Here is a 144179-nt window from a genome sequence, read left to right on the forward strand (position 1 = left end):
GTGTGAGAAGTTACTGACAAACCTCCTGGAGTTTGACAAATGGCCTTTATATGAGCCTCAGAGCAAGAGAGAAAACATTCGCTGTCATAATGAGAGAGGAATTGAGGTCTTCGAGGTTGAAAAAGACTCGGTAGGCTAAACTTTTTTCACTGCTCACAGGTCCAGGCCCTACCATAAATTCCAAGGTTGGAGATATTTGTGACACTATTCTGTGAAGTGTCCGTTCCTGTGAGTGAAATTTGGCTAGCAACAACTTGTTTTCTAGGCAATAAAATTTGGCCATGTTTAAAAAATGTGCTTTTAAGATTTTATTTGACACATTACATAATGTTCATTTTTTACATTGTAATGTTAATCCTGCACATTGCTCTGGCCTTATTCTTATTCTCCTTTGTTTTTTAGATGTGATAGGATTTCTAAAATTGTTTTACTTTAATGGACAATCTCCTCAGGAAAGTGTAAACGTGTTGAAATTTGACTGAAAAAATTATTTTCTTAGCTCGTCCTATATGATCTCAAAGGTTCAGGGTTATAATTTTACCAAACTTTAAAAAAAATAGGCCACCTGTGACTTCAAAAATTCAATAGTTGCTGCACATTAACTAGTAAAGTAATTTTCAGAAAGGCAAGACAGACCTTCATCTGGTACTTTCAGGATTCTGTAAACAAGTTGTACACCTTAGACACAAATTCAGACACACAACGCATCTATTACTATGTATTGAGATTGCTAAACCTAGATATACCACCAAGCAAAATAATAATAATAATAATAATAATAAGGGAAAAATAAAAAAAAATTAAAGTTTAAAAATATGTTTGATTAACAACTGGTTTGTATTGTTATGACCTGATATTATAAAAAAATCGTAATGGACAATAAAACCTGTGAGTGTCCTGTAGGCTGTCATTTATTTATGTACTAATACAACACTGATTCGTTAGAAACCACATTTATTTTCACAAGAAGATAAATATTTAGGGATACATGTATCCAAAGCAACTGTTATTATGGGAAAATCTCACAGGAAATGGTCATTGAAAGTGGTCTTTTAAGTATACAAATGCTGAAAATGGATAGATCGGCATTCCTGGAGCTCTCGTCTTCCAAAAATATTCCTTCTGTGTCTAATGACATCATGAGCTCCTGGTTTAGAGCTTTAAACAAATTTCATGATGAATTTCTTAAATTTTAAACAGTTTTTTCCTAACATGGCCATGCCATGAATTTCAGGTGAAATGTCATCACAGATTCCAAGCATGACACATATTTGTCTCCCAGAAATATTTCCATATTAAGTCAATTCTGTCATCATTTACATGCTTTCATGTTGTTACAAACCTGTATACAGTTCTGTTTGTTCTGATAAACACAAAGAAAGATATTTTGAGCAGTGTTTGTAACCAAACCGTTTGTGAGCCCCATTCACTTCCATAGTAGGAAAAAGGATACTATGGAAGTGAATGGGGGTCACAAACAGTTTGGTTACAATAATTCATAAAAAAATTTCAGAACAAAGATATTTATGCAGTTTTGTAACAACATGAGAGTAAGTAAATGATGACAACATTGTCGTTATTTCATTAAATACCACAACCAGTGTAATCTCAGAATTTCACAATCTCACATTATCACAACCACGGTAATCTCAGGATATCACAACCACTATAATCTCAAAATATCACAATCTCAGACTATCACAACCACTGTAATCTCAGAATATCACAATCTCAGAGTATCACAACCACTGTAATCTCAGAATATCACAATCTTACAGTATCACAACCACTGTAATCTCAGAATATCACAATCGCAGAGTATCACAACCACTGTAACCTCAGAATATCACAATCTTAGAGTATCACTACCAATGTAATATCAGAATATCACAATTTTAGAGTATCACAATCACTGTAATCTCAGAATATCACAATCTCAGAGTATCACGACCAATGTAATCACAGAATATCACAATCTCAGAGTATCACAACCACTGTAATCTTGGACTATCACAACCGCTGTAATCTCAGAGTATCAAAACCACTGTAATCTCAGAATATCACAATCTTATAGTATCACAACCACTGTAATGTCAGAATATCACAATCTTAGAGTATCACAACCGCTGTAATCTCAGAATATCACAATCTTATAGTATCACAACCACTGTAATCTCAGAATATCACAATCTTAGAGTATCACAACCACTGTAATCTCAGAATATCACAATCTTAGAGTATCACAACCAATGTAATTTCAGAATATCACAATCTTCGAGTATCACAATCACTGTAATCTCAGAATATCACAATCGCAGAGTATCACAACCACTGTAATCTCAGAATATCACAATCTTAGAGTATCCCAACCAATGTAATATCAGAATATCACAATCTCAGAGTATCACAACCACTGTAATCTTGGACTATCACAACCGCTGTAATCTCAGAGTATCCCAACCAATGTAATATCAGAATATCACAATCTTAGAGTATCACAACCACTGTAATCTCAGAATATCACAATTTTATAGTATCACAACCACTGTAATCTCAGAATATCACAATCGCAGAGTATCACAACCACTGTAATCTCAGAATATCACAATCTTATAGTATCACAACCACTGTAATCTCAGAATATCACAATCTTCTAGTATCACAACCACTGTAATCTCAGAATATCACAGTCGCAGAGTATCACAACCACTGTAATCTCAGAATATCACAATCTCAGAGTATCACAACCAATGTAATCACAGAATATCACAATCTTAGAGTATCACAATCACTGTAATCTCAGAATATCACAATCTCAGAGTATCACGACCAATGTAATCACAGAATATCACAATCTCAGAGTATCACAACCACTGTAATCTTGGACTATCACAACCGCTGTAATCTCAGAGTATCAAAACCACTGTAATCTCAGAATATCACAATCTTATAGTATCACAACCGTTGTAATCTCAGAACATCACAATCTTATAGTATCACAACCACTGTAATCTCAGAATATCACAATCGCAGAGTATCACAACCACTGTAATCTCAGAATATCACAATCTTAGAGTATCATAACCAATGTAATCTCAGAATATCACAATCTTATAGTATCACAACCACTGTAATCTCAGAATATCACAATCTTATAGTATCACAACCACTGTAATCTCAGAATATCACAATCTTAGAGTATCACAACCAATGTAATATCAGAATATCACAATCTTAGAGTATCACAACCACTGTAATCTTGGACTATCACAACCGCTGTAATCTCAGAGTATCAAAACCACTGTAATCACAGAATATCACAATCTCAGAGTATCCCAACCAATGTAATATCAGAATATCACAATCTTGGAGTATCACAACCACTGTAATCTCAGAATATCACAATCTTATAGTATCACAACCACTGTAATCTCAGAATATCACAATCGCAGAGTATCACAACCACTGTAATCTCAGAATATCACAATTTTAGAGTATCACAACCAATGTAATATCAGAATATCACAATCTTAGAGTATCACAACCACTGTAATCTCAGAATATCACAATCTCAGAGTATCACAACCAATGTAATCACAGAATATCACAATCTCAGAGTATCACAACCACTGTAATCTTGGACTATCACAACCGCTGTAATCTCAGAGTATCAAAACCACTGTAATCACAGAATATCACAATCTCAGAGTATCCCAACCAATGTAATATCAGAATATCACAATCTTAGAGTATCACAACCACTGTAATCTCAGAATATCACAATATCAGAGTATCACAACCAATGTATTCACAGAATATCACACTCTCAGATTATCACAACCACTGTAATCTCAGAATATCACAATTTTAGAGTATCACAACCACTGTAATCTCAAAATCTCACAATCTCAGAGTATCACAACCACTGTAGTCTCGGACTATCACAACCACTGTAGTCTCGGACTATCACAACCGCTGTAGTCTCGGACTATCACAACCGCTGTAATCTCAGACTATCACAACCGCTGTAATCTCGGACTATCACAACCGCTGTAATCTCGGACTATCACAACCGCTGTAATCTCGGACTATCACAACCGCTGTAATCTCGGACTATCACAACCGCTGTAATCTCGGACTATCACAACCGCTGTAATCTCGGACTATCACAACCGCTGTAATCGCGGATTATCACAACTGCTGTAATCTCTGAGTATCACAACCGTTGTAATCTCTGAGTATCACAACCGTTGTAATCTCTGAGTATCACAACCGTTGTAATCTCTGAGTATCACAACCACTGTAATCTCGGACTATCACAATCAGAATAATCTCATAGGGCCCCATTTTAACGATCTAAGAGCATTGTCTAAAGCGCACAGCCTAAATGGGTGTGTCCAATGCCACTTTTGCTAATTTAAAGATGGGAAAAATGGTTTGTGCGCCGAGCGCACGGTCGAAACGGGGTTGTACCCATTCTAGTAATGAGTAATGGGTGTGTTTTGGGCGTAACGTGTAATAAACCAATGAGAGTCTTATCTCTCATCCCCTTTAAAAGCCAGTTGTGTGGGCGCTATGTCTGATCGCTATTTAGATGACGGACTTTGTAAACTGAAAAACTATGCGTATTAAGAAAACCCCCAGTTTAAGAATAATGTTAAAAATTTTTTGTTGTTTTCATTTTTATTGAACATTTTTATTTTTTTGATTAAAACTTTTAAAAGCCATTTTCTTTCAGTCATAGAAGTAAAAATAACAGGCTTTTAATTGCTGTATATGTAGGCTATTGATATCCTACATAATCATTGTAATCTTTAAATAACAAAAAACATATTGCGCATTGACTTTAGACTTTACACCGGTTTTAGTTGGTCAAAATAGCAACGCCAACAATGCGCCTGAACACACCTCGTTTTTAGATCAGAACGCCCATGGGCGCAAATGCATTTGCTATTTAAACAACGTGGCGCTAAACGTGAAAATTATAATTGCGCCGGGATGAAACTAGCAAAAGACACTTTTTTTGTCTCAAAATTAATTGGAAACGTAATTTTCTCCTGCCTCGACATAAAGGTCACAAGACATTGCGTATTAACAAAAAAGAAAAAAAAATGCTACAGTAATCTGTCCCCAGTGTGGGGATTTGTGCTATCCAGAGGCTGTTAACCCTGCTGGGTTTTGGGAATAGGAACAGCATGCAGGCACATTCCAATAGTATGAGACAAGCTCAGAGGTGATACCGCTTTCTAATTGGTTAATCACATGCCATGTAGCTCACTTCTTACAAGTGGGTGCAAATAGAGCTGACGTCATTGAATGTTTACAACAAGCATTCATTTGTTTGCTAATCAAAACCAAACCTCTGTAAAACAATTTTGCATTCTAAAAAACTGAATTTAGGGTTGATGAATCGAATACAACCATATTTGGCTTGACGGAGTCTACTCTAAGAAAACAAGAGAGCATGTCAGGTTAAGAGCCTGCTCATATTCACCATCACATCCTTAAGTTTTGATGGAAAACATTCACTTTTTTGGATCTTAATTGAAAGCATGGGTCTGGCAGAGGTGCTACTACAAGATGAATTTATTAAGAAAATTCTAGTTTTATATATGACTTTATACTGTATAATACAGTAATCTGCCCAATGGTTTAAACTCAAAAACTTTTAACTTTGTCTGGTTGCACTCAAGTCAAGTCACATTTATTTATATAGAGTTTTTTTTTTACAATGTTTCATTGCTTAAAAGCAGCTTTATGAGAACGAACAAGGAATAAAACACACAAAATGGGAAAATTACTAAAATATATATTTTTACGTGGTCGATTAAAAATCGATTTTTTTTAAATGAACTGATCCTGTTTGATCAAGGAATGTGACTGTTTTGACTTTTTTCATCATACATTTTTTTATCTTGCATCAAAATTGGAGTGTATTTAACCTAATTTTATGCATTTGAAAATTAGAGATGGGTTCTGTTTTAATGTACCCAAGTGTACCTAAAATAAAAAAAGTGTAATGCTCTTAATTTCGTTTTATTAATTACCCACTTGTAAACTTATGTTCACTTTTTTTTTTATAAATAAAGTGTTTGTATTAAATCTATATTCATTGAGTTGAATCGAGAAACAAGTATAAAAATTGGTCAGAGAATCGGAATCAAACCAAGAATCGAAATCGAATCGATCCGGCAGTTTATGAATCGATATCGAATCGATCCGGAACATCTGATTCGATACCCAGCCCTAATAACTAACTTAATGTTTTGTTCTTGCTTTAAGTAATGTCAAATTGCTTTGATTTCTAAGCCGCCGACCAGTTTTTTTCACCCCTACCTGCTCTCTCCAACCTTGTTAATCCGATAAATGTATTAGTAAATCTCTCGTTATGCTCTCTTTTAAATGCTTTCTAGCAAAGCTGCTTGTTGTTTTGTACATTTTACACAGAAATGGCCATGGGGCAAGTACCCATATTTAGTCACTTCCACACACATTCAAAGTGCCCTCCCCCTCCCTCCATTCGGAGTAGTAGAGTCATGTAGTTTTCTCTCAGCCAATCAGGGGAGATCAAGCTATCTCACGGATATTAACATTAAGGCATCTGACCAATCAGCAGTGGCCTGGAGCACCTCATACACAGCCATCTTCCAGAAATCAAAAATATTACTTTTTTGAACTGGCTTCTCCCACAGCAATAGTTATAACATCATAACTAAACATGGTAAGTTGATGTAAATCACAAATTATTTGGTTGAATAGTTGTGTTAAAGATTGAGATTGTTGTTATTTGCATGGCATTTTTAAAAATGTGCTTAATGTTTGACTGAAAACTAAACGCACCATATTTGATCATATGCCCCGTTCACTTAAGTGGCACAAATGTCCATTTTTAGACATATGCCTTATAAATGTATGTTTTTAATTATAGTTAAATGGCATACACAGGTACTTATTGTTAGTGTGAGGCCTAGTACTGTGTGAATTGATTTAAATTACTAAATATTGGTTTGTGATAAAACACAATTATGAGCAAATATAAGTGGTACTAACAGTAGTTATGAATGTATTTTCTGTTTTTATTATGTTTTTATATTTTCTATGTCAATACTCTTTTTTTTCCAGTAGATCTACATTACACTGTTACTGTTTTCCTTAACAAATAAATGAGAGTTGGTTTAATAATAAGCATATTTCTTTTGCAGCTGTCTGCTCCGCAGCTGAGATGAGGGGTACCATTGTTGTTCCTGTAAACCCAGTCAAGCCAGAATCAGTACCGCAAGACCATGTCTCTAAATAAATGTTCCTTGCAGTTTGTGCCTATAATAAATAAATGTCCCTTGCAGTTTGTTTTTATCAAATTTTAAAGATTCACTCTCTGTAATTTATTTTACCCTAGACAGGCAAGTGCTCATATATGGTAACTTCGTTGACCTTGATTTGCAATGCAAAGGTGAAAAATATTGTTACATTTTTTTTAAAGAATGTCCTGTAACATCCCCCATTAGCTTTCTGAGGTTAAAAATTATAATTTCCAAAGATTTCAATGAGTGCCCTATAAAGGATTAAACAAAGGAAACAATTATATAAGAGCTAGGAGTTTGACATTGCGTGACTGTGCAGGTGGTTTATTGCATATTTTATTACAAACATCTTATTGCGGCTTTAACGCCTCTTATGCATTATAGCTCACTTAATTTAACATTACTGCTGCTTTATTCTAAACATTGTTATCCAAGACACCTTGTTGGTACTAACACAGAAGTAGTCCATTACTGAATGCAAATGACTTTGAAATATTTTTGCCTGTGCAGTTGCCAACTGCTTAAGGCAAGGAAATTATTTGGATTCTTCCCCCCAGACTTATTAAAAATCTGAAAAATTCCCATGACATCAATTTCATCATTTTTTCCAGTCTTATTAGAATGCCCAGTATTTGTCTTTTTTTTGATGGTCATCTAAAATAGGTATGTTTATAGTCTGAGATTTAATATAAGCAAATATAAAGTATTTGTTTTTATGTCCATATATAAAATCTGTTTTAATATAGCGATCTGCAGACATTCAATAAACAGACTAAATTCTTTATTTTTTTAAACATATTTAAAAAACATGACAGTCATAGATCATATACAGTCCATTTGCCGCTTTAGTAATGTGAAGTAATGTGTTTTATTTTACTAATGTTAAAATATTCTATTTATTCTCCCTCCTAAATGTGTTGAAGAAAATGACGTGACTCGATCTGCCCTCTAATGGCCAAACATACAAACACAAGGCAAAATCCAGGCACATTCCTGTGGTGCTGATGTAATCATAACTGTTTTCCATGAGAACAGAAGATCCTTTCTGTGTTCCCATCAAGCGCAATGTCAACATCTAGGATATAAGATGACATTCTCATGGCCTGGATGATTGCAAACATACCCATGCAAACAAATATGTAATCTCTACACTGTCAGAAAAAAAATGTGTACCTTTTAAAAAGGTCCAAATATGTGCTATTTAGGTGCAAATGTGTATTTTGTTAAAAGTGTCAGCTATGGAGTATTTTTTGTCATTTTTTTCCGTCAGTGTGTGGTAGACAAGACTGCATTATGGCAACATTTGGAAAATCTCCAGAATATATGTTAGCAGCAAAAACATTAGCAGCAGATCTGCATGACAAATGTATGTACCTGACAAATATTGTTGACAGAACCGAACTTTAAAAACACGCTGTATCGTACATTTCATGATCTGATGTCTATATAAATGGCCAGATGGGGGTAGAGTTGACCAGCTTAGTGATCTCCAGGGACTCAATATAACACCGGCTGCACTCCAGGAGGACCTGTCATTAAAGCCATGAGCCAAAACCAACATCACACCTCTTTTGAAACGCTATAACTTTAGAAATTAATAATAAACTGTAGTGGATACTGAAAACATAGTGCAAGTAAGGAATAAATGATAGAGAATAAATCCCAGTGATAGGGGCAAGGTATTCAAAAAGTTGATATAGATATGGAAATCTAATGTTTTGCTCTAGTATCAGGTAAACAGTCTCAGTAAATCTGGATTACTAGTGTTGTAAATGGGATCACATGTCAATGTTGACTATTAGCTATATAAAAAACAGCAGGTAGTTTGGCAGTATGGGGTCACAGATGGTACATTCACACGGGCGAAAGGGTTAACACTTTACGGAAGGCTTGTCTTAAGCGTGGCCAACAGCCAATCACAGTGGCCGAATACATGAACCGGTCTTGCATAAACTTAATTGGCTGGCTTGCACTAGGTTATTTGCATAAGGCGATCTGATTGGCTGACTGACGCGTTGGCGCTTGAAAAGTTGAACAATTCTCAACTGCTGCGAGCAATGGCAGTGATGTGACGTTGATGGATCCACAATTCAGTTCGGCAACACATGACATAACCCATTAAAAGTAAATGAGAAACGTTAACGCTTTCACCTTAACACATTCAGTCTGTTTTTCTAGCCCACAAAAAAATAACATATATATTATACACAAACACATGCATTTTAAGTCATTAAAACAGTTGAAATGTCCGGTAGTTTACATTTGTAGAGATGCTGGTTGTTTAAACTACTTTTGACTGTTTGGTCACTGATGATTGTGATTGTAATCAATACACTGTACAGATAAAGTTAAAGATTACCTTTGTTAAAATTAAATGTTAAATATTTTTGTTTTGCTATATGGACTTTTTTCTTTCTTAATTGACTGGAAGTTTGAAATGGTAGTTATACTTGATGGATCATGATGGATCAGTTTCCCGGACAGGGTTTAGATTAATCCAGGACTAGGCCATAGTTTTATTAGGACATTTAAGTAGTTTTTACAAACAAACCTTAAAAAAAACAATACTGGTGTGCATCTTGAGACAGAACAATGGCACTGATATATGTTCAGATATGTCAGTCCAAGATGTTTTTAAATTAAGGCATCTTAAACATGCATTTATTCTGGGACTAGGATAAGACCTGTCTGGAAACCACCCCTATATGGATTGAACTAGTCAAGAGCAAAATTTCAACAAAACAATTATACAATTATAAATATTACATGATAGAAATGTTGTATTGTAGACTTACTGTGGGTTTATAAGTTTTAGTAAAAATTATTAGATATTTTGTGTACCTGAAATTCACCCTTCTGCTGGGATCAGAATAATCTTACTTTCTGGGAACAAACAAATCCCAATCGTACTAAAAAGTGTGCGTGATGATTTGATCTAGATCAAAACCTAGATTGAACTTTGCGATCAAATTAAAAAAAATTTTTTTTTGAACAACCCGTTTTGAAAATTTAATCCGATGGCCGAATCCAAATTGATTACTTTTGAAAAACTTGCCCCAGGACCTCGACATGAAGCCAATATCCCACACCAACTTGCCACATAAATACATGTGCACAAAATATTTATTTGATACTTGCTATTAGCTTATTTGTAAGAAATATGCAAGGAAACTTTACACTGTCAGAAAATATGATAAAAAAATCAGTACACTTACAATATAAAAAATCCTACATTTTTAAGTTTAATCAACTTGAATTTACAATTAACTATTATGTGTATTTAGGTGCAAATGTGTACTTTTTGAAAGGGTTCTAAGAGTATTTTTAAGTTTAATCAGCATAATTTATACAATTAATGACTAGTTAGAAATTGCTAAAAATTATAAAAAAAAAATCTGTTGAATTTGTTATTTCAATGTAATTTTTTATAATTTAGATATACAGTATTAGTACCATAAATTTACACATTGGAACCTTTTTTTAAAGGATACTGCCCCTATGAAAGCTATAGGAACCATTTTTGACTATTTTATCCTGACAGTGTATAGCGGCTTTAGGTCAAGACGCGTTCAAGCTATTTTAAAGTTTAAACAAGATGAACATGTACTAGGTTTAATAGTTTGTATATAAAATCACATATGTGTTATTAATTATGCATTATGCATATTTATATAGATTTATTTGCTAAATACTTAGGCTGTACTTTCATGCCGTTGTTATTTTACTATAAAACAAGTTGCTAGAACTTATTAAAAAAGATATATTTTATGTGACAACTCATCTACAACATTAAGATAAATAAAGTTAAGATGACTTGAAAATCTGAGTTGATTCATCTAAAGAGAGAATTTTTGGGGATATCAAACTTTTTAATGTCACCACTGATCAATAAAAGTCAAGCTTTCTGGAGTGCTCTTTAAAAATGCTTGATATTAACTTAAAAAAAGTTTGTTGTAAAAAAATGCAATAAAACTGTATGAATCATGACATGGTTATAGTATATAAAAATGATACACTAAAATTTAAACAAACCAACAGCCGTATTGCTATGTTGTCTAATGTAGTTGCCAAATTGTTGTACATATTAGCTGTGTATCTGTATGTGCTGTGTTTGGTTCATGACAGCTGTTTCTCAGTGTTCAGTTCATGTGACTAAAAAAGCACAGACTGCAGATGGGTCGTGACATGAGTGACATAATGTGAAAATTCATGGCCGTGCCCGAAAACGAAACTCAGTCGCCACCACACATACCTACAGATATACACATATACCTGATTTGATTCTACTCATTAAAAAAAAACTAATTGTCATTCATCAAAATGGCATCTTGTTATAACACTTGTTTTAGGTTTCAGGGTGGAAATTATATGCTCTCCACATAGTTCGGCGTCGTCTTGCGTTCAGTGCAGCGGGGTCAGATATACTTAGCAAGTCGAGGGATTCCAGTTTAACATCTGAGCTCCTTAAGAAACCCAAGAAGGACCACACAGGCTATTAAATTCAAACCCTGACCTTACATGGGGGTGTTGATGAGTACCATGGAACCAGGAAAAGGCAACTGGGTGTGAAAGTGCGAGCCTGAAATGGTTTTGACCTCCTAGTGAGAGTGATCCGGGTCCCGGAAGAAACATTTTTGAGGTGTGTTTAAGAATATGCACTGTAAAAAAAAAAATGAAGCATGAAGCTAAAACAACTTGGTTTTGCATGTCAATTCAACCAACTATTTTAAATTTAGTGTGATAAGTTGACATAATAAGATTTTAAGTCAAAACACTATGGGGCGGTTTCCCGGACAGTGTTAAGATTAATCCTGGACTACGCATTAGTACAAACAAACCCTACAAAAAACTATACTGGTGTGCATCTTGAGACTGATATATTTTAAAACAGTGGCAGCCGGTGACTTCTTTTTTCGAGGGTGCTCGATGCGAAGTTCGTCACAACATGTATGTAGCCGGTCATGTGTGTGGTTCGTAATTTCAAAATATGTGTTCGGCGCGTCGAGTGAACCTATGTGAATCACGTGTCTTGTCAAAATAAGTGCCTGCTGCAGATGCGTCTAAAGGGTTTATGATAAAAGAGACGCTTGCGTTTGCCAGATACACGCATAATCTTATGTGTCTTGTGTGTATTTTGTGAACGTGAGCGTCTCTTTTATCATAAACGGTTTTGACGCGTGTGCAGCAGGCACTTATTTTGACAAAACACGTGATGCACATGGTTCACATGACGCAACAAACACATATTTTGAAAACACGAACAACCCACATGACACTCTGAGCACATATTTTGTATTTGTCAGTCACGAGCTGTCACTGTGTTAAAATATGTGCAAGGTATTTTGATATTAAAGCAGCTCAAACGTGCATTTTATTCTGGGACTAGGATAAGCCATGTCCGGGAAACCGATTTTGTACGAAAAATTTAAGTAAAAATGCTTTGGGTTCAGCGGAGTCAGATTGAATGTCTAAATCTCAGACCTTTAATCCTGTTACAGTTTAATCCTCCTGTGGCCTGTACTGTATGTTAATGAAGTTAAGATAAAATGCCCTTAGACAATGGGGTATCTTTACCCGAAAAGGTGAAGACACAACATAACTGTTGACTTTCTTCTTCTTTATGATGTCATTTGGGGAATGAGCTCATTCTAATATACTTTGGAGTGTAATCAGACTACAATTTCTTACTAAACAAGTATTTAAATCACAAGTAACACATTTCTTAAAGAGCTGCCCGGTCCTATATTAGATTTCCACCTCGGCTTGTGTGTCCATCTGATGCATACTGTGAAATCCCACTGGAAGCAGTAGACCATCTAGATATTTCTCGCCTACTGCTTTGCATACTAAGGTTTCTGACATACTATTCGTTATGCATGCTTTCTGTCTAGTATAGAAGTAGGCAATGTAAGGCATGTAAATATTTTACAGTAAAGCTTGCAAAAGTGTGCTATAAAACAACTATGTTCGAAGCAACAGTGGTAAACAGTACATCAAAACGAAAAGTCTTAATATGGGTTTAACCTCTCTCCCCGTTGAGTTACATTGTGTTCGTATTTTCAATAGTTTGCGTAAACTCTTATTTGGAAACACCAATGAGCGGTTTCCCGGATAAAACTACTTCAGAGTTCCCATGGGTCCTTATATACATACATAGATACAGGTTATGCTTAAATTTTATACAAGAAGTTTTTTGGAAAAAAATCCATATTATTCAATATGTTGTGTAGGATAATCATAAAATTTCTAGACTTTTTAAGCACACGTGCTAAACTGTTTGCTTTAAATGCTTATATCTTCTGTATGTGAATGTTGATTTATACCAAAATGCTTTTTTGCATCGTTGTGTTTGACACATGAAAACATCTCGGGTTATGTATGTAACAGTTGTTCCCTGAGAAGGGAACGAGACACTGCGTCTCCCTTGCCGTACACCCAGGGTCCCTTTAACGCCGTCTTTGGCAATATTTCAGATAGCGATATAGTGACGCAGCGTGAGTTCCCTCGAAAGGGAACTGTAACAATGTATCCGTATAGTCCTGGCTTAATCAAAACCTTTTTCTGTGTATATATAAAATGTTTAATTGATTCAATGTATTCTTTGAAGTACCTTGGACTATTGTCATTGTATATTAGTATGATAATCATTCAGTATAAAGGGCGATTTATAGTCGTGCGTAGGTCCTACGGCGTAGCAGCGACGGCGTAGGTTCCGCGTAGGTTTTCATTTATACTTGTGCGTCGCCGTCCGCGTCGACGTGCAAACACACGCGAAACCGCTGGTTGGCAGTAATCGCGCGTGTAACCACAGTAGCAGCAGAAGTCGTCACAGAAGAAGAAGCTAAGCAAGTAAACCCACAAACGAAGAATAAATAGCAACTTGTTGTGTATAATTTGAGAAGACCAGCAATGATGGAAGTAAATAAACAGCGACTTATGTTTCAGTTTGAGTTAAATCACTCCTCAACTTGGCTCACCTTTGTTTTCACCGTCTCAAACGGAAATACCTATGACGCAGTTTTTTTTACCTGACGGGAGGGGTTCTGGTGGACCAATCACAGCGCTTACGGCTCGCGTAGAGCCGACGCGCTGTTAGAAATTTTGTGAGGTGCGCGTCAGGCTACGCACAGGCTACGGATAGCCTACGCCGTAGCTACGGCGTAGCACCTACGCACGACTATAAATCGCCCTTAACAGTACACTATACTGTATGAAAGTATCATTAAATCTTACACAGTACTTTTTGTTTTACATACCATATGTTTTGTCAGACATCAGTGTTACTAAAGCACTGGTTATACATTTCTTAAAATTTAATTTCTTTAGTTAAGAAATCTGAGTTGACTTTTACTAAATAACTCTCTTACTGTTTATGTTTACAATAACACAAAAAAATAGGCCTACAGCAGTTATTGCCATGTTTTTGAAAATGGTCCTATAGTATTAACATGGTAGTTTTGAAGGATTTGGAAATAAATACCATGGTACGCGAATATGATACTTATACTCATTTAATACTCATTTAATTTATCAATGTACCATAGTATTACACTATCAGTGTACCATTATCAATGCATATTCTCTATGCCTTTCAGGCCCCCTACTCAAATTCAAACATGAAAAACTAAAAATCTAACGTTAGTTACATACATATATCTTTAGTAAACCTTAATCAGAAACACAAATGCACATATACAATATAGACGTATACACTAAACTTTAATGCCAAACACTGCGATCATGTAAAATGTGCAAAAATTCCAGGGAAACTTTTATTCAGGTTCACGGGACAGAAAGATTTTAAGACATTGGAGAATAAACATGACACATCTTAAGCCTCGGACTCAAACATCTTCTTCCTGCCGCCCATACCGGCCTTATCTTCAATGTTCTTACGCCAGTCACCAACTTGTTCCACGTTCTGCGCAACGCAAAAATATCAGACGTCAATGTGATGGCGAGACCAAAGATGCATTAGTATTGGATTAGACAATTATTTGTGAAGCTCACCTCTTCTTTGACCTCCTTCTTGACTTGTTTCAGGTTGGCTCTCAGATCCAGTGAGACCTTGTGCTTGGATCCCAGAAGAGCCTGGAGCATCTGGTCAGCGGACATGCGTACTTTCTTCAACACGGGTTTCTTGAACTTGCCCTTCAGGTCGACCACCTTGATCTTCAGATCTTCAATCTGATTGGGAGAGCGAATGGTAAATGATCGACTGATGTACAAAATGTCTTACAATGTAAAAAAATCCGTAGAAATTACAATGTTATTGCAGCTGAGTTGCCGGTAATTTACCGTAGATTTAAATTTATGTTATTTACTGGCAAGAGTTTGTTCAAAGTTAAATAAATTTTAAATATTAACAAGTCTTTATCTTTACAGAATAAAACTATACAATAACAGCCTCATGCAAAGCATTCTGGGAACCAGAAATCATCATCAACCTTTTTCTGTTTTTTGCTTCAGATTTTGTTTCCCAGAACGTTTTGCTTGATGCTGTTTTTTTAGTTTTACTCTGTAAAGACAATGACTTGTAAATGTTAAATGTTCATTCAACTTTGAACAAAATGTTGCCAGTAAATAACATAAATTAAAATCTACGGTAAATTACCGGCAACCCAGCTGCAATTTCTACGGATTTTTTTTACAGTGTAGGTTGATAGCAAGGCACGTGTTACATTTGGGGCTGTCAATCACTTTAAAAAGAAAAAAACTTTTTCTAGTTATGGACCCTGAGGCTCAAAAGTGAGTTTTAGTCATTTTTGAATATTTAGTTTCTATCAGAAACCAGATTAGGTTCAATAATGTCAACATGTGAAAAGCACAACTTTAAACATATATGTACAGTATGTCGTCACCTGCGTTAACACGTTAGGTTTGACATGCATGTTTGTTTTTGTTGCCCGCATTGCATTAACAGCGTAAAGGTCATGGGTTCGATTCCCAGGAAACACAAATACTGATAAAATGCATAGCTTGAATGTACTCTAAGTCACTTTTGACTTGCGTCTGCAAAATGTGTTCATGTAAATGTTGACAGATTGGTTATATTATGTAACTTAGTGTTGTAGATCGGTAATGACACTAATGGGTTCTGGTCTGTACCTCTTTGTTTGCCTTGGCAACCTTTGCCTCCATGTCATATCTCTCCTCATCAACCTTGTCGATTTGATGGTGCAACTTCTTGCACAGTTCCTAAAAGCAAAAATAAATACATAAAGAAACTACATTCCAGAAATGAAATTTGGAAAACATATAATTGTGCCAACATATGTATTTCTTCCATTACAAAATGTTTGATGTATGCACACTGTCGATTTATTTTATTAACAGTATAATTGTTAAGTATATATCAGGGCATATTGTTGCATGTATTCACAAAATATCTGTTAATCCAAACAATGGTTTGTATTGCATTTATACCTGCAGTTCTTGTGCGGATCCAGGCAGATCCAGAGAAGGGCAGTGCTCGCTCATGTAAGCTTCCTTATCTTCCTCAGCCTGCTTGGTTTCAGCTTCCAGCAGATTGAAGGCAATGGAAAGCACCAGGCTCTGAAAACACACAAAGATAGAGTTGATCAACTCCTGTTTTTTAACTGGAAAGTATAATGTTAGAAATCCAAAGGTTTTGGATTCGATTCCCAGGAGGCATGCAAACATATAAAACGAATAAGTTAAATGCAAGTTGCTTTGGATAAAAGCATCTGCCAAATGCATAAATAATAAAATAATAATGTAATTGTAAATGTAGTCATCAAAAGTTACTTTAATGTTTGGCTAATATTATTTTCTAGTTACCTTCAGATGATGCCTACGGCTGGAGGTCATTTTTTTTCTGTTTTTGAAAGGAAACATTTAACATTTTAAGGTCCTATGCATTACATCATAACACATAATTTTCATTTTATAATACATATGACTAAATACACTACTAAGATGAGATTTGGTCTACGTGGTTTAATGTTAAACTTTACTATACATAAAGATGTAGTAATGCAATACTTACTCTGACATTGTTGCGGTTTAGTGTGTTCTTCTCGCCCTGTACAGGATAGAAATTACTCATTAGACTTCAGCATTGTGAATAAATTAAACTCAATTAGCAACACCTTAGGAAAGGGTTTAAATTTAGCTTAACATTTCAATTTGTCCCCTTTGACACATGACATTACAACTAATTTTATTTCTAAAGGTCTTTATGGATCAAAACACCAGCTGTAGTAATAAGAGGTTTTTAAAAGATTATATTAGAATTAAACTTCATTAACAAGGCAACAGTACAGTTTTAACTCAAAAATACATGTTTACACATTTCTATACATCACGATTATATATACTATATTTGTCATTGTACATTTAAAGACAATTTAAAAGATTAAAATAATTTTCTAGTTCCCTTTTCGTAATTTTGCACTGTTCGAAGCAACTTTACAGTAAGCATAAATTAGTAAAGATATGAGAAACACAAGGAAACACTAAACTTATAAAATATGAAAATCCAGGATGAAGTATTATAATATAATTTTGATATAATAGGAGCATCAAAGGCTGATAAAAGATTGATTTCAATCTTTGACATGAGCTTACTTAGTCAATATTAAAGATATCAAAATTATATTTATATTAAACATAAAAAACATTTTAGCTGGGTTTTCACATAATAAATGCATTGTAGTATTGCAAATTTGTTTTCAAAATAATTAAATTACAAAACAATTCAGTATAGGATTGTAATGTACTGTATGTATCCAAATTTTCATAAGATATATATTAGCAATGCTAACTGTGAAAATATGCTAACTGTACATTTATATATGTAATTTTTTTTTTTTTAATCGTAAAATTTTCTTGAGAGCAAAAGTACATTCAAACAACTAAAACGAAACATCAAAAATATTCAATCAAACAATATGTTTAATTGAATTAAATTACAAATGTTTCCTTTAGTCATTAAAACTAAAAAGATGGAAAGCCTTAACAACATAAAACATGCAATTGAACAGTTAATACGAAAGGCTAAAATAGCATCAACACATAAATGTTTTTGTAAATTGGTAACTATGATTGAAAACAACAATTTTATCACCATTTCAATATCAATCAAACCTAGCAGCATGTAAATAGTATATGAATCACACCACCAGTGTTGTCTGTTAATATCCTCTCTCAACCATGAAACAAATTTTTCTTTTTGTCTTTCACATAAGCATTGCATTTGAATCTTTTAACCCATGCACTCATATTTACAGTACAGTTATATATATGTGCCTTTGTCTTTTACATACAGATTGTGGATTAAAGCTCACCTATGAAGAAGAAGAGGGTTTCACAAACTTAGAAGAAGAGGTGGAAGACCAGTAAGAGAAAATTTAAAGAGGATATATATGTTGTGCCCTGATGGCTCAGCACATTTTGGAAGTCCTGTTTATGGAAGTGGATTCCACCCCAGACCAATAGGCCGGCGAGATCCTGAAATATCTTCACCCCTCATAAATTTGCCTTCCTTGAAGACGTCTTCCCATTCTGTGTGCTGTAAACAGAAGCAGTGCTTAATGTTACAAATAAATAATCAGACCTGGACGAATCATTCAAGCATCTGTCTGAGAAACAACGGTGAGGGTTATATTGATACTCATGACATAACATGAGAGATATTTTAACAGGAAGATTTTGTGAATCTATAGGTACTCACCATTTCACAAAAGTAGGGTCGTTTATAAATTAAAGCTGTTTATACTTAATGTCGTGTGACAGTTCACAAGTTGTGTACTTTTTTTAGTGACATTAAAATAAAAATTTTAACTGAAAGGAACTAAAGGGGAGTTATAAAAGTAAAATAGAAGCAATTGCTGTTGTGTGGATACCCTAGCGCCTCCAGGTGGTCATACAGCATGACAGCATCTTCTCAATCAACCCATAAGAAACATAACAGTAGTTTATTCTAACTATAGTAGCTGTTTATTTAAACTAGAATAATCATAGACTTTAAAAATAAATCAAACATGAAGTTTTTCCTCAAAAGCATTCATTTAATGGTAGTGGCTCTGCAATGGTACATTCGATTACAGGACATAGACATAGTTACAATGTGAGAAACAAATGCTTGTTTGAGGCAGTAAAACAAAAAACTTTTGCAAAAGGATGAAAGTCTGCGCAGCTCCGACGAATTCCTAAGATAATCCAGCAAAGAAATGTCCGGAAATTTAGGCCTCGCCCTCAAACATCTTCTTTCTGCCGTCCATGCCGGCTTTGTCTTCAATGTTCTTACGCCAGTCACCAACATCTGCAGGCTGGATTAGAAAAGAAAATGATTGAGCATGAAAAACGACAAGATTTTTATCTGGTCTCAAAATCTGGTTTTGGGAACTTTGAGCAGGCCAAGTTGGAAGACCGTTTGGAAAACCATATATGAATTCATAGTGAATCCTACTGAACCATATGATTGTTAGGAAAAAGCAGGAATGAAGCCTAACCCCAACCTGGGGCGAACGCAATTTGTATTAAAACCAAAGATATGGTGTAACAAGATGTGGCACTGCTATTACTATAAATAGGGGACAATGCATTGCTCAATATAGCCGTAAGTCCTGCCTTCCAGTTAAAAGAACCAACCATCAATCAATGACGACTGATTTTCCTCTGGGGGAGGGGCCCTGTACAGTCACATCAGGGTGCATGGGCAGTAGCTAAAACCATAGACATTATATACATAGATGCCTTATAGACTGACGCTTCCTATTGGAGCTGACATATCAGCGCGGCCGCCATCTTGGATGGGTGCGCCCCTTGCTTTTGTTTCTATTGAGGAAGGTGTATCCCCAACTACAATAATCACAACTCCCTGAATTTTTACACGGTTTGGTTACGATTACATAATATTATAAATGGTAAAATAACCAAAGTTACTTGAGAAAGGTAATCCTGCGATCTGGTATCAATACGGTGCTGGTTATTGCAAATGTACGGCATAGTTGCTCGCGCTCTGTTGACTCCGACCAACCAATATGGCGGCGATGCTGGATTAGGTTGCAGCACGTCATGAGGCATCTAAGTATGTAATGTCTATGGCTAAAACGACTTTGAATAGAGGTGTTTTAGCTAAAACCATAGACATTATATATATAGACGCCTCATAGACTGACGCTGCCTATTGGAGCTGAAGTATCAGCGCAATTTGTATTAAAACCAAAGATTTTGGATATGATTTTTACACGGTTTGGTTACACGTTAGTAACGTTAGTTACGATGACATAACATTATAAATGGTAAAATAACCAAAGTTACTTGTGAAGGTAATCCCATGTGTTCTGGTATCAATACGGTGCTGGTTATTGCAAACGTACTCGCTCTCTGTTGACTCAGACTGACTCTGGTGCTAGCGTAAAGTGAGCAGACCCAACCAATATGGGGCGATGCTGAAATACGTTCCAGCACGTTATGGGGCATCTACGTATGGGGCGGCAGTGGCCTAGTGGTTCATGTAGGTTGTCTACAAACCGGAAGGTTGGTGGTTCAATCCCCGGCTCCACTGGAACAAGTGTCGAGGTATCCTTGAGCAAGACACCTAACCCCAGCTGCTCCCGACAAGCTGGCTGGCGCCTTGCATGGCTGACACCGCTGTCGGTGTATGAATGTGTGAGTGAATGGGTGAATGTGAGGCTAATTGTAAAGCGCTTTGGATGGCCATAGGTCTGTTTAAAAGCGCTATATAAATGCAGTCCATTTACCATTTACGTATGTAATGTCTATGGCTAAAACGACTTTGAATAGAGGTGTTTTAGCTAAAACCATAGAAATAATATATACAGACGCCTCATAGACTGACGCTGCCTATTGGACCTGAAGTATCAGCGCAATTTGTGTTAAAACCAAAGATTTTGGATATGATTTTTACACGGTTTGGTTACACGGTTTGGTTACACGGTTTGGTTACACGTTAGTAACGTTAGTTACGATGACATAATATTATAAATGGTAAAATAACAGAAGTTACTTGTGAAAGGTAATCCCATGCGATCTGGTATCAATACGGTGCTGGTTATTGCAAACGTACTCGCTCTTTGTTGACTCAGACTGACTCTGGTGCTAGTGTTCAGTGAGGAGACCCAACCAATATGGTGGCGATGCTGAAATACGTTCCAGCACGTCATAAGGCATCTATGTATATAATGTCTATGGCTTAAACGACTTCGAATAGAGGTGTTTTAGCTAAAACCATAGACATTATATACATAGACACCTCATAGACTGACGCTGCCTATTGGAGGTGACATATCAGCGCGGCCGCCATTTTGGATGGGTGCGCCCCCTGCTTTTATTTCTATTGAGGAAGGTGTATCCCCAACTACAATAATCACAACTCCTCAAATTTTTACCATATTTTCACACGGTTTGGTTACACGTAAGTAACGGTAGTTACGATGACATAATATTATAAATGGTAAAATAACAAATTTTAAGGTCCAATCTTACTTGTGAAAGTTAATCCAATGCGATCTAGTATCAATACAGCGCTGGTTATTGCAAACGTACGGGATAGTTGATCGCTCTCCGTTCACTCAGACTGACTCTGGTGCTAGCGTAAAGTGAGGAGACCCAACCAATATAGTGGCGATGCTGGATTACATTCCAGCACGTCATGAGGCATCTACGTATATAATGTCTATGGCTAAAACGACTTCGAATAGAGGTGTTTTAGCTAAAACCATAGACATTATATACACAGACGCCTCATAGACTGACGCTGCCAATTGGAGCTGACGTATCAGTGCGACCGCTATCATGGATGGGTGCGCCCCTTGCTTTTATTTCTATTGAGGAAGGTGTATCCCCAACTACAATAATCATAACTCCCCAAATTTTTACCGGATTTCACACGATTTGGTTACACGTAGGTAACATTAGTTATGATGACATGATGTTATAAATGGTAAAATAACCAAAATAATTGTTTAATCTTACTTGTGAAAGTTAATCCCATGTGGCGCTGGTTATTGCAACCGTACAGCATAGTTGCTCACTGATTCTGGTGCTAGCGTAAAGTGAGGAGACCCAAACAATATGGCAGCGATGCTGAAATATGTTCCAGCACGTCATGGGGCATCTATGTATATAATGTCTATGGCTAAAACGACTTCTAGTAGAGGTGATTTCGCGCAATTAGAGCTAAAAAACAAACGTTATGGTCCAGTTGATGTGAGGTTTAATTGTTGATCAGAATGTTGTTGTTTTTTTGAAAATTCTGATTCAAGTAGATGGGGCTTTAGTCTTGACTGAAAACATGCATATTTAGACTCTTTTTTTATCATTTCAAGGGTTATCCATCATACTTTAGGGCCAGAAACATCAAGGTGTCCTGGCTATATTAAAAGTACAAAGTCCCAAAATGATATTGAACTCACCTCTTCTTTGACCTCCTTCTTGACTTGTTTCAGGTTGGCTCTCAGATCCAGCGAGACTTTGTGCTTGGAGCCGAGCAGAGCCTGGAGCATCTGGTCAGCGGACATACGCACTTTCCTCAGGGTGGGTTTCTTGAACTTGCCCTTCAGGTCGATCACCTTAATCTTCAGATCCTCAATCTACACCCACGTTAAACAGGACATACGATCAAAATCCTAACTTAACACATATATGCGTAAATGATCTTTTTTTGTGTGTATTTTCTACAGTTATAATACCTCTTTGTCAGCCTTATTCACTTTGACCTGCAAGTCATATCTCTCCTCATCAATCCTGTCGATGTCCTGGTGCAGTTTCTTGCACAGATCCTGAATGGAGATTTTTAAAGAGTCAGCATTTCCTGTTTGATGCAATGCAGTGTCCCACAAATGTTCAACTTTCTAAGCAGTCTAAACAACCCATGTACACCACCATGAAATATGGACAACATCAGGTAAGTGGCATATTTGTGGCAACCATCAAAACTGATGTGAAATACTGTTTTTTCAAAATCATAAGATAATGTAATAAATGCATTGCCTAAATATTTTTCAACAAGAAACTAGCAACCATGGTGCCATGCATTAAAGGGATAGTTCACCCAAAAATGAAAGTTCTGTCATTTTTTTACTCAACCTCGTGTTGTTTCAAACCTGTATACATTTCTTTGTTCTGCTGAACACAAAGGAAGGTAGTTGGAGTGAAGCAGGAAACAGAAGCACCATTGACTTCCATAGTAGGAAAAAACACTTCTATGGAAGAGTCAATGGTGCTCAAAAACAATTTGGTAACAAACTTGTTCAAAATATCTCCCTTTGAGTTCAAAGAAATGTATACAGGTTTGTAACAATGAGGGTAAGTAAATGCTAATTTACATTTTTGAAAAATGAAAATAAGCACATAATTTTCTCACATGTCGTGCTGGCTTTGTAATGGAAATGAATAGTAACCATTGTTTAAGCCCATGGTACAAAAAAAAAATGCGATTTGTTATACTGTAACTTGTAAAAATTACATGGGATATGATAATGAGGAAAAGAACGATCTTGCTCTCCACCAGTATTAAAATCATTAATTAAAATCATTAATTTATTGCAAATCATTGCGATATGCACATTTGCGAAATTACATGTGATAATGTAAAAACAAATTTTAAGTATTTTTACTTCACAAAAGAACACAAATACTGTCCCTTATGTAAGTTTTATTCACATGTAATTTATTTAAATAATGTGCATTTTGGCGTTCTTTAATGTGATGTGAGGCGTAACACATTGACTTCGGAGGTAGGACATAATATCCCATAACCGAGTTGTCTGGAATGCAGCATTAGCATAGCAAACAACACATCATGTTTGAATAGACGCAAGACGTTCATGGGTTCTTGCATGTCTCATGACTGCTGGTCACAAGACTTACGAGAACCAGTGATCATCTGAAAAAAACTGATACGGAGACTGAATGCCGCCATTTTTAATCTAGATGTGTTTACAATTAAACACCATGTGTCGATTGTTAAAGGAACACGCCGACTTTTTGGGACTTTAGCTTATTCACCCCCAGAGTTAGATAAGTCCATACATATCTTTTACATATCTTTTTCATCTTCGTGCATGCTGTAACTCTGTCTGACACACCCACCGCTAGCCTAGCTTAGCACAAAGACTGGAAGTAAATGGATCCAGCTAGCATACTGCTCCCAGTAAGTGACAAAATATCACCAACATTTTCCTATTTATATGTTGTGATTTGTATAGTCATAGCATGTACAAATAACAAGGTCATATGAGACATATCCATCGTTTAACCGTATACATACTGGGAACTATATTCTCAGAAGTATGTATACAGTTAAACTATGGCTGTGTCTCATATAACCTTGTTATTTGTACACACAGCGTGACTATACAAATCACAACATATAAATGGGAAAATGTTGTTGTTATTTTGTCCCCTTTTGGGAGCAGTATGCTAGCTGGAGCCATTTACTTCCAGTCTTTGTGCTAAGCTAGGCTAGCGGTGGGTGCGTCAGACAGAGTTACGGAGATGAAAAAGGTATGTATGGACTTATCTAACTTTGGGGGACACGGTGGTGAATAAGCTAAAGTCCCCAAAAGTCGGCATGCGCCTTTAAATACACATATTAACCTACCAGAATACTTTATATTTTTATTTGTTAAAGATGGATGGGCTTCAAAAAATCGGTTACTATTCAAAGCCATTGCAACACCTTGAAGAGCCAAAATATTATTTGCTACATCTCTTGTGTTCGGCTGAGGAAAGAAAGTCATATACATCTAGGATCAATTTAGGGACGAGTAAATTATGTGGTAGTTTTTCATTTAATGAAAGGCCTGGTAGTAGGCCTGCTATCATTGAGTGCCATGTAAATATCTTGGTACCGTGGTCATTTCTCGGTACGATGATTAATTTCAAAGGATCGTGTTATTCCTATTTGACACCATCGCTGCTGTTGTTCTACTTCTATGTGTTGTAAATACAATTTGCTTGGTGATGTACATGTGCTATTTTAATTTAGCACTATGAACAACATTATAGTTAGGTGTTTGACCTGCAGTTCCTGTGCAGATCCGGGCAAGGAAAGTGGATGGCAGTGCTCGGCCATGTAAGCCTCTTTATCTGTAATGACTTTAGCGGCTTCTTTCTCAAGGAGATCCTTTGCGATGCCCAGCAGCACACTCTGTATGAGAGACAAAATATTTTACTTAATAGGATTTAGATACATCGTTGTGCACACATATCTACACAAATATAAGACACTCATTCGAAAAATCCCGTGAAATGTAAAATCGATGCATTAAATTGATGTATATATTCTAATAAATAGGACGTTTAAGGCGAGACTCGTGCCTCGTATATTATTCGGGAAGAGACGTTTGTATTGTCAATCTGATTGGACAAAAATCTGTATAGGGTATAGTCAGAATTACTTTTGCTCAGTTTGTCCAGAAGTATAAAGTGAGTTTTAATTTATTCAGGATTACTTTAGCATAAAGATGGCCTTAAAACTAATACCCTAATATACACACTGGACTGTTTTTTTTTTAAAACCACACCCAGACAGCAGACGACTCCGGGTCGTATCCGGCACTGGAAGTCAGGAGCTCCGGTGCCGATCTGACCCGCGGTCGTCTGCTGCCTAGGCATAAAACTTTCACAAACTGGTATACTGTATATATTTTATTATGGTAACTAAAGATTACGTATTTAATCCAGAACATATTATTTCTTTATTTTACCTTGAGGTGGTGCCGGCGACTCGATGTTATCTTTTTTCTGTAATGAGTTAACATAGATATTAATTACAAATCAATGTAAATATAGTTTAATAAAGTTTGATATTAAATATAAGCAATGGAGAATATGATCATATACTGACTCGGACATGTTGGCCACCCGTTCTTGTTCTCACCACCTGTAAGAGAGTTAAAAAAGACAAAACTTTACTTTAAAAACTTTAAAAGCATAAATTAAAATAATGGCCAAGCTTCCTATAAATAAATGACAGTTGTCATATAATACCTAGGATAGATTCGCTATAATATTATATGGGCTATATTTTCTGCAATCTCAATTCAAGATGTTTACTTGGAATTAAATTGGATGCCTGTTCCACTGCAAGCCAACAGGTGGGGTTTGAATTACACCCTTTGATATCCAATGTCATATCCTCCAAACATTAAAGACCATCTTTACAGACAGCGGTATCAAACATTGCGTATATTATTTAGCTTTTTCAAATGCCTTTGGATTTCTATCCTGCAATATCTTTTTATCAAAAATGGCCCCTGGCTGTGATTGGGGCAGTATTAAGGTACACCTAAAAAATCATATCAGTACCTTAGAGGTACATAATTGGTACCAAGGTTATACATAGTATCTATTCCTAAATGGTAAATATTAGGACCCTTGAAAGGGATATTGACTGCATTTTTGAAAAACAAAATGCTGGCAGTGAACATATTGATGCTATACAATTTTAACATAATGAGAGATATCTAATTCTATCACAACCCCAGAGGATATTTTAGCAAACATGCCAGTCACCTAAAATATTTACTTTTGTGCCAAGTTCACATTTCATGCCTTACATGCATTGGAAGGTTCACTGTTCTGGTATCATATAATAAAATAGCAGGAATATCAAAACTGTGTAAGCTATGGCGAATGCATGCAATGCATTTTTTGTGAACAATATACAGTATACAATTTTTTTTTTGCATGTAAATATTCATGAAAAAAAAATATTTTGGTCAATTAAAATAATAAATTAAAATGCTTACTGAAATACATTTAGCAAAAACAGCTCTATAAAAAAATATAATAATAATCCAAAATAGGAGTTGTGAAAAGTGAATTCAAGCAACAAAATTGCATTAAAAAAAGAGACCTAATCCAGAAAAAAAATTATGTTCTTCTCACCTGTATGGGAATATACGGCAGTGATGTGCACCAGAAAGAAGAATGTCTGTGGAAAGCAGACCACTAGCAGTGGGACGGCGCTCATATGGGGTATATAAGCCTGGCATCATCCTACTTCTCCACTCTTTATGGTAAGGCACTAAACACAGGTGGCATGTCAGTCTCAATCTAGAAATATCCACTTTCAATGTCTGCCAATTACATTGCTTTAAATAGACTAATGAGAAAGACCAAATCTCCAGATGTCTGTAAAATAATACTAACTGGAAAAATTAGTGCGAGCGGATGACCAAGGCGTTCATATACAAACCGCCAGGAGTTGTTTATTTACCAGACAGATAGTTTAATATCATTGTTGGAGAATATCACATTGTTGTTGTGAGTTCACTTGTGTGGTGTTTTAACAAAAAAAATTGAAATATCTTAGGATAAAACTGAACTTATATCTTTTAACGATCAAGTGTTTATTTGTATTTATTTTGCTTTGTCTCCAGCAATATGTGCAAAGTCAGCAGTGGTGACTATAAAGATAAGATCATTTACAAATACACAGTTGTTAATTAAGTGGTGTACTATTTTCAGGTCGTTGGAGAGTCCATCTTGTGTTATTTATAGAGGGATAATCTGATTTCCACCTCTGGGAACAGAATATTCTGGCCATCAAAGAAACTATTTGGACACTTAAGACATGTAAGTCATGAATTTTTCTCATGCACATACTGATACAAAATGTATACATTGTCATGCACTGTAAGTCACTTTGGATAAAAGTACATTGGGAAATATTTAAATGAAGAAAAAATGCAAGGCAGGATTTGATGTTGGATCAAAAAGTGGGCTGTTCTTATGGTGTGGGAGCGCACCTAAATGTGAGTTTTTAGGCTGTGTCCAAATAATCACACTGGCGGTCTTGGCCACTTGAGGGCACGTGCCTGTGACAGGAAGTAAGTGCGCAAGACTCTCCCATGTCTTAAAACTGGCAAAGTGCAGTGCCCTTAACGCACACTAAACCCACACTTTCTCGAATACCGCTTCGAAGCGTTATTCAAGGCTAAGCGTATCATGTCATGCATCATGTTCAGTATGTAAATCATAGGACTTTTGGCCAAATCTCGTGAGATGTCGTGGAAACTTTAAATTGTAAGTTAATAAATGGATTTCACATATTTTGGTAGTTGCACATTTAATTGGTGCAAACATTGTTATGTATTTTGTAAAACATCTGCAACTGCTTTTATAACATTAAAACAACATTAATGGTGTCGTTTATTCAGGGACTTCTACATAAACAATAAACTTTAATAAAGCTACATGCACAAAATTAAGAGTTTTTTTACATGTGCAAAGAATTTTGCATCTGAAAGTTTCAGATAAGTGTAGATAATATTCTTTAAATGTTCATTTATTTATTCATCGTTTATGTGTTTATTTTATGTGCTTAAAATATATATTTTAAGTAGCCTAAATAAAAAATGAATAAGTTTTGGTGCAAATTGCTGCCACTACCTGGACATTTTAACAATCAGGTGAATAATTTTTACATGCATGCTTGGGATCTTCACGCCCTCTAGAACACTTGGGCAAAATACAGGAAATGTGTCATGTAAGTAGTCAAGTGGTCAAGTGCAAAGACTGCAAGTGTGGTTATTTGGATGCAGCCTAAGGCCCTGTCCCAAATGGCGCACTTCATGGAGACTTTCGGTCTCGTGGCCTTAAATTGCGCGTGCTCGCTTAGTCTACGAGTCTGTAGGGTGTCCCATCTGTAATTTTTATGCTTTGAAGTGTGCTTATCAGCATCCCCTTTGCACCCTTGATGCGGTCTTCAGCGAAGTAGGCGTTGCGCACTTTACCAACCCAGAAGTCCTTGCGAAAGAGCAATCAGACCAATCAGACGACGGAAAGGAGGAGTTCACACTGACAGGCAACTTCTCTACCTATGTCCGGTGTGATGCTCGAGTCTGTCCCCAAATATGACTCCGGTGCACCCACATGGACTCGCATCAAGGGTCCCTAAAGTCTGCACTACATGATGTCATCAAAGTGTGGACTCTGAGGAGGACCACAAGTCCAAAGGGTCACTGCACTGCAACGAAAAAAAACCCCACATGCAAATAGAAAAAACGCCAGCAAATTAAGAAAACATCTTCATCAGTTTGACAACACATGCGCTGCATATACTCGCACCACAAACAAATACAGAAACACACTGCAAATTCTCACAACACGAACGAATACAGAAATGCGCTGCAAGCAGAAAAATAAACGCAATGGAAATGTTTCAGGGGGGTCGCAAAAAGTGATGCACGAGTCTGGGAAATGTTTCTCAAACGAAATAGCGCCCTCCTGAGGTCTCATTTGTAGGTTGCATATGTATTAAAGGGATAGTTCACCTTAAAATGAAAATTCTGTCAACATTTACTCATCCTCATGTTGTTTTAAACCAGTATGAATTTCTTTTTTCTGATGAACACAAAATAAGATATTTTGAATAAATGATGGTAAACACACATCAGTAAATGACCATAGACTTCCATAGTAGGAAAAAATATTTTGGAAGTATTGTGATAAATGATGCGGAAAATATTTTGATAAATGATGGTAAGCACACAGTTAACGGTACCCATTAAATTTCATCCAATTTTTTATTCCTACTATGGAAGTCAATGGTCACTATCTGCTATGATTTTTGGGTTCATCGGAAAAAAGAAATTCATACAGGTTCAGAATAACATGAGGATGAGTAAATGATGACAGAATTTTCATTTTAATGTGAACTATCTCTTTCAACACTGTCAAATTTAAGAATATTAACAAAGTTGGCTGTTATTCTTGCATAAATTATTGTAATACGCTTATGACTTGCGAATGTTATGCTCAGTTTTTATTAATTGAAACGATTGACAGTAATATAGGTTATACAGCAGTGTAACTGTCCAAAAAATAACACAAAATTAGATAACTCAAAAAAGAAAAAAACATTGTAGCTGGGGGAAGTAATGTTATACAAAATATTAAAATAGTTACATGCCTGTAGAATCTGACCAGCTTTCTGGAATGTAATGATCAGTTAACGGCGGGGTGCATGATCTCTGAAAGCCAATGTGGAGAATCATCTAAACAAACACGCCCCTACCCCAACACATACGCAACCCAGGCAACAATGTCAGTTAGTACAGTGCTTCCCAATCCTGGTCCCCCCTCCCAGAAAGTTTTAGATGTCTCCGTATTTAACACACCTGATTTAACTCATCAGCTTGTTAGGGAGACATGTTTATCATTTTTGAAGTAGGCTGATAAGTTGAATCAGGTGTTTTAAATAAGGAGACATCTAAAACTTTCTATCAAGGGGGTCTCGAGGACCAGGATTGGGAAGCACTGGGTTAGTAGACACGCTCCTCACTGCTGATTGGCTACAAGTGTGTTTTGGTACACTTCCGTTGTTGTTTCTTCTGCTTGCAACATGTCTCTTTTGTTGTTTGTGAGTATATGCAGCGCACTGATGAAGATGTTTTCTTAATTTGCTGTTTTTTTCTATTTGCATTTGTTTTCTTTCATTGCAGTGCAGTGACCCCTGTCGGCCACCGTAGAGATTAGACATCAGATGCATCTACAACACCCAACTATCACCAGATTAAGCCGTGCTGGCAAATGTACATTTACATTTGACAAAAACTTTTATTCAAAGTGCATTACAAGTATTTTTGTGTTCCCTGGATTTGAAACCATGACCTTTTGCTTTGCTAAAGCAATCTCAACCATTGATACAGGAACAACTTTGTCCACTGTCAACATCACTGTAAACAACACACAGAATTTTCATTTTTGCGTTAACTATCCTTTTAATATTGATCGCTGAAATTATTGACTCTTCCATGTCACGTGACAAACACACATAAGACAACTATGGCGAGTAATGTATGAAAGAATTATCATATTTCTAAAAATAGTGCCTACTAAGATGACATTTAGTTTTTTAAATACTTTTTTTCTAGTTTAAGTAATATGGTACATTATAACTTGGGTGACCAGCCATACATTTCTTTATATATAACAGCCGATGTTAAATGTTAGACAAAATGTTGTCTGCTGTGTTAACTTTCATGCACAACATGGCTGACAACAGGATGTATGATATACACAGCACAAAGAATGCACTCGACTTTTCAGTAATAGCTTATTTTGTTACATGATCATCATGCATTGACATTATATGCATAAAAGCTATTTTGGAAACTTGTTAAATTAAACATGCAAGTGCATAAATTAAAACATCGTGTTTGTGGCTAACTGCAGTGTGAGGTTAAATTATGATCTGATCCAAGTCCAAGCACTATTACCTGCAGTACAACACGTGACCAATAGATGTCGCTAAAAACTCCATCCATTCTGGTTACTTTCATGATAAATCCTTGAAAAGAAGCATCAAACGAGAACATTAGATAATTTCTCAAACCAAATAACCCCAGATTAACCTTACTTGACCCTAAATAAATTTATAATATATTTTCCCCTAGCATCCACATTTGAACAGGTTTGAGTAAAAAAGTATTTAGCTGACAAAACAGTTCACTTTATCACCATATCATAATGTGCATATACTCATAATGTCATTACAGCTACTATAAGCTGTTAAATAAAAAACAAATACAATTTTACAGTAGCTTTAGATGACATGCATATTTTCTTTCAACATTTATGACTCTGTGCAATGTGTTATTAAAACATTATGTCCTTAATGTTCCCAAATGTGGTAATAGAAAAGTGGCAGTACCATAGTGGTACACTGATAAGAGGTAAATAATATGGTGTTTTGATACATGCCTAGCATTAAGCATTGTATATTGACATCTAGAGGTTAAACTTGGTACTGCAATCTAAATATTGGAGACAATATTTCCCTACAACATGTTCTCAGACTAAACTCTCATATGGGTTGTCTGACCCCTATAGAAGTGCAAAGCATAAGGGATACACCGATAGGATTTTTTGGGGCTGATATTGATATGAAACACTTGTATACAATACTACCTCCCCTTGATATTTCTGCAGAACACTCGTTGCAAATGGCGATTTTTTTGGTCTTTACTTGAGATTTTGAAGAAAGCCCAGACCGCAGACATTTTCCCGAAATACTCTAGGCCACATGGATCACGTGAATGAGTAATCTCGCGTGATTAACTACGTGATTTATAATTTTTTCCCTCATCGCACGTCTCACAAACTGTAATTTATACAACTTATTTTGTTTTGGGAAGTATTTAATTCTTTTGATAATTATTTTAAAAAATGCTGGATTATGCAACAGACATGCAACTCATTGCCTTTATGCGGTTAATTAATAAACAATCGGTATCGGCCTTTCTCGTGCTGTTGCCGATATGCCGATGGTTTCAAATTCATCAAAAATAGCACGATAAATATTGGTGGCCGATACATCGGTGCATCTCTAAAAAGCATTATAAACATTTATCAAGCTAGCCATACATTTGTGTACCTTCTGTACCTAATACTGTATCTTTGTAGACCCTGTGATGTGTTTGTCTATGGGGAGTCATGTTAACCTTATCAAGTTTCAATCAAATCAGCAGCCTTCAATATTGACAAGTATAGCTTTGACATCATCTCTAAAGAGCTTTGAATAGACCTCGCAGAAAACTAACAAGCTATCCACATAGATGGTGCTTATACACCAATACACAAATAAACACTACTGATTCTTATTCAGTCATGCAAAATGTATGCAAGTTCCCATAAATTATAAGCAAATCTAAATCTTGTCCTGAATTAGCTGTTCACAAAGAGATTCGGTTTCAATATGTCAAATCATCAGTTCATAAATCACGGAGCTACGCGCAAACTACAACTTTACTTATTCAAAACTAATTGTGACAATGACATGCCCATGAGCTTCACATGCATGAAAAAAATCATTAAAGTTGCAATAATAAAGTGTCTTTATTATTGCAGAATTAGTATTTATATCAAGACATTTATCTGAGATGTTAATAGCAAAATGACAGGTTTAAATCCAAAGTGCAGATGAGGTCCAGAACAGAAAAAGCATTAAATCCTTCAGATCCAAGTTAAGGTTGAGGAAGAGAGATGCTCACCCAAAGCAAGCGGCGAGCAGGATAAACAAGCCGCTGAAAAGCAGTGATGGGTTTTAATTGCATTCTCTGATGGCTCAGCAAACCTCAGATTTCTCTGTAAGGAACTGCTGTGTTGCTAAGACCCATGGATCAGAGCACACATCTGAAATTCAAGCCACAAATACCCTGCATGAGCCCTTCTTATAAATAACTTAACCTTTAAGGCGTTACTCTTATTATTTGCTCATTTATCTTGTTCGATTTGATTTCTATGTAACAAATAAACAAATCGAGTTGTATATACTGTCGGACAAAAATGTTGAAAAGCTGTCACTAGCGCCGTACCCTTTCAAAAAGTACACCTGAGAGGTACATAATGGTACCAAAGATAGCATATTAGTATATCATAAGTACATATTGGTACCAGATGTATACATTCTGTACCTAATGATACATATTACACTGCAAAAAAAGAATTTTTTAAGAAAAAAAATTCTTTGTTTTTTTTTTTGTCTTGTTTTCAGTAAAAATATCTAAAAATTCTTGAACTTAGTTGCTTTTCTTGATGAGTAAAACGACCCAAGTCTAGTTTTTAGACCAAAAATATCAAATTTAAAGTGCGTGTTGCAGGTTAACCACCACTGTCGATTAATGGCTACATAAATCACTCAAGATATGTGTATAATTTTTAAAATGTCTCAAAAATGGTCTTAAAGACCACTTTTTTTACGTTTTTGGTATTAACGGTTATTTTAACGAAATTCTGGGATGACGTCACGTTGGGGAGAAGTGGAGAAAGACTCAGCCAGAGCCATAGAGATAGATGAGACATTTATTGCTGTTTAATACTTACGTATATAATTTGGAAATCATATATACATCGTAGGAAATATATAATGTGTTATACTGCAAAGTTACCATGCTAATTATTATTTATGATATATGTGGAGATAAATAAAACTTCGCAAATCTGCTGATTTGATCCATTCATGTCCTGACCACCAGGCTAGAGATTTTTAAACATCCTTAATCCACACTTACTAGTCTATCAAATAATATCTCAAATATATTGTTTTGTGAAATAAAAGGATGCTTTGTTATATTGTTTATGTGATTATAACGAATCACACGATCATTTTATACGCAGCAGCAGTCAGCAGCACACTCGGATCCGACCGCACACATACTGTAATAAACAGGCGTTCGGCGGCTTTTTACATCACGACAGACTATGCCATTTGAGGAGGAACCGCTCATTGATCACCGTATTTTTATAAATCCTGTACATGTTTGGACCTGCCGAACAGGTTGAGCACTTTCATATACTTTGTTGAGCAGAGAGGCTGCACTTTGACCAGCGGGCTGCGGGAACCGGCGCACATCACGCCGCCAGACGGTGTTGTTAACTCGAAACGTATAACTATTATCAGATCGACCCACCGGGAAAGTCCCGACTCTCTCGATTGCAATTCCGCTACTGGCTGTAAGAAAGTGAGTGCGTTTGGGTCGCTGGTCCCCGCGAACAGATGTGACGTGCCTCACTCACCTTCCAGGATTAGAGACATGCTGCCAAAACCGTTTGTGCTGAAGATCGCATAAAAGTTACACCCACTTCAGGCAGGATCATGGACCCCCTCAAGCCAGCATGCACGAGTATGTTAATTGTTTGTTTACTTTCTACACGAAGATAATATGCTAACGTTATGCTATCTGGCTGTCTGCCTATCTCTCTGTACTAGCCTATCCATCTGTCTGTCTGTCTGTCTATCTATCTATCTATCTATCTATCTATCTATCCATCCATCCATCCATCCATCCATCCATCCATCCATCCATCCATCCATCCATCCATCCATCCATCCATCCATCCATCCATCCATCCATCCATCCATCCATCCATCTATCCATCCATCTATCTATCTATCTATCTATCTATGTAAATAATCTGCGCTATCAGAACTGTACTTTACTCGTCTTTCTATAGTCATTCTCAATGCTCTCAAGGCTGCTTTGGTAAATTCTCTCCCCAGCGTGACGTCATACAGTGCGTTGTGGGGGAAAGGAGAATCATTGCAAACCGCTGTACTTTTTCATACTTTTTCGGGTTTTGTGATACTCAACAACATAAAATACAATGGATAACAGTTTAAATGTTTATTATTAACAAGCAAATTGCACAAATTCGTTGAAAAATTTTACCTGCAAAACGCCCTTTAAGTGATTTTGTGCATAATACAAGCAAATAAATCTGCCAATGGGGTAAGCTAATTTTTCTTGAATTTTTCTTGAATTAGTTGTTTAAGAAAAATATTTAAAAAATTTGGCTTACCCCATTGGCAGATTTTTTTGCTTGTTTTGTGCACAAAATCACTTAAATTTGATAGTTTTGGTCTAAAAACTAGACTTATTTTCTTGGGTTGTTTTGCTCATAAAGAAAAAGCATCTTAATTTAAGGATTTGTAGATATTTTTACTGAAAACAAGACAAAAATACTAAGATTTTTTTTCTTGAAAATAATTTTTTGCAGTGTGGGGTAGATATTTTAACCATTTCTTCTAACGGTGTAGTTAGGGGGACTATTAGACAATTAACTATCTTATCTTATTGCTGCTGCATAGTGTCGACTCTCAGAAAGTCATTTTAATGATGATTAATATGATTAAATAAATAATGAGATCTGAAATATAATATAAAAACAATCCTACCGATATCAGACGTTAGTGGACACGTCCTGGGGAGATGTATTGAATCTTGGCTTTATTCACACAATGATCCATGAAGACATACAGGACATCATTCTGGAAAAATGATAAAATATTGCATTAATATTTTGGATACTGTACTGTTTGTGTTAATTAAAAATTTACACTCTTAAAAATATAGGTACTTGAAGGTTGTTTTGCAGCGATATAAGAACCTTTTTAGTTCCATAAAGAATCATTTAGTCAAATTTCTTTTGTGAAACAGAAAGGATCTTTAACTGTTAAAGGTGCTTTAAAGAACCATTTAGACAGAAAAGGTTCTTTTATGGCATCATGAAACGCCTTTATTTTTTAAAGTGTAGGTCAACAGGAGAATCTTACCTTTATGATAAAGAAATTGGTTATATAGCTGGGGACTTTAAATTAATTTAAAGTTTTAAAGAAATGATGGGGTGGCACAGTGGTTTCCACACAGCAATAAGTTTTCTGGTTTGATCAGGTGGCCTTTCTGTGTGAGTTTGCATGTTCTCCCTGTGTCAGCATGGGTTTACTTCGGGTACTCCAGTCTCCTCCCACAGGCCAAAAACATGCAGGTTAGGGGAATTTGAGATGTCAAATTGACCCTCCCCTGTGTGTTTGGATTAACTTGTGTATGGATTAGTTCTTGCCATGAATCTAGATGCTCACTGCAAAAAATAACTTTCTTACTTAGTATTTTTGTCTTGTTTTAGTAGAAATATCTACAAATTCTTAAATTCAGATGCTTTGTCTTGATGAGCAAAATGACCTAAGAAAATAAGTCAAATTTTTAGAACAAAAATATACAATTTAAGAGAATTTGTGCTTAAAACAAGCAAAAATATCTGCCAATGGGATGAGAAAAAAAATCTTGAAATAAGACTTTTTTTAAACACTTAATTCAAGCTAAATTTTCAGTCGTTCATCCACTCGAAACTTTCACATTCGCTTTGCAGCCCTCTATCGGCCAAAACCGCACTAAAGAAGTTTCCAACCGTTGGGTCGCGGTCCTGTAGTTCGAGTGAAAACTAAAACTTGCTTTACGGCAGACCTACAATCCAATCAGAGCCAGCTTTGCTACAGTACGCTAAATTATTTACGATAGTGGTAATGGACATTTCCGCTTCCAACCTGTTGGGGGAGCAAAGAGCAAAAACTCTTTAGTGTTGCTTTAAGAATAAACAAATCAAAGAAATGGGCATTTCGGTAAATTTTATTTAATTTATATAATAATAATAATTGACGTAAACGTGCATCAATTTTCCTTTTTGTTTAATTTGAAAGGATTACTTTTACTTCACACTAATACTGTAAGTGACCAATAATTGAAAATATTCATAGATTACGTATGATTATAAAAAAACAACTAACGATACCACACCCCTAACATCACTCGAAAGCAAATCGCACAAAAACAGCATAATCTCACGGAAAGTCTTGTTATAGTCATGAAAAAATTTATTAATTTATTAGTATCCATGGCATGAAATTCAGCTTTTTTAATGCCTTTCGCAGAAATTTCTATAAACAGTTTTTCGTGTCCGTGGCACAACTTTCTTTTTTTATTTTATTTTATGTATTGTTTTCTCATTTTTCCCCCCTATTTTTAAATCATTGTCGCTTGGGGTTGGGGTTAGATTTGGGGTTTGGGTTAGGATGTACTTTTAAGTATTGGTTTCTACATGTTTTTCTTCCGTTTTTAAAACTATTCTCGCCTGAAATTTCGGTTAGAGTTTGGGTAAAGGGGATCGCACACCGGCCGCGCAGCTCAGCGTCGCGCCGCGTCGAGTTGCGTCTAGGACAACTCGTAGGTATTGTAAACCGGAAGTGCACATTAAATAGCGCGGGCTTCGTCTACTTCAAAATGCAAAAATGCCACCTGGCGGCGCCGGTGTGCGTATACTCATTAGAAAACAATGTGTTCGATTTTTTAGAACGCCGCGGCCGTTGTGCGATCCCCTTAAGGATGTCTAAATATGTAACAGAAAGTGATTCTAACCCCAACCCAAGCGACAATGGTAAGAAAATAAGAAAAAAGAGAAAACAATACATAAAATAACATTATAAAGAAAGTCGTGCCACTGACACGAAAACTTTACAGAAATTTGTGCAAGTGACACGAAAAAGACATTCGTGCTCAAGGCACAAAAAAAGCTGAATTTCATGCCATGGACACGAATAAATTAATCAAATTTTTTGTGACTATAACACAACTATCCGTGTGATCATTCTGGTACAAAAGCATTGTACGAATTAATACAAATTAGATTTACGAATTAATGCGAATTAACCCGCTCGTAAAAAAATTGTGCCGCTGTTAGACCTAAAATCAAACTTTAAAAATTGCAAGTAAAAAAATTAAATACAACAACAATCTGTGTTGAGGTATTTATTTAGAAAAAGCATAGTTTATTACTTAAAGAAGCTTGGAAAACAATGTTTGGTTTGGTTTCTTTTGACAACTGATGAGTTGCAATCTCTATGGACTAAAAGTAAAACTGTCCATAGATCAGTTCCAGCAAAGCCTGTGAGTAACAGAAGACTCATCGTCGGCTGCCAATCCTACAAACTGTCTTTAAGATTCAGTTTCAAACATCTTCTTCCTGCCACCCATGCCAGCCTTGTCTTCAATGTTCTTACGCCAGTCAACAACATCACGTAGTTCCTTATCCTGCAAAGAGCACAGAAAAAGTTCAGAAGAATAAATACAAATATAACCATCATGTCCATCAAAAACCTGAAGTTTGTGTGTGAACATCCTCGCAAGTACTCACCTCCTCTTTCACCTCCTTCTTGACTTGTTTCAGATTGGCTCTCAGGTCCATGGACACCTTGTGTTTGGAGCCAAGCAGAGCTTGAAGCATAGCGTCGGCAGACATGCGTACTTTCTTTAAAGGAGGTTTCTTAAACTTGCCCTTTAGATCGACGATTTTGATGTTTAAGTCTTTGACCTAAAACACACAAGCAAGAATCTAAAGATGACCATGTCACGACCAAATACAACTAATAGGCCAGGAACGATCTTACCTCATTGACAACCATAATTGCTTTTTGCTCCAGGACATACCTCTCTTCGTCAATAACTTCGATTTTTCCATGTAACTCTCTGCAAAGTGCCTGGGGTTCAAGTTTTTTGGATCAAGCTATGTTTTCAAGCAAAATAAACTACTAATAGTGGAAGTTACTGAATGGTACCTCGAGTTCGGCTTTGGAGCTTGGGTAAGAAAGTGGTGGACAGTGTTCTTCCATGTATGTCTGCCTCTCAATCTGCTTCTCTTTCTCCTCCGCTTCCAACAAGTCTTTTGCAACCTGGAGCATCATGCTCTATATAGGCAAATAGGATTTTTAGATTATATTTTAGCTCTATTTAACTTTATTATTTTATATGTTCAACATAAATAAACTTTATTTAAAGAAACACCCGAGCTTATACCTTCAGGCTGTGTTTTTTACTGCTAGACAACCGTTTCCTAAGGAATAGAAATAAGGACATGTTTTAATTTATTATATATGAAGAGATCAGATGCAAAAGTCGCTAAAGCCACCTCCATCAAAAATTAGATAATGATATTAACAAATACAACAAATAATATCAGCAAATACTTTCACTTCGAATCCTCTTAATCCCGACATCAGGCTATTTAGAAATACCAGTAGATTACATTAATTTTTTATTTATTTACACAAATATTTTTAGCAAAGTGCATGTAAGAAGAATTGGATGAACAATGGTGCACTTATGTCAATAAATAAAAAAATTAAATAAATTAAACTTATTTTATCTTTTTTTATAAAGGACAGTGATGATTTTTTTTAGAAGTTGAGATTTTTCATGCACTTTTTTGTAGCGAAAGACAAGGTCAATGACGTGACGTTATTTTGTGTCCGTATGGTTCAATTAAATGTAAAAGGGTAAAAATTTCAAAATAAATTTCCAGATTACTTGCATATTTTTTTTATTTAGAATTTCTGGTTTTATTTCATTTTGAAAGAATATTTGGGGGATAATTGCAAAAATGTCTGTGTCAATTGGTGTAACTTGTATTTTTTACATGAAAATATAAATATATTGATAAAAAATGTGGAATAAAATATAATCATCTAGTTAAGTGTAATATGATTTTTAACATACATTTTAAAATAATTTGTCAAAGATTATTTAGAAAACAGAGCTGTTTTCAGCATATGTCATGACAAATATTACAAAAACTCATTAAAATTTACATTTAGAAATAACTAATAAAATGATATTTTTAAATTATTATTATTATTGATGATTATGCTTACATGCCATCAAGGTGGATAAAATATTGAATATTTCTCATTCTTTGGCACAACTGGCTAAAAAAATGGTTCAAGGTAATTGCATAAAATTAACATAAATAAACTATGTGCATTAAAATAAACCTGATGTGTGCTTTTAAAACAAGTTTTTTAAAAAGATTTTTGAATTTCTCATATTGCCAAATAGTTTTTGTCACCGACCCAACAATGAAATGACTAAAGTGATATTTGTAAAAATAAGGCATTTCAATCACTGACGAACAACATTTTTATTGCCATTAAGGTGAAAAACCTACACATAAGAGCTTGATGAAAAATTTTCATAGCGGCTTTTCATTTAATACTGAAGCCAATAGAGGCCACACTGTAAAAAAAACTTTGCTTCCTTAAAGTGTTTTGTTAAATCAACTCAGATTTACAAGTCATGTCAACAGAGATGAATTGTCACAACTTATAAAATACAGTTGAGAAAAGTCAACTTAATTTTGTAAGTTATAACAACTCACCTGTAGTTATAACAACTCTTCTCTAGTCAAGATAAATAATAGTAAGTTGAAATGACTTGTAAATCCGAGTTGATTCAACAAAAAATTTTAACGCAGCAAAGTATTTTTACAGTGCATGTAAAACTGTTATTTTTGATTGCTTGTTTTCTCGTGATCATGACTACTTTCTTGTGATCTCAACATAAAAAAAATTCTTGTAAGCGCGACTAAATTTTCATATGATCTTGAGATAACAACAGTTGTTTTCTGATTTCCACTCCATATTATTTTGTGTATTTTATAGTGGACTGCTGACACATATTAACAAATACAACAAATAATATCAGCAAATACTTTCGCTTCAAATCCTCTTAATCCCAGCCTCAGGCCATTTAGAAATACCAGTTTCTTGGTAGATTAGGTAAAAAAAATGTAATCTACACAACAATTTTTTACCAAAGTGCACGTCAGAAGAATTGGATGAACAATGGTGCACGTATGTCAATAAATAATATAGCTGACAAAAACATGAACACTGTACAATTTGGTTTTGCAACTGTTTGTTTACTGTAAGTCATAAGGTGTAACTTTAGAGACGGTCCCTAAATTCAAATCTGACAAATCTATTTTAGCTTGAGTGAATTCCTGATCCAAGTAAAATCTAATTTGGTACATATTAGGATCATTTTAAAAGCTACCGCCCCAGTGACAAAAAGGTACAATTGTCGGATTTGTTTTTATTTTTATTTCTCCTAAATTCTAGAATATAAATGGCATACTTACTCAGTCATGATGGAAAGTTCTCTTGACACCTTTAAAATAAAATAAAAAATTATAATTAATCAGTCGATTTTTTTATAGACAAGAAGACCATAGCTTAGTTCCTAAACATACCTGAAAGCAAATTACTTATGCAAACTCATTATAATCCCAGAAGAATATGTCAATTTATGTAGAAATGCAATTCTCGCTGTCACCACAAGGGGCACTGTAGCACAAACTCTTTTTGCAGCTGTCTTTTTTGCAATTTGAAAAGATAATCTTGCACGGTTCGAACCTACCAGATCTTTAACCATTATATCACATCACCCTCTTTAATCTGAATCCAAAGAGTTTCTATTAATCCACAGGCATTCATGTGACCTTTAAGCATCGCTCTCAGTGTCTGGAGGCTTTTTAAGAAGGCTACGCACTCCCCAAACCCTCTTTGACTCATCCGAGAGGCTTTTCTCCAAGAGGTCACTGCAATATGATCTCAAGGCCAGAACATCAGCTGCAGATACGGCTTCATCCTCAAGAACATCTCTGAGATGTCAAAGACATGACTGCAGAGCTCGGATATAACTCCACTTTATTCCTCTCTAAACAACTGTCTCAAATGTCGTCTTAATATACCCGGCTCTGAGAGACAAAATGGAAAAGCTGGCTTACTGATGATAGACTAACTGATTTAGTACTATCAGATGGACTCAATGGCATACTTAGAAAGCTGTGAAGACAACAGTCAGGTCACGTAAGGCTATTTGGAGGAGGACTATACTCAGGGGCGATGGAAGGAGAAATCGAAGACATGTTTTGCCCGAAATGGATTAAGTGCTACACAGAAGTGTGTGTCCCACTTTGGTGGTCTGATTGGATTTCAGACTTTGAAAGAAAGCTAAATAATGAGTTATTGAAATAATCGCTAAGATTTTTGTCGCTAGATGACAATGGCGTAGCTTGATGACGCTGTGAAGGAAAGCGGAATGATGTGAGTTGTAGTCTTCATCTTAACAGCAAATTGAAATCAATCCGACAGGACTCAAATTATGTTTATGGATGACGTAATGAGTAAAGTTTTACTCACTGCGCAGAATGTTCAGCGTATGACATCATAGCTTTGCGATTTGACAGTAATTTTGTAATCGCTCTCGTGATAGTTTGATGTCATAAGCTGATTGTTCTGCGCAGTGCCACATAAAATCAAATACACCAATGATGTCAAAAGCAGCAAAAGCGGAAACCGCTAATAACGCGGAAATGACACTACTGAGAGGCAACGGAGCGAAGACGTTATTTACAAAATATACAACACCCTGCTATTAATTTTTTGATATTTTAATGCAAACTTAGCCTTTAGGACATTATGAACCATCACACAATATGTTTAAGACTAACTATAAAGTCCATGGACATTATTTGGTTTTAAAGGAAATAAAAGTCACTTCAATATTACACTTCAATAAGTTGTATTAAGAGTAAATTACGAGTAAATCAGTAGTTATTATGGGTTGGTGTTGACAAGTCGAGAAATACTTGAGGATCAGTATCACATTCATTACCCATGTTGGTGTTAACTTTCAAACGACCACATCAACAGTTAGTATATCAATCTTCACCTCCGTCTTCAGGTTGTCATTTAAAACAGTTTATCCGATTTTAAGCATGCTGTTCTTCTAACACTTTACTAGATTGAACTTCTATAAACACCAACTTTATCAAATTTATTAACTATTTCAATCACATAAGTCACAAAACTTATTCAAATCCAATGCCGTTGCAACCTACGGTAGATGAAACATTTTTGAATCGTAAACACATAGCAGATGCAAAACGATATGAGAGTCGGTCCCCATGACTACCGGCTCCATCACCTCCTGCATCTAGTTTTTAATACTTAACAAATGTGGCATTTCCGATATCTCAGAACAACAGAAAATGATCTCACCTACTTTCAGAAGAAAAGATGAACCTCTTCCAGGCTGTCTGCTGAAGACAGACGTGTTAAGTAGGTATATATTGCATTCTCTGGTCTCTCGGCAAATCCTTGGTTTCTCTTTATGGAAGTGGATTAACGGTCACACCAATGGGCTGACAAGGTCATGAAATACAGCACGATCCCTCCTTCGCTATTCCTTCAGTATAAATAACTCGGCCTTTAACATAGCCATTCTTCAATGTCTTTTATTCTGAGTCTATCTATCTATCTATCTATCTATCTATCTATCTATCTATCTATCTATCTATCTATCTATCTATCTATCTATCTTTCTGTATAATAAATTGTGGCATCTCCTTTACTGACAATAATCTCAAAAGAAAGCACAATAAAATGGAGTATAAAATCTTATTTCGACTGGAATTGGATAAAGATCTGTTTTTAATTGTTTCCAATTTTCACGCTCACTGTACTTTGTCCCTGCGCCAAGAGTTAAACAATGCTCAACATGGGGAAGAATGCTCAGCTTGAAAATGTCACTTGATATGAATTAGTAAAATACATATGAATTCCTGTTAGATCAGGTTGGATAAGCATATAAAAATGACACTTTGGTGTACCCACCTTCTTAGGCCCTGTGTCCACCGAAGCGTTTCGATTGAAAGGGTTGCGCTTTTATAAATGGCAGCAGCTGATGGTGTTTGTTGATGCTCAGTGCCAGCGCTCTGCATTTTTGATTGTGCACCAAAAGATGAACATTTTAACTTGGGGAGAAATGCTCAATGTCACTTTTCACTTAGCCATCCAATCACAGTGGAGGAGGTACGGGACAAATCACACCAACCAACCAGTGAATCACACAACTACAGGAAGTTTCTGTATCAACCAAAGCGCTCAGGCAGGCAGTGGCGGATTTAGAAAATTGGGGGCCCCAGGCGAAGGTATGTATGGGGCCCCCCTATCCGATCTTTAAAAGAGAACGAAAAAAATAGTTTACTCCAAAATAAAGATGGAAAGCAGAGAACACACAAAGTGTTGCACATTACAACAGTAAATGAGGGAGAATTTTTTTTAACTGATGCTGCACAAAAACTAACATGCATCAAAGCCAATATTGTTACTAATCTTTCACATGCCCAAGACTGTGATAAAAGGTAAAAACAAAATCCAGTCCACAATCACTTTCACAATCACTTTTTTACAAAAACATCCCCAACATACATAAGATTTAAATTAGTTTTTTCTGTAGTAACGTTATTTACTTCACCTCAAAATCCTTTTTACAGTGTAGGGCTATGGCTATTACTAGCAGAACTAGGCGGTTGCCTAATTTTTGGGTTTATATTTGTCTTGATTCATCTCTGTTTGTGTACTTTCCCAGTCCTCCTGTCACTCTGTGTTTGTCTGTCGCTGCGCGCACCGTTATGGACTAGTCCATTTCATTGTGAAAGAAGGTGGTGTATGTGTGTAGTGACAGATTAACATGAACTGGACATTTTAACGACTACTTCAAAGTTTCAACGTATGTCTTAATAATATTAATACAATTTACAATGCTTTTGAAGTGTTCATGATGACAAGGGTTTTATTTATTTATTTATTTATTATGGTGGTTGGGGCCCCCCTAATACAACCGCTGGTAGGGGGCCCCAAGCAGCCCCTACCTATGCCTCTATGTTAAGACCACCTCTGCAGTCGGAAAATACTGTTACTAAGCCATCCAATCACAGTAGAGGGGTGGCAGGACAGATACCACACCTACCAACAAATCCGTGCATTGTACAACGACTGACAAAACAGGGGTCCTGTGTCCACCGAAGCGTATAAACTTGGCTAAAAACGCCAGTCGCAAAACGTTTGTGGGCACTTGCCAGCGTTTCTTCAGCTGAACGCTTTGGTTGCTATGATACAAATACTTTCTGTAGTTTTGCAATGCACTGGTTGGTTGTTGTGATTTGTCCCATCCCTCCTCCACTGTGATTGGATGGCTGAGTGAAAAGTGACATGGATGAGCTGAGCGTTTGTCCCAAAGTTAAAAATGTTCATCTTTTGGCGCACAGACAAAAACGCAGAGCGCCAGCACTAAGGCCCAACAAACACCGCCAGCTGCTGCCGTTTATAAAAGCGCTACGCTTTCAGTTGAAATGCTCCATTGGGCACAAAGCCTAAGAATGTGTGTTTACCAAAAAGTCGGATTTATATATGTTTATCCGGCCTGATCTTACAGGACTTTTACCAATTTATATCAAATTATACAAAGTGAATCGTACAAAAATCTAAAACATTATGTTGGTTTATCAATTATTAAGCTTTTAAACTAGCTAATATGTTATCAGAACAAGTGGGAAGTGGTTACCTGAGGACTGTCTCATGAGATGGAGGACTCAGTGTTACCTGTTTTGAATAAACACATTTTATTTTATGTTATCTAATGTTTTATTCATATAATATAACCAAATGGCTAATGCAAACTGAAAATAAATACTCACTTGTTCTAGAAATATGGACAGAAATGCTGGTGTTGGTTTATATTGTATTTTCTTCATGTGTCAAGATTAATAAAAGACTTTCTCGGCTTAAATGTTTATTAATGTTTATTTGTGTAAGACAGCGGTACATTGGTAGAGATTGCTCATACTGACAGATCAGATTTACCTTTCATCACATTTATTCTTAGACTTTTTTCAGGAACAGACACATCTACGTTTTGTAACTACACTAAGCAGAAAAAATTACTTAAGAAATAAAAAGATTTAAGCCTCGGATTCAAACATCTTCTTCCTGCCGTCCATGCCAGACTTATCCTCGATGTTCTTACGCCAGTCACCAACATCACGCAGTTCCTTATCCTGTAAAGAATAAACAAAATGTTTAAACAAAAGGTTTAAGATCGCATTTATTTAGGTTATCAAAAAGCTTCTGAAATCCTGGGTACAAAAACAACTTGCAGGACAAAGATTTGCACAGACATTGTGTTAAAGATGTGATGCTCACCTCCTCTTTGACCTCCTTCTTGACTTGTTTCAGGTTGGCTCTCAGATCCAGAGAGACTTTGTGCTTAGAGCCGAGCAGAGCCTGGAGCATCTGGTCAGCGGACATTCGCACTTTCCTCAGTACGGGTTTCTTGAACTTGCCCTTCAGGTCGATCACCTTGATGTTCAAGTCCTCGATCTATAGCAGGTAAAGGAAGACCATGTCATTGGTACAGAAGCAGAATGATCACACGATCTGGAGCGTGATAAATGCAGACGGCATCATACCTCTTTCGCACATTTGTTCACTTTTGTTTCCAGATCGTATCGTTCCTCATCTATGACATCGATCTTGTGGTGAAGTTCCTTGCATAGTTCCTATCAACAATGATGGCAAACATGCTATAAATGATATGTTGCTCACTGTAAAAATTCCGTGTTGCACTTACATTTTTACGTTTAATCAACTTGAAATTTTTAAATAAGTGAGAAGTTGCTATAAATTATAAAAATAAAGTTAAATAACTTAAGCAAATTCAACTTAATTTTTGTAATTTATAGCAACTCCTTAGTCAGTGCAAGAAAGTGGTTTATTAAACTTAAAACATTTATGCTATTCTCGGTTGATTTTGTGTTGTGCATCTCAGTTTGTTATCTTACCTGTAATGCCTGCATAGATCCAGGTAAAGACAGAGGTGGGCAGGTCTCCACCATGTATCTCTTTCTCTCTTCTTCTCTATCTTTTACTTCCTGTTCTAATATATCTTTAGCGATAGAGAGCATCAAGCTCTAGAAGGCAGAGAAGCTGGGCTTTATTATTGTACTTAGTGTTATTATTCAAATACAATATAGTTTTAAATATTATACCTTTAGATGATGCTTCCGACTCGATGACATCTTCTTTCTGAGGTGTTTAGAAAAGTTGAGAATGATCATTAAAATTCATTGAGTTAAAGAATGTATGTAACTAACAAAAGAAAGAAGGGAGGAAGGAAGGAAGGAAGGAAAGAAAGAAAGAAGGGAAGGAGGAAGGAAGGAAGGAAGGAAAGAAAGAATGAAAGGAAGGAAAGAAAGAATCAAAGAAGAGAGGGGTGGAGGGAGGGAGGAAGAAAGGAAAAAAATAAGGGAAGGAGGAAGGAAGGAAGGAAGGAAAGAATGAAAGAAAGGAGGGAGGAAAGAAAGAATGAATGAAAGAAAGGAACAAGGAAGGCAGGAAAGAAAGAAAGAAAGAAAGAAGAGAGGGGTGGAGGGAGGGAGGAAGGAAGGAAGGAAAGAAGAAAAGATAGGAACAAGGAAGGAAGGAAGGAAAGAAAGAAGGGAAGGAGGAAGGAAAGAAAGAATGAAAGGAAGGAAAGAAAGAATCAAAGAAGAGAGGGGTGGAGGGAGGGAGGAAGAAAGGAAAAAAATAAGGGAAGGAGGAAGGAAGGAAGGAAGGAAAGAATTAAAGAAAGAAGGGAAGGAGGGAGGAAAGAAAGAAAGAATGAATGAAAGAAAGGAACAAGGAAGGAAGGAAAGAAAGAAAGAAAGAAAGAAAGAAAGAAAGAAAGAAGAGAGGGGTGGAGGGAGGGAGGAAGGAAGGAAGGAAAAAAGAAAGAAAGAAAGAAAGAAGAAAAGATAGGAACAAGGAAGGAAGGAAAGAAGGAAGGAAGGAAAGAAAGAAAGAATGAAAGAAAGGAACAAGGAAGGAAAGAAAGAAAGGAGGGAGGGAGGAAAGAAAGAAGGAGGAAGGAAAGAAAGAAAGAAGAAAAAAAGAATGAAAGAAAGGAGGGAGGGAGGGAGGGAGGAAAGAAAGAAAGAAAGGAGGGAGGGAGGGAGGGAGGAAAGAATGAAAGAAAAAGGAAGGAAGGAAGGAAAGAAAGAAGAGGAGGGGGAGGGAGGAAGGAAAGAAAGAAAGAAGGAAGGAAGAAAGAAAAGAAAGAAAGGAGGGAGGGAGGAAGGAAAGAAATAAAGAAGGAAGGAAGGAATGAAGAAAAGAAAGAAGGAAAGAGAGAAGAAAGAAAAAAGGAAGGAAAGAAAGAAAGAAGGAATGAAGGAAAGAAAGAAAAAAGGGAGGAAGGAAAGAAAGAAAAAAAAAGAAGGCAGTAATGAAGGAAAGAAAGAAAGAAGGACGGACAGAAAGAAAGAAAGAAGGGAGGGAGGGAGGGAGGAAGGAAAGAAAGAAAGAAAGAAAGAAAGAAAGAAAGAAAGAAAGAAAGAAAGAAAGAAAGAAAGAAAGAAAGAAAGAAAGAAAGAAAGAAAGAAAGAAAGAAAGAAGTAAGGAAGAAAGGAAAGAAAGAAGGAAAGAACAAGGAACGAAGGAAGGAAGGAAAGAAAAAAGAAAGAAGGAATGAAGGACAGAAAGAAGAGAGGGAGAGAGGAAAGAAAGAAAAAGGAAGGAAGGAAAAAAGAAAGAAAGGTTTACTCACTCCGACATCTTGGCAGAATTTTATTGAGACCCTTTTGAAAAAAATGCACACAATTCACAGTGAACGAAATACCAAATGAAATGCAGTATATATTCTATAAAGTCATTTGGTGATTGATTATTGGTCACTTACAGGCGTTTATATCTAATATTCCTTTATTGGTACACTGTCAGAAAAATATGGTCAAAAATGGCCCCAAACATCAGAGCAGGCCCTTTATAAAAGTTCATAATAGATACCATTTAAATACAGATGCCAATATGGACCTCCAAGGGAATAAAATGAACTACAAGCCCCGCCCAGTGACAGCTAGAGAACATTTCTTCTCAGTGTATACATTTCTATAATAAATCCTAAAGGTGTTTATTTTATAATCATAATCAGCTCCTTTGTATGTTATCACACGTATTACACAGCTACGTGCCAAATAAATAAACACATGTAACACTTATTGAGTTAAAATGATTTATTAACAGACAGAACACAAGCACAGCTAACGGATGTAAGAAACTGTGTTCAGTTATAAAGTTTTAATATTCTGATTTATTTGACACTGAATGTTCTGATTGACCAATCAGAATAAAGTATTTCAAAATATATAATTACTTATTAGTATTAACTAATATAAAAAGCACTTATTTAAAGTATGTCAAAATTTAAACTGATTAATTTTTGGTTCATCTGTTTACATCGTTCCAAATTCATTAATTCATTAACTTCACAAAATAGGCATTATTGCTGTGTTCTGGTCTAAAGTGAATCATCTGCTGTGAATCTGATCTGTGCTAAGCCTGTTTCTGGATGACAATCAAAACTTCACCCGTCTCCAGTCGTGCCCTCTCAGATATCCTGAGCATAGAAAAGTCATCGCTCAAGTTAAAATGACAACTTCATGATGTGTTTCCAATTATTTTGTTCAGCCCAAAATGAAAATAATGTCATCATTTCTCTCTGTCTCTCATGTTGTTACAAACCTGTATACATTTCTTTGATCTGATAAACATGAAGGAAGATATTTTAAGGAATGTTTGTAATCAAACCGATCAGAGACCCTATTCATTTCCATAGTAGGATAAAACGAACGGTTTGGGTGCAAACATTCCTCAAAATATCTTCTTGTGTTTATTAGAACAAAGAAAATTGGTTTGTAAAAACATGAGAGACAATATGATAATTTTTAGGTGAACTATCCCTTTAAAGTTTAGACTATGAAAATAATTCCACTTGTGATGAGTGTTTAATCTGAACAATGCTTTTGGCAGAAATCCCAAATTGAAACCATAGCAGCACTATGTCCAAAGCAGAGATCTCTGCGTCATTCTAGTCATGCCAGCCTAAGCCTAATATTTGTGTTGAATTTTGACTTGACACTAAAGTAAACATTGTCATATCACACTACGGATGTAAAAGCCCAAACAGATCAAGTTCCCATAACTTAGCTCAACACGTTACTTATAAGCTACCAAGTGGGTATCCCAAAATAAACTCCGGAATAGTGATTTTTCCAATAGCAGTTTTGTATTTTCCCAGTGAGGATGTGAAATAAAATTTGAGTTTGCAAAGTATATATAATTTTTTTTTTACAAAAGCTTTGAAATTTGATACACATTATGATACACAAATTATGCTTAAATGCATGAAAACATTAAGCTGCAAAACATCATTCACAAAAAGCGAAAGTATGCTAAAACTCCATACGGCATTCAGCTATCAAGATCAACCATTTCATGTATTTACAAACCACAGTGCAGCTGGTCAAATATCCAAGTGCTAATCCGAAAGGATAAAAATATGAAGAGCATGGATATGCAGAAGACAGGGGTCTCACCTAAGAGCTGAAGCAGACAGCAAGATGAATGGAGAAAGAATGAGATCTGTGCACTTTTCTGGCATCCGAAGTATATATATTGCATTCCCCTATGACCAAGGAAAACCGATCTCTCTGTTTATGGCAATAGATCCATTTGGAGAACCAATGGGCTCTCACACCTGAAACACAATATCAAATCCTTCATCCCTCCCACATCATATAAATAACCTCTTTAAAATTGTCTGAGGGGTTTCCTAACAAACATCCACCCACAAAGAAAACACAGAAGTCTTGAAGAAACATAACAACTGATTTCTGCTTCATAAAAAAATTCATTTTCAGATATAAACGTTTACATGCGTGAGCGGGACATCCGAGTTTACTTCGATATTTTTCTTGTAAATGTAAATCTATCATAACAAACTATATATTGTTTGAGAGGTCTAAGAACGTATTTTCATATTTCAAAATAATTAAGATTTACCATAAGATTGTGTTGGTTTGTCCAAACAAAGGAAGACAAATGGAGCGCTTGCGAAGCCATTTTGAGCTTTTTAGAAATCGCTGCTTTAAAGTCACAAAGAAACTTTTTTGAAATTAAACAGATCAAGTTCCCATAACTTAGATCAACACGTTACTTATCAACTAGCAAGTTGATAAGCAGTAATAATAATGCAGTGACTGTAATTTATTCATTTGTGACAAGAGTATGTAGCAAACCTTACAGCAAATACTGAAAAAATAAAGGCTGGATGTACTCAAAAATATGGTGCATCATTTTTGTATCCATTTTTTTTTTAAGTATTACATGTAATTTTAAGCAATTTATGCAACTGCTTAAATTTTTAAGTAAAACTGACTTAAAAAAGTGGATGCAAAAATGATACACTATATTATAAAAAAATACAGTGTATTATTATTATTACTTTTTTAATTATGTATAAAATAATATTAGATTGCATTATTTTTATTTATTACAATACATTTAAACTGCTATAACAAATTTTTCTTATTTAATATTTTCACCTCCAGACACTTCCACAAAAAACCTTAAAGTGTCTTGTTTAAAACTAAACCAAAATATGCCAGAGTTATATTAATTTAAAGATGTAAATCACCCCCCATTTAAAAAGGGTTGTGGCAGGTAAAGGGTTAATGAGGGACATAAGTACAACACTTATTTTCAATCCAGCATTTATAATATGTTTATATTTGACCCAACAATGGGTTTAAACAAACCAGCCTAGGTTAAATTACAACCAACGGGTTGGGTTTGTCCCTTTTTGACCCAACACTGGGTTGAAAATAACCCAGCATTTTTCTTTTATAAATATTTTATTAATAAAATGGCACGCATAAGTATAAAAGGTTTGGTTAAATTTTTTTTATAAACCTGTATTTAAAAATGTTTTTATACATTTTCCTTCACATTGATGTGACAACTCAATGTTGTCACATCAATGTGATGTGACAACTCTGGCTTTATAAACCTGTATTTAAAAATGTTTTTATACATTTTCCTTCACATTGATGTGACAACTCTGGCTTCCCAAGTTATTTTGGGAAGTTATTTACACAATTCTCAAAAAACGGTAATGACTTTTCAGTGTGCTCATAAATTAATAATAAACATGTAGCGTTTTAAAGTTATGTGACAAACATTTTACCTTGCAAAGCGCCGATTGTTACTTGTTGCGTCCCAATTCACCTACTTACACTATGCACTGAAAGTATGTACTTTATTGTTAAAAAAATATTATATAATAATAGGGGTGCACCGATAAATGCCGATATATATTAATACGTGGCCGATAACTATTCTGAATCGCACAGCCGATATTATTCACAGCTATTTCATGTACTACGTAGGGTTGCCACCCTTGTCTGATAAAAACTGGGACATATCGATGACCTGACCAATTGGTTTGCTCACAAGCCCCCTGTCCTGCTGACAGGCGCGGTGGGCGCGTGCAGCAGGTGACGCCAATTATGGGTCCACCCGAAGGTTAGACCGTCTCATTTCAGTTCTCTTCGCAAACTTCTGAGGCTTCCACCTTGAAAGACCGAGTGCTCACCTTTTAAGGTCTAATGCTTATAAGCTTGCAGCCCTTGAATTGGGACACAGCTCCGGTCATAGCTGAGTGTGTGTGGTTCTTCGTCTGCAGCGCATATTGAGTTTCTGCACGAGAGCGCCCTCTGGCGTTTGGATGTAGCGACATTTCACCGTAATTCATTGAGAAGCATTGCAAGCATATATATTTTTTATTTATAATAATATAAATTTAATATAAATATATACATTTGAGTTTGTAGCAAAAGTTTACACCAAGACATTACAGAAGTGACCGTTGTTTCATAGACACACATGTGACCAATACTCATCAAAATACAATCTTTTTGCATTTTAGCTTTTATTCATTCTTTATTTTTTATAGTTTCATTTATTCATTCAGAAAGCTTCACCCAATTCCTCCCTCTTACAAGTTGCAAGTATTTTTAGCCTTTGAAGTGTGCATCTTTGAATTTAGTAGACAAACTAGTAGACCATCTGCATACTTTAAGGACATTTTAACCTACCATTTTTTGAATGCCATTTGAGACAGATAGGCTGAATACAAGCATGTATTTTATAAAGTACACAGCATATATTTCTAAAAACTGCATCGAAGCAAGAAATGAGGCATCTAGTAATTTCTTACTCGGCCACTCTGTCCTAAAATAGAGCAATGAGAGGGGAAACACTTTCTCATTCAGTAGTATCGTGTAGGGAGACATCGGTAGCTTTCTAAATATTCTATTTTGGTTTCTAAACATCTGGTGTTGGTGATGATGGCTATCTGGGACACCCCAGGCACTTAAATGTAGAGGTGTAATTGGTTTGAGATGTCAAGCAGAGAGCAGGAAGAACCGGGGAGAGCCTGAAAACTTGGCATGCAAAGAACAAGAATAGAGCAACTGGAGGATTAAAGCAACAGGTGGAAATAATGGAAACGGTCCTGTGGGGATGAAATTGAGTCAGTTCAAAACCCGTAAACGATAGATCACCTGAACCCATTAAATCGATAGCTCACCTAAACAAAATAGTAGCTACAGTACTGTGCAAAAGTCTTAGGCCAACACCACCAGCTTTGTTGTTTTAGCGCAGTTTTAATGTCCATCCATATTCATTTTTCACTCTTTTAAACAGAAAATACAAGAAATGTGTACACAAACTTAAAAAACAAAAAATTTCAGTCAGTATTTAGTGCGAACTCTCTTGGCATTAAACACATCTTGAGCTTTAATAAGGAGACTAAAGTCATTCGATTAGGAATAGAAATTAGGATTTAATTTCATTTGAGATCCTGCAGTTGCCTGCTATTGCGCAAGTGGAAGGGGAGTTTACCCTAAACACTTCAGCTTATACTTTTATACTGTTTACTACATACACATTTCCTGTATTTTTGGTTGTATTCTAATAAAGAGACTGAGATATAATTATATATGATCACTATACAATTGTAAAAACAACAAATCTTATAGTGGCAGACTTTGCACTGCAAAAAACGATTTTCAAGAAAAAAAAATGTCTTAGTATTTTTGTCTTGTTTTCAGTAAAAATATCAAAAAATTCTTAAATTAAGATGCTTTTTCTTGATGAGCAAAACGACCCTAGAAAATAAGTCGATTTTTAGACCAAAAATATCAAATTTAAGTGATTTTGTGCTTAAAACAAACAAAAAATCTGCCAATAGGGTAAGCACATTTTTTTTAATTTAGTGTTTAAGAAAAATGTTCAAGATTTTTTTGCTTACTCCACTGGCAGATTTTTTTGCTTGTCTTATGCACAAAATCACTTAAATTTGATATTTATGGTCTAAAAACTAGACTTATTTTCTAGGGTCGTTTTGCTCATTAAGAAAATACATCTTAATTTAAGAATTTTTAGATGTTTTTACTGAAAACAAAACCAAAAATACTAAGTTACAAAGTCATTTTTTGCAGTGTGTATATGTAAGGGATAATGTAGAGGCAGCTGGTAGTTATCGGGAAATAAGCCCCGACAGTGTGATCATGACCCGACACGAAGCGGAGAGTCTTGTATCACACTGAAGGGGCTTATTTCGCGATAACTACAGGCTGCCTCTACATTATCCCGCTTGTTACACGGCTACTTGCCACATAAGAAAAAAAACTGGACATGAATATGAATTTGAAACATTTTATTGTCATATTTGTTTTAAATTAACATTTTTATCCTTCCGCGAAACTTTGCACAGATGCATAAAATGATCGTAATACCCTATTAAGTTCCTCTTCCTCTCGTCTTTGAGAAGTTTTAATGCCCATTCTGTATTTTTTTGTGTGTTGGCTTCATAGCTGTCATGCTCTATTTTGTCAAGTTCAGTCTCAGTAAGCTCTCTGTGTCTTGTCGTTGTTCGTTCTTCTATCCACTGTTTAAATGTTTTGTTTTTTCCATACATGTTAAAATTAATGTCAAAATGTTCCATTCTTATTTGTGGTTGTCCAGTGTTTGTCACAAGATGGCACCAAACAGCTAGTAATCATTATTGGCGCGGAGCGATTTTACTCGTACAAGTAGTACCGGCTATGTGTTATTACTTCGGAGCGGTTATTATTTGAAAAGAACGAACCTGCAAATGTCTCAACTGACCAATCAGAATCAAGCATTCCAGAGAGCCGTGTAATAAATAGCAATAATGAAGCCCGCCCTCAAACTCAAAGACATATTGCGAAAGCAAATTATTTTGAAACATTGAATAAGATTGTACAAAATCATACAAATTAGGCACCTGGCAAAATAATTAAAATTTACCATAAGATTGTGTTGGTTTTTCCAAACAAAGGAAGACAAATGGAGCGCTTGCGAAGCCATTTTGAGCTTTCTAGAAATAGCTGCTTTAAAGTCGCAATGAAATTAAACCTTTTTTGAATAACTGCGGTATTTTTTACAAATGACTTATCAGTGAGCTTCATAATTTTTTTAAAACATATGTGCCCTCATAATCTTGAATCGCAAATCTCCTCCCCTTACTCGAAACGATCTCTCTTTACTTCCGGTCACGAGTTATGGTGGATCCCAAGAAAAGATCACAGCGATTGCAAATAGCAACTTAGCTCAACTTCCAACGATCCAATAAATTCTCGATGGACGAATTCAAGTACCGCCCTACCTTTTATCCTCATTTCAGAAGCCGTTAAACTCGAATATACGTCACCATGGGGAAAATAAGACAATCGTTTGTAATTTTAAAGGGTTGTCAAATAAATCTTTGGTGTCCGCAGAGTACGTATAAGTTTTAGCTCAAAATACCCCATAGTTAGTTTATTATAGCATGTTAAAATTGCCACTTTGTAGATGTGCACAAAATTGTGCAGTTTTTGCGTGTGTCCTTTTAAATGCAAATGAGTTGATCTCTGCACTAAATGACAGTGCTGTGGTTGGATAGTGCAGATTAAGGGCCGGTATTATCCCCTTCTGACATCACAGGGGGAGCCAAATTTGAATGACCGATATTTTCACATGCTTGCAGAGAATGGTTTACCAAAACTTTTTCACATTTTCTAGGTTGGAGCCAATTATAGCACTTAGAAAAGGTCAGATTTCCATGTGTAAATTTCAGTGGCATCTAGTGGCGAGATTGCGAATTGCAACCAAAAGCTCACCCCTCAATTTCAAAACTCATATGGTAGCCGCCACAGGACAAACATGTTGTCGTCTGAAACAACATAGGGATGAAATGCACTTTGTAGGGCAGTTTTTGTCCATTTAGGGCTACTGTAGAAACATAGTGGCGACCTCCATGTAAGCGGACCCGCGGTGTATGGAGATAAGGTAATAAAAACAATACAGTTAATTTAGTAAGGTCTTTATACACCACTGATAATATAGTTATGTACATTATATTGCATTTCTGTCAAGAGATCCTTCTACAAGTTACACACTGCACCTTTAAAGGATATTTTAACATTATCACTTGTTTTCGAATATAAAATAAATTCAACAAGACATCAAAGTTAACAGTGCATCAACTTCTCTTTAATATCAACACATACAAATTCATTGTACTTCAAAAACGTGATACGCGAAAATACATCGCCTCACATTATTCTGGTTTCTAACGATTCGAGAATGTTTTCTATCTAGGCCAATAAAGTTAACCTGAGAGTTCATGTTGTTAGACCTTTATGGGGAGAGACCAACCATCCAAAAATATATGCAAATAGGCTAATGGATATAATAAAGCAACGGTAAATGTTTCATTTGAATCGAAATATAGCTTCGCTAATGTTTTAAGCTAATAGCAGGCCTGTAGAAGAGAGGTCACATCGACTGACATCACCATCACACTGCTTAAAATACAGCCACTGTGAGCACAACATTACACCGACATGGAGCATTTCCTGAACATGTCAAAGCATAAAGACAACATTTCGTTAATACCTGATGTGTGCATACAGTGTGCGTGTGTGAATGTCACAATAATCACACTGGACAATTTCAAACAAAAGGCACCAAAACTCAGGAGGATCTTTCGTCACCAAACCGCGTACGAAATACGAAAATATAATGATCACAGAAGCCGCGTCAAAAGAGCCAAATCCCAGTGAGCACACGCACATCACATAAATGCCAATGAAAATGATCGGTATTATTTGTAAAACGTGATTTTTTTTATTTGTGTAGCTTTATAATAGCAAATTCATCATTAACATTGTCCTGTGAATATTAATATAATGCGCAATTTAAAATAAAGCAACAAAAATACTTTATAGTTGCGTAGCAGTTGCATCGCAAAACGCCACTAACTTTAGTTTTTTATAGGGTACAACACTCAACAGATAATGTTGCAATGGCATATGTAAGACTAGCTAACACACCAAATTTTGTTTTTCATATGAAAATGCGCACATGTGCGTGACGTGCGTGTGCTATCTGGGTTGTTGCGTTTTTTTCCAAAATGGTTAAATGAAATTACAATAGAAACCATGAACAACAATCAATATAGCCAAGCATAAACATTATCGTCATCAAAAATATTTTTCATCTAGGTTCACTGCGCAACATTTAATCAAACTAAGCCACATGTGAGGAAACAAACTCTTTACTTGTGCATTTCCTTGTGGTTAGTGCAATATTAAGCCTGCAACTCCACAACTCATAATCCAAACACTCCAAAAAAAGTGGGGTGTTTCGATGCTTACACAATCACAAAATTCACATTTGAAATCCATATTTGAATATTATATTGGAAAAGACACTCGATAAATGAAATGACTCCTCATAGAGGACTACTCTTATTTTGTATCTTTTGAACCCTGGTTAAACACAGAAAAATATTTTATCACCAATATATGACTAATATTACCAGTTTCTAATCAAAGTTGTGCTTTGCCATCTGTACCTGCTGTTATGAAATATTTTTGTTTATTTGAGTTTAGTTTCGGTTACCATCTTGATGTTTCAACATCAGTAGTGGTGTTTCGCAGTCAAATGTGACATCATTTGGTCTCCTGAGAGCTCTCGCCAAATTCTTCCTCACCATAACCCTGCACTACATTATAAATAAAAAAAATTATATTTCCAGACACATCCCATTGTTTAGCAGCTGCACAAAGCTTCTGTACGTTTATTTGATTTATTTGTTTAACTAGAAGCAAATTACTTGAATTTCCAGCTTTGTTTTCAACTTATTGTCACAGTTAGTACTTGCGAACTTTAAAATCAAGATCCGTTTTAAAGAAACAGTTCCCAAAAAATGAAAACCAAGTCATTATTACTAGCTTGTATGACTTTTGACACATGTACTGGTCTTTTTTTGTTATTTGCAATTACGTATATTAAAACACAATGACAAGTATCATAAAACTTTTTATGACCAAGTGTTAGCTATAAGCACACTGCAAAAAAAAATGATTTTCAAGAAGAAAAAAATCTTAGTATTTTTGTCTTGTTTTCAGTAAAAATATCTAAAAATTCTTAAATTAAGATGCTTTTTCTTGATGAGCAAAACGACCCAAGAAAATAAGTCTAGTTTTTAGACCAAAAATATTAAAATTTAAAAATCTGCCAATGGGGTAAGCAAAAAAATCTTGAACATTTTTCTTAAACAATGAATTCAAGAAAAATTGGCAGATTTTTTTTGCTTGTTTTATGCACAAAATCACTTAAATTTGATTTTTTGGTCTAAAAACTAGACTTGCTTTCTTGGGTCGTTTTGCTCATCAAGAAAAAGCATCTTAATTTAAGAATTTTAGAAAGTTTTACTAAAAACAAGACAAAATACTAAGAAATGTTTTTCTTGAAAATAGACTCTCTTACTTTAGTTTTTTGTCTTATTTTCAGTACAAATATCTAAAAACTCTTAAATAAAAAAATCTTGAAATAAGTTTACTTTTTCTTAAACACTTAAACAGAAAAATTGGCCTTTTTGCTTGTTTAAAGAACAAATTTACTTAGATGTGATATTTTTTGTCTAAAAACTAGAATTACTTTCTTATCTTGATTTAAGAATTTTAAGATATTGGTAAGTACACTGCAAAAAATGATTTTCAAGAAAAAAAAATTAGTATTTTTATCTTGTTTTAACTAAAAATATCTAAAAATTAAGATGCATTTTCTTGATAAGCAAAATGACAGAAAAATAAATCTAGTTTTTAGACAAAAAATATCAAATTTAAGTGATTTTGTGCATAAAACAAGCAAAAAATATTTTACATTTTTCTTAAACACTTAATTCAAGAAAAATTAGCTTTTTGCTTGTTTTATGCACAAAATCACTTAAATTTGATATTTTTGGTCTAAAAACTAGACATATTTTCTTGGGTCGTTTTGCTCATCAAGAAAAAACATCTAAATTTAAGAATTTTTAGATATTTTTACTGAAAACAAGACAAAAATACTAATATATTTTTTTGCAGTGTGTACTATTAATTTAAAACCTTGATATCTGCGCTACAATGCAAAAAAAATTCAAGAAAAGAATTTGTAGTATTTTTGCCTTGTTTTCAGTAAAAATATCTAAAAATTTGTAAATTAAGATGCTTTTTTATTGATGAGACAAATAACCCAAGTAAACAAGTCTAATTTTTAGCCAAAAATATCAAATTTAAGTGATTTTGTGCATAAAACAAGCAAAAAATATCTGCCAATGGGGTAAGCTAATTTTTCTTGAATTTAGTGTTTAAGAAAAATGTCACTTAAATTTGATATTTTTGGTCTAAAACTAGACTTATTTTCTTAGGTAATTTTGCTCATCAAGAAAAAGCCTCTTAATTTAAGAATGTTTAGATATTTTTAATGAAAAAAAGACAAAAAAACGAAGAAAGTAAGTAATTTTTTGCAGTTTAGCTTAGTTTGGCGCATTTATGTAGCGAAGCAGCAAAGTAGCAAAAGGAGCAAGTATTACTTTTATGATGCTTTTGCATACTTTATAAAGTTCAAAAGTCCAACTTTTTATCCTTTGAAAACCGTACAAAAAAACCTTAATTTTCCAAAATTTCTCCTTTTTCCAAATTGATTAATCGAAAAACAAGTGAAATGGCCTTAACGTAAGTGAAAATAATGATATAACTTTCATTTTTCGCATACTATTCCTTTAAAACACAAACAAAAGCTGCCTTCACTGTTAAAAGAAGATAATACAAAAATAAATACACAAAGTACAAAACGTGCCTGCACATCAGGTCCAGGCAATTTTGCGAGAGATGGCCTGTTTAAAGCACTCTGGGTCCGTGTTGCCACCCGGTCTGAGGGCTCTTTCGAGACTCACCAGAACGTTCTGATGGGACTCGCGAATGTTGACAGGGTGTTTGGCTCTGAGCAGCTCATATGCGGCAATGAGCTTCATGTTTTGTTTCACCATGAGGTACTGAATAATGCAGGTGGGGGCGAGAGAGAACCCATCACGACAATGCACCAACACGCGCTTCCTCTTTTCCGTGGACGCGTCGATGCATTCGTTGATGTCCTCAAAGCAGCGATGTTTGAGGGCCAGCCCTTCCTGGAAAGCGTCCGGGAGATCGCTAAGGTCCACTTTAAGCCGAGACCAGCTGTGCTTGACACCTCTCGAACAAGTACAGGGAATAAGTCTCAGACAAGTCTCCCCAGGAAGACTGCTCATGTCGATGATGCTGTCGATGTTGTTACGGCACAACGTGCGTCCGCTGTAAGCGGCGTTCAGGTTGCCGACGTAAATGTAGTCCGTGACCTTGGAAATGACCGGCTCAGAGTACTGGAAGTGCTCAGAGATGCTCTGCTTGGGCTCCGGGGCCTCGGGGCCTGTTTTGGCACCGCCTGGAACCGCCCTGCGGCTGTAGTTGCGCATTTTCTTGGATCCGGAGCGGGACGGAGGGTTGGAGTCGGACTCGGAGCTGCTGTTCCATGGAGGGGAGAAGAGAGAGAAGCGACTCGAGGACTTGCTCTTGGTGAGATGCTCCACTGGACTGGAGAGGCCGGAGCCGGAGGTGGTCGTGGAGCCCGAAGCACAAAACAGCGACGCTCTCTCCAGGGAACCTGTGCTGCTGGCGGCCCCGGCACTATGTGCCTGTTCCATCTGTCAGAAAAAAAAAATTTCTTGTCTATATATTACCCACAATTCCACGTCTTTGACACACCACAGTATTATTTTAAATAACTACATATGACAGTGACCAGGCAGCAATAAATCACTAAAATAATGGTTCTGTACTGTACGTCTCCCCACCTGAGCTTTAAGGTTGTTCTTCCACTCCTGGGTCTCCAGAGCTTTGAAGCGTCCATTGCTATCAGAGGACACGGAGAGACACAGGGGCCGATGGGTTCTGGGGGGCAGCTGGGGTGTCAGGGCCACGGCCAGCGGCCGAGGATCTGGCTGCTCGTTCCTACTCATCAGATCCGGACAGGAGCCTTATGTACAAATCCAAAAGAGGACAAGTCACATATTTTGCACCAGATTATTCCACATGCTTCGTGGGTGCAAATAGCCATCAGCTGACATGAAATTATTTTATAATTTACCCTCACTTGTGTCATTTTTCTTTTAAACCTGTATGACTTTCTTTCTTATGCAGAACACAAAAGAAGATATTTTGAAGACACTGGTAACCAAACAGCATTGACACAAAACCACAGAAGAAAAAAATGTAAACCATTTAAAATGAAAATGCAGAATTTTTGGTTGAACAACCCTTTTGAAGAAAGCCAAACAAACTTTGTTGCTTTTTTCATAAATTCAGCCCATCTTTACAAAATATCTAAATAATCCAAATACAAGCTTTCATTTACTTTCAACTATGCACACTTGGGATGAAGGAGATCAAAGCAGAGATCAGCAACAAACTGCTGATTTCGTATGAGGTTACATACATGGATTTACATTGGGTTCAAGTTTGAAATACATTTTGTTAAACGTTATTTAATCATTTATTTTATAACTTAAAATTTCTTTTTCCTTTTAACAACTATGCTAAATATATGTGACCCTGGACCACAAAAACAGTCATAAGTAGCATGGGTATATTTGTAGCAATAGCCAAAAATCATTAGGATATTAAAGATCATGTTCTATGAAGATATTTTGTAAATTTCCTACCATTTTATATATATATATATATATATAAAATAATTTTTCACCGTAAGATTCAAATAATTATTGGCCAAATATTGTTATATATATATATATATATATATATATATATATATATTTGGCCAATAATTATTTGAATCTTACGGTGAAAAATTATTTTATATATATATATATATATATATATATATAACAATATTTGGCCAATAATTATTTGAATCTTACGGTGAAAAATTATTTTATATATATATATATATATATATATATATATATATATATATATATATATATATATATATATATAACAATATTTGGCCAATAATTATTTGAATCTTACGGTGAAAAATTATTTTTTATATATATATATATATATATATATATATATATATATATATATATATATATATATATATATATATATATATATATATATATATATATATATATATATATATATATATATATATATATATATATATATATATATATATATATATATATATATATAAAAATTAACTCTATTAATATGCGTTGCTAAGGACTTCATTTGGACAAGGTTAAAGACGATTTTAGAAATATTTAGATGTTTTGCACCATAAGATTCCAGATTTTAAAATAACTCTTGGCCAAATATTGTCCTATACTGCAAAAAATGGCTTTCTTACTTAGTATTTTGTCTTGTTTTCAATAGCAATATCTAAAAATTCTTAAAGCATCTTAATTTTTCTTGATGAGCAAAACATCCCAAGAAAATAAGTCTAGTTTTAAGACCAAAAATATCAAATATAAGTGATTTTGTGCATAAAACAAGCAACAAAAAAAATCTGCCAGTGGAGTAAGCAAAAAATCTTGAAAATTTTTCTTAAAACTAAATTCAAGAAAAATTCAAGAAAAATTTGCTTACCCTAATGGCAGTTTTTTTTTTTTTTTGCTTGATTTTTTTGCACAAAATCACTTAGATTTTATATTTTTGGTCTAAAAACTAAACTTATTTTCTTGGGTTGTTTCCTCATTAAGAAAAATCATCTTCATTTAAGAATTTTTAGATATTTTTACTGAAAACAAGACAAAAATACTTTTTTTTTTCAAAAAAGACATTTTCTGTACACTGTAAAAAATGACTTTCTTAGTATTTTTGTCTTGTTTTCAGTACAAATATCTTAAATTTTACTTGATGAGCAAAATGACAATTTAAATTATACTATTTAAGTGAATTTGTGCTTAAAACCAGAAAAATATCTGCCAAAGGGGTGAGAAAAAAATCTTGAAATAAGTTAACTTTTTTCTTAAACACTTACTTCAAGAAAAAGCTTTTTTATGTAGCTTTCACACTGCAAAAAATAATTTTCAAGAAAAAAAATGTCTTCGTATTTTTGTCTTGTTTTCAGTAAAAATATCTAAAAATTCCTTTTCCTTGGTGAGCAAAACAACCCAAGAAAATAAGTCTAGTTTTTAGACCAAAAATATCAAACTTAAGTGATTTTGTGAAAAAAAAACAAGCAAAAAAAATCTGCCAATGGGGTAAGCAAATTTTTCTTGAATTTAGTGTTTAAGAAAAATGTTCAAGATTTTTTGCTTACCCCATTGTCAGATTTTTTTGCTTGTTTTATGCACAAAATCACTTACACATGATATTTTTGGTCTAAAAACTAGACTTATTTTCTTGGGTCGTTTTGCTCATCAAGAAAAAGCATCTTCATTTAAGAATGTTTAGATATTTTTACTGAAAACAAGACAAAAAACTAAGAATTTTTTTTCTTGAAAATCATTTTTTTGCAGTGCAGATAATATATAAATCTCAGTTTAGAGAAATTGACCCTTATGACTGGTTTTGTGGCCCAGGGTGACATTATATTATTCCAATCTATAGCATGTATGCCTATAGACCCAAAGTGTTTTTAAGAGACAAATTTGACTAAATACAATGAGCAATGGGTCTTGCAACAGTAAAAATAAGCTATAGAGACCATAGAGAAACTTATAAAAAATTATGTATGAGATTCATTATTTTTTAAATCTTGATAACTTAATCTCTTTTAGAGACATTCTTACAAGTAATGAACCCAATCTATAAATAAACTCATTTATGTACCAAAAAATATGGACTTTTGTACATGCTGGTGAGAAGTTGTCCTTCAGTTTTTGTAAGGCACCTGTCTGTCTGTCAGTGAGGATGTGATTCAGTAAGGACCCTCATAAACAGAGCTGAGAGTTTGTTTGATCCACAGCAGCACGACTCGAGCATTAATACTCCCACATATCTCACTTCAGACAGTCATTCTGCTGGTACACTGATTGACTAGATGTAGGTTTGTTAACACGACAAAACCAAACAGCTGTCATGATAACGTCTGCCTGGATTTTCCCCCAGCTGAAGTGTTTGCACATCAGCTGGTGATGTACTGTCTTTTACAATATAACAAAGATCACAGGAAACGTTTAGCATAAAAAACGCGGAAAAATTCTTTACTAAGAGCTCAAAGACATTGATACTTGTGAAATATTGTTCATTAAATGGCATTTATCTTTATGTTCCTGCATCTCATGACAAAACACACGTATGACACACAAGAGAGCAATTTCAGCATTATGGATGTGAAAGAAGAATATATTTAGTACCAATAGAGGGTATTCAACAACATCAGTTTTCCAAATGGCTGGTTTTCATAGGGGCTGTTGCGAAAACGCCAGTAAAACTGACTATTACCAGCTTAAACTGAATGTAGTTGGCCTTAACAGTGACCCTAACAACTTGCCAAACAACCTGTAGTCTGTGGACATTGGCATATGGCCAGACATTGCTTTTCCTGCCATATATGTTTGTCTTACCTAACACTATTAAACCATCCCAGCTTTGTAGAACACAAGGCTCATCATAATGGATGTTTTATTCATAAAGTCTCACTGACACAACTTTACAATTACACAGAATAAGAGTATAATTTTTATCCAAAAATTTGACATATCTGACATATGCAGGATTCCCACACCTTAGTTAACTTCAAGGAACTTTCAAGGACTTTCCAGGTCCAATACGCTCAAATGTTAAATAATGGGACACATTTCAAGTGAGAGCAAGGTTACATTCTGTTACCTTTTAAGATACATTGTTACAGTTCCCTTTCGAGGGAACTCACGCCGCGTCACTGTGGTGACACTTTTGGGACACCTCCAGGGGTAAGTGCGTCTGAATGTGTATATCAAATTCAACCAATGGTGAGGCTTAACGACACAGACAGGGTGACGCGAGAGCCAGGAAGTATATCGCTATCTGAAATATTGCCAAATACTGCGTTACATGGACGCATGAAGTATGGCAAGGGAGACTCAGGGAACAACAGCTACATACGTAACCAGAGACATTTTCAACTATGCAAAAAGCATTTTGGTATGAATCAACATTCGCATACAGAAGATATAAGCATTTAAAGCGAACAATATAGCACATTTTATGATATTGTCTTACACTACACAGGGAATAATATGGATTTTTCCCAGAAAACTTCTTGCATAAAATAGATTCAAGCACTTTCAATGACCTGTATCTATGCATGTTTATTCTCAAGAAACTTCAAAGGGCCTTGAACTTTGACCCTTGGGAACTCTGATTTACTTCTCCTTGGAGTGTTTTTTGTTTTGTGGAATTTGTTAGCACAGTCGACCACACAACTACTTTCCCCATTTTAGACGCTTTTTTCACGCTATGCTAATGCTGTCGCTCAGACTTTTTGCCACTCAGTGGGCGTAACTGCAGTCACTTTCGCCGAAGGTGATGTCACGTGCAAACACTCTTTACATTGAACCATCTGTTAAAATTTTCCAGAGATCCGAAAAATATCAGTCTATGCTTTTGTTATAGAAAATATACCCGTGTTAAGCATGTGAAAAGTTTTTGGGTGACAACACATTTTGTAGGAATTCTGGGAATTAAATGCACAAACCAGAAGCAAAATTACCCAACAAATAGAGAATTTTTTTTTGTGCGCATTTATGTTTAGGAAGAAACAACATTATGCATGTGAAATTTCAATGTTTTAGACATGACAGGTCTGAAAGCTGCGCTTACCCAACTATGGAAAATAACGTGGAAAAAAACTTGTATTTAAGCCACCAAATATTAACATATCAGATATTAGTAAGATTTTTCATAGGAAAGTTGCTCAAGAGCTAATGAGATTGGATGTTATTGATGTACCTTCATATTTGGACTTAAAGGGTTAGTTCACCCAAAAATTTAAATAATGTCATTAATGACTCACCCTCATGTCGTTCCAAACTCATAAGACCTCCGTTCATCTTCAAACACAGTTTAAGATGTTTTATATTTAGTCTGAGAGCTTGTTAACCATTCATTGAAAATCTACGTTCGGTATCCTGTCCATGTCCAGAAAGGTAATAAAAACATCATTAAAGTAGTCCATGTGACATCAGTGGCTCGGTTAGAATGTGTTGAAGCATCGAAAATACATTTTGGGCCAAAAATAACAAAAATTACAACTTTATTCAGCATTGTCTTCTCTTCCGCGTCTGTTGTGAAGCGCATGCGCGAGACTAAAGTCACGTGACTGCAGTGACGCAGATGACATGTTAAGTTTTTTTCCAAACTTACAGTGCGCGTCTCCCTCAGACTGTAAACGAAGCCTGGGCGCACAAAAAAAACAGCTGGGGTGCACCAGATAACACGTCATCCGCGTCACTGCAGTCATGTGACTTTAGTCTTGTGCATGCGCTTCGCAACAGACGCAGAAGAGAAGACAATGCTGAATAAAGTTGGAATTTTTGGACCAAAATCTAATTCTAACTGACCCACTGATGTCACATGGACTACTTTGATGATGTTTTTATAACTTTTCTAGACATGGACAGTATACCGTACGTAAATTTTCAATGAAGGGTCAACAAGCTCTTGGACTAAATCTAAAACATCTTAAACTGTCTTACGAGTTTTGAACAACATGTGGTTGAGTCATTAATGACATTATTTTCATTTTTAGGTGAACTATCCCTTTAAGCTTCCTTTTCGAAATATGACGTTCAATGCACTATATGTTACCATGATCTGCATTTTACCATGAATGAGAGATTTATTGATCGCTAAATAAGCTCAAAATATGAATCATTGTCATTTACAAAAGTATCGCTATGCTTCAGAAGCCAATTAAAGATAACATGCCATTATTTTAATTTTAAATATTTGTGTTCAACTGATAAAAGTCAGTCATATACATTTGGGACATCATGAAGTAATATAAATTACCAGATAATTTGGTATAACTACTTCTTTATCTTTATTTTACTGCAATAATATTTTGTATAAATGTATTGCGAGAAGTAATTATATAAGAAGAGATATACGGTACATGAATGCAAGCACAGAACACATTATACGATTGAATAATCCAATGCACATGGGAGTGTAGTACTTACCAGTAGCACATGCTGAACGAGAAATGGGTTGCAGCTGCAAACGATTGCGAATCTTGAGGGAGTTGAGCAGATTTTTGGCAATCATGCCTGAATTAAGTGAATAAACACAAGTTTGAAGACAACTTATAGAATAATTAACCCAAAATTTTTATTTCTGTCATCATTTACCCACTCTCATGTTGTTATAAACCTGTGTAAATTATTTTTTTCGAATGAACCCGATGATTTTTTGAGCAATGTTTGTAAAAAAAAACATTTGTGAGCCCCATTCACTTCCATAGTACTCTTTTTTCCTACTAGGGAAGTGAATGGGGTTCACGAATGGTTGAAACATTCCTTAAAATATCTTCCTTCTTGTTTATCAGAACAAAGACATTTTTACAGGTTTGTAACAACATTAGAGTGACTAAATGATGAAAGAAATTACATTTTCAACCTTTAAAGGATAGCTCACCCAAAAATTACATTTCTGACATCATGTATTCCCACTTAACCAAATGGTTTTAGAGTATTTTTCTCATTAATATCCATCACTTCCAGGCCTAACAATCAGTTAATAAATTATTCTTTATCATTTTTTGGGGATAAAATTAAAATTGAGCTTGTTTTTAACTTCACACAGAATCAAAAGATAAAAACATATGTATGGGAAGACATAAAAGCAGATTCGAACCCAGTCTCACCATTTTGTTTGGAATAATCTTTCCTATCCGGCTGATGAGATGCCTTGAAGTCTTTGCCCCATTTTTCCAAGGTTTCCATCTTCCACCCCCTGTAAACAATTGAATATCATGACTGACCATATGTATATCTGATAACAGTCATACATCATATTTTGTTAAGACAGCAGTGAGAGGGGACAGACAGACAGACACCTCCGCACTGGTGCATTCCCACACTTCACTTCTGTAAAGAGACACCGTTATACAAACGCATGGTGTTATATCACGATTAAATGTTATTCATTACACACACACACACACGCTTATATAAACGCACAAACGATGCGAATGCAAAAACATCACTGCGTTAAATGAGCGTCTATGTCTCATCATAAGTGCTCATCCTCCACCGGTGGCTTTTCTGCATAGATTTACTCCACTCGCGCATGCGTGCTTTTAACATCGCCAAAGAGTATCGACCATACAATACATATGCAAGAAAACTGTGCCATCTGTAGCTAGAAAAGACATAAAATATAAGAATGTTTGAAACAAACCCCAGCCATTCATCTTTGCAGCGCTCAGCTGAATGAAGCTCACGTGGACGAATGTCGTCACGGAAGCGACGAGCAATGCATTGTGGGAAATGTAGTGAACGCGTGCAAACCACTGATTGCAGCCAAAAAATGTGAGGTGTGCAATAAATCTTTTTCGATTTTTGATCTAAACAATTACAAAAAACAGATACTTAAGGTAAAACAATTATTGTGCGATTAAAATATAAACAGCTTGGTGCTTCCCATTGCAACACTTACTTAAGAAAAAGGTTAAATAAATGCATGTTTTTAACGTCACTGAGTAATCTTGTTAAATAATCGTGATTATGATTTTCACCAAAATAACCTTAATAATAATTTTTGCCCATAAGCAAGTAGCCCTACTATATAGCTAGAAATTTGGGACAAAATGATGTCTTTATAATATCATTAGGCTACAGATAATTTCATTCTGTCTAACAGAACTGAAATGTTTTTGTTTTTTTAATAAAAAATGTTTTAGCATAGGGGTCCCTCGCATAAATTTCATTATATTTAGGGGACCCTGCCATCATAAGGTTAAAAATCCTTTGTTATATTAAATTAAACAGTAGTACTTTAGTAAACTGTATATTATAATATGGTATAGTGTAGTAAAATAATCTAGTATATGGTAGTGTACTGTAGTAAACTATAGTATTATTTGGGTGATTCTTGCTAAATTAGACTTATGAGGTGTCATGAAACAATTTGATAAAAAAGTAAATGCAAAGTAAGTGTATCAAAATAAGAAGAATACAGTTACAAACATCTCTTCATGTACTATTTTGCACATGATTTCAAATGACATCATACAAACCAAATTTGTTGTTTTTTCCGCATTTAAGGCGAACATTTTCATTACCGCAACGTGTCCATGACTGGATTTTGGTTCTTTGACATGGAAATATTTATAATTAAAAAATGTTTAAAAAATAAAAAGCTTCAGTGCATGTTATACTATAAACATTTACAGTAAAGAAACATGTGGTATTTGGTGATCATTGGTAAATGTAGAGACAATAATAAGGAATATAAATGTGTCTAAGACCAATTTTCTCATCCCCACAACAATTTTCAATCATTGTTTAAGCCCTCAAGGAACAAACATTTTCAGACACAAAATGTTGGAAGGGACATAATTGACTGTGACACTCAAGATAGCTACCAGGTAAGCAGTTCTTATTTTTTCTCTCCAGATAAAAGTTGAAATTTTGTTTGTCATAGTACCTAGACATCTTTTTAGTTCTCATTACTGAAACATGAGTTTGTAAATGCCTATTTAAAGGTGACATAGAATGATTGAACGGGGTATTTATCCTTGTTCTGTGATGTGACATGTAGACAAATTTTGTTTTGTTTGGGTCTGTAATGCCTTAGAAGCTTCCTAAAAACCTCTCTCAGATAGCTTTATTAGGCTGGGGGATTTTAAACAAGTGGTTTTGCACCTATTTGGCTCACCCTACTGGCTTAACTTGCAATCTCATTACTGATTGGCTGACTTTGCTGCCACTCAAAAAATTTAGCCAATTATTTTAAAGTGGAGGGGCAGGGAGATGCCTGTGATGTCATAAGCATCAGTTTTTCAGATTGGGCTGTTTTCTGGCTGACATTTCTAAAAGAGGAATTTCTATGAGACGATGTTTAGCATGTCTAGCACTTTTTGTATGCTCGTGAATGCGGGTAGCAGGCACGTGCAGAGGGGGGGCGGCGGGTGCCCAAGCACCTGCCCCTTTACCCCTGGATGACCAAAGTGCCCTTTTTGTCAAGGCATTTTTTTGTAATTAAATGCCCTTTTGTGAAGGCCTGCCCAATCTAACTATTAGTAAAATTAATAAAAAATAATTTAGCCGTAAATAAAATTAGTCACTTGATGACGTATTGACCTTTCATTGGACAATCTCTTTAGGGACGATCACTAGTTCACAGCGCTAGTAGCGGCGCGCCCACACATGCACGACACGGTGCGCAGAACAGGGAGGATCCCCCTCGAGCGTCGAGCCGGCATTGAACCGAAGCCGTATGCTTAATGTTAACCTTATTATTATTTTACAAGAACGATGTGAGGAGAGCATGCACAGCTTTTGTTTATTGCTGTCTGTGTGTATTAACATCTCTAGAACGTTAGATGCAAACAGGGCACTCAAGTCTCACGCATTCGGCGTGAGACACACGCATTTCAGCCAGTTCACATGCCACACCTTGTATTTCTCACGCTGAAAATAAAACATTCTTCCCATATAAAAACAATGGATGAGGCAAAGGCAGGGATGTTCTCTCAACTTCACGCAGCAAGAACCGAAACGCACATGACATCAAAGTACCGCGAGAAATATTCGGGAAATCATACGGAGGAGTTTGATTTCAAAACGCTCTCGCGCTGTTCTAATGTCATCCACCTATCACGCGGAGTTTGTTGGAAGAGCAAGATTCGATAAATACGGTAAAAAACACTTAATTTTTGTATCATATTGAATTTACGATTCCTGGACTCGCCTTTGATAATTTTTGTATCATATTGAATTTACGATTCCTGGACTCGCCTTTGATAATAGACAATGTGAGCTGATGTTGGGTAATATAGCCATTCTCGTGCTAAATTATTAACTCAGTCAAAAACTCTCTAGCTTTGCAACCAGTTAGTTTACCTGAAAATAAAGAAAGTACTAGAGGCTTCATGAAATGAATGAAAGGAGAGATGAATGTCATTATTTTATTTCCCTGTCATCAAGGCATCAAAGTGTGCAAAAACACAACACAAACACGATTCAAAAGCTAAAATATATAGGCTACTCTCTTTGTATACAAATTTCGAACAGGATTAGAATAGAATTATATTTTAAATATGACAAAAAAAAACACAAGCCTGTAAACGTAATAATATCTTAACTGCATATACTGTTGACACACACAAACACAAAATGTAATGCACTGTAAGTCGCTTTGGATAAAAGCGGTTGCCAAATGCATAAACATATAGATATAAAACTCTGTATATATAGATTTTTCTGTCTCACTCTATTTGCAAGGAAAATAAAGAAAAACATTAGACTTAAAATCGTCTTTCTGTATTACTTTATTATTTGTTTCAGTTGTGTGCTTGCGTGTCAGCGAGCAAAGGGCCCTTTTTATTCTTTGAGCACCTGCCCCTCCAATGGTCTCTGCACGGCCCTGGCGGGTAGACTACCATTATTCAACAAAGACAAGGTAAAAATGGTTTTTCGTTCTCTGTCCCCTTTAATGTAATATCATGTTGCGGTAATGATCATTTTTGATAATGATAAAAAAAAATGATAATAATTCTATAGGAAATATTTTTTTTTAAATAATGGTTATGTAAGTTCAGACCTTAATCTTATATGTGGCTTCAAGGGCTTTTTTTTTTTTTTTAGAAAAATCTGATGCTGGACACCTTCTAAGTCTGGATTTTGTGAGAATCACCCATTTACTATATAGTAAGCTTTAATAACACAATATTTTTTAGCAATTATACTATAGATTACGATAGTAGTTACTATTGTTTATACCATAGTATTTTTACATGTGAACAGCACAGCATTTTAAGAGTGCGTGTTTAAAGTAACATCTGCTCAATAGACATCGTAGAGCAAGCTTACACAATTTAATTGCTATTGGAATTTATTGCAAAACCATATTTTTTACCAATCTCTGAATCATTGTGTGTTTTATGTTTCTCTTGTATCATGAAACTGAATAATTTCCAAATTCCGTAGTAATTACATGCTACTCAAATGTACTTCAAAAATACCATGGTTTTTACCAGAAAAATATCATGACACTTTAGAGAACTATTGTTCTTTTAAAATGTTTTATTTTTTATTAAATCTATTCAAACATACATTTAAATTTCTATTTATTCAAATCTCTTACCTTTATATATCTTGTGCTGTTGTAGATGCTTAAAGAAGCGTATTGTGTTCGGCCAGGACAGTCAGAGAACACAATTAGCGATGTCTCTTTCCTCAATGTTCACAGCTTCAGGTGGCTGTCAGTATCCAGGAAACCCCTCCGGAGAATGATGTCACAGTACTCATCATTACCATCACCATAAACTCCACTTAACAGTTGTAATGCAGCAGACTTCCTCCTTTAAAGTCACTCTCTTTCAAATGCAGATTATTTTTTAAAACCAAAAATGATGGGTCCAAATATTATATATAGAAATTTTATTTCATTTTTTCTTATTATTTAATATTTAGGTCATAGAAACTGACATGTTACAATACATGTATATGTGCCAGCTGAATTATTGATTAATTTATGATTTGATCATCCGTTCTCTGTTTAGACTGAGCAATGAGACAGAGACACTTATTAATGCAGGATGGAGGATGTGTAACACTTTATTTGCATAACAAAGCTCTGCTCCATCATTCAATTGCAGATAAGATCTGAATTACTTATGACCTGATTTCCTCATCGGCTTAAGTCCTACACACACAGGCTGAACACAAAGAGCAAGATTTCAATTAGAGACGTGAGACATGTAAATGTGATGATTATGCATCGGACTGAATCACTAATGAGAGTCTTCACATCTATCCATTTATGGTTGTGTAGCTGATATCATATGCAGAAGTTAGTAAGTCTACTGATGAAAAATGTATAAACACAAATGCACAAATGTAAACAAGGGTCAAATTTATTTTATTTTATTTGCAATCAACAGATCGAGGTTAACCTGAGTATTTATTCCCATGGCAAGTGCATGCATCACATGCCTTGTATAGTGCACAGCATGGTGCAGGAGTAGGAATATTCCCTTGATGGAAGATCAAAGCCTCACCATGGGCCTCAGTAGTAAAGGAGATTACAAAGGTCATGTGTACCACCTCTGAACTGATCACAGATCTGTTCTGTGGTTTCCCTCGTGATAGATAATGGAGATAATGTTCGTAAATGGGCTGTAAGTGGTATAAATAGTTTTTTGGTCCTGGGGTCACTTTTCTTGGAGTAGCTAAGAGTGGCACTGCTGCGACAAACCTTTATAGCACCTTTATTTTTTAAAAGCCTGTCATTTTTTACAGTACTTGTTGAATAACAAAAACGCATTTAAAAGCAGGTACGGTAATGACTTTTCCATCATTTGAAGCATTCTGTATGTTTGCAAGAAGAGAGAACTCATTAGAGCGATGTAATTGGACCACATGTGTGCTGACATCGGCATACACATCATGCTTACTGTAAATCACAAGAGAAATCAGAATGTTTGTGTCGAGATAGCAAAGATGATACAACCGTCTCGCGTTTGCATTTTTTATACGTCTGAACATATAATCAATCGTTCACCTCTTGGTTGAAAACCACAACTCTGCAGCTGATTGGCTGAACTGTTTACAATGTGCTTTTTCTTACAAAGTACACAAGTAATAAAACTGTATTTTTAGAAATTCTCTTTATAGATGCGACCCAGTCTGCGAAAAACCCAGTTAAATAACACTTTACATGAAATAACATGAAGGGATGTTCATAAGAGTGACATGACACGTGTCATACATGAAGGAGATTTTATGCACATTTATGACAATTCTCATTAAGTGTCATTTGTTGAATTATGTCATTTTCAATGCAAAGGTGACATTGTCTGAATTGTCTTTGTTATGAAAACTTGACATAAACCAATACGACTTTCTGTTTTTACCATTTAATCCAGGCGAGAATAGTTTTAAAAGCGGACGAAAAACATACAGAAACCAATGCATAAAATTACATCATAACGCAAACCCTGAAACTAACCCCGAGCGACAATGATTTAAAAATAGGAAAAACAATGAAAAAATAAAATGACACGATACAGAAAATCGTTAGCCTGACGTTGCCATACTCAATTCTAGTCAGAATTTGAGTCTGATACCTCTCCATTGGGCTGTGATTATGGGGCGTGTTTTAACCGAACCAGGACAAAAAATGCCTCTGCACTCAATTGGATAGACCTACAACCAATCAGAGCAACCGAGTGTGCGATGTATGTTGAAATGGCGTCTTTTGCAGCCTGACCGAACTGCTAGTTATTTCGCTATAACATTATGATTATAATAAGTCTGAGTTAGCGAACGTACATCGACACCTACTAATTTTACAACATTTAATTCATATCACAACATTGTGAGTTATTTACTAAGTCATACAGTCAGACTTTCTCTTACCATTCGTAAGTTAGATGAACTTCATCCACGGGCTTTCGAAAAAGAGCTGGCAACGGCCGCTAGTTATATCCAAGTTGTTGTGCACGCTGAGTAACCCATTTTAATTGTGTCCCATCTTCTTAGTGACCATCGGAGCCAAATTAAACTTTTGCCGAATCCCGTTGGAGGGACGGCAAAAACATCTTTCCGATCAACAAATTTATTGATCGCATTTCTCTGTTCCTTTTTTAAAGGAGACATATCATGCTAAATCCACTTTCTTAGCTCTTAAATGCATTTTGTTGTATATTTGTAGTGTTTAGAAGTACATAAAAGTTGAAATTAGTCTCTTCAGGTGCTTTGTTGATATCTTTATATTCTGTTTTGGTCATATTTTCCAACCTGTTCTGATTTTTCTATTATCTATTACGTTTTTTGAACAATTAAGTCACAGTATTTGCAGCGGAACTGCCAAATAAGGACATCGACTCCCAGCCCAACACTACGAGCAATCCGCCATTTTCAATTTCTCGCTGCGATATTGTAGTCCAAGCTCAAGGATGCAGAAGTTACGAGAGAGTAAATCAAAATGTTCGGTTGTTGAACCTGTGCCTGGTTGAGTTTTATTTTTCACAGAAATGTCATTTTTTAGTGCGCGAAGCACTTCAAGGATAACTATTTCACCAACCTCCACCAGTATAAAGTAGGATTTGCCGATAGACTTCGTCTGATTGAGGGGTCAATTACTTCTATCTTTGGAGACGACGAGCAGAGCACTTCGGTAAGCTGTAAATAACTTTAAAAACAGTAAAGTACACGGTTGTCATGGTTTAGCAGTGCTGTTTCTCAATCCGAAGGCTGCAGCCTGCATGTCGCATGTGGTCATCAACCCGGGATTAAGTTATAGCATATTACAACAACTTACAATTAACTAAGAATAATAGTCAACTTTATAATTGTTAATATTCTGAAATAAGACAGCCGGCATTAACACACCATTGCGATACCTCCATATGAAGACGTTGTTCTGCAGGTTCGTCGTCTTCATTTTCATCTCGCTCCATTTCCGACTCTGGCGCGAACATATAAGGCTGGATGGACACGTCTTCTGTTGTTGACATTTTGTGAATAACGAGTAAATAAAAAGTTTCTGTGCAGCTAGATAATCGTATCTCTGCTATAAAACTACAAAAATGGCCGAACGGGGTGGAGTTTAACCGAGTGTCACCTCTGCAACCTGGAGAGGGGGCAGGGTATGACGTGCATTTAAAAAGACAGCACCAAAACGAGTTGCTCTCAGATGCACATCAGAAAAGGGGTAGAAAGGGGGCCTGTGGAGCTATAATAATGAGGAATTCAGACCCAAGCATTGCAGTTTTGCTTTATATTGACCACAAATAGATGATTTATATATGTAAAAAGGACAGATTTAAAAGCATGATATGTCTGCTTTAAAATCAATGCGCTGTCCATATCTTAACAGACTCGATGGCAGAATATTCATTTCTCAATTTTCCAGCGGCAGCCGTCTTTGTTGTAAACGGATTCAACACAAGCGCTCTTTGGTCACGTGGTTGACTACGTTACTGTTGATCATCTGTCCATCATTGTATAAAGCCCTCCCTGACAATTTGATTGGTCCAACAGTTTTTGTTCGAGCATAGTAAGTAGCATCACAACGGAGCGACTCCAGACCGAATTTCCCCAAGCCTACAAGCCTGTTGTGGGAGGGGCTAAATTTGCCTGGCACCCAGGCTAGAAAATCGTGCCGCAGGCACAAAAACGGGTTCGTGTGCCACGAAAAGACATTCGTGCTCCAGGGGCACGAAATACAACGGAAAATTGTGTATAATTGTCTATAGCACTGAACAAAATGTTGTGACTATAAGACAACTTTCCGTGAGATAGGGTAGGCCAAAACACATTTATGTCCAAACTTTGCATAATATGGGCCCTTTAATTTATTCAGTATTTATTGGAGATTTATCATGGGCATCAAAATATTTGATCATAATAAGGTTTCAATTATTAACAGTAGTAAATGCATTAGCTAACATAAAAGGTTCTTTATTAATCTTTATTAATGTTATTTAAAACCAATACAATGGTTCATTGTTTGTTCATTTTAGTTGATTCAAAAATATTACTTGTGATACATGTTATCACCACAATTTGTGCAAATATTCTCATTTCACTGATATAATACAAGAAGAAATAAAGCATTGGAAGGAAAAATATATTTTCTTATTGGTCCCACAGTCTGGTCACTTGTAAATGTTGCAGTAATAAGTTGGAATGATTGACAGATCTGGTCGGATCAGGTTGTCTGTGTTTCTCAGAAGATTTTATTCCTTAAAGGTAACTTTAAAGGGTGTTTGAGGGCCAGCGTTGTGTCCACCTGTTCAGAAGACAGCAGCGTGTGCCACTGCGCAACAGGCTTGCGTGGATTAGACAACATATCCGCCCAATGTCTCAGCTGGTTTCCTGTAGCACTGCAGCCCAGGTAGATCTTACCAATTGCATCGTTTCTGCTAATTTTGTCATGGTCCCAGACAGAGATGACCAGCTGAACTTTCTGCATGAGACAAGAAACCAAAACATTTAAATACAGAGTAAACAACTAGCTATCCAGCAGATTTCTGAACATCACTCACCTGAATCTGTTCAAAAGACACATCAAATGTGAAGGATTCGTTGAAGTAGGGATTGACGGTATGCTTCTTCACTGACGTCCTTTTCTTCTTCCACTTCTTCCGGTCCAAAATCAACTGAACTTTTACATATGGATCTACAAAAGTAATCATATTTACGTTTATGCATTTTATTCAAAGTATGGAGTCAAACCCATGACTTTAGTGTTCCTAGCACCATGGAAAGATATCCAAGACTGTGAAGTGCTAATAAAAATTCCCTGTTTTTCCACACTTCCCATGACAATTCAGAATAGAAATAAACCATTTATTCCTAACCTGAAGAACCTCCCTGATCCATCTGCTTCAAGTTCTTGGCTTCGAGTATGATCACCGTGAGTTTACCGTTAGTCGGGACATAGCGAAGAGAGAAACAGATATCTCCCAGATGTTCTTGCTTTAATAAAGCAAAATGTATGTTGGTATAAATAAATAATAGGAATTTTTTTAGCAGTTTTCAGTACGTTTAAGTTTTTATTTAAGTTTCGCTATCTGAGCACGTCATGATCTCTCTATACCCCATGTTTAGAAGCTTCACTCAGATCGCGCCATTCCTCGATCACATGATTCCAATCCACAGTGGACAGATCCAGTCTGATCTCACCGATGATGTCATGCTTGGAGAATCTGTTAAAGTCATACACCTGCATCACCAGTGTGGACTCAATTAACTCTTTCTGAGGGATCTACAAAGAATGAAAACAACGCTTCAGTGCACTTTACAAACAAATATTGGGTTGGTTAGCCCATGGTTGGGTAAATATTACCAACTGTTGAGTTATGAATAAATCTTAGTAAGGTTATAGGTTATACAGCTGTTGGGTTTGTCCATTTGGCCCAATTTTGGGTTAAATCAACCCAGCATTTTTAGAGTGTTGTTGGGTTTATACCACCCAACTTAAGATTATTTATGACGCAATAATTGTTTCTGCCCAATATTTACCCATTCAACAAATGCTGGGTTACTTTCAACCCATAATTTGGTCAAAAATGAACAAACCCAACTATTGGGTCATAAATAACCACATGATGGGTTGTTGTTACCCAATTATGTGTTGAAAATACTCAAATTTTGGGTTGAAACAACCCAACTGTTGGGTTTGTCCATTTGGCCCAATTTTGGGTTAAATCAACCCAACATTTTTAGAGTGTTGTTGGGTTTAAACCACCCAGCTTACGTTTATTTATAACACAATAATTGTTTCTGCTCAATATTTACCCATTCAACAAATGCTGGGTTATTTTCAACCCATAATTTGGTCAAAATTGAACAAACCCAACGGTTGGGTCATAAATAATCCCATGATGGGTTGTTGTTACCCAATTATGAGTTGAAACAACCCAAATTTTGGATTGAAACAACCCAACGGTTGGGTTTGTCCATTTGGCCAATTTTGGGTTAAATCAACCCAACATTTTTAGAGTGTTGTTGGGTTTAAAGCACCCAGCTTAAGTTTATTTATAACACAATAATTGGTTCTGCCCAATATTTACCCAACTATGAGTTAAACCAACCTGATATTTTTGTTTAGTTATAACAGGCTACACTAAAAAAAAATGCTGGGTTATTTTCAACCCATAATTTGGTCAAATATGAACAAAACCAACTGTTGGGTCATAAGTAAACCTATGACGGATTGTTGTTACCCAATTATGAGTTGAAACAACCCAAATTTTCGATTGAAACAACCCAACGGTTGGGTTTGGCCCAATTTGGGGTTAAATCAACCCAACATTTTTAGAGTGTTGTTAGATTTAAACCACCCAGCCTAAGTTTATTTATAATGCAATAATTGGTTCTGCCCAATATTTACCCAACTATGCGTTAAACCAACCCAATATTTTTGTTTAGTCATAACAGGCTACACTCAAAAAATTCTGGGTTCTTTTCAACCCAGCGTTGGGTCAAGAAGGGACAAGCCCATCTTCCTGGGTTGTATTTTAAACTATCCTGGGTTGTTTTAACCCACAATGGTTGGTTGTTTAACCCATTGTTTGGTAAAATATAAACATTTTTAGGGTAAATTTAACCCAACAACTGGACTCGTCCCTTTTTGACCCAATGCTGGAAAAATAAAATAAAATAAAATATTTATTTATTTACCTGATATTTGAAATGTTCATTGAACACAGGGTTAAGCGTTTTCCTGAAGACTTTGGTCTCGAATGTTTTGGACTTGCGGGGGAGGATATAGACTTTCACATAAGGATCAGACGTTCCTCCTAAATCCATTGCTTTCAAATCAGCTGCTTCTTTTATTCCTACTGTCAGCTAGAATAAATGTAATACTCGTCAGTAATTTAAAATTATATTTAAAAATGGAAAACTGTGTTGTTAGTATTAAAACAGCTCTCAGATGAGCCGGGTGCACCTCTGATTTGGGTGCATTAAACTCCAGTGAGTACTCCAGTTTTCCTCTCTGCTGATTGGCTGATCTTCCTTCAACGTCTTCTGCACCAGGTTGCACCTGCAAACACAGACGGTGAAAACATTTAATTACTTCAGTAATTTTGTATCAACATACTATTTTTTTTGCCATTTTTTACAGTTCCTGTCAATCGCTTTTAAGCATTTCTAGAATCTTAAAATCTGCAAAATAATGTGTGCATTTCTCAAACAATTCGTACAAACTGCACAACATCATGGATGTCCTGCAAAAGCCTGTAAATTGTTTAAAATCTTAAATTCATATCTCAAAACTACATTTTTACATCAGTGAACATGTCAGTCCTATCAAAAATAGCAAATTGCAAAATGGCAAGTCCTTGTGTCATTGTTAATGAACAAGTCAATCAAAATGTTTAGCCATGTTGTCATTATACCAAAGAAATGCACTGCAAAAAATGATTTTCAAGAAAAAAAATCTTAGTATTTTTGTCTTGTTTTCAGTAAAAATATAAAAAAATTCTTAAATTAAGATGCTTTTTCTTGATGAGCAAAACAACCCAAGAAAATAAGTCTATAAGACCAAAAATATCAAATTTAAGTGATTTTGTGCATAAAACAAGCAAAAAAGCATGTTTTTCTTGAACTTAGTGTTTAAGAAAAATGTTCAAGATTTTTTTGCTTACCCCATTGGCAGATTTTTTTGCTTGTTTTATGCACAAAATCACTTAAATTTAATATTTTTGGTCTAAAATCTAGACTTATTTTTTTTGGGTTGTTTTGCTCATCAAGAAAAAGCATCTTTATTTAAGAATTATTTGATATTTTTACTGAAAACAAGACAAAAATACTAATAATTTTTTTCTTGAAAATCATTTTTTGCTGTGCATTTCTTTGGTGTAAAGTGAACCTTTCTAATTTAGCATTTTTTTATTTGTACTGTAAAATATGATGTTTTTTTAATCACAATGTCTGTAATTTGTTTTTACAAAAAAGGGTGAAAATGTGGATTACATCAGAAAATATTGACATCTATAATTGTGTACACTTGGTATATTGACAACATGGCTTAACATTTTGTCTTGTTCGTGAACAATAACACAAGAATGTACTATTTTTATAGGACTGATCATGTTCACTGATGTAAAAATTTTATTTTGAGAGATAAACTAAGGATTTTGGACAAGTAACCCGTTTTTGCAGGACATCCATGATGTTGTGAAGTTTGTATAAATTGTTCTAAGAAATGCATGCATTAATTTTAAGAAAGATTTGAGAAATGACCCAAAGCGACTGTAAAAAATACAAGATTAGAGTTCACTTTTTTGTAACTCAAAATTTCAAGATTCACTTGAAACAGCAATTTATCGGTTCACATTTACAAAAGACTAAAAAAATATAATATACATGTTGTAGCATCCTGACACACCAACTTCTCCCAACCAATGGCATGAGTTTGGACAAAATTGTTCAAAAGTTCAAGTAATTTTTTGTGATTTTTCTACATAAAATCATCCTACAGAATGTAAAGAACTGTCTGTGAAAATATAATCTTGATATCTTTAATACTGACTGAGTAAAGTCATGTCAAAGATTGAAATCAATGAGTTAAGCGAAGACTTCTGCAAACATCTCCATTTGTTGTCCGCTTAATCTTATTGAAACCGAACCCACAAATCTCCAAGCAGTGTTCTCTCACCAGCGCTGTGGTCGTGGACCCTGTCATCCCATCCATATTGATCGTCTGGTCCACCTTCTTCTTCTTCTTTTTCCCTTTGCAGCAACATTTTACACAGCAGCACATCACGCAGATCAGCATCAAGAGGATGATGGCAGCGAATATAGTATAGATGGCCCATCTTGGCACTGTTGAAAAACACAATCATTTTTTAGTCCTACATCAAAGCAGAAGAGCAGAGGTCCAGTATAGTACCATGACACACATCCAAAAGATGAAGGCAGTGCCCAGCCAGGAGAATTAGGGGAAGTTAAACTTGTAACAAGTGTAAATTAAGAAGAGAGAAATGTGCGCAAGGGGTGAAATTAGATATGGACCACATGAAACAGGTGCTGGACAAGGATTCAAATGATATACTTACAAGGAATCTTGTCCAGTATGGAGGACAGGAACCCAGGAGCAGCTGTTGTGGTTGTGTTGGTGCGGTGGGGTGTGTTAGTCGGTTTTAATCGTGGGGGTTTTGGTGTCATGGTGAAATGGATAAGAGGGCCAGTGGGTTACTGTAAATAATACACAGAGAAAAGAAAGTGAGTGGTTTGGTTAGTTGACAGCAATGTTGTTGTGTGTCGCCCTCTACTGGTTAGAATAGTATTGCAACATCTTTAAAAACAACTAAAGGTATAGCTTAAAGGTAGGGTAACAGATTTGATCCTAAAAACATTTTTAGTTATGCTGGTTAAAAGTCTCCTCACATTCTGATAGCAATCACTGTGTTAAGTTGTTTAAATGTATTTGTAAAAATTTATGTCATCTGTGAAAGGCGTAGGACCAAAAAATGTTCAACAAATCATAGATTTCGGTCCGAACGGACGTTTGCTTTTATGTCCCTCATACGTAAGCGTAATTTGAATTCCCACCGCGCAGCGAGTCCACGCAGATACCATACGTCATCGGCGCGTTCACGTGCGCTCTGTCTGTAAACAGCAAGAACAGCAAACTTTTCTGCTGAATTGACAAGCTACACAGGAGCAACAAAACTAAATGCATCTTTTATAACAACAACAGCAAAAACTGCCTGGATCAGCAAGAGCAAAAACCCAAATTAACATCGGTAACTTTACTGCTTTACCGCGAGATGCAAACAGCTACAGGAGGCAAAGGGTCTGAAAGGGTCGTTGCACTGTTTATTTTGGTAAGGTAGGTACGCGATATGTTTGTATTGAGATGGATTCAGATATTCTACTTTGATGAAACGTTGTGTTGCTTATGAAATTTGTGTTCGTTTTCCGGATTAGCATAACGATATAGTTACTACGTCTACACAATCGAACGTGTGCTTAAACTAATTCTGATGTAAACCAGTTGTTTATGTTGGTTATTTTGGAAATGTTATTCACTTTGTACTGCAAATTTTTCTCACTGGTGAATGAGACATGAGACGTGACCGTCTGATCTGTGCGTGTTCATGTGTTTGGAAAGAGGCGTGACTTTGGATGGCGATTTGACTTGAGGGTGGGATCGGGATTTCATTGCTAGGCGGCTACCGTTAGCATTTTTCAAAATGTGTTACCTTTAAGCGTAACTAAACCCCTGGTCAGAGCCTGACTCCACCCACTGGCAATATTTGAAAAATGCAAGAAAAGTGGGCAGATCCCAATGGAGATAGAGGGGACGAACTAAGCTCGTACCAAGTGTGTGGTGAGATCGTAACAAGGGCGTGGTGAGCTTGAACCTGCTTACGTCACGAGTCATTTTTTGGACCCAACATCCAATGGGAAAATTCAACTGCAGTAGCCACCGTTCAACCTAAAGAGGGCAGCACTCAGACGTTTTTAAACCATATATTGCAGTATTGAAACACTTTATATCCAAATGTCAAAAAAATTACTAAAATGAATGAACAGCACTAATAAAGCTTCATTCTTGCAGATCATTAACTAAAAAAAGTTGGTTTAGGGTTTAGTTACTCTTTAACCAAAAATGAAACTGAGACAGTCATATGACTTTTTCTGTCACACAAAGTCTACATGACTGTCGGGTCCACAAACTTTCACATCCAAAAACGTATTGTCCTGGTCTGAAGCCAAATATCAGCATTGTTAGCCTTGTGTGTGGAACACAGACCAATATTTATGATCAAAGAAATGGATCATAATAGTGCTATAAGTGATTTGTTTTGGGGTAAATAGGTCTACAAATGAATTATTTAAAATTGTATGCTTAAAGGGACACTCCACTTTTTGAAAATATGCTCATTTTCCAGCTCCCATAGAGTTAAACATTTGATTTTTACCATTTTGGAATCCATTCAGCCGATCTCCGGGTCTAGCTGTACCATTTTTAGCTTAGTTTAGCATAATCCATTGAATCTGATTAGACCATTAGCATCGCGCAAAAAAATAAGCTTCGATATTTTGCCTATTTAAAACTTGACTCTTCTGTAGTTACATCGTGTACTAAGACCGACAGAAAATTAAAAGTTGTGATTTTCTAGGCAGATATATAGGAACTATACTCTCATTCTGGCGTAATAATCAAGGACTTTGCTGTAGTAACATGGTAAATATATTACGCAGCGCCTGAAAATAGTCCCCTGCTATTGAAAGTAACCAAGGGGACTCTTTTCGGGCAGTGCGTAATATCACTACGCCTGCTGCAGCCATGTTACGGCAGCAAAGTCCTTGATTATTACGCCAGAATGAGAGTATAGTTCCTAGCCATATCGGCCTAGAAAATCGCAACTTTTAATTTTCCGTCGGTCTTAGTACACAATGTAACTACAGAAAAGTCAAGTTTTAAATAGGAAAATATCAAAACTCTTTGGTTATTTTTTAGCACAATGCTAATGGTCTAATCAGATTCAATAGATTATGCTAAGCTATGCTAAAATGTTACTGCCAGACCCGGAGGTCAGCTGAATGAATTCCAAAACGGTAAAAATCAAATGTATAACTCTAAGGAGAGCGAGTAATTTGTATAGCCTATTGGTTTTTTATATTGCTTGCATAGAAGATCCCCAGTCAACACAAAATGTTTTGGTTGCAGTGTTGCCGTACCGCTTTAAAAACATTTGAGAAATCACACCCTAAATTAAAAAAATAAGATGCACCAAAATAAAATGTTGCTGCAAATTTGTGTCATCAACATAAGTATGTCAGGTGGAAATGTTATCCTTCTCACAGCAAACATAAGTTTTAATGAAGTTTATTTAACTAAGTTCGGGAGGAGCATGGTCATGTGATCCAACCAATCAGTGCAAAGAGGTGCCTATAAATGGCACGGGACCTCTGTCCCGTGTTTGCAGCATCCCTCCTCCACCCCATCACCTCACTCTCATCTAGATTAATTTATCACAGTTAAAGAGAGGGGAGTACTCTGGGTTCGGGCTAAAATTCCGAGCTCGGAGCCCTCTCCTCGGACAGCACACCAAATATGCTTTATCTCATTCCCTATCGATTACATGTTAATGCGAACTCGTGAAACAACATGTATGTAACATGCTTGTGTTTACACCTAACAGTTAACTTAACTCAAACCATTTAAGTAAACCGGTTGCATTAGACCATGTAAGTTTTAAAACACATACATTTAAGTGCTGTGAATTTGAGTCATGTGCAATTATGCACTTATATTAGTAGTGTGAACTTAAATATAAGTGCATAACTGCATATGACTCAATGTGTCAGTTTACAGTACTCAAATGTATGTGTTTTAAAACTAATGCAACCGGTTTACTTAAATGGTTTGAGTTGAGTTTACTTTTAGGTTTAACAGTGGGGAAGTCATATGAGAGTCATTTTAGAGTGCATTTTTTCTTTTGTAAAGAAAAGTAAGTCACAAGATTAAAACATGAGGAGAATCTAACCACAACAAAAACAAACAAATAACTGGTGTTAAATGTTTTCCTGGTGTTTGCACCTGGTTGCTTGGAAATCGAGGATGTTTCACCACCACCAAAGTTAAACATCTAAGATGTGTTGACAACCTTCTGCAGCCCATTAAAACTGGGCGTGCTTAAAATCCACAGATAACATTCTTTTCCTGTGAAACAACTCACTTATATGGAGCAATTTTGCCTTATTAATACAATGAATTCAAGACCTATGCATCATTTTCAAAACTGAAAAAATTTTAAGTGAATAAAGTAGTCTGGCACCAAGCTTACTGTATGGTGAAAAGTTCATGCCATACCTCAAATAGTTCAGTAATAATCCACAAATAAAATGAATCAACAATAATAAACATTACAAAAAAATAAAATTACTACATAATAACAAAAATAACAAATGCCTTTACAGTGCATCTGGAAAATCAGTATGTTTGTTCACAATCAAACCTATGCCATTTACCCTGATAACGTAGTGCTACTAGTTAAGCTGCAGAATGTTAAAAAAACCGAAATATTAAAAAGCAACAGAATATCAAAGGAAAACTCACTGTTGTAGATATACTTTGATCTTGATTCCTTGGTTAAATTATAAAAAATGTATGTTCATAGTATGAGCAGATTCCTGACTGATGCGAATGAACACCTCACTGTTAAAGTGCTAAAGAGGGAAGGAAGTTACTGCCCACAGCAGAAGTTCAATCAGCTCAGGAAAGAGCCATTATGACCCATTGGCTGGTCAAGAGTAAATATTAAAGATTTAATAGCAGTCTTAGTCGTCTGCTTTTACTATTTTTGTATTTATTTGAATTAACATCTTAAGCTGGTGTCACCAGCTATTCCAAGATGATCTGTATTGTATAGAAGCTTATAAACCAACTAATACCAGTTATTATTTCCAAAACACAACTCACAGTAAGCTAAATTTTTCAGTGGGAAACTATATATATAAAAAAAAATGGTCCCTAGCATTCACTATGGCGGTACCCTTTCAAAACATCTTTGTATATCAGTACCTCAATATTGGTACAAATGTACACATATTTGTACTTAAAAGGTACATATTAGGACATTTTTAAAGGGTACTGTCCCATTGACAGTTTGGGCCCATATTTTGACCATTTTCTTAACAGTGTAAATAATACTGAAATACACACTAAATAAAACGTATACTATAAACTTACCTTTTTGGTAGGTCTGGTAGGTATTTTACTCAATAGCTCCTTTTAGGTTCTCTTGTCCAGTTTTAGGTGATGAAAAGAGTCATTGTTTTTGTTGCAGTCTTCCTCAATGACTATAGGTCATCTAGACAGTTTTCCTTAAAGAGTTCCTTCAGTATGGAACAAAAGTTTGGCACCTGCCACACCTCAATAATACACAAAACTGACACGGCATATGCCCTTATTACACAGCTTAGCTGTGTGAAGTAAAACAGAGGTGTAGTGTGGTTTATAAACGACAAAAGTCAAACAAAACATTTCCACATACATCTTAAATAAATAGAAAAATGTCCGATTTGAACTCTGTAATATTGACAGGCTATATTTCTGCTCTGGTAATATAAGCTTAACCGGGATGAGTAGTGAGTACCCTATACAAATAAGACAGAAACCTGTTGTACAGCAGCACTGTGTAAACATCTTTGAAAACTTGTTTAGGTATCATTGTACAATCAATGCCAAAAGTCTATATTTAAATGTGTGATCATAATAGCAGGTGCATTTGGTGTCGATAGTCTTCTTTTTTATTTGCTTTTAAAATGTTTATGTTTTTAATTATTTTAATTATTTGGTAATGGATCACAGGCCATAACAATAAAATATTTTCTCTATTAATGTCCTATAGGGCTGAAAATCATGATTTCCAGTTACCAAGGTTCAGTACAGAAGTTCCCCTTTCAAATGTGCCCTTCAAGAGAGCAAAATTTTTGGAGTACGCCCATCTCTCCTTCCTTCCATATCAGCGCTTCACACTCCCGCCCAGTAGGTGGCGGTAAATGCACCTTAAGCTGGTTTGCCAACCGCCATAACCCCCCTAAGGAGAAGAAGAAAGTATAAAGGCTGTTCGAATATTAGCCAAGAGATGAAAGAAAAAAGAGAAATAAATAAAAACATTGAAATGCTTACATACATCAATACATTTAACAGCTTTCTTGTTTATCAGATTATAAATAGATTTTAGGTTTTGCTTAATTTCTAATAGCAAAATTTGGATTAATGGTCACCATATTTAAATTTATGTATACTAAACTTTGCCAATAAAAGTATCAAATTAATCAAATAATATTCCTTATGTAATAACATCGTAGGAGAAAAAAACAAACAAAATATTTTCAAAACAAGTTGAAAGCTGGGCGAAATATGATCTCTAGCAAAAGAGCACAAATCTAACTTTTTTTTTTTTTTTTTTTTTTGTTAATAAGGACAACTTCAAAACAACTGAAAAAAAGTTTTTGTATGTTGACCACAAAAAGTACAAAACATGTAATGTCACAGTTACATCTGTTTACAAGGAAATATTTACTGCGATAATATTTATAAATGAGTTTAAAATATATATATTTTTTACTTTATTTGTTAATAAATATTTAATTTACAAATTCTATGCTGTATCAAACCATCAACACGGCTATTCCAAAAAGTTATAATAGTAGGTCTAGATACTACATCCCTTTGAAAAAGAGCCAGAACCTGTCGATTATCGTGTTTAACAGAGGAAGAAGGAAAGCAAATTCGACCAATAGCAGTGTCAACAGGATTGAAATATTGCAAAGATGGTTGTTGGTTCGACTTCATATGGTGCCGCAAAAACCGAAAGGCGAGATGACATCAAAATACCGCGAGAGCGATTCGAGAAGTGATACGGAGGAGTCTGCTGTCGAATCGCTCTCGCGGTACTGTGATGTCATCCGCTTGTCAGTTCTTCAAGTTGAACAAGCCTACTACTTGCGATTTTGGCTAGAGAGAATACAGTTACGACCAAATCTTGCAAACTGTTGGGTTTTAGGTTTGGAGGTAGGATTAGGATGAAAAAACAGCGGTTCTGGCTAGATATGATACAGCTACGGCCTAAATTCCGTAAAATATTGGGTTTAGTGTTAAATTTGGGAGTAGGATCAATCGACGAGATTCTGTCCGTAACTGTATCCCTTCTAGCCACAATCAAGCTTTGCGCGCGCATGTTGTACCGCTCCGCAGCGCCGGGTGGCAGCGCGTGTCGTGAAACGCAATATTTACAGACAACATTTGTTTGCAGTAGTGTTTGCATTTGGTTTGTAGTGTACAATACAGCACTCAGACGTGTTGGGGAATTATTAAACATATTATGCTTTTTGGGCGTGCCCTTGTCGTGCTAGACCACGCGCGGGATTGTTTTGTTGTTTATAGTCATCTGTCTCAGTCACTTCCGTGTTTGTTCATGTAGGTAACTTAAAGGACAACTCGTGTAAGAGTATGGAAGATACAAAGGTAAACTCATGAATAACAACTAGCTAAGCAACAAACTAGATCACTAGATCAGATATTAATTTACTGTACACTCTTGTATGCATGTGTTTGTACAGGATCACATCGGTCCTCTTATTACCGCTCTGCAATATAATGATATATTTGACCTGGACTCCACACAAACTGATACAGAATTGCTACCCGTAGGGATTGCTTTCAGCTTTATTAAGGTAAGAAAAATCATATTTGAGCAAGGTTTCATTCATGGTTATATATTTCTATGAGATATATTCTGATTCTAAAGTGATTTCAGGCTGTACAGTCAGTGAATCAAAGACTCGTGAATCAGATCAGCACCGAGTCATTGGGTTTTGAAGTGATTCTCATTGCAAGAGAGGGTTCAGAAGTAACCAAAGAGAAGATGGTTAAGAGTGTGAATCATTATGGTAAGATCATGTTTGATAGAGTTCTCTTTTATATGCATTTCAATGTATTTTTAATGTGATAATATTAAAATCTTTCTTCATCAGGTCTAGGAATCAGCAAATTTTATTTTTGCAAAAATGAAGAACTCATAAAGACTCTTCAATCACACAAGGTTAAGCTGTTCCTCTCCACCAACAGAGATGATATCGATAAAGCCCTACAGGCAGGTAAAAAAACCTAATGATGTCCTTAAATTTATGAAATTTAATATATGCTTATTATGAGGTTTTGTCATTCTGATGTATATTTGGACTTTTAGCACACTAGGGCCTGGTTTTACCTACCCAGTCTTATCTAGATGCGTATACGCCAAATTACAATTTTGTGTATATGTGATACTACAGTCCTTCCTGTTCACTTAATACAGCACATCTTTTTATGTGGTTTTATATATTGGTTTCTCCATTTTTTTCTGTATTTTAAACCATTTAGATTTGGGATATGCTTAGGATGTTATTTCATAAATAGGTTTCTTCATGTTTTGTCTTATTTTTAAGCCATGGTCGCTTGGAGTTGGGGTTTGGGATAGGATGTCATTTTATGTATCAAAAAGTTGGTCTAACCCCAAACTCATGTGACAATGGTAAAAAAATGGACGTAAAACGACACAAAAAGATGCACTGGATTAAGTGAACAGGAAGGACATGCTTATCATGCACACAAAATTGGAATTTGGAACCTTGGTATGTATTGCTTGAGTTTTCACACTTTGTGCTATTTATACGCATCTCAATGAGACTGGGCTGGGTTTTACAGACAAGGCTTATCTAAAGCCAAAACACTAGGCCTTAGTTACAGTTTTTTACAGACGCTAGGACACATTTCTCAATACTTAGGTCACTTTTGCAAAACTCTTTACACAGTTCTCCTAACCAACTTTCAGCTTGGCAAAGCAGTTCATTTTACATTCAAAATGCACTACAACTACCAAAACACTTTATTTGGGTCTCAAATCAACTCATTCTTTCAGAACACTAGCAAAGGTTGACAGCCAACAAACACACTTTGTCACCCACAAAACAATCATCTAAAAACCCTAACAACATGTAGCATTATACAATGTTTTCTTGTGTAAAAGTTTATAATTCTGTTTATAATTCACTGCAGTATATGTTGGAATAAATCTGACATGATGCAGAATTCGTCAATATTTTATGTTGTTTATTTATTTTTTATTTTTTGCACCGAGTAATTCCAACATACAAGAATTTGTATACACCCCATCCACTGATACAGATACAATAGTAATGCTAATATACTCGGTCTTCTCCATTTGGCCAATTTGTTTTTATAGCATTTAATTTTGAGATTTAAAATATTTCTGTGTAGAAATGAAGCAAATTCCTGTCTTATTCAGTTTTGTATTATGTTATTGTTTTTAACATAATTTTAACAGTTTTGAAAACAGTATGTAAGCATGTGCAAATTGGCCTATACGTACAAAAAGTTTTGGCAGTTGTGTCTGAGCAAGAAAAGAATTCATAAAATTTGAGTCATTGAATGCATTTTGTGCCAAATCAATGATAATTGATCCTCAGTTTATCTCACATAGACTTCTGTTGTGCTCACAGTGTGAAGAGTTTTGGAAAAGTGACCTAAGTATTGAGAAATGTGTCCTAGCGTCTGTAAATTAAGATGTTGAAGCATCTTTTATAAACATGCCTCAGAAAAAGACACTGTATAAAATGATTTGTTGGTTCAACTTCCATAGTAGGAAAAACAAATATGATGGAATTCAATGGGTACCATCAACTGTGTGCTTACCATCATTTATCAAAATATCATCTTTTGGGTTCATAAAAAACAACATGATGATGAGAAAATTATTATTTTTGGGTAAACTTTATCTTTTTTTTTGTTAAGTCAAACTAATATTTCTAAGTTGAATTAACTCAAAATTTTAAGCCAACCAAGTAACATTATTTTTATTTTTTAAAGTTAAACCAACTTTTTTTTTACAGTGTCTGCAGACAAATAAATGGCACAGGCATATTTTAAGATCTTTCTTAGTGCCTCTATTTTCAGTAGAGACATGTGTTTTAGTCTAGGACTAGCCTTAAGCCTTGTCTGTGAAACCGTTTTTTAGTATGATCCAAGTGAAAACCTTACTCCAGCAGCCTGGTTTTCAGGTTTTATTGTGTTTGTTTAAGGTTAATGTTGACACTGTACATACATCACTTATTTTATTTATCTTCATTGTCTCACCCTGTTCCTATAATCTCTTTTCATTTGTTGTTGAGTTTAGGACTTGCAGCTGCTTTGCTGTATGATCAGCTTGGTCAACATGGTTTTGATAAGCTGAAGGTCATTTTCTCAGGAGATGTTATTGGCTTCTCAGAGGATTCACGTGATAGTCTTACAGATTTTGGATTCAGTGAAACTCAGCTAAAAACTTTTAAAACAGCAAAGGTAACTAAATAATATTCAATTCAAAATAAACCTGATATAAAATGCTACAGTATACAACTTTTTGTTAGTTATAGTAATCTTAAACCTCAGCAGTAGGGTTTAAAATGAACATTTAAGTTATGCATTTTTATTCAAAGCCATTCTTAGTGCATTCAGTCTATAGGCCTACTTATTTTTTATCAGTATGTGTGTTTAGTACTGGGATTCAAACCTATGACCTTTGTGTTGCTAACACAATACGCTTCAGTTAAAGGTGCAGTGTGTAAATTTTAGCGGCATCTAGTGGTGAGGTTGCGAATTGCAACCAATGGCTCAGTCCACTGCTCTTCCCTCGCTTTTGAAATGCATAGAGAAGCTACAGTAGCCACCACAAAAAAAATGTAATCGACGCAGACAACTTAGTAAAAAAGTATGTCCGTTAAGGGTTTCTGTAGAAACATGGCGGCACAAAATGGTGACTTCCATGTAAGGGGACCCTTGGTGTATGTAGATAAAAACGTCTCATTCTTAGGTTATAAAAACATAATGGTTCATTATAAAAAGGTCTTTATACACCCCTGATAATATAGTTTTGTATATTATTTAGCATTTCTGTCAAGAGATCCTTTTAAAAATTACACACTGCACCTTTAAGCTAAAGAAACATGTAATGCATAGGTTAATTTAATCTTTAACTGAATATTGCTATAACTAGTTCACAACAACATAAATTCAACAATAGAATAAAAATGTGTATATCGCTTCTGATGAAAGCGTAAAATGTAAATAGTTTGTGGGAATCAATTCTTAAAATTCTGAATTTTGCACACGCCTGATTAATTTATCCATTCGTTTTCAGATGTGCATGAAAGAGTTTGTTTCTCTGATCGGTGAGATGAGGAGAAGGTTTGGTCGTGAGGACAGTCCTCTTTGCACGTGTCTCATAACAGCGTGGGGCTCTAGAGACGTCTCTACCTCTGCACTGAAAACTCTTCGGGAATGGGGTCTGGATGTGGACGAGGCATTTTGTTTGGCAGGAGCTCCTTGCAGTCCCATATTGGCCGTGGTGAAACCACACATACTGTGGGACGGTGGCCTTCACAATGCAGGGGACACCCCTGCCCAGTCCTGAACTAAAAGTGCCATTTGGACAAAGAACTGTTGTTTATTTGACTTTTATTGAGTGCCAATGTTTTCATACTGTTACGGTTTGCATTTATTATTATTATTTGAAAAGATGAAGGAGAATGTTTAAAGGTTATTCTTGTTTAATAAAAGACTATGCGGTAAAACATAAAGCTATACATATAACTTCAGTTTTATTCGGGTTTAAAAGTAGAATAATGATATAGAGTTGACAATAACTACGCCATTAGCAAATAAAGTAATAAGGAAAACATGTTTAAAAACCTCTAAACTACTGAAATAAAATCCAACCACAAGTACAAAACAATGGCATCTGTGCAATGACTAGAAGATAATAGTATTTATATGTACAATGAAGATAAAATTATTAAACTTGATCCTAACATGGCTTCATGTGAACTTCAGTAAGGCACTGCTTATACAATATGACTTTTAAAGTCATTTCTGGCTAAAACATTATATACAACAAACGTATAGAAATGCTGACAATAAAATATTAAAAAATACAATACTAAGGCCCAATCCCATTTCGTGGAAAACTAAGGGGTAGGGGTAAGACAGAGAAATGAGATGGGCCTAAATCTGGATTTGTCAATGCCAGTAACGTTTTATGCATAATTCTAATCAAACATACATAAAGCAAACAATAAATATTCTGCATTTATGCAGTAACATAACACTATGGTAACTAACTAACTAAAATAAAAGTTCATCTTTGGCTCAACATAGTAAAACACTGATTGATAAACGCTTTACAAAATGAGGCTATAAACCGACCACAGCAAAAAATATCAAATTAAATCTTATGATAATACAGATCAATCTGCACCTAGAGTAAACATACATTAAAAAAAATGCACGTTCATACAAACGGCTAAAATAAGAATGGAATAAGATTAAAAAAATATATTTACGTTTCCATGCATTTCATCCTTCATCCCGCTGTTATTATTTATGTGACAAGGGTACAGGCCCATTTTCTTACAGTATCCTATATGTAAATGAAAATTAGCATATTTTCTGTTTGTATGTGAAACAATATTCCCCAATGCAAATCTGACTTCTGTGGATAGGTTTAAAAAAAAGCTTAATTTCTATTTAAGTTAAGGTCCTCAAACGTAGATGCCGTCAGGATTTAACGTTGAGGAAATGGGACTCGGCAGTCTGTGAATGCTGCCAACCATAGGGTGAGACAAACCCGAACGTTTCAATGAGCCAGTTAATGCAGCGATATCTGTGAAAAGATAAGGATGTATTTTTATTATCAGGTTGGTTTTGAAAAATACAGCACTTGCAGTTGAACTATGGTATAAATGTATATATAAACACACAACAGACACAGGCCCGGTTTCACAGACAAGGCTTAGCTAAGACAGGATTAGGCCTTTGTTAAAGGTGCAGTGTGTAATTTTTAGAAGGATCTCTTGACAGAAATGCAAAATGATATACAAAACTATATTATCAGGGGTGTATAAAGACCTTTCATAATGAACCGGTATGTGTTTATTACCTTAGAACGAGACCTTTTTATCTACATACACCGAGGGTCCCCTTACATGTAAGTCACCATTTTGTGCCGCCATTTTTCTACAGAAGCCCTTAATGGACACATTTTTTTACTAAGTTGTCTCCGAAGATGACATGTTTGTCTGGTGTCGGCTACCGTAGCTTCTCTATGTGTTTCAAAAGCGAGGGGTGAGCAGTGGACTAAGCCATTGGTTGCATTTCGTGAACCTCACCACTAGATGCCGCTAAAATTTACACACTGCACCTTTAAATTAAGACGTTAAAGCATTTTTTTATAAACACATTACTGTTGTGTAACTTAAGACAAATCAATGGCACTGGCATATTTTAGGATATGTACGTGCAAGTTATTTTTAGTTGCGACAGCTCAAACTTGTATTTTAGCCTTAAGCCTGTCTGTGAAACCGAGGGAAAAAGCTTTGCAAACAGCTTTGGTTTGTTATAAGTAAAGAGAACAGCTTTATGTTTGGAATGGTATGTTGTACTATTTATACTAATCTTTTTAAGTATACAGTACGCACAATGCACAAAAAGCATACTGTGTGAAGCACGGTATCCCACAATGCATTGTGTTCAAGTTGACATTCAAGTTCTAGTTTATATCAACTGTAAGTAATAACAGACATAATTGTATCTCTTTGTTTATCATTATTTTTAGACAAATTCAATCAAAAATACAAACAAAAAATATTTCCAAGATCAGTGAATATCACTTACTGAATTAAAGGGATAGCTTGCCCAAAAAAACTGAAAATATGTCAATGTTTTAAACCTGTATGAGTTTCTTTATTCTGTTGAACAACAAAAGAAGATATTTTGATACATGATGGTAACCACACAGTTGATGGTACCCATTGATTCTCATAGTAGGGACAACATATACTATGGAAGTCAATGGGTACTATCAAATGTGTGCTAACCATCTATAATCAAAAAATCTTCTTTTGTGTTCAACAGAATAACTTATACGGGTTTAAAACAACACTAGGGTGAATAAATAATGACACAATTTTCATTTTTGGGTGAACTATCCCTTTAAAATAAGCACATGGGGGTCAATGTTGTGTGAAATGCATGCGGTTTCACACTAATTTTAATAGTCAATGGTATTAACTGCAAAAGTATACTAGTATTGCATATAATACTAGCCATAATTGCACACATAATACGTGCCAACTTCAACCACAAGGTGGCACTGTAGGTTTAATACAACAGGGCGCCACACAAAGTTGAATCTAGTAACATCTTTTATAAACAGAATTCTCACACATGCAACCTTATTTCTTACTTGTCTGGGATTGACGTCAGAAATAAAAGACAGATTGCTCGAGTCAAAGGTAAATAACAGTGGTAAGAACGTTAAGCGTCAATCATCCTGTCACCGATGGATGGAGCAGAACCACAGGAACCCAGCAGTGCTACTGAATCATTCACTCTCGGCACCCATATGACTTAAAGTTATATACGGTAACTCCATAATGTTAGTTGTTTTACAGCTCTCAATTAGACATTTTTATGTAAAATTGCTTTACCATTTCGGAAAGAAAGACATCATAAGATAATTTAGGTTGTATTGTTATTTTTATACATGCATTCAAGTAAATTAAGTGCAGGCACTGCTTAATTGAAACCAAATGTGGTTTTACAGCTATGTATGTAGTAAAACGCTCATTATTTATTACAGTTGAGGTTTCGTCTCTCCCGAGTATGTGAAAGATTTAGTTACATGATATCGCCTAGAGCGAGTAGCATTTTTCCCATCACAACACATGCTAACAGCCCAATATGCAATTTCATGTTGCCACAAGTTCACTTTAGTATTTATGTACGATTATATGTAGCCTCAAAATTTGTGAAATACTATAAGACAGCAAAAATTGCCTTAATGGGAAAACATGATTTTTTTTTCATTTAAATATGGACATAAAATCTGAAAGTAGATCTATGAGGTCTGTTTAAAGCTAAAAACAGAAAACTTGTATGCCATTTGTATGCGGTTTCATTTACAAAACAGTAACTTCTGAAAATTATTTTTTATTTTCTCAGTGGTAAGTAACTAGAACAAAGCAATAGTAATCTGCATGTGACTAATGCTGTGTATACATCAGAAGTTAATTTAATTATTTGTGCGAGAAGATTACATACAAGGTCAATGCAAAAACCTGAACAGACGTGAATTTGCGAGGAGCGATTGCCGTAAACACCCTATTGAAAATATTCAACTCAAGCAGAAAATTCACATAACGTGATGTTTAATCCTAAAAAATAATCTAGAGCGATTTCACTTAGGGTATCTTGGGCCAAACATAAATGCTATTAACAAAATATTGCAAAAAACTGGAAAGTGCCATGACCTTTAAGTTAGGAGCGGGAAACAAATGGAAAACCTGGAGCGGAACTGGAGCAGAGAGACTGCAGTAGCTGTATGGAGGTTACACAAATGTGATTTCACGTCCAAACGTAAATGCAATTAACAAAATATAGCGAAAAACTGCAAAGTGCCACGACCTTTAAGTTAGGAGCAGGAAACAAATTGAAAACCTGGAGCGGAACTAAAGCAGAGAGACTGCAGTAGCTGTATGGAGGTTGTGCATATGTGATATCACTTAGGGAATCTTGCGTTTAAACGTAAATACAATTAACATAATATAGCGAAAAACTGCAGAGTGCCATGACCTTTAAGTTAGGAGCGGGAAACAAGTGAAAATCCTGGAGCGGAACTGGAGCAGGCAGACTGCAGTAGCTGTATGGAGGTCATACAAATGTGATTTCACTTAGGGTATCTGGGTCCAAACATAAGTGCTATTAACAAAATATAGCGAAAAACTAAATAGCGAAGTGTCAAGTCCTTTAAGTTAGGAGCTGAAAACAAATGAAAAACCTGGAGCAGAACTGGAGCAGAGAGACTGCAGTAGCTGTATGGAGGTTACACAAATGTGATTTCACTTAGGGTATCTTGGGCCAAACGTAAATGCAATTAACAAAATATAGCAAAACACTGCAAAGTGCCACGACCTTTAAGTTAGGAGCAGGAAACAAATGAAAAACCTGGAGCGGAACTGGAGCAGACAGACTGCACCAGCTGTATGGAGGTTACACAAATGTGATTTCACTTAGGGTATCTTGGGCCAAATGTAAATGCAATTAACAAAATATAGCAAAAAAATGCAAAGTGCCATGACCTTGAAGTAAGAAGTGGGAAACAAATGAAAAACCTGGAGCAGAGAGACTGCAGTAGCTGTATGGAGGTCGTACAAATGTGATTTCACTTAGGGTATCTTGGGCCAAACGTAAATGCAATTAACAAAATATAGCAAAAAACTGCAAAGTGCCATGACCTTGAAGTTAGGAGCGGGAAACAAATAAAAAACCTGGAGCTGAACGGGAGCAGAGAGACTTCAGAATGGACATTTCTCTGTTCCATTTACATACTTTGGAGCTGTATCATACTTTATCAACCAATAAAATCAGTACCTCTGTCCTCTGTTATGTTGCACGATTCCTCATCATTGGGCTCCACAGGGAGAACTGTAACTTTGGTGCCCGTCTGTTGAATGAACTGCTGTAGGTTCACCTGCCTCAATTCTTTGGTCAGCTGTTCCAGCTCATGCTGGCTCTCCTGGGGAAGAGGGTGGAGAAGTGCTAATGAAATGCTTGTCCAAGACTGCATCTGGCAAACCGCCTACCATTGTGCAATAACAAATACCTATACAAAGTAACAGTGCTGAATTACCTCAAGAGTTTCCAAACACATACGTCATTTTAGGGGGCGATTACAGTAAGTGAGAAATGTAACAGCAGTTTTGACAGAACTATGCTGAAAATACCAGCTTCATGCTGGCTTGGTGAATTAATGCTTAATGGGTAACCTAACCTTAACTGGGTGACCAAGTTTCAGTTATGCTAAGAGGGCATGTTAAGAGGCCTTGGGGGACTAGCATCTAAAACAGAACATACATTGTATCCATGACACACCTGCAATCTCTTGCACGACTCCACCATTGATCGGTCCACCGCTCTACAGCTATTCTCAAGCTGGGCCGTATGCTGAGCTTGAGCCTTTAGTTCGGCTTTTACCCTCTGAAGTCTTGCCTTCACTTCCCCTTCACTAGCCTGCTGAGTCTTTCTGGTCTCCTTATGCTGCCTTTGAGCCTCTAGACCCGCCTCTACACTTTGCAGGGACTTTAGCCGATGTTCCAGATCCGCATCGCAGCTGCGCAGCAGACCGTGCAACTCCTGCAACCGCTCCTGCAGCTGCCTCTCGCTCTCCTCCTCGATCTGGAGCTCAGTTGCCCAGAATTCCTCTTCCTCGATCTCTACTCCGTTCCTCCGCACCTGCTTCTCCAACCTCGACACATCATCCTTCACCTTCGTATACACATCTTCATCCCCTGCTCCGGCTCTCTTCTCGCTCAACGTCCGAAGTTCCACGTCATACTCGTCCATTTTGTGATCTAGAACCATGAGAGTCTCCCTTTGCAGCTTCACCAGTTGGGTGAGATCCTCCACGCGGCTCCCCGACAACCGAGGAGACATGGATGGTGGGGCGTGGCTGCCGTTTACTAAAACCGTCCGGTGTTTGCCACAGCTGTCACTGAGCCTGCCTCCGCTGAGAATGTCCTTGAGACTACGGGGAGCACCGGTGAAAGTCAGAGATTTGCGCCGTGGCTCGCGTCTACGTAGGGAGCGGTCACCTGGAGCTCGGAGCTTGGCCATCAACGGAAGGCTCTGCCGATGCAAGCCACGTTCCGGGGCCCGAGGAGCAAGACCCTCATTCGAGGGGTATTCGTTGAGGGAGGGACCTGTGCGATGCAGGATGAATTGTACATCGCCAGCATACTGCCCCCAAGTGTTGAGGGAGGCAACGGGACTCTCATGCGGAACAAGATGGCGTTCACTGTCCCTCCATTTTTCGATTAGTGTGTAGCGCCCCGTGCGACCTATGAAAAGAAAATAAGATTACACAGCTCAACTGCAGCCCTACACTAGTCCATGGCACATTTGGACTAGTGTTAATGTTTTTTTTTTGGCAATTAATCTATTGATTATTTTTTTGATTAGTCTACTAAAATACCGATTATTGTTTGAAGAGAGATAAAAATGATCAGGTTTGAAAAGAAATCGCAAAAAAAAAAACATACTGTACATTTTTAGGTTAACTATTTATGCTACAAGTTAACTAAAAGTACAAAAAATAAGGTTTGTACTTTTCTTACCATGTATAGACAGACAGATCACTACTAAAAGAGTTAAAGAGGAGTGCAGGAGTGTTTTTTTTCCTAAATGACTCAGATTTTCCATGTCAGCGGGTGCTTGATAGAGCCAGTAACTTTCTCACTAGTTCAAGAGTGGCTCTAAGAGTATACCAGTCTCAGCGCTGACTGAAAATAGATTCAAATGACGACGTCACTTAAGACAGGTCTGAAAACAAATAGCTTTTGGTGATTTCATTAACCAAAAGCTGCTTTTTATTTGTGCATCTCTGTAAAGTATGCCTGATGTCTCTTGATGTCTCAAGCTGTTTGAAAGCCACTCTTAATCTCTTTTTAGAGATAAACAGGTAAGGATTATTCAATCGGCCTTGATGCCAGATGGTTTCTGCATTACACTCGAACTTCAAGTGAGTTATAGCTTTGTGATTTAAGTCTGACATACTGATGCTTTTCGGTTACCATGCGGTTTTCTTTTTTGCTTATTATTATTATTATTTTAAAATCTTGTAGCTTTTCCACTAACTTAAGGTACTTTTTCCCAACAAGCAGTGATGTAATTTCATAAAATGCTAAAAATTAGCACACTGGTTTGTTCAGTTTACAAAAACAAGAACACAATGGTGCATCATTTAATTTTTACATATTTTTACATAAGTATAAAAATTTGATTCACAGGCTTGTTTAATAACCCTATAAATAAATTTTTATGCATTTGTTATTCCTATTTCATCCTCTTTATGCATGTGCGCAACTTAAAGGGAACATTGGTTGTAACATTCTGTACACGTTTTAAATTGTGATTAAACTGCCGCGGACCTCCAGTTGAAGACCCATGACCTACAGTATATTTTAAAGATTAGTAAATTTTCTTAAAAAAAAAAAATCCAGATCATTTACTCACCACCATGTCATACAAAATGTCGATGTCTTTCTTTGTTTAGTCGAGAAGAAATTATGTTTTTTTTAAGGATTTTTCTCATTTTAATGGACTTTAATGGACCCCAACATTTAACAGTTTTAATGCAGTTTAAAATTTCAGTTTCGAAGGACTCTAAATGATTTCAAACGAGGCATAAGGGTCTTATCTAGTGAAACGATTGTCATTTTTGGCTAGAAAAATTTAAAATATGCACTTTTAAACCACAACTTCTCTTCTTCCTCCGGTCCTGTGATGCGCCAGCGCGAACTCACGTAATTGCGTAATGACGTCGAAAGGTCACGTGTTACATATATGAAACGCACATTTGCGGACCATTTTAAACAAACGGTCCTCTTTCCCCACACTTGTAAACACTGGGGCGTAGTTTTGCATACGTCATCCGTGACCTCTTGATGTGATGATAAATGTTGGGGTCCATTCAAGTCCATTAAAAAGAGAAAAATCCAGGAATGTTTTCCTCAAAAAACATAATTTCTTCTTGACTGAACAAAGAAAGACATCAACATTTTGGATGACATGGTGGTGAGTAAATTATCTGGATTTTGTTTTAAAGAAAATTGACTAATCCTTTAAGGAACATACTGAAACTTCCTACCAATAGCTTGAGCCAGAGCGATGACCACTTCTTGGCAGGTGGTGGCCTCTGTGACGCCACAGACCACGCGCTGAACTCCATCGACCCACACTTTCAGCTCCATCTCAGGTCAAACACTGCAGGGTCCGGGACTTTTGGCCTTCTTCATCATTCTTCTGTGTTCCAGGGGTCTGGGGCTACAGCTGTCATCCCCCTTATGGCAATTCTGCACAGTAAGAGTATGATGGGTTAGAAAACTCTTCAGGGTGATACATACATTGCACGCTTTTACACACTAAAGTGTGAAGACAAAGAATAGCTGTTTTAAAACAGATTTATTTGTCCTCTTAATGACAATATTTGACTAAAAGTTTTTACTCTATTTTAAGCTTAGTGTCCCATGAATGTTTTGCAAAATTGTAAGATTAAAGTCTCTAACCCTAAATTGTCTTTACTGTATGTTTGCTATTCAAAATGTAAACAATGCACTGTAGAAAAATTTCTTGTTGCACTTTAATGTTTAATGTTATTTTGGTCTTGTTTTAAAGAAGACACTTTAAAGTTTTTTACTGAAGTGTCTGGAGGTGAAAATATTACATAAGAAAAATTATAATAGCAGTTTAAATTTATAGTACAGGGTTCCCACACCGTAGTTAACTTCAAATTCAAGGACCTTTCAAGGACTTTCCAGGTCCAATACCCTCGAATTCAAGGACTAAATGTGGGGACACATTTCAAGTGAGAGCAAGGTTACATCGTGTTACCTTTTAAGATACATTGTTACAGTTCACTTTCGAGTGAAATCTCACTGGGTCACTGCGGTGACACTTTGGGGACGCCTCCAGGGGTAAGTGCGTCTGAATGTGTATATCAAATTCAACTAATGGTGAGGCTTAATGACAAAGACAGGGTGACGCGGGAGTCAGGAAGTATATCGCTATCTGAAATATTGCCAAAGTTGGGGTTACAGGGACACAGGAAGTATGGCAAGGGAGACGCAGCGTCTCGTTCCCTTCTCCGGAACAAGTGTTACATACGTAACCAGAGACATTCATGTGTCAAACACAACTATGCAAAAAAGCATTTTGGTATGAATAAACATTTGATTTGATTTTATGATATTTTCCTACACTACACAGGGAATAATATGGATTATTTTTCCAGAAAACTTCTTGCATAAAATAGATTCAAGCACTTTCAATGACCTGTATCCATGTATGTATATTTTCAAAAACTTCCCAGGGCCTTGACTTTTTCCCCCAGATTCACAAACTTTCAAGGATTTCAAAGACCCGTGGAAACTTTGATTGTAATAAATAAAACACGTATTAAAAAATGTATTAAAATTAAAAGCAGGTGTCCCAGTAAAAGTAACAGGTTAAGTTTAATCAACTTGAATTTATTTAAACTTCTTAAATTCATTTAAACTTTCTTGCCTAAGCAGTTGGTATAAATTATAAAAAAAAAGTAGAATTAGCTTAATTATTTAAACTTTATGTTTTATAATTTATAGCAACTTTGAAATGAATTGTACATTTAAGTTGATTAAAATAAAAATCTAAGTGCAACAAGGAATTTTTACAGTGTGGTTACAAATTTCTTTATACAGTATTTGCATACATAGTTGCTTTCTGTGTTCTTTATCACATTTATTTGCATAACATACTTTGATGAGTCATTTTACTGATTTCTAATTGATTTATTTAATGTGTTCCCTAGAAATGAAAAGCCTGACATGTATTGCAACACAAATGCTTTACCAATTAAGCTATATTAGGGACACCTATAGGAAAAAAGAAAACGATCTATAGCTAGGCTTGCACTGCAAAAATGGTTTACGTAATGTGTTAAGACAAGCTGTGGCTTTTTTATTAAACAGAACCTAAACCCAAAACAATTTGAATAAAAAATTTTTACTTTTTGTTCTCATTTAAATTTTTTATAAGTAGCAAAATAATTTGTTATAAAAAAATTAAGAGCATTTTATCAAAGCCTTTTCTTGAGGAAAAACAACAAACTATTAACTTTACGATGCATCTGCGGAGAAACAATCGAGAGGTTTGGTAATCAGGAAATAACAGTTCTTCTAGCAGGAGACCTCTTTGTTTCCAGATGGACACGTTTCCTTCCTCGGATCGGACTCGTTGAACGATCGGCTTTCCCTTTGTTTTTAACAAAGACCAAGACTGCATTACAAAGAGGTTCAGTCACTGTAAAAACAACAATTCGCGCGTTCTCCCAAAATAGCATATTTTCAAGAAATAAATTGGCAGTGAATCTGCGCCTGTTGTGGAGGTGTGCTGAGGGTGCGAAAAGGAGGAGAAAAACAAGATAAACAGTTGGCTGCATTACGGATGTCCTGCTGGATTCAGTGAGACCAGCTGGACCTGACGTTATGGTCCTCCCACTTTTGTGAACAGGTACAATTTTATGACAGCGTGCATAAAGCAGATCTTCTGCTTTTCAGAGAAGATTCACAAAGACGACGGTTTATGTTTTCCTCACAGAAAATGTATAAATATAATATTTGCGATTAATTTAATGATTTAAACCATCTAAGGGTTAAAATAGTGTGGTTAGAGAAACAGAGGGATCTCCGAAGCAACTGATGAAAACATAATTTTAAGAAGGTTGTTGGGTTACATAATCTAAATACCAAAGTATTAAATATATTCGGATATTTATACTTTCAGATTACCAGATGGCCCTGTCCCAAATGGCACACTCTGGATTTGTGGACTTCCTCAGAGTCCACACTTTGATGACATCATGTAGTGCAGGCTTTAGGGACCCTTGACAGGAGTCTACAAGGGTGCACCAGAGACGTATTTTGGGACTCGAGAGTCACGCCAGAAATAGGAAGAGAAGTTGCCCATCAGTGTGAACTCCTCCCATATGTCGCCTGATTGCATTTTCGCAAGGACTTCTGGGTTGGTAAAATACGTGGAGCCTTTGCCGTAGGCCGCATCATGGGTGCAAAGGGGGCGCTGATGAGCACACGTCAGAGCGAAAAAATGACAGATGGGACACCCTACGGAATCGTAGACTAACGAGCACGTGCAATTTAAGGCCACAAGACCAAAAGTCCACATGAAGTGTGCCATTTTGGACAGGGCAAATAAAGAAATTCTCCTGTAGCGCACTTGGAAGAGCATGATGTTTAAAATGGCAAAATCATGAATTTGACTTCCAGAAAACAAACATAAAAAATGAATGAAAGTCGCTCGCTTTGCGTAGAGGTTCAATGTTCTGATTTAAGGTGAACTTACGAGGGTGTGCTTCATGTTTTCCTCTTTCTTTTTATATCAGTTTATAAAGCTGTGAGTTTGGCTTCAGGGACGGTTTAGTGATGTTATGCGGCATTGTGCTGGAAAAGTAAAGCTTTGCTTCAGAAAAACAGCACTGCATACAGAGTCAGACAAAGCCTCTACTCTGAATGAAACACTACACCCGTACTAATAAAATCTGCAAACGCACCACATTATGTGCTACTCGTAAAAAACGATGTGTAGCTCTCTAAGGACGATTCAGGACATGCTTGAAAACCAGGCTGTTAAAACAAAGAGCTTTCCAAGTTTTTCCAACTAAAAATTTCATTTGAAGATTCATTATAAGTGATAAATTAAACCTTAGGGCATAGAGAAAATGACAGTGTTTTTAAAACGCCCAGTAAAAATGACACTACAGAATGACTTTTTTATTTAAACACTATTTGTATATTATTTTATCCAAAGCAATCAATCAATATTTTTTTAACCATTTTGTGGCATTAAAGCTCATGATATACAATGCTCTACTAATCAAGCTACAGTAACCTTTATTCTTTAAAGACTAGTTTATTTAATTGTCGAACTAACATTAGATATTCTTGCACTTAACAGGACATGTCAACCATTTCCCCCTCCCAAACCATCATAAACAAAATGGAAAAATGAAAAGTTAAGCATGACTTTTTGTCATCTGACAATAATTACTGTATGAATTGCACAAATTTAACTTTTTATGGTCTAATATAAATTTAATACATCTCATGTCACCATGATGTTCCTGTGGCTCATTGGTAGAACATTGTGCTAGCTGCGTAAAGGTCATGGGTTTAATCTCAGGGATCACACACCACTCAGTTGCACTAATGCTGTGTACACACCAAATGCAAAACATTGCGTTCCTCACTCTAGATTATTCGCGGGATTTAACCAATTATTAATTATTATAATTATTATTATTGAAAGTAACCAAGGAGACTATTTCCGGGCAGTGCGTAATATCACTACGCCTGCTGCAGCCATGTTACAGCAGCAAAGTCCTTGATTATTACGCCAGAATGAGAGTTTAGTCCCTAGCCATATCTGCCTAGAAAATCGCAACTTTTAATTTTAATTTTCTGTCGGTCTTAGTACACGATGTAACTAAAGAAGAGTCAAGTATTAAATAGGAAAAATATCAAAACTCTTTGGTTATTTTTAGCGCAATGCTAATGGTCTAATCAGATTCAATGGATTATGCTAAGCTATGCTAAAAGTGCTAGCGCCAGACCTGAAGATCAGCTGAATGGATTCCAAAACGGTAAAAATCAAATGTTTAACCCAAGGGGAGCTAGAAATGACCATTAAAAAAAAAAGGAGTGTCCCTTTCCCTGTCATGTTAAATTTTCGCTTGAGTTGAATAATTTAAACTTGCGCGAAGATGCGTTTGAAGCGAATAGCGCATGTTTTCGTGGCAATCGCACCCCGATTTACATCGTCCCACATGTTTGCATCTATTCATGTCTTTGCATTGACTTTGTATGTAATCTACTTGTGCAAATTGTTGAATTCGCCTTAAGTCTCTTTGGATAAAGGCATCTGTCAAATGCATCAATGTAAATAAATGAACTATCTACAATGCTTCATTATGAAAAATTTCTTACTGCATGCACACTGTAAACCCGAACTGTACAATCTACTGATTTTAAATTAGTAAACTGTACTCAAACCAGTGAAAAAAGTTTAAGATTTCTAAAATAAAAACTCAAATAACATGAGTCAAATAACTTAGCTAACTCAAATATTATATTTATAACTACCAAACTGAATCATTTCAATAAAACAGCCTCATTTTAACAAAAACTGCAAATAATTACAAACTTTGGGTAGTTGTGATGAGGTTTATGGCATTAAATCTGCCAGCTAGAAGGAGTCTCGCACAGCAAATTTACTTCAGTTTAATGTTAAATCAACACAGAGTATTTTTTCAGATCCCATGAGCCTGCATTACGAGAGCATTTAAGTGAAATTAATTGATACTTTATGTGGTTTTTAGTAAAGAAAAGACTCAAGTGTGTTAAATTAAGTTGGAGATTTAGAAAAATGTTAGGCTGTAGGTTGGATATGTCTGGCTTTATCATATAAACAATATGAAGTCATTGCCAGCACTGAGGTCAGTTTCTTCACACTTATGAGTCACATCGTCTGTTTCTGTGACTCGTGAACAAAAAATAAATGGTAAACACTACTTATGGTAAAACAGTATAGTGTACTTAAAAGTTTATATTTCATTGTATTTAATAATTAAGTAAGGTTTAAGGATTAATTGTTAATTAATAAATATTATTTCCTTAAAATTTTTGAGTTGGTTTACTTTAATCTTTTTAAGTAATCGGTTTCCACAAAAGTTTTGAGTACTTTAAACTTGTCAGGTTTTACAGTGCACTGCATAAACTTATAACTCTCTAATTTCCGAGAACTGCACATATACACATCTCATACCCAACAAGACACTGCCTTTACAACTCCATTTGAATCCTTACAGACCCCTGTAATAGGCATTACATTGACTTGACTGATAGTACACTGACATATGGTAGTGCTGAAGTTGAGCCAAAATAAAATATGATGGCTTTTTACAACACAACCAAAAGAATTGGAGTCGGGTTTCATCCAGATTTCTAATTCTGATTTGATTTACGTAGGGTCAGGAGCGGTTCAGATTTAAGGCTGCCAATTCAGGGAGCGCATTAACATTCAAAATCATATTTCAAATTGGCTCACAAATGTATACCTAGAAGTCCAAGAGGAGTTTGCAAAATTTTCCATGTTTTCTTTTTGAGCATATGAGCTTTTTGTCCTTCACGTCTACTGCCTTTAGCGTTCGTGACAGCAGATGGAGTCCGGTGGCTAAACGTCAGATTGTGGGGCATAGACCGGGCCATTTTATGTTTCCTTCTACAAAAAAAAAAAAAAACACAAAAGTGGCGTGCGGCCCGTTGTCGTTTTTCCACGATTGCTCACTGAAGCAAGGGAGTCCAGTTAACGGATGACTTCACTTCCTCTGCATCCTGTATGTTGGAGTAAATCAGCCAAAACCAAAGGCAGGGGTCTGTGGTAGATTTGAGATATTTTGACGCACCGATTAAATGTTTAATTGCAATATTTAATTCCAAATTAACTGATTGAAGTATTGCATGCATGTCTTTTAACATATTTACTTTACTTTATCCTAGTATGTTAGCCATTCAGAATAGGGGTCTATTTTGCCCACTTTAAGCTCTTTATTCATTTATTATCAAGCAAACGATTGTGTTAATAAAAAGGTTATGGTGAATTTTCAACATGATTTTTTTTATTTGCAATTTTAGTACTATGACTTATAGTAAAGTTAAACAAATATTTGTTGCATGTGCTGCCTGCAGGCTGTGTCTTTTTATTAGTCTTTCAGTCTTTTGAATTATTATTAACTTTGAATTATTGCTAATAAATGTGACGCTAAACATTTATCACTATGTTGTTATATAATAAAACAAAGAATAAAATTAATTGGTCTCATTTGTTCTTTTCAAGCAATCATAGTGAGTGACAGCATTACATATCCTACAAATGAAATTTTTGATGAGAATGAGATTTTTTTCTTTATTTACTTAAACTCATTTGACTTTAGACTTGACCAAACTTGTCAAACCTGAATTAATTTGATCTAGAACTTATGTCAAATATTGAAAATTGACAATGGCAATATTAATATACAGTAGATAACAAGTTTATTCTGCAAAATAAACAGCCTGCTGTACCTCATAATTTATACAAAATAAACGGATTGTATCATACATCTTAATATGTACAAATATTAAATACCCTTTTCATTTTTCTGTAAAGCAAGTTTTACTAATGAACACACGCCGATTGTAGAACTGTAAGAAAAAAAAGCTTTTTATCAAGCTGACATTTAAAGTTGAGCATGCAAAAAAGTGTGGTGTCCTTCCTTCTCTTTCAGCAAGACTCTCTATTCAATATCCTGTTCATGCAGGTCCCACATGTTCTCTTTAGAGGGTTCAAAGACACCAAGGAGCTCACATCACTAATACCCTGTCTTCGTCTAGGGCTGGGTATCAAAAACAGATTCCATTTTGGAGCCATTTCCAAAAAGTCAAAGAACCGTAGACTGTTTAACTGTGGTATTTGTGGTAAAACCACAGCAATCACAAATTTCCATTGCTTCATTATAGTAACCAGGATTTTTGTAATAAAACTATTGTGAAAGTGACGTGACGATCAACCCATCCAGTGCAGTAACCCCAAACTTTTTCATTCCACGACCCACTTAGACCGGCATAATCTATAAAAATCTATCTTTTATAGAAATATGCAGAAAAAAATACATTTTGAAATGCAAAAAAGTGTTCTCTTTTAGAAGTAAGTAGTTTTTAATTTCATTGTCACTGGATGAATTAACCGTTTCCCCGCCAGCTTTTTTTTTTAAAGTTGCTCCAGCATTTTTCATGATTTTCACAAAATTGTAATGCCTTCCAGAAAATGTTCTTCTTTAAATGTATACAATATATGAAATAAAAGAACGGACCCTCTGCTTTCAAACAAAAACGTTTCATCCTTCCTTCATCAGTTCTCTTTTTATCACCTTTCAAATATGAGTAAGTTTATTGAAAAACACCAAATTTTAAGCAAAAAGCTGAGATAATTCCATTTCTGTGAAGGACTTTTGATAGAGATCAGATTCAGAGCGATCCTCAAAACATAGACAGATATACAGCTGTTTGCCCTAGGGCGATACTTCCGGGTTTTACAAGTTGCTGAAAATATTTGCAGGGAAATGTTTTCTCTTAAGCTGCGTTTACACCAGCCGCGGTTGAGGCGTCAAGCGCGAGTGGTTTCAATCTTAAGTCAACGTGAAGATGCGTTGACACGCGTCCGGAGGTCAGGCGGCGCGAATGAGGCGTTTAGCGCGAAGCGGTAGATGCGATTACGTCTCATTCGTCCGTCTAGTTCACGCAAATGGCGCGAATTGAGCATTTCCACGGCAAACGCTCAAGTTGAAAATTTTGAACTTTGGCGGAAAAACACTCCGCGTTAACTTGCTTTAGTAGTGACGTGATTACAGAAAGTGAGCGGAGTCGCAGAAGCCCCTACTAAGACGCGAATTTCCGCATGAATGTCTCAATGACGCGCGAATGAAAGGAGTACACTCAAACTGTTCAAGCGGCAAACTAGGCGAGGTAAACGCGATTTTGACGCCTCAAACGCGGCTGGTGTAAGCGCAGCATTAAAGATATAGCGGAGGATTTTCTTTTTCAGGATGGATCATCAAGACTATTGGTCCTCCTAGTGGTCAATCATTCTGGTGATGTTTACGTAAGGCCGTCATACATGCTCGTCCCTATGTAGTTTTTGCTTTGTGTTTGTGTGTGGTGAGCTACGGTTTCGTTGTTCTCATTTAGTTTTTTTCAAAATGTCTGAAAGTTGCAAAAGAAAAAGTGTCTACGAATTGTATGACAAGAAGAGAAAGGCATCTGAAGAAAGAAACAAGACCAGAGTGTTTTTGGGAGTGTTTGGCATGCTATTTGGAGAAATCCTGTTAAAAACACTGCTGGTACTATAGAAAAAGTTGATGTAAGCTCGTGCACACGTTTAATAGCCGTTCCCTCACGGGAGCAGGTAGAGTGTTGCGCATGTGCATTTTTTAAAACAGTGGAGAGGGCGGTTCTTTTCAAAAATTTGGGAAAAACCTTCAGCTATACCTTTAATTGACGAGTTAAATCGTCAATGGCGGGGAAAGAGTTAAATGTAAGTTTAATTGCAATCCCAAAATACCTGATATCAAAACCATTACCATTAACTCTCATAAATAGGACAACAACCAAGTGACTTTGCGCGACCCACCTGATCCCACTGTGTGACCCACTTGTGGGTCCCGACCCACAGTTTGAAAACAACTGTAATCCATCCAGTGAGTTGTGAACACACACACACTGTTATGAATCAGAATCAATTAGAGTTGATCAATTCAAAAGATACCCAAACCTATCTCTGTAAAAATGATGCTGGTGCACAATTTGGACCCGTTTCAACTGCTTCTGGGCAACAAAAACAGGCTTAGCATGAGCTCCATAAGTCTTCAGGGCTCAAACCACAAACATCTAACGTTTGTGACCCGAGGGTGGGATAATAATCTCAGTAACTTTTTCAAAACAACAACAACTCAATCTCGAAAACAACACTGTGCCAAACTGCTCCCAACACAGTTATTTACAGTGGAAGTGCCATTGAGCTTGACAATCACATCATCCTTGGTACGATGCAAACTACTACGGCCACTTCAATCCATGTCCATCTGAAATAAAACTTTTGACTTTTACAATTACATAAATAAACACATTTACTTGAGATGCTAAAATATATTTTTAACATCCAGTAAAACTTATACTGATACACCCCAATCATGTGACATGTTTGTTGGAAGGATATATTCTTTTCCCAAATGGCACCGTAAAGAAAGATCACAGCCGGCATCATTTCAGTGGCCAGTTAATAAAGCTTTTCTGAGCCCTTTCTTTTATACCATACTTTACAGTATCTAGAGAGAGTAACAGCGTTTAACCATGTGCGCTCCATCATTTGCAAAGTAGCCACTTAGTAAAAGAGCAGATTGAAGTCAGTAAATCACCACTAAATGTGAGAACAGAGCACTTGGAAAAGTGACAAGAAAACATTTGACTTTGGACTGAACTGCTAGATGTAACTTTTTGAATATGTTTTGATGTCATAATGCCACAGGAGAACATTACTGATACATTACTGATTTTTTAAACTAAATTTAAATTATTTACGGGCAACCACGTTTTTCAAACCGGACCAGTTGAATAAAATGTTTTAACATTTTTCAACATTTTCAACTTGTTTTATAAAAGTTAAAAACTTAAAATAGTTGATTGAATTGACTTGCAAAATATTTTTTTTTTAAAGTGCAGTCCTGAGTATATAAAAATTGAGGTCTTTCTGGGTTCACTTGACTTTAAAGGGATAATTCACCCCAAAATTATGTTTTTAAAAACCCAGGGTTTCCCGCAGCACATTTCAGTTCGGGCGGCCCGCCTACACGAGGAAACCCTATCGCCTTAACTAGGTCGTCCAAAAAAAAAAATTGCGTACCCTTTCAAACCGCGAGCGGCACATGCGACCCACACGGCCGAAATGAGAAAGACGTGGTCCGGACCGCCACTGTTTGGGGGATAACTAGCCAGTTGATAAAACATCTCGGAGAATAGCTCGGACGCGCTTCACACTGCGAGCGGGCACGCGCCCCACACGGCCGAAATGAGAAAGACGTGGTCCGTCATGTCTGGAGGATAGCCAGTTGATAGTTGACGTGTCTGTGAGAACTGTAAGTGGACTTATGTTTTGGGTTTATTTTAGCCTGTTATTGTATTAGTCCATAGTTCTTGCAAATTTAAAGAAAGTTAGCTGGTGATTTTAGCTAGGTTTCATGTGCCTGTTGATTAGATATAATTGTTGAACGCTCTTGCTCTTGTTATTCATGTGCATTATTTACATGCTACAGTAGTTACACTCCTTTAAGATGATGTAATTAATAGTGGGAAATAATCAGTTTTTAAAATTTTTGCGCTATCTATCATCGTTCGCCAGACGTTCTACAACATCTGCTTTAGTTTGTGTTTATTAACCCTTTAGTTTCACTTCATCACACAGCTATTCCAGTTAGAGGTAAAAACATTTAGGGCCCTATCTTGCACCCAGCGCAATTGACTTTGTCAGTGACGCATGTGTCATTCGTATTTTGCACCGGCGCACAGCGGGTTTTTCCCTCCACAGACGCACGTCGGCAAACTATGGAATGAACTTGCGCTCCCTGGGCGGTTCAGCACAAAAAAAGGAGGCGTGTTCCGGTGCAAACCATCCCTGATGCTATTTTGCAGTTTCAAAAAACAATTGCGCCACTGACCAGAAAAAACTAGTCTAAAGTCAGTGGCACGTTGCGCGTTGTTAATTATGCTATTTTAAGGGCGAATGCTTGACCATAATGTATAGCGTGCACAACGCGCACACACTTTGCTTATCTAATCTACACAGATGCAACAGTTATTTTTGCAAATCATAAATTGTTACAATAAAAATATTAACACATGAGATAAGGGAAATCATTGTGGTGAGCATTGTGGTGATAGTTTTTATTTATTTTGTGGGGCTGCGTTAAAAAAATATCATGCAAATAACGATTAAAATATTTTCATAAGTTTGTTGTGTGGCTGTATTATGTTTATGTAAATAATAATTAAAATGTTTTCATAAGAAACCTTAATGTATGTGAACTTGATTTGTAAGAGTACTTTGGGGTTTGACTGCTTGCGTTTCTTGGCTTTCAGCGGTGAGGGTGGACGCAGCGATGTCCTCTGCTGGCGTCAGGTCCTGAGGCAGATCCACCTCCAGTTACATGGCGTGCCTGATTTATGTTGGCAAGCTTGGGATTCCCCCGTCTCCTGACATCATTGTAGCGCTTGCGGCGCAATGTCCTGGTGATGCCAGCTGATGAGACAATTGTGGCTATTTCCTCTCACACCTGTTTAACCGACACTGATTTGGGCGGATTTCTCCTATCCCCATACAAAACAACTTCTCTGTCTTTGACTGCTCTTACAAGAACGTCGGTCTCCTCGGCTGTGAACCGCTCCTGGCATGCGCCTGGTAAATCCGTCATAATAATAGCAACCCGCCATGGAACTTGCACCCTTGCGTTTAAAGGGAATGTTGGATGACGTTCTGATTGGTTTATTTAACGTTACGCCCAAACCACACCTATGAATAATGAACCTACTTCAGACCAACCCCTTATTGATTTGCGCCTGGCGCAAGAGTTATTTCTCCTGCCGGGAAAATAGCAACAGCGCCAAAGATCCGCCCACAAAGTCACTTGCGCTTTGCGCTTCGCACTTGCGTTTCAGATCATTAAAAAAGGGCCCTTAATTAATTAATAATCTAGTATGTTTTCATTTTCTGTCATAGTTTCTTCAAAATTAAGTTTTATTTGAGTTTTTTAAATCAAAATTTTTATTTTCATCATGACGAGTACGCCCCGCCCCTTTATTTGCCACACCCCCTCGACCCACCCACCCGCCCAACCTTACCACCTTAACTAACAAGTTTTCTGCGGGAAACCCTGAAACCTGTATGAATTTCTTTGTTCTGAAGAACACGAAGAAAGATATTTTGAGGAATGTTGTTCATAAGCCCCATTCACTTCAAAAGTAGGATAAAAGAATACTATAGAAGTGAATGGGGCTCATTGATGGTTTGGTTGCAAACATTCCTCAAAATATTTTTCTTCATGTTCATCAGAACAAAGAAATTTATACAGGTTTGTAACAACATAAAAGTGAGTAAATGATGACAGAACTATCACTTTAATGTATGATTTTACAGATCTTGTTTCCGATCATGGCACAATGATCTGTAAGTCACACATACTAACCCATATAACCCAACTGGATATTTATTAAATTATCTTACAGAAGAACATTTTTCAGACAACAGGAGATGACAGAATGGGTGACAAATGTTCATTATTTAGAGAGGTTTTTAGATAATATAACTGGTAACCAACCACCAATAACACACTGTGTTGACAGAGAACAGGAAGCAGCAGTCAAGTATCTTCCTAAGTTAATGGTGTTTATTGCATTTTTAAGCAGATTCCCCGTGATCTTTCCAGATTTTCTCCAACAGGAAGCTAATATGGGACCGCTGACTGTGTCTGAGTCAGAGAATTCACATCATGCAAGTTTATCCCACTGGGCTCAGTGCAAAACTGACTCATTCGACACCGGCCAACTTCAAATTTCTGAAATTAACCCAGGTGGGTGCAGAAATGTGCACAAAACGTTAAAATTATGTATATATTTTACAGATTTCTAAGTGATATGACCTAAAATTTTATGAAGAGGGTAAAATTATTAGAAAGATTTCCAAAGGAATTGAAGGAGGGACCTCAGCCATATCTAAACAACAGAAGATCTGAATATTAAAGAGAATTGGGAATAGTTGCATTGACAAGGGCCATTAAACAACCATCCAGAACACCCTAGTAACCAAGTGCCATTGTGGTTGGGAGTATTGCATGGCCAAAACCCCTAAAAATGTTGAAATCTAGAAAACTTAAGATATATGTCTAAAACAAAACCTGCATAAAGGTTCATACAGTATGAAACAACCTGCACTCACAATATTTCTTGTATCTCTCGGGATGTCCAACTAACATTTTGCCTTGTTCAACTTGTTTGTCAGTCATCTTGTGAGTTCTTGACAGATGCTTAACCCTGTCGTTTGTGTGGATCGAATTAAAAACTAATAATACAAGATTCCAGGCCCAGTACAAGCATCTATCCAAAACCAGAAAGATAAACTCATTTTATATGAAATCATGATGTGGTGTTGCTATTGCCGAGCAATTCTGGATTGAACTTTCATTCTACTTGCGCTCACGCTAGCTGTCATGCTACATGTAATTACTAGCAATTTATGCACTCTCCAGTAATTGTTTGCAGGCCTTTAGTGAAACTTTTCCAAGAGTGAAAACACTTGATAAAACACAGACAAATATAGCTTAATAACTATTTTCGAAAGCTAGATTAATACAATACACGTACAGCTCAAAGTTTTGAAAACTTCCCAGTTGAGAAGTTTGTATCTTAAGGTAAATGTCCATAATTTTTATGATTTTCATGAAAAGAAAATCAGAAAGTGACTTAATATTTGAATATTGACTATTCACTAAAATGACTATTAAAGGATTACTCCACTTTCTTAAAAAAAATCCTGATAATTTTTGACGTGATGACGCATTACTGGCGTGTCACACAGCTGGTGCAAAACGAAAAGTTTTGAAGTAAAAAAAACATTCTTGATGGAAATGACAATCATTTTGCTAGACAAGAACCTTATGCCTCGATTGTGATCGTTCAGAGCCCTTTGAAGCTGTATTGAAACTGCAATTTTTAACTGCATTGAAAGTGTTGAGGTCCAATAAAATCTATCAAATTGAGAAAAATCCTGGAATGTTTTCCTTAAAAAAACTTAAAGGATTAGTCAATTTCCTTAAAATCCAGAAAATTTACTCACCACCATGTCATCCAAAATGTTGATATCTTTCTTTGTTCAGTCGAGAAGAAAACATTACAGGATTTTTCTCATTTTAATGGACTTTTATGGACCCCAACACTTAACAGTTTTAATGCAGTTTAAAATTGCAGTTTCGAAGGACTCTAAACGATCTAAAACGAGGCATAAGGGTCTTATCTAGCGAAACAATTGTCATCTTTTGCAATAAAAATAAAAAAATGCACTTTTAAACCACAATTTCTCTTCTTCCTCCGGCTGTGTGACGACTGACGAGCCAGCGTGACCTCACGTAATTGCGTGATGACGTCGAAAGGTCACGCGTTACATATATGAAAAGCACATTTGCGGACCATTTTAAACAATAAACTGACACAAAAACATTAATTAGTATCATACAACAACGTCGGAACGGTCCCCTTTCTCCACAGTTATAAACACTGGGCCGTAGTTTACGTCATCCGTGACCTCTCGACGAGATGACGTATTACGTGAGGTCGTGCTTTTTCTTGCCAAAAATTATAGTCTTTTCGCTAGATAGTAATAAATCGTTTAGATTTTCCTTTGAAGCTGCAATTTGAAACTGCATTAAAACTGTAAAGTGTTGGGGTCCATTTAAGTCCATTAAAATTAGAAAAATCCTTAATAGTTTTCCTCAAAAAAACTATTTTATTTTAAGAAAATTGACTAATCCTTTAATTTCTTTTTGACTTAAAGAAAGATATCATCATTTTCGATAATATAATCCTTTTATATTCAATGCATATGTGTTCTAAAATCTATGTGGTGATAAATGATATCTGCGGTTACTCAACTAGGCCACCTATGCTAACTAGAACACTAGCAGCTTTCTACAATTATTAGGCGATTTCTCCTCAGCTCTTGTTTTTGAGGCAACGATCATGATACGTTTTCACAGACGCATTATTTTAGGCAGTCATGTTGTTTCCAAAGGTCTGTTATTTACCTCGCTCTGTCAGTGGTAAGCTTGTGAGCACATCGGGATGTGTACGATTTGATCTGTAAACATCACACATTACGTGATAATCTGAGCTGAACATCGGAACTGATCGGACCGGATTTTGTCTCGGATTCTCAGGATGGGAAAATCTGTGTAAATTCGGGTTTATAATCCCGTAGCGTGACCCCAGTTTAAAGGGGACATATGATGAAAATCTGACTTTTTCCATGTTTAAGTGCTATAATTGGGTCGCCAGTGCTTCTGTCAACCAAGAAAATGTGTTAAAAATCAACCCAATAACTTAGTTTTAGTAAACCATTCTCTGCAAGCATGTGACATTTTTTTTAAAATTTGTCTCCCCTTGTGATGTCAGAAGGGGATAATACCACCCCTCAATTTGCAATATCGAACCATGGCACTCCCATTTAGTGCAGAGATCGCCTCATTTGCATTTAAAAATAAAAAATGATCTGCCGGGTATTTTGAGCTAGAACTTCACATACTTTGGAGACACCAAAGATTTATTTGACATCTTAAAAGTCTTGCGAAATGTCCCCTTTAAGGGTTCAAATTCAGAGATCACTGTTAAACTAACTAGTGACTGAGCCATTGTTGAGCCTTACAAACATGCAGAAGGTTATCTGAAGACACGGGCCTTGATTTTACAGGGTGGAAACTGATAACATTGAGGTTACACATTCCACACAGCTGAGCAGTCACTAAGCCCTGAATGAGATAAGACATTTCCAGCCTTCTCTGATCAGCAGACCAACAATGACTCTTAGACTCATTTACTGTCATCATGTGTGGTTTATTTCACTGGTGGGTTTATGTTGTTTTGCATTCTTGGCTCGATACTAACACTAAAATAGGTGTTTTGTGAATCAGAGGAACAGTGGGGTGTGTTGTTTTTCTCATATTCTGGGATAAACTCTGCTTTCTAATTTAAGACCATATGTTCATTCTGTTGAAAGATCTAGGAATTTGTTATCCCAAGCAGCTCCATTGTGAATCTCAGTTGCCATTGACTAAACATAAAAGTACTACAACAATAAACTGGTATTTTAGTTTGAGAAAAATATGACAAACCAAAATAATGACATAGTATTTTGGCTATTGTTTCGTAAATACATCTGAAGGAATTTAATTTAAATACTCACTAAAGTGTCGCTTTCATCAACACGTTGACGTAACTTCCATTGAGACAAGAAATTATGGTGTGGCCATATTAACAACAACAACATTAAGTGTCTCCTCCCACTTTTAAAACAGCCAATAGCGTTTAGTTTAAATCATAGCCTGGAATCTGATGAGAAGCTGAAGTGCAGAATGATGTCATGAAAATCGTGGATCCATCTTAGCGACTATGTATCTTCTAGGGATGCTCACATTGACCGTTTAACCGTTAACTGAAGGTAAGAATTTATGACCGATTAACATTATCAGTTAAAATAAAAAAAATATTTGTTAATACATGGTGCGTGTCGTCATGAGCCGACAGACATTTCGCCACTTTTCTATCTTTAATTTGTGAATGTCCTGTAAATGACACAAATTATTGCTGCCCTGACGGTCTGATAAAGTAATAATTTGTATGAGAAATAATTTGTATGTGTGTTTGGAAGCTGAGCGGAGATGCGCGCGTGTCCGCGCAAGATGACGCGGTCCGTCTCGCGCACATCCGGACAGACGTTTGCTGATGGCCTCTGACCCTGTCCATAAACATCTCTCTTTTTGCACAAATGGAGAAAGATGACGCAAAAGCAAAACTTTCTGAAAAGCATCCTGCTTTAGAAATGATCACTGTGGTAGATGAAACGGAGACAATCTGCCCTTTTTGGATTTTAATCCTCTGAACCGATCACATGCTTTTTAATAAAGTAATGTTATGATGAATATCTGATAATGTATGAATCCTGGTTCTGTTGTTGATCTGTCGCTGCTGTTTGCACGTTCAAATTAAATCTTTTGTTTTTACTAGTTCACAGACAACCGTCAACTGTATTTTTACTCAATGACAATTTCATATTAAAATCTTATAAGTTAACGGTTATGGAAGGTTTTTTTGGTCTTTTTTAAATTAATTAATTAAATTATAAAATAATTAATTAAATTATAAAATAATTAATTAAATTATAAAATAAAAAATAAAATCGCAAAATATGTCCCAAATTTGAAAATGAAATGCTAAAATAAAAATTTAAACATTATATTAAATTATTTATTTTTCATTTTTAACGTGATGAAGCATTATCCTGGCCAAATTGAAAAATTAAATTAAATTGATGATTTCACATTTCATTTTCAATATAATCTTGAGTCAAGACTGACAATATTAAAATAAAAAGGCAAGCTTGAAAAGGAATCTGTAAATATTTTTTTTTAAGGGCTTTTTATTCATGCCCAAGCAATAATAGGGACAAAATTAAAATAAAGTTCAGTTTTAATTTTATGTTCTCTTTTATTTATTGGTTTTCATTTTCTTTTTCATTTTCGTTTTCATTTTCATTTTCGTTTTCAACTTGTATGCAAATTCAATGTTAATCAGTGGGTGGGGTTTACTTGCTCATAAAAAGGGGATTGGCTGAAGCAGCATAGATATGTGAAGCAGTGTTGCCAAGTCAGCGACTGTTTTGCCAACTTAGCGACTTTATTGCTACATCTAGCGACTTTTAGACCCATTTAGACAAACTTAGCGACTGTTTGGATTAATCCTAGCTTCACATCTGTACAGAGAAGCTACTGTGTCGCTTGTACTGGCCCACGAGTGCTGGGTGGCGCTGTCTCGGGGGAAATGCGCGTCTGGTGTCTCTGTACATGCTGAGCAGCAACATATTAGACTGTACGAGCTGACGCGTGGATGAGAATCGCGAACATTGTTTACATGTCAAAGGAGGAACAAACAATAAAAAGGGGCTGGTCCATTGTTATATATGTGCGTATTTTCACACATTTGATCCGGTGAGGCGTCAGTCATTCTCATCAAATGCATACACATAGCACAGTGTGATTATCGTGCAATACATATGCCAAATTCCGGAAAGTATTGGCGTATCATATGCTCGCAAAATTGGAATTTGGCTTATGTATAGCACGATAATCACACTGCGTGTTATTTGTATGCATTTCATGAGAATGGACATACATAGACACGTCACTTACTTTTGCAGCGGGCACACTGGTACAGAACGACCTTCAGCCTTTGTGACGGGGCTCAGCTTCGGCCCAATTTAAACCCTTCATCCTCATGTGTTACGCTGATTTGTGAGTAGGGCTGTGACCGTACAGGATTTTGTTTTACCGCGGTGAAGAAGCAACAAAATCACGCGGTTACAGCACAACAACCCACCCCAGGAAAGCAGTAATCTTATATATTATTAAAACGACAAATTATATTAGCAATAACAGCATGAAATAATATGTATTTCTTTATGTTAACTTTTGTTTTTTATATCTTTTGAATATACTATTGATTATAGAACTTTTATGTCACCGTTTATAGCCCATTTTATACAATACATTTCATAGAATAACAACCTGAAAAGCTGTAGAAAGAATATGCAGTTTAAGATTGTTTCTGGTGAGTTGTGCAAAACCTGATTCCTATTTCTTTAGACATTGTTTTTCGGTTAACTTTCCGTGGATAGTAACGCACTTCTCCAAACTAGTTGAAACGCTGAATAATTTATTGTACAAAAAATGGGTTAAAAACAATGACAAAAACGGTTCCATAATTGATATTAAACTCAAAAGATATCGAAAATAAATAGTTTATTATAATGTTATTATGATTAGTATGTTTAATTCGATTTTTTCAAAGTGGATACAAAACGAAATAGCCTATTGCATCATTCCGTAAATAACTGCGCAAAACTTATGGATACTCCAATCAATGCTTTCAATTTCAGCTGTCCATTTACATCATCAAGAAGATAAGACTTTTTTTTAACCCGAGCTGGAGAAATTCACTTACAGCAGCTCCAGATATAAACACAGCATTCAACCAAATAACGAGTCGCGCTGTCGGTAAGCGCTCACCTGCCTTCATAACGATAGTTGTCATGTTTGCCCATTATAGTTTAAAATTATTATTATGCTATTATTATCATCACCAACACACAGTGCCTGCTTCTCCTTGAACGAGAAATAATGCGCGTGGCTCGGACTCCTTGCACATGAACTTGCATTGCACTGACATTTCCTTGCAGAGATGATGTTATTCGCGCAGGGGTTTAAAACCAGGGAGTGAGTCTGTACCGTTCAAGAAATCAGAGCACCTGTGCATGACACGCTTCATGTTTAAGAAGGTTGCGGCCGTGACATCACCGCAGCTGGCATCTCACGTATGGCCGTACGCGGTAAGCGGCAAAATCGCCGAGCGGCTTCAGCTTTTCTCTTGTATTGGAAGCGTTTTGTGCAGCATTTAGTGCAAATATGTTTATCTTCAAGGGTGCCTGTCATGAAGTACCATGTCCGGAGAAGGAATAGGATTTTGGGTGCACGAGCAAGGCGTGTGGACCAACTCCGCTTCCCCTCTGTAACCGCCCCCGTTTTGCCGCTTTCCGCACGTCTCCTTTTGAAAAAGAACTAAACACTCGCGGTTGCCGCGTACCATGTGAAACGGCTACTGCGGTGATGCAGTAACGCGTTATCGTCACAGCCTTTATGTGCTTGCTTCAGCTATGGTCAGAACTGTATGTTGTGTCCAGTGCAGTGTACAGGGTAGACCCTGAAAGACTTGCATTTCACAGAGGACGCAAGTCCTGATACGATACTTGTAAAGACAACAGATAGGCTGAATAAACAGATAATGTTCATATAAAAGTAAGTGACTGGTCGGTGTATGTCTTCAGCTCGTTAAACTGACGCCTCACTGGATCAGATGTGTGAAAATATACATAACAGCGGACCAGACACTTTTAGTGTTTGAAATGTAAACAATGCATGCGAATCTCATCCACGCGTCAGTTCGTACCGTCTAAATTGTTCACTGCTCAGAAAATGCACAGAGGGTAGACGCCAGGCGCACATTTCACCGTGACCGCGCCACCCAGCAATCGTGGGCCGGTACAAGCGACACAGTAGCCTATATGTGCAGATATGAAGCTAAGATTCATCCAAACAGTCGCTAAGTTTGTCTAAATGGGTTTAAAAGTCGCTAGATGTAGCAATAAGGTCGCTAAGTTGGGAAGCAACACAGTCGCTGAGTTGGCAACACTTCAGCCAATCCCATTTTTTTTTTTTAGCAAGTAAACCCCACCCACTGATTAACATTGAATTTGCATACAAGTTGAAAATAAAAGTGAACACGAAAATTAAAATGAAAATGAAAAAGAAAAACAGAACATAGAATTAAAACTGAACTTTACATTTTGATTTTGTCCCTATTATTGCTTGGGCATGAATAAAAAGCCTTTAAAAAAAATTATTTACAGATTCCTTTTCAAGCTTGCCTTTTTATTTTAATATTGTCTGTCTTGACTCAAGATTATATTGAAAATGAAATGTCAAATCATCAATTTAATTTAATTTTTCAATTTGGCCGGAATGATGCTTCATCACGTTAAAAATGAAAATGAAATAATTTAATATAATGTTTTAGTTTTTATTTTAGCATTTCACTTTCAAATTTGGGACATATTTTGCGATTTTATTTTTTATTTTATAATTTAATTAATTATTTTATAATTTAATTAATTAATTTAAAAAAGTCCAAAAATACCTTCCATAAACGGTTAATGTTCGGTTTAGAAGCTACGGTTGTCGGTCGGGAAAATTAACTGATATGAGCATCCCTAGTATCTTCCAAATAGTAAATTTTGTCAATGTTTTGAAGCACACTCGTTTTTAGATATCCTTAAAGAGATAGTTCACCCCAAAATGAAAATAATGTCATTAATGTCGTTCCAAACTTGTAAGACCTCCGTTCATCTGCTGAACACAGTTTAAGATTGTTTTATATTTAGTCCGAGAGCTTGTTGACCCTTCATTGAAAATCTACGTACGGTATACTGTCCATGTCCAGAAAGGTAATAAAAACATCATCAAAGTAGTCCATGTGACATCAGTGGGTCAGTTATAATGTGTTGAAGCATCAAAAATACATTTGTCTAAAAAAAATAACAAAAATTACGACTTTATTCAGCACTGTCTTCTCTTCTGTGTCTGTTGTAAAGCGCATTGCGAGACTAAAGTCACGTGACTGCAGTGACGCGGATGACGTATGACGCGTCTGACGTGTTATCTGGTTCGCCCCAGCTGTTTTTTTTTTGTGAACCCGGGCTTCGTTTACAGTCTGAGGGAGACGCACGGTGTCAGTTTGAAAAAAACCTTAGGATAACACGTCATCCGCGTCACTGCAGTCACGTGACTTTAGTCTCATGCATGCGCTTCACAACAGACGCAGAAGAGAAATCAATGCTGAATAAAGTCGTAATTTTGGTTATTTTTGGACCAAAATGTATTTTCGATGCTTCAACACATTCTAACTGACCGACTAATGTCACATGATGATGTTTTTATTACCTTTCTGGACATGGACAGTATACCGTAGGTAGATTTTCAATGAAGGGTCAACAAGCTCTCGGACTAAATCTAAAACACCTTAAACTGTGTTCCGAGATGAACGGAGGTCTTATGACTTATTTCAGTTTTGGGTGAACTTTCCCTTTAAGGCTAACATACTCACACTAAAGGCCAAACAACATCAATTTTGATTTCATGGAGACTTTAAACACAAAACTGGGCAAAAAATTACAATAAACGTACGTGCATGTAGAGTATTTTGTACTTTGATTCCTGAAGGAAAATGCAGGTGCGAATCAAACCCAAAGTTGGCGAACAACACCACTGCAAGAGCACGATCACACTGGACCTCCCATCAGCTAAACATAGAGGAGATCCTTGTCCTTACCAAACCTCCCAGCTGGCGGGACAAAGGAAGAAAAACAAACCTTCTTTCCCCACCCCAGAAAAACACAAACCTTAGGTACAGAACATTTGGAGGAAAGTGAGGTCCATTTGGTCTCCTCAATGTACTTTGCTATGCTTGATTCTTTCACAAAGACTGGCACATTTGGCTTCAAAGAGCACAATGCGAAGCTTTCATGGAAGGTAACAGGCGAACAAAAAGTTTGAGGAACTATACAAAGCCATGCCAAGTTTTAAACAAAGTTCCCTCTAAGGAAGTCCAAAAACAAGATGGCAAGAACAGACTACCTACTGTGGTTTTTAACGTCAGGAGCAGCAAGGGCTGTATTGTTAAAACTTTCTCTAAGCTGAGGTGCTTAAATAAACTTCAGAATAGCTACACCCCCCAAAACCCACCTCCACACCCCAAGTTAGGACACTGAGAATGGCAGGATTGCTCCTAACATCTGGATGGCACGTTTAGCTGGATATATAATGCTGTCTTTGTTCTTTTGCCACGGTTGTGATCACCAAGCTAGCTTTGAAGAAACGGCCAAAAACTGAGTTAGGGAGGTATTGGATGAAGTGTCGACGTGAACAAGTTGTTTATTAATAATCCATCTTCTCAGTACTTTCAATAAAGCACTTATGCATAACCACTACGTAGATACTTTTTGAGCATTAATGAAAGACACTATAGAAATGCAATTTGCTCTTTGAAATGTTTAAGTAAACTATAAACAATAAACATTAATCTGAAAACGTGTACTGTATACAATATGGCATAATAGGATAACCAAAAAATATCAACAATATCTACTAATGTCAGTGAATTTCTCAAATAGCTTTCTATGCATGACAACTACTTGCTGTTTCTACTTGCAGAATAAAAAATGTGTTTTTGCATTAACAACTATTGCAGATGTACCACATAAGAATATTTAAATACAATGATTAATGCTTTCCTTCATACAAAATGTAAACGTAAGTACATGACGATGAAAGAATAAAGTAAAAGACTAAATACATAATCTATAGCCTTAAATTACAACACCTATTTAGGTATAATGCATAACATTGGGTATCAACGCCACCACATACACTGTATTTCTCAAAGATCAAATGAAAATTGTGATGCAAGTAAAGAACATATTTGAACTATTTCCAAGTATATAAAACTCAAACCTTACGACACCCCTATTCAACTAGTAAAATAAATAAATCACAATACATTGCATCAATGCTTTTTATTTAAGTTAGTTAATCCATTATTTCTTCTGCTTAAAGGTTTTAAAGGTTAATCATTCAAATGTGAATATTTTAACGTGTGATGTTAAAACCGAATTGGTGTTATTTTTGATAACTTTTAGGTGGCAAATCGTGTCTTACCTGTCTTTATAAAAGCAGAAGAAAGAATCCAATTTTGCCCAGATTTGTCCGAGCCGATGCCACAATGACCAAAGTTTGTGCAATACGGTAACACGAGAGCTCCTCAAAAAAGTTAAAGTATGAGTTCTTAAAATTCTTTCTTTTCTACACAGAATGAGCGAAATTCATCTGTTCACTGCCCCACAGAAAAACTTTTCACGTTGAGCTGTCGATCCGATGTGGAAAATACAACCATCTGATCTCCCTCACAATCACAGACCCCGCTTTTACCCACCCGACACGGCCCGCCCCCAACCCTATCACTCTCTGCATTCATTGGTACAGCTAAGTGAATGACTTTTAAACTGTCCAATCACATTTGCGTTGTGCTGTAAGCCCACCCTCTAGCTGCAGGCGGGTCTTGTTTGGACGGCAAAAGTTTTTTTTTTTAAACAAAAGTTGTCTTCCTGCAAGGGAAGTAGCTTGAGGCTCAGAAAGCCAAGCCTGTATATTTAAAGTAATAATTTTTCAATCAAAAAAATCTTATGCAATAAGATTTATTGTATGATAACTATTGCAGGAACTTACGTATATAAATTCCAAAGATTCGTATCTATAACATGAATCAGTCACGGAGTTATAAATCGTTCTAAAGGAATCCGTACACAGTAATCTACCGATTAGTACGATTTGAACAGCGTTGAGAAAAACAGCATCAAGCACGTGCCAGCGGCTGGGATAATATTTCACAGTTATAATGATTTTAACAGTCATTGAATTGAAAATACACAGTGAAGAGTTAAAATATGAAACGTCGTATCTGTCCATCCTGGGACAACAAGTTTTTACCTGCTAACCTATTTGTAGGATTTCCCCATGTGGTACCCTAAAATCACACATACTTTTTATATGTTGAAAATGGAACAAGTAATAGCATTGAACAGGTCCAGCGAAATTTTGTTTATTTAACATTTAATAATGACTGTGTTAGAAATAGAAAAAAATATATAAGTAAATGTAAGTTCTACAAGAAATTAAAAAAAAAAAAAATCGACGTGGATGTTATATAACACAGTTTACAGCCTGAAACAAACGCTTGAAAATACTGTACTGCCCCCTAGTGTTATGTTTCAATTTTAATGCATGCATTTCGTTGTTTTTAGGTTTTACCTTATTATATAAATATATTTTCATTTATGTAAATGTATTTTGGATAAAAAAAATATATGTTTGTATAATAAATCAATATATAATACAATACTAAACAGTAGAGTCTCGCATATTCTACCGTTTTTAAGATAATTATTATTTCAATATGAAGTCATAATATCTACGCTTTACTAAACCTGTTTTTATGTTAATTGTGTCATTATGTAGTATATTTATAATCATTTGTCAAATGATATTGGTCAAATCAGAGACCTTGTGATTTATGTGCAATTAATTTTAAACACGCAAAGAGACGTAACGTTAGTTATTCATAGTAAGATATTTATAGCTACACATAAACGTAATCCGCCCCAGTCTTTTTATTACACTGTCAACAGAGTGATGTACAATCGAGTCAAACAATATTTAGGGCGAGTGATTTGTGTAGTGTTTTGATAATCGCAGGTGATTGGCTACTCGTGGCCGTATGCAAAGTTGGCTAGTTTGATTGACAAAGAAAACACCCAATAAGAATCCAAATACGCCATGACGTACGCACGTACACGTTCCGGTTATATTTAGGGCCTATTTAAGCATCAAGACAGTCTCAACCAAACTGCCTGTAGCGCTTGTCAAAAGCCGGTCCCTTTTGAGTGTCCTAACCAGAATATGCCACACAGTAGTTACGCTATATTTGTTTCGTTTTATAACCATATTTAGCTTGGATTTATTGGTGTTGATAGTTTATCAGTTATTGATCAAGCCCTCCGCCCTGCACATCTCATTGTTAAGCCACCGATCTGGATTACTCGCCTCCACAGATGTTTCAACTCTAATAATGCAAGATGCATGCTGATGCTCAAGAGATGGTGCTTGACTCCGCGTTACTCATCATTTTAAACTCATCCACATACTAAAACAACCGCAAACAGTCGACAATCGTTTGTATTTTGGGGTAAGTAATCATTTAGCAGCACGGTGTATCCGCCCAAATTTATGTAAAGCACAGCCTCCGACCGCAGGCCATGTAGCATAGGAAGGGCAGAGGAACCGATCCTTACGCCTTGTTGTCGTTTTATTCAGATCGGATTAATCAATGTAACTAGTACTTTGTTGCGATTGTCAACGCTTATGAGAATATCTGCGTTTGTATTTAAATGTATGCAGCATGGCAAGGTCATGATAAAGGCTCGAGGCACTAGGGGCTTTTCAGACGCGGAACTTAAAGCAACCATAGAGGTAAAAACAATAGAAAATGTTTTTTAACAGAACGGTTGACCTCCATAAACACTTGCATATAAACCGAAAATGTATTACATTGAAATTTTGTTTGTTGAATGCATGTGTTTTTGTTGTGTGATCATTGTAATTTCACGCCCAAATAAACTCAGGCCCTGCTATGGAAAGGCGCTTCAGTGTATTTAACACCTAGCCTTACCTTAGTAGTCCTTTATTTTGATCCTGTACGTAACCGCTTTTGATCTTAAATTGAAGGTTAATGTTTTATTATGATATGTATATAAATAAGCATTTTACTTTTGAGTATTTGAAGGGTGTCATGCTATGATATAACTTATTGTCGATCTGTTAAATCGTGATTGTAAGTTAACCGATCTCGTCAAAACCACTTTTGTATCGGTTTCGTTTAAATGTATTTGTTTATATAAAAATATACATTGTTATGCATAGTTTTAAAAAATAAACTGAAAAAAATAATGTTGTATTACTATATACTATATTAAGTTCTAGTAAAATTTGGAGATACTGTGTTTTTTTTAATAATAATAATAATAATAATAATAATAATAATAATAATAATAATAATAATAAATAATAATTAACAGTAGATATGCACCAATATATAAAAACTTCTGCCGATTATTCAGACTCATATGGGTCTGTACCGAAAGTTTGGTGGTTATATTAACTTGCATTAACCAAATTTAAAAAATTAATTTTTCGCTGTTATTTATTCATAAAATGTCCATTTTATATTTAACATTAAACTAGTGAGATTTCTTTAACGTTTTCTATACACAGAGCTCAAAATCATTGCATTGTCCTGTTGCTTTTGATTGACAGGATATCGGCCACGCTTTTCCTTTATTAGCGACAAATACCAGGTTTTTGCCGATATATCGGTGCATCTCTAATCAGCGGCAAATGTAATACTATTGTGTTCATTATAACTTGTATTAATCACTAAACTGTACTACAGCATACTACAATTGATTACCGTTTACTAGAATTAATAAAGTATACTACAAAATTATACTACACTTCTTTTGTCAAAGCTCTTTTGATTAACTTTTTTCTTTTGATTGTACTACAGCATACTACAATTGATTACCGTTTACTAGAATTAATAAAGTATACTACAAAATTATACTACACTTCTTTTGTCAAAGCTCTTTTGATTAACTTTTGTTTACATTAATTGGTAATAATCGCTTGAAAAATAAAAATATATGTATGAGGACATGCTATAGCGCAGTAGGTTAAATGATATATTCAGGCAAAATGATCGACCATCGATGAAGAATTATAGGTTTGGACACCATAAGGGTTTATATACTACATTATGTTCCTTTATACAAGACTTTTGTCCCAACACTCTTTTGAAACTTTGCCCGTAACTTATTTAACAGTGTAAATAAGTTTGAACTTATGAGATTGCATTAAACCCCTCCTTTAAGCAAGCTGAACTGTCTACAAAATAAACAATAAATATTTGGAGAGCTACAAAATTGACATTTACAATTCATGCATTTGGCAGGTACTTCTATCCAAAGTTTCTTACAGTGCATACAAGCTATACATTTTATCAGTATGCGTGTTCCCTGGGATCAAATCCATGACTTTTGCACTGCTAGTGAAATGCTCTACCAGTCTACCAGCAAAATTTTAACAGGATAAGCGAAAAGCTGGAATTGTGTGTCGTCATAATAATCAATGCTTATGCTGTTTGACAGCTTAAGGTTTAAACATTCGTCAATGCTGTGTTATTGCCCTAATGGTTTACTGTTTTTACCCAACAGGTAAAGAATGACAGAATATAAGCTTGTGGTTGTGGGGGCTGGTGGCGTTGGGAAGAGCGCACTTACCATCCAACTCATCCAGAACCACTTTGTGGATGAATACGACCCAACCATCGAGGTGAGACATGTGTCTGAAATGGTGCTGCTTTATACCGGATTCCTACAGGCATGCAAAGCTGTGAAACTCACCGACATGTGACTATGCAAAAAATTTAGAGTTAAAGATACAACAGTGTAAGCCAGTTTTACTGGTTTAAAAAGAGGCGGATTTTACACTGTATACCCCTTTGTCTTCGAGCTTGACTTTCTCTTGCTGACATGGCTTCTGCACGTGAACTAGTTAGGCATGGTGCCATTACTTTTAAGTTCTGTGCTTTACCAAAAATAATGAAAGTTTCGTATTACGGGGTGCACATAAAAGTACTGTACACTACTGTAGTAAAATTACAATATACAAAAGTGGTTTTAAACCTTACGTTTGTACCGATATGATAGTATCAGGTTTCGATGATCGTCAGACATATCGCCATGGGCTTCACTTTTCATGTATTATGATTTTAGAAAAATAAATATTGTATCATATTATTTAGCATGTTATCGCATTTTGCATTAGATATTGTACATTGATTTTATTGCACCAAATACTGAATATACTGTTGCACCTGTGCAGGACTCCTATAGGAAACAGGTGGTGATCGATGGAGAGACGTGTCTACTTGACATCTTGGACACTGCAGGTCAAGAGGAGTACAGTGCCATGAGAGATCAGTACATGAGGACGGGAGAGGGATTCCTTTGTGTATTTGCCATCAATAATACCAAGTCCTTTGAGGACATTCATCACTACAGGTTAGGGTTTGTTATAAACAAAATTGAGTTTCGGCAATCAAATAACATCCAGCACCAGGTCTGTAAAAAGAAAACCACTCCGATCGTATCTTCTATTTAATTGAAACCTTTTGTTTTTACAGAGAGCAGATAAAAAGAGTCAAGGATTCTGAGGACGTCCCCATGGTCCTTGTTGGGAATAAGTGCGATCTTCCGTCCCGCACTGTGGACACCAAGCAGGCTCAGGATTTAGCACGTAGCTACGGCATACCATTTATAGAGACCTCAGCAAAGACAAGACAGGTATGGAAATAGCAGCAGATCTCATGTAATAAATTATTTTAAGCGTATTAAGGTAGAGATGCATTTGTAATTTAAGTCGTAAGATAGGGTGACCATACGTGCCATTTGTCAGGATTCGGATGCGTCCTCCGGTCATCGAGGATTATTATTCCAGGTTTTATTTTAGAATAGCAACTGTTATATTTCATGGTAAGAATGAAGTTTGTATGTTTTTAAGAGAAAGATTTTATAATGTTTTTAACTGAAATGTGAGAACCTCGATGACGTATGCGGTCGACAAATGCGACTTCCAGAGGACGAACCCGAAATTGTGTCCGGGAGACATGGCACGTATGGGCACCCTCTCATAAGACTTTTTGATTTAAAACTTGATTTAATGATTATATAAAATTAATTTTATATAAGTTTGCTTTCTTAATCAATGAAAATTTTTATTTATTTTTATTTATTATTAATGATTTTGAGGGGGGTTTTTTTGCGCTAATGCAACCAAGATAGTGTAATATGTATGTCAAATATGTATAATCGTGGATGTGGCCTTAATTTATTTCCTACTCAATATTTAGTTTTGCAAATATTTTACTTAAAGATTTTATTGTTATGGCCTGTAACATCTTGTGATCCAAGACACGGAGTACCCAAATTATTAAAGGTGCAATGTGGGATATAAAGACCTTACATAATAAACTGTAATGTTTTATTACCTTAGAATGAGCCATTTTATCTACATACACCATGGGTCTCCTTACATGGAGGACGCTGTCATGTTTCTACAGTAGCCCTAAAAGGACAAACTCGACTGCATTTTTGTCCTGTGTCAGCTACCGTAGCTTCTCATTGTGTTTTGAAATTGAGTTTGGTTGCAATTTGACCAATAGATGCCGCAAAAACCCACATTACTCCTTTATTTTTTAAATATAATCATTTAGAAAACGCTTAGAAAATAAAGATGCTTGTACTTTTAGTTTTTTTATTAAACTGACTAAGGGAAGTGTTACAGAAATGTTCAAGAACATGTTTAGGTCATATCTCATCCCAGAATATAATAAAGAAATTTGCGTCTATATGGTTTATTTATAAAATCTTAAAGGGTTAGTTCACCTAAAAATGAAAATTATGTCTAATGAATCACCCTCATGTTGTTCCAAACTTGGAAGACCTCCGTTCATCTTCGGAACAAAGTTTAAGATGTTTTAAATTTAGGCAGAGAGCTTGCTGATCCTTCATTAAAAATCTGTGTGCGGTTTACTGTCCATCTCCATAAAGGTAATAAAAACATCATCAAAGTAGTCCATGTGACATCAGTGGGTCAGTTAGAATGTGTTGAAGCATTGAAAATACATTAGTCAGCATTGTCTTCTCTTCCGCGTCTGTTGTTAAGCGCATGCACGAGATTAAAGTCACGTGACTGCAGTGATGCGGCTGACGTGTTTTCCTAAGAAATGTTTGCGAAGATTTTTTTCAAACTTACAGCATGTGTCTCCCTCAAACTGTAAACGAACCTCGGGTGCACAAAAAACCAGCTGGGGCGCACCAGATAACACGTCAGCCGCGTCAATGCAGTCACGTGACGTCTTACAACAGTACCGGAAGAGAAGACGATGCTAAATAAAGATGTAATTACATTTTTCATTTTTTTGAACAAAATGTATTTTCGATGCTTCAACACATTTTAACTGACCCACTAATGTCACATGGACTACTTTTCTGGACATAGACCGTAAACCGTACATGGATTTTCAATGGAGGGTCGGAAAGCTATCTGACTAGATCTAAAACCTCTTAAACTGTGTTCCGACAAAGAACGGAGGTCTTAAGAGTTTGGAACGACATGAGGATGAGTCATTAATGAGATTATTTTCATTTTTGGATGAACTATCCCTGTAATCTTCATATTAAATTAAAGTGTGTTGATTTTGTAACTCCGTAGCTAAAACTATTACAATAATTAGATTTTTATATCATCATGTACCCCCAAATGAGAATGTCAGTGTAACACATTGATTCATTTCTTCTTATGAGGCGTTCTTGGGGCGAAATATATGAGCTGGACATGAGCTGCCCTATAGCAAAAGATGATTCAAATGTGCAGAATTGCATCAAAACCAGACGTTGCTTACCGTTGCTGGGTTTATGCATGAGCTCATTTTTGGTTTCTAATGGACTTCACAAATCAAATCAGGTGCACACTGCAGTAAACAGATCTGACTCTGGTTTATGCCTGGTCTTTCTTGTCCATTCATTATAATACGCTTCTGTGTTTGATTTCACCTTGCCATAAATGAATCTTTCACGAGCAAAGAATCCAACTTGAACTTGATTTATCAAGGGTTTGAATCACTATAAATCTAATGGAGGAATTGAAACTCTTTATCTGGCAGATCTTTCTCTGCAGTGCTGAAATCACAACTCCTTTTGGTGCTGGGATGTAATGAAGATTACTGATTTAACTTCTTTATCTGCTCCGAAACTGACATGTACCCATCACCATCTCCATACCTGCCACATTTTAATTCCCATAATTCTTTCTCTGGCTGATATTAATCGCATTACAGTGACCTCAAATGAATTCCTATTCACAGTTTAATTTTAAGCATGCTTTATATTTTTTCTATGGTGTGGTATGCAGGAAAAATACTAATTGACAAACTTAATTGTGCCAGCGCTACTTACAAATCTTTTATGGTTGCGCTGAATTCCCAAGATCCATTTCGGGCCGGTTTATTATTTCTGTGCGTTCAGTAAAACTGAAGGGAGTTGTGTTTTGCACTGCAGAGAGTGGAAGATGCCTTTTATACTCTGGTACGGGAGATCAGGCAATACCGGCTGAGAAAACTCAGTAAAGAAGAAAAGACGCCACGATGCATCAAGCTAAAAAAATGTGCATTGATGTAAGAAAAAGGGTAAGTTTGAGCAGCACTGCCCATCTGCAGCCCAAGTGAGGGGTATGAATTGTCCTATGCAAAATTTTGGGCTTTTTCTATGGGGAATTGTCTTTTGAAACCTTGTTTAATGTCACATTTCACCACCACTAAATATCATCGTTTACTTGAAGACAGTGGAGGATTTCCTGAAAATTAATGGAATAGTTCATCCAAAATGTTATCTCTAATTTATTCGCCGTCATGCCATCCCAGATGTATGACGCATACAATTTTATTTAAATGCCATCATGCGCTGTAAAAAGTGAAAGTTGTATCTACTTAAAAAAATAACTTAAATTGGTAACACCACTTAAAATATTTTCTTTCTAATTGAAAAATGTAAGCAACATTTTCTTTTTTAAATTACTTCATTGGGTAACACGGCTTTTTCCATTAATTTTTCACCTAAAGTGAGAAAATTTAAGTTTAGAGAATTTAGATTTTTAGGTGTTCCTAACTAAAGTAATTGAAATTTTATCCAACTTTCACTTTTTACAGTGTATTATCTTCTTGTTGGGTGCCAGCTCCTAATCAAAATTATTCCAATCGGTGTCTTCTGCAGTAAAACAATATGTTTGTAAGGAAAATGATTAATAATATGAGCATATTTAACAATCAATATGTTGTGATTCACAGACACAAAGTCGGCAGTGTAATTTCATATGGCGGTACCGCGGGGCAACCTTACGATCTCTCTGATGAAGCCAATATGGAAGTGTTTAAAACTGCAATTCATCGACTGGCCACTAGAGGCAGGCTGGGACAAAAATAGTTTTTGGTCTGTATAGCTAGCTAAGTTTGCCCTTCATGACCACCATGAGTAGGGTAAAACATTTTTTGTAAATCATTCGTTTAAATAATCTTAAGCCTTAAAGTTCTGCATAATTAAGGGCGTGGCCACTTGAGTGACTGTTGAACAGCCACTGCTGCCACTAGAGTCGAGCTAGGCGGGTGTGGTTTCAGCAACCAGTCACCTCAGCTTCACCCACATCCCGCCTTTTTATTCATTTTTGGCTATCCGCGAGGGACGCGCGTTGACGCACAGCCAAGATGGTGACCGCAGGCACCGCCTACCTTAAGCTTCAAAAACGATCTTCAGAAACCTATGGTTGACGTCACGGACACTACGTCCATCTTTTTTTACAGTATAAGCGGTATGCTGATGACGTTGAATCCATAGACCGTAAAAAAAAGACGGACGACATGGCATCCGCTTCCTTCCATTGTAATGAATTAAAGCCAAAAATGTTCGACCATGGGCGCTGCCATGTTACGTAAAAATTTTGGAGCCAGGGCATGCGCAGAAGAAATGGCGAAACACGAGCTCGGGACGGAACACTCATACTAGTGAAACTAATAAGTCTTTGGGGGTCAAACGTGCTCGCGCACAGCTCCCTAAGATTCACCCTTTAATCCAAAATGGTGCCCCAGAACTTCTAGGTAGGGTTGTATTAAAGCAACAGCAAAGAAAATAACGTTTCCAAAGAAGTTTCAGTCGTTCATCCACTCGAAACAGGGTGAACGGCACTTTCACATTCGCTTTGAAGCACTCTAACGGCCAAAACCGCACTAAAGAAGTTTCCAACCGTCTGGTCGCGGTCCTGTAGTTCGAGTGAAAACACCAAAAACTTGCTTTACGGCAGACCTGCAATCCAGGCTAAATAATTTACGACAGTGTTAATGGATAAATCCGCTTCCAACCTGTAGGGGGAGCAAAGAGCAAAAACTCTTTAGTGTTGCTTTAAAATGGTCTTTGTAGCACATATCCAAGACCAGATTTGATGTTTTTATGTCTATGCATGCAAATGGTTTGAATTCAGTGGTGAACGTTGGTGGTAAACATAGTAAGCCTTTGATGATTGAAGTCTGTCATCCTTGTGATCTTTAATGTTGTCTGCTTACCGAATACCTAAAGCTGTTTTTATTTTGTGTCCTAAAGGGCGTCGACGATGCGTTTTACACGTTAGTCCGAGAAATCCGGAAACACAAGGAGAAGATGAGCAAGGAGGGCAAGAAAAAGAAAAAGAAGTCCAAGACAAAATGTGTACTAATGTGAATGAGCCTTTTCCTGTCATTATAGACTCAAACGTTTCACAGCTGCATTTTGTACATTACACTAAATTATTATTAGCCTTCTCAAAGTACAGAATCGATCCATATTTTACATGCTTTCTTAAAAGAAGTAAGCTTTTATTTCTTATTTGGTGCCAGTTGCCTCAGAAGTGTTGGTTCCTTGACAACTTTTCTGGCTTATTTTAGTGTTTGGAATATCAAAACAGGATTTGCTTTTCTATTTAGTTAATCTAAAATAGTTTTAAACAGATTTTCAGTATGAAATGCAAATCAAAGCCTGTTAAGATACAAAATGTCACACGACTGTACACGGAAGTGAAACCTGAAACTTTATTTCAGACCAACACTTCAGGGTTAATTATGATATACTTACCGGTGTGTATGACCCTCCGATCGGAGTTACAGAATTCCAAAAGCGACCTGCATGTGAACTTCCATTGTAGTAAGCGTAATACACCCCCTAAAGCCATGGTAATGTATATATGGTGATATTTTAACCTTGTTAACCTTTGTTTCCCTGTTTGCATGCTGTGTTCTGTTTTTTAAACTTCCAGAGAATGGTTAACCAATGTTTATTACTGTTTAAAAAGCGCTGTTGTAAGTGTCGAGTGGGTTTTCACAGCTAATCCGGACAGATGCCAGACAGGCAATGTGATGAATGTCATGTTGTGTTTTTTTTTACTGAATGCTCTGTTGGATTAGCAAATAATTCCTCTTTGAGGTTCACTTGTACAATATTTTTCATTCTGGTTTAAGGGGTATTGTACGATCACAAACATAAACACTGACAGGGTGATCGGGACACAGCTATTTAGTTATTCGAGGGAAAGACGCTATATTTTTTATCTATTATACAGTTTCCACCAATCAGAATAGAGTATTCCATGACATGAGAGAAGCCGCTCCTCTTTGATGATCCACATTAGTGAAAAATTTCAAGGACTTGCGTTTGCATTCAGAGGTGGATTTTAAAACTCGATTTGTGGGCCTTCGTTGTCTGATTATGTAAAATTTCTTTAGAAGACTATAACCTACCACTTGTTATTAGTTATTGCAAATGTATGTAAAAAAGGAAAGCAAAAAACAAATTATGCCTTGTTTGCTAATGCTGCCATGAAAATGTTAAGCTGTTTTTAAAGGCCCAATTAATTTTCAGTCATCACTCATACCAAAGAGAGTGATTTAAAGATTTGTTCTGTGTGGCAATTCTTGTGATGTCATAAAATGATGTCATATAAAGCAGAATGTTGCTTTCAAACTGTTTTACCATGTGTCCTTAACCATTACTAGTTTTACTTTTCGATAAATGTTCATTTAACACAGTTTGACTGTATTACTAATACTGAATATAAATGAATGAATTCTGCAAGGATATTGAATCGGGTTGGTCTACTCTTATGCAAAGTTTAACACAATTTCAGTTCCCTTTAAATCAAGTTATTCCCAGTCTGTGATGCAAGGTTATTAGATATGTTTTAATGGTTCCTGCATTGTTCTCTCTGTGTGCCAATTGCAAATGTTGATAAAATGGTTCACGTATATATGGACCTTGTTTTAACAACCTTTCTATGGTTGTGATGATAAAGATGAATATTTTGTAAATTGTGCTTTTTTCATTTGATGAATGAATGACAATTGTGTTAACATCTCTCAGAGAAAGTGCTGATCATAGATTAACTTTTGCCTTGTTTTCTTGTGAATATTATGAGAAAAGCTGGTCTCAGATCAGCACGGTTTTATAAATGCAACCTGAACCTGTTTTTCCCATTAATCTCACCACTTTTATTTAATGTGTAATTAAAAGTACATAATATCCACAGGTGTCTCCTTGTTTGTTAACCTCAAAAAATGACTGTATTGCAAAATAATGCAAACATTAGTTTTGCACACATATTAGTTATATCCAAAAGTAAATTTTTTTGTTACATTTATTTTTTTTTATGCTTGCCATAGGTGAATCTCATAGTTGTATCAAAAACGTGTTTTTATTTAATTTATTTTTTATTATGCCATGCTTATAGATGAGTCCTATATTGGGAGTGTAATGATTATTCATGGCATTTCAACCATATATAGCAATGAAGTACAGTTAAATGAGACGATCCTACGGACCATAGTACTACATAAAAACACAAGGTTCCCACGGGTCCTGAAAGTTTGTGAATCTGGGGGGAAAATTCAAGGCCCTTGGAAGTTTTTGAAAATATACATGCATAGATACAGGTAAAAAAAAATCCATATTATTCTCTGTGTAGTGTAGGATAATATCATAAAAAATCTAGACTTTTTAAGCACATGTGCTAAACTGTTTGCTTTAAATATCTTCTGTATGCGAATGTTGATTCATACCAAAATGCTTTTTTGCATAGTTGTGTTTGACACACAAAAACGTCTCGGGTTACGTATGTAACTGTTGTTCCCTGAAAAGGGAACGAGACACTGCGTCTCCCTTGCCATACATCCTGCGTCCCTCTAACGCCGTCTTTAGCAATATTTCAGATATCGATATACTTCCTGGCTCCCGCGTCACCCTGTCTTTGTCGTTAAGCCTCACCATTGGTTGAATTTGATATACACATTCAGACGCACTTACCCCTGTAGCCGTCCCCAAAGTGTCACCGCAGTGACACAGCACGAGTTCCCTCGAAAGGGAAATGAAACAATGTATCTTTAAAGGTAACACAATGTAACCTTGCTCTCACTTGAAATGTGTCCCCACATTTAGTCCTTGAATTTGAGGGTAGGACCTGGAACGTTCTTGAAAGGTCCTTGAATTTGAAGTTAACTAAGGTGTGGGAACCCTGAAAAACAACACGGAGCTAAGGACTAAAAAAAGGACAAAACCCTCCTATAACCACAAAGTACATGTGTGCAACCTACAGTACAGTAGACACGACTAGAGAAATATTTTTCTATGCATCTTTAGCCATTTTCAGGCCAAGGACGCCTAAATGGATAGAGAGGAGGAGCAAATCCCCCCTTGCATCAAATTAAAAGTGGATTTACATACTTTGTTATGATGTCTTATGTTACAAAGATAGTAAAATAATAATTTTGGTATGCACAGTCACATACTGTAAACATACCACATAACTAAATAGATTACTAAAAAGATTTTAAACTGGAAATGTTATGCTTTTCATTTTAATCAACTTCATTATTAGCATACTAATGAATTTTAGTTTGAAAACTAATTTTGTTAAATTTTGAATTATGTTTGGAAAACCCTTGTAATACAACCAATAAATAACATATAAAATAATAATAAAATAATACACTATAAAAAATGCTGGGATTTTGTGTCAAAAAGGGACGAACCCAGCTGTTGTGTTAAATTAACCTAGAAAATGTATTTGTTTTACCCAACAATGGGTTAAAACAGAACACCATAGGTTTGTCCCTTTTTGACCAATGCTGGTTTGAAAATAACAGCATTTTTAGTGTGTACTGTAAATAAATATTATAATACATGAATTTAATAAAAACACCTTTGAAAATAGAAATAACAACAAATAAAATAATTACATAAGAGTAATGAGTATTAAGTGATGTAATATATATATATTGTATATAATGTATAACAACTAAAATAAATACATAAGAGTAATGAGTAATATATATATATATTGTATGTAATGTATAAATTATAATTATACATAAAGTAAATGGAGGGTTTTTTAAGACAACTATATATAGTACTGTGCAAAACCAGCTTTGTTGTTTTAGCAAAGATTTAATGTCCATCCATATTTTTCACTATTTTTATTAACATACATACAGGAAATATGTATACAAAATTAAAAACAAAAAATTTTCAGAACTAAATGTCTTCTTCGGGCATTTTTTGAAGAGACTGAAATCCTGAAGTCATTCGATTAGAATTAGAAATAAGAATTTAATTTTATTTAGGTTTAAGAAATCCTGCAGCTGCCTGCTATTGCTCAAGTGGAAGGGGAGTTTACCCTAAATACTTGACACTTCAGCTTATACTTTTATACTGTTTTTAATACTACATACACTTTCCTGTATTTTCTGGTTGTATTCTAATAAAGAGACTGAGAAATAATTATATATGATCACTACACAATTGCAAAAACAATACATCTACACTGCAAAAAATTATTATAGTATTTTTTTTTTTAAGCAAAAAAAATCTTGAACATTTTTCTTAAACACTAAATTTAAAAAAAATCAAGAAAAATTAGCTTACCCCACTGGCAGATTTTTTTGCTTGTTTTATGCACAAAATCACTTCAATTTCATATTTTTGGTCTAAAAACTAGACTTCTTTTCTTTGGTCGTTTTGCTCATCAAGAAAAAGCATCTTAATTTAAGAATTTTTAGATATTTTTACTGAAAACAAGACAAAATACTAAGAAATGTTTTTCTTGAAAATCATTTTTTGCAGTGTAATGGTAGCATGCTGGCCTAAGACTTTTGCACAGTACTGTATATAGTACTATAAACCATGTTAAATATTGATGGAAGACGTTTTGGTTAGTATCACTCCTGTACTTCTGCCTGCATGTCTCCTGTGTGCCACGAGGGGTCAGTATTCTCTCATTGACTAATATTGTTTCTCAGTGGGTCTTCTGTAATGTCATCCTAACACAATTAAAATTACAGGCACTCTCAATAACTCCCTGATTTAATCCAGGGCACAGTATCATTTCTTAGACATAATTACATTCACCACGCGAAATTAAATATCGAGCTTGCTGCGGATTTGAAACCTACCTTTGTCTCTGGTGCCAAGATGAATAGGTTGTTCCAGATTAGTTTACAGCCAGGCGAAAAGGACACGTTTCGTTGGATAAGCTATTCGCCATTATTAATGCATTTTTTATTTTAAGCCGCCAGCAGGCTCTGATATCTCATCCAGTGTCTTTGATGTCATCCGACATAGAATACCAAAACATACATCTGTGATATAATTGTGTGCTATGATGAAACTCAACCTGCCTCTAATATTTTATTGTGTCCTGAGTCCGTTGGCTGCACATCTGAGATGTTCCCTTAAAATCTGAACCAGTTGTGTCTTAACGCTTGAAAAATGTGTCATGTGTTCATCATTTCACATCCCTGTCATAAAGATGTGATCCTAACCCCTGTTTGTGCTTCAAAACCTATGGCTTTGTTGAGGAGAGCTGTGCCATTACTGCGATTGAACGATTTTCACCAGAAGGACAATAAAACTGCTGAAAAATCCCACGAGCTTACCATGAAGGATAGAACCGAGTCTTGGGGGTTGAGGTCCTTCGACATGGGCTCTTCAGAGCACAAATAGTGAGGGGAAATGGGTGATGTAGTTAGGTATTCACAGGTCTATGGACCTGAATCCTGACAGGGGAGAATGGTGTAGAAAATAAAGCCAGAATAGTCAATGTAAGTCCTCCTCGTGAATCTCTTGGGTCCACCTTAGGCCAGACTCTGTCAATCAAACCTCCTCCACAGCTGTAATCTGTGGACAGCAGTGACTGATAAAACTGCTGAAACTGAACAATTCATACTCGCAGTACATCTGGTGGGCAGAGAGAGAGAAAGAGGTCCAGAACCGGCAGACTCCCAGTTTCAAAGATTCACGGCTGTCTCCAACACATCTGTGAGTCTCCCGAAACCAGGACAGAGATATTTGTCAATGTTGCAAAATCTGTCTGGATGCAAAGTGAATTTTGAAGGGGGTCTTTAGGAGTCTTGACCTTCTTGTATTGTTGAGCAGACAGTATGTGGGCATAATGGAGAGACTGGGTGAAAGGTACTCGCAATGCAAAAACGTGTACATCTACAAGACATTTATATTATACCAAAAATGACGATCTGAAGATCTGCTTTATATGCAAATTTTTGGTAAAATCAATTTGTATTGCTGTTCAAACCCATGACTTCTGTTTCTTAATAGTAAAAAAAAAATTAATTTATCATTATAGAATTGAGAAATAACCAATAAACGTAGCCAAATATTTATCAATACTAGGGATGCATAATCGCGATTAATCTATAGCAGAATAAAAGTTTTTGTTTACATCATATATGTGTGTGAACTGTGTATAATAATTATTTATTTATAAATATGTACACATGCATGTATAATTTTAAGAAAAAAATTAATATTTGAATATTAAATATTTATATATAATATCAATTATACATAAATATACAAATGTATATAAACATGTAAACATTTCTCAAATATATACATGAATGTGTGTGCATTTATCTATACAAAGGTATTAAACACAGTTCACACACACATATACTGTAAGATGTAAACAAAAACTTTTATTCTACTATAGATTAATCGTGATTAATCGTTATGCATCCCTAATCAATACCAAACTAACTGACTAAATATCTATTTGGTTATCGGTTATCCAATGTTCCACAGCCTTTGTGACCCCAAAGAAAATTTCACCATCTGAAAAAAATCCCCGGTTGCACATGATTGAATTAAGTTTTCTTAAAATGAATTTAATTTTAATTAATGTTCATTTGATTTTAAGAAAACCTAATTTAATTATGTGCAACCAATGTCAGAAGTTTTTTTTCCAGTGTAGGTTAACTTAAGACCCAATTTAGTCTGGCTATAGTAACCCACTTCTAGCCAAAATAAACTTGAATTTCGTTGCATGTCATTTTTGCCAAAATAACCTGCGAGATGTATGATATTTCATGACATAAGCAAAGTCAAGAGTGATTACAAAGTGTTTTGTGTCATTTATTTATTTCATTTCATTTCATTTATTTTTGGGCTATATAAATCATCACTGATAGCCTTGTTTTAACCTAGACGTCTAGACCTGTGTTTGGACGGCTGTTAGACGTCTTTTAAACACAAAATTGCTTGTTGGGTCATATCAGTGGTCTAGGTGGTCTTAAAAGCTATTTTTTTAGTGCCGGGCTTAGATTAATTGCGATTAATCGCATACAAAATAAAAGTAAATTTTTGTATAATATATGTGTGTGTGCTGAGTGTAATTATGATGTATATTTTTTGAATTTTTTAATATATATTTAAAAACAAATGTATATATAATATAAAATATAAAAAAATATAAATATATTGGAGAGCTATTAGATGTATTTTAAATGCAAAATTTCTTGTTGGGTCATATCAGTGGTCTAGGTGGTCTTTAAAGTTATTTTTTAGTGCCGGGCTTAGATTAATCACATACAAAATAAAAGGAATTTTTTGTACAATATATGTGTGTGTGCTGTGTGTAATTATTATGTATATTTCAGATTTTTTTTTATTTATATATATTTTTTTTACAAATGTATATATAATTTAGAATATATAAAATATAAATAAATATATATACACACATGTAAATGTTTCTTAAATACATACATGAATGTGTGTGTATTTATATAAACATAATTATTACACACAGAACACACTTAATGGTTTTAATGGGTATATTAAGTTACAAAATCACTTTATTTTGTATGTGATTAATCGTGATTAATCTTTGCCCAGCACTACAATTTTTACATTTATATTTATTCATTTAGCAAATGCTTTAATCCAAGACAACCTAAAAATGAGAGACCATTAATGCAAAGCTGTAAACCAAATTTTTCTTTTTTGAATAACATGCACCAATGAATCATTCACACTTACATCAGGAACGTCTGTCGAATGTAAATTTGACATTAGGAAAACGCAAAGCGTGATTTTAGGATTAAAATTTGATATGATTAGAATAATTGTGTTGACAGCTTTGTTTGCTTGTTCACTAAATGCTGAATATCTCCTTCACCCTAAAAGCTCTCGAGACAACTATTACAAATCTCCTGTTCAACAAATTCATTTAGCTTTATCACAAAAAGTATTCGGCTTTCATAAACTGAATAAAACATCACACAAGGCAACGACATTAGAATATTTAAGGTTGTTGAATGTTAGGCGCAAACATTATTGATAACACGTTACAATAACATTGTATTTGTTAACATTAGTAAATGCATTAGCAAACAATACACAATAATTAGTATTAACAGTTAGAACTTGCTGAAATGAACATGAATTACATTGAATAAATGCTGTATAAGTATTGTTCATTGTAAATGAATATGTTAGCAAATGCATTGACGAATTACAAATAGGCTAACCTTAATAAATCACAACCTTATACAACCTTATTACTAATATTACCATTAAAGTAAAACAATGAGCTCTAAACAAAAATAACAAAGCAGCGACTGCTAATATAACCAATAGAGTCCCTACACCTAAATATTTCAAATTAGTACCTCTGGGGTATACTGGTACCAAATGTATACATATATGTACATTTATCTGATATGAATAGCAATGAATGCTGGGAATTCGTAAACAGTTAAATCAGCAATAGCTTATTTTCCCATTGTTTATTCAGAGACCTCCGTTGAGACAGTCACATTTTGGGGAATATTATTCCTCTAATGTGTATTTTTATGAAAATTTACATTTCACAAAAAAAGGTACACAGTTTCTGAAACTTCGCTCTTTACTTGTTTTACAGTGTTGCTATTTTCAGGAAAAGTAAATGAGACTAACAAAACTTAAGATACGGTTGCAGAGATTTACACGACGACCTAAAAAAACCTCTTGGGTTATGCTGAATAAATGTGTTAAGAGTACATGGAAAGAACCTATATGTGGGTATATGCGCATATATGAAACATGCAGCTTATATGCACATATATGCTGCATATATACAGCATATGCACATATATGATAATATATATGCACATATTTAAAACCTATATGCTGCTTATATGCACATATATGCTACATATAAACAGGATATATGCCCATATATGATAACATATATGCTGCATATATGCGTATATAATCCACATATAG

General features: G+C 35.8%; 9 protein-coding genes across 17 annotated transcripts; 2 read left to right on the forward strand and 7 right to left on the reverse strand.

The window, feature by feature from the left end:
* Positions 1-15001: 15001 nt before the first annotated feature.
* LOC135781608 (troponin I, fast skeletal muscle-like) lies at positions 15002-19163 on the reverse strand. Of its 2 annotated transcripts, XM_065292202.2 has the most exons (7): positions 18611-19163; positions 17311-17346; positions 17103-17139; positions 16728-16856; positions 16410-16499; positions 15312-15488; positions 15002-15222 (listed from the first exon to the last, which is right to left on the reverse strand). In XM_065292202.2, exons 2-7 carry the CDS (start codon positions 17316-17318, stop codon positions 15133-15135), a joined length of 531 nt encoding a protein of 176 aa, XP_065148274.1. In that variant the 5' UTR covers positions 17319-17346; positions 18611-19163; the 3' UTR covers positions 15002-15132. The 2 variants fall into 2 exon arrangements, with proteins under 2 accessions (XP_065148274.1, XP_065148273.1); XM_065292201.1 differs by lacking the exons at positions 17311-17346; positions 18611-19163 and having other exon boundaries at positions 17103-17159.
* A 149-nt stretch (positions 19164-19312) lies between these two features.
* LOC135781609 (troponin I, fast skeletal muscle-like) lies at positions 19313-27253 on the reverse strand. Its single transcript, XM_065292203.2, has 7 exons — positions 27186-27253; positions 26143-26178; positions 26003-26039; positions 25315-25443; positions 22982-23071; positions 22706-22882; positions 19313-19594 (listed from the first exon to the last, which is right to left on the reverse strand). Exons 2-7 carry the CDS (start codon positions 26148-26150, stop codon positions 19508-19510), a joined length of 528 nt encoding a protein of 175 aa, XP_065148275.1. The 5' UTR covers positions 26151-26178; positions 27186-27253; the 3' UTR covers positions 19313-19507.
* tnni2a.2 (troponin I type 2a (skeletal, fast), tandem duplicate 2) lies at positions 26143-43596 on the reverse strand. Of its 5 annotated transcripts, none has more exons than XM_065292199.1 (11): positions 43471-43596; positions 41547-41575; positions 39428-39464; positions 39190-39318; positions 39022-39111; positions 38769-38945; positions 35980-38665; positions 33296-33437; positions 31523-31593; positions 27186-27324; positions 26143-26178 (listed from the first exon to the last, which is right to left on the reverse strand). In XM_065292199.1, exons 2-7 carry the CDS (start codon positions 41552-41554, stop codon positions 38570-38572), a joined length of 537 nt encoding a protein of 178 aa, XP_065148271.1. In that variant the 5' UTR covers positions 41555-41575; positions 43471-43596; the 3' UTR covers positions 26143-26178; positions 27186-27324; positions 31523-31593; positions 33296-33437; positions 35980-38569. The 5 variants fall into 5 exon arrangements, with proteins under 5 accessions (XP_065148271.1, XP_065148272.1, XP_065148268.1 ...); XM_065292200.1 differs by having other exon boundaries at positions 43475-43563; XM_065292196.1 differs by lacking the exons at positions 41547-41575; positions 43471-43596 and having other exon boundaries at positions 39428-39502.
* Positions 43597-46037: 2441 nt separating this feature from the next.
* LOC135781606 (troponin I, fast skeletal muscle) lies at positions 46038-50758 on the reverse strand. Of its 2 annotated transcripts, none has more exons than XM_065292194.2 (7): positions 50667-50758; positions 48839-48869; positions 47301-47337; positions 47094-47222; positions 46722-46811; positions 46456-46632; positions 46038-46310 (listed from the first exon to the last, which is right to left on the reverse strand). In XM_065292194.2, exons 2-7 carry the CDS (start codon positions 48844-48846, stop codon positions 46215-46217), a joined length of 537 nt encoding a protein of 178 aa, XP_065148266.1. In that variant the 5' UTR covers positions 48847-48869; positions 50667-50758; the 3' UTR covers positions 46038-46214. The 2 variants fall into 2 exon arrangements, with proteins under 2 accessions (XP_065148266.1, XP_065148267.1); XM_065292195.1 differs by lacking the exon at positions 50667-50758 and adding an exon at positions 48971-48991.
* An 8825-nt stretch (positions 50759-59583) lies between these two features.
* LOC135781870 (uncharacterized) lies at positions 59584-68909 on the reverse strand. The gene is made up of 5 exons (XM_065292435.1): positions 68859-68909; positions 68323-68411; positions 67640-67726; positions 61355-61536; positions 59584-61204 (listed from the first exon to the last, which is right to left on the reverse strand). Exons 2-5 carry the CDS (start codon positions 68399-68401, stop codon positions 60332-60334), a joined length of 1221 nt encoding a protein of 406 aa, XP_065148507.1. The 5' UTR covers positions 68402-68411; positions 68859-68909; the 3' UTR covers positions 59584-60331.
* An 8056-nt stretch (positions 68910-76965) lies between these two features.
* Positions 76966-87091, reverse strand: syt8 (synaptotagmin VIII). Its single transcript, XM_065292193.2, has 9 exons — positions 86847-87091; positions 82198-82336; positions 81798-81964; positions 80085-80180; positions 79817-79984; positions 78231-78398; positions 77992-78109; positions 77677-77810; positions 76966-77597 (listed from the first exon to the last, which is right to left on the reverse strand). Exons 2-9 carry the CDS (start codon positions 82304-82306, stop codon positions 77358-77360), a joined length of 1200 nt encoding a protein of 399 aa, XP_065148265.1. The 5' UTR covers positions 82307-82336; positions 86847-87091; the 3' UTR covers positions 76966-77357.
* Positions 87092-88886: 1795 nt separating this feature from the next.
* On the forward strand, positions 88887-93139 carry LOC135781603 (cytosolic 5'-nucleotidase 1B). The gene is made up of 6 exons (XM_065292192.2): positions 88887-89129; positions 89225-89338; positions 89422-89554; positions 89639-89761; positions 91840-92003; positions 92842-93139. The coding sequence occupies exons 1-6, from the start codon at positions 89115-89117 to the stop codon at positions 93112-93114; spliced, it is 822 nt and encodes a 273-aa protein (XP_065148264.1). The 5' UTR covers positions 88887-89114; the 3' UTR covers positions 93115-93139.
* A 143-nt stretch (positions 93140-93282) lies between these two features.
* Positions 93283-125293, reverse strand: rassf8a (Ras association domain family member 8a). The gene is made up of 5 exons (XM_065292191.1): positions 125038-125293; positions 101404-101608; positions 98631-99595; positions 98130-98274; positions 93283-94362 (listed from the first exon to the last, which is right to left on the reverse strand). Exons 2-5 carry the CDS (start codon positions 101504-101506, stop codon positions 94241-94243), a joined length of 1335 nt encoding a protein of 444 aa, XP_065148263.1. The 5' UTR covers positions 101507-101608; positions 125038-125293; the 3' UTR covers positions 93283-94240.
* Positions 125294-126773: 1480 nt separating this feature from the next.
* kras (v-Ki-ras2 Kirsten rat sarcoma viral oncogene homolog) lies at positions 126774-137148 on the forward strand. 3 transcript variants are annotated; one of them, XM_065292188.2, is made up of 6 exons: positions 126774-127120; positions 129204-129321; positions 129874-130052; positions 130175-130334; positions 133110-133237; positions 135198-137148. In XM_065292188.2, exons 2-5 carry the CDS (start codon positions 129211-129213, stop codon positions 133227-133229), a joined length of 570 nt encoding a protein of 189 aa, XP_065148260.1. In that variant the 5' UTR covers positions 126774-127120; positions 129204-129210; the 3' UTR covers positions 133230-133237; positions 135198-137148. The 3 variants fall into 3 exon arrangements, with proteins under 3 accessions (XP_065148260.1, XP_065148262.1, XP_065148261.1); XM_065292189.2 differs by lacking the exon at positions 126774-127120 and adding an exon at positions 127172-127404; XM_065292190.2 differs by lacking the exon at positions 133110-133237 and having other exon boundaries at positions 126778-127120.
* Positions 137149-144179: the final 7031 nt, after the last annotated feature.

Source organism: Paramisgurnus dabryanus, chromosome 23, assembly GCF_030506205.2.
Source record: "Paramisgurnus dabryanus chromosome 23, PD_genome_1.1, whole genome shotgun sequence".
NCBI lineage: Eukaryota > Metazoa > Chordata > Actinopteri > Cypriniformes > Cobitidae > Paramisgurnus > Paramisgurnus dabryanus.

Bases quoted from the DNA above. Each gene is read 5' to 3' on its own strand.
- LOC135781870 (XM_065292435.1), bottom strand. From the start codon at position 68,401: ATGGAAACCTTGGAAAAATGGGGCAAAGACTTCAAGGCATCTCATCAG. The intron at 61,537-67,639 runs GTAAGTACTACA...TTTGTACATAAG, and splicing joins TCGTTCAGCATGTGCTACTG to GCTCCTGTCCGGATCTGATG. The intron at 61,205-61,354 runs GTGGGGAGACGT...TTTTTCTGACAG, and splicing joins AGAACAACCTTAAAGCTCAG to ATGGAACAGGCACATAGTGC.
- tnni2a.2 (XM_065292197.1), bottom strand. From the start codon at position 39,487: ATGTCCTTATTTCTATTCCTTAGGAAACGGTTGTCTAGCAGTAAAAAA. The intron at 39,112-39,189 runs GTACCATTCAGT...CTTGAACCCCAG, and splicing joins GCTCCAAAGCCGAACTCGAG to GCACTTTGCAGAGAGTTACA. The intron at 38,666-38,768 runs GTGAGTACTTGC...TGCTCTTTGCAG, and splicing joins AGAAGGAGGTGAAAGAGGAG to GATAAGGAACTACGTGATGT.
- LOC135781609 (XM_065292203.2), bottom strand. The intron at 22,883-22,981 runs GTATTATAACTG...ACGTGGGTGTAG, and splicing joins TGAATAAGGCTGACAAAGAG to ATTGAGGATCTGAAGATTAA. The intron at 19,595-22,705 runs GTGAGTTCAATA...TTTCTAATCCAG, and splicing joins AGAAGGAGGTCAAAGAAGAG to CCTGCAGATGTTGGTGACTG.
- LOC135781608 (XM_065292201.1), bottom strand. From the start codon at position 17,159: ATGTTTCCTTTCAAAAACAGAAAAAAAATGACCTCCAGCCGTAGGCAT. The intron at 16,857-17,102 runs GTAACTAGAAAA...GTGTGTTTTCAG, and splicing joins GCCGTAGGCATCATCTGAAG to AGCCTGGTGCTTTCCATTGC. The intron at 15,223-15,311 runs GTGAGCTTCACA...TGCGTTGCGCAG, and splicing joins AGAAGGAGGTCAAAGAAGAG to AACGTGGAACAAGTTGGTGA.
- rassf8a (XM_065292191.1), bottom strand. From the start codon at position 101,506: ATGGAGCTGAAAGTGTGGGTCGATGGAGTTCAGCGCGTGGTCTGTGGC. The intron at 99,596-101,403 runs GTAGGAAGTTTC...TTCTTTTCATAG, and splicing joins CGCTCTGGCTCAAGCTATTG to GTCGCACGGGGCGCTACACA. The intron at 98,275-98,630 runs GTGTGTCATGGA...CCTCTTCCCCAG, and splicing joins AGTCGTGCAAGAGATTGCAG to GAGAGCCAGCATGAGCTGGA.
- LOC135781606 (XM_065292194.2), bottom strand. The intron at 46,633-46,721 runs GTATGATGCCGT...TACCTGCTATAG, and splicing joins TGAACAAATGTGCGAAAGAG to ATCGAGGACTTGAACATCAA. The intron at 46,311-46,455 runs GTGAGCATCACA...TATTCTTTACAG, and splicing joins AGAAGGAGGTCAAAGAGGAG to GATAAGGAACTGCGTGATGT.
- LOC135781603 (XM_065292192.2), top strand. The intron at 89,555-89,638 runs GTAAGATCATGT...TTTCTTCATCAG, and splicing joins TAAGAGTGTGAATCATTATG to GTCTAGGAATCAGCAAATTT. The intron at 92,004-92,841 runs GTAACTAAATAA...ATTCGTTTTCAG, and splicing joins AAACTTTTAAAACAGCAAAG to ATGTGCATGAAAGAGTTTGT.
- syt8 (XM_065292193.2), bottom strand. From the start codon at position 82,306: ATGACACCAAAACCCCCACGATTAAAACCGACTAACACACCCCACCGC. The intron at 79,985-80,084 runs GTGCACCCGGCT...CATTTATTCTAG, and splicing joins TTAATGCACCCAAATCAGAG to CTGACAGTAGGAATAAAAGA. The intron at 77,598-77,676 runs GTGAGTGATGTT...TGTCTCATGCAG, and splicing joins TGTCTTTTGAACAGATTCAG to AAAGTTCAGCTGGTCATCTC.
- kras (XM_065292188.2), top strand. From the start codon at position 129,211: ATGACAGAATATAAGCTTGTGGTTGTGGGGGCTGGTGGCGTTGGGAAG. The intron at 129,322-129,873 runs GTGAGACATGTG...GCACCTGTGCAG, and splicing joins AATACGACCCAACCATCGAG to GACTCCTATAGGAAACAGGT. The intron at 130,335-133,109 runs GTATGGAAATAG...TTTGCACTGCAG, and splicing joins CCTCAGCAAAGACAAGACAG to AGAGTGGAAGATGCCTTTTA.